Source organism: Lactuca serriola, chromosome 5, assembly GCF_051521515.1.
Source record: "Lactuca serriola cultivar US96UC23 chromosome 5, Lser_US96UC23_V15, whole genome shotgun sequence".
NCBI lineage: Eukaryota > Viridiplantae > Streptophyta > Magnoliopsida > Asterales > Asteraceae > Lactuca > Lactuca serriola.
The window spans coordinates 272579700-272723878 of NC_136412.1; positions in this window are offsets into that span (position 1 = coordinate 272579700).

Below are 144179 nucleotides of genomic sequence, written 5' to 3' on the forward strand. Positions count from 1 at the left end.
ACCCTAATTAAGGCATATGAAGGGAATGAAGAAATGAAGGAGAGTCGCCAGGACATGCTACGCCAGAAATTCAACATGTTCAATTACATTCCTGGTGAAACCCTGGAGGCACAGCTACAACGATTCACAACTCTCACCACTGAGATGAATATAGCTGGAATCTTCTTGACCAAGTCTGAAATAAACAAGAAGCTACTGAATGCTCTTCCAAAGTCATGGGACATGAATGTAGCTGTTATCAAGAAGACCAAGGATCTGAATCGTATCACTCTTGCTGAAACAATGGCAATTATCAAGGCTTGTGATATTGATGATAAATAGCGAGAGATTAACCATGTGAATTCATATTCAACTGCAAATCTTGGGATTTCCTCCTATAATGCTCTTTCATCTTTCACCTTTCCCTCTCCAGGTCAACCTTTTGCTGCTCAACAAGCTCAAACTCAACCAACAACTTCATTTCCTGCTACACCATCCATGCCTTTCTCTCAGAACCAATCGTATGTTGCTCCACAAATTGCTCCTTCCTCAAATGTGGCTTCTTCCTCAAATTCCAAGAGGGTGATGAAAATCTAGCTTTCCCCACAGGACTTGTTAACTGCTATGATGCTCTTGTTGCTGGAGATCTTCCACCACAACTGTCATTTGCTGATCTGGATCAGATCCATCCAGAAGATGTGGAAGAAATGGATATTACATGGCAAATTGCCATGGTAGTGTTCAGGGCAAAGCAATTTTCTAAGAAGACAGGAAAGAATAATTGGTGGATGAGCACTGATAGGAAGGTAGTGTTCAACAAGGGGAAGCTAAGGTGCTTTAACTGCCACGAGCTGGGTCATTTTGCTCGTGAGTGCCATAAGCCAGATAGAAGGATGAACAACAAAAGGACGATGGTTGCGGTAGGAAACAATCGGGGAGGTGCTCAGGTCAACAGTGAGAAGGCTATGGTTGCTCAGTTATTTGACTGGGAGGACCAGATTCAGGCCTTGAACATTTCAAAACCTAAAAATGCTAACTTGGCCCAAGTTTAGGATGAAGCTTCCTTGGAGAGTGTTGGAGCTGAAGAAAAGATGATGGAGCTTCAGTTTGCGTTGATGGTATCTTCTACTTCTAAACCGAAGAAAAATGAGGTAAGTTTTCCTTCTTGTTCTCAAGCTTGTATTGATTACGTTAAAATTCTTCGTGAGGAAATAGAATCATTACGTAGAGAAGTAGAGGACCTTAGATATGAGGGCTATCAACTTAGTAAAGGACAAAAACCCTTAAAGGCCCAATTAGAGACAAAAATAAAGGACTTTAGGAGACTCCAGGAAGACTACAGTAATAAATGTGAAAACTATGATTATATCAAGAGACAGAATGTTGAGTTAATTGTTGAGCTTGATACATTGAAAAATAAATTTGATACTCCAAACTTTGATTTTAAAAAATATGATGTATCAAGCGAGGTAGTTGCCAACATGATTGACCATTGCCTGCAGTTTAAACAAAACTAGAAAAAGGGTTTGGGATACGATAAAGTGCCTCCTCCTTTCAATCACAATTATCAATATCACCCTGTCTCTGATGAGAAGATTGCCAATGAATCTTTCATGGTTTATGGAAAGCCAACAAGTTTTGTTTCAGGAGGAGTTATTAATGTTGAAAATACTAATGTTTCTACTTCCCCTGCAGATCAATACTTAAATTAGTCAAAGCACGAAGTTGAAGGATCTGTTTCTGATAATAAAATTGAGTCTGAACCTGAAGTTTTAGTTTTAAATAAAGACTTTATTTTTTCTGATGTTAAAAGTGACAATGTTTTTTGTGATTTTTCTGCACTTACTGATACTGGTTTGAATTGTTTTGAAAAGTTACTAAATAATGATGATTGGAAGGATGATCGTAGTAGAAAAAGGGTAGTTTTTCAAAATGACAAAAAGGTTTTTCATAACAAAGTCCCAAACAGTTTGCCAAAACCGAACACGACTCCACCAAGATCGGTTTCGTCAAGGAGCAGCTCTGGGTCTTCAATCACTTCTGGTAGAAAACCCAAGTGCTCAAGGCAAACTGATAAGAAACCTATTTCAAAACCATCGGTGACTGTTAGGAAACCTAATTACCAATGGATGCCCAAAATAAATTCCAATCCATCATCAACATCCTCTGAAAAGTTACTAAATAATGATAAATCTGAAAAGGTGAAGGGTCAACCCGAGAAAGTGATGACCTGGGTTCCCAAATTTGAATGATCCCGCACATTTTGCAGGGACAGTTGCGGAGGAATGTCGTCAGACCTTGGTTCGTCGATAGCGACTGCTCCTGGCATATGACAGGAGACATCTCCCAACTGAATAACATTCAATCTTTTAATGGGGGATATGTTTCCTTTGCGGGTGGAGAAGGTGGCAAGATCACTTAGAGAGTTACTGTTACAAATGGGGTGCTAAGTTTCGAGAATGTCAACTTTTCTCTCGAGATAAAACATAGTTTCTTGAGTGTGTCTCAGATATGCGACAAAGGATATTCTACACATTTCACCGACAAGGAGTGTATGATTCTCAAGCCAGGCATAGTCATCCTGGAAGAGTGGATTCTTGTCAAATCTAAGAGGGATGGAAATGCTTACATTATTGATATGAATAGCAAGATTCCTGAGCAAGTTACTTGCCTCTTTTCGAAGGTCTCAGAACAAAACGCAATGCTGTGGCACCGAAGACTCGGTCATGCTAACGCTAAAAATCTGAATCGACTTGCGAAGAATGAGATGGTCCGTGGTTTACATGTCAGAGATTATATAACTTTTGATAAGTGTGTGTCATGTGCCCAGGGTAAACATCATAGAAAACCACACCTACCAAATGTCACACCTCCAAACCAGAACGACGGAAACATTCGGGGGTGGCTGACGTCATACGTAGTATCACAACAATTGTATCATAGAAAGCATAGTAAACAAAACCAAACATTGAATACATATGTGAAAAAGGTTTATCTTGTTTAATACATAGTTTTGTTCTTATCAACAGTAAAATTGAAAGGTGCGACTCTAACGCTTTCACTTCTCCGAACTCCTGGAAATACATGTCTACTAATTCCCTGAGAATACAAGCAGTTTTTAAAGAATATCAGCATAAAGCTAGTGAGTTCATAAGCATTTAGTTTTGGTGGAAAAGTGTTCTTTGAATCCTTTTGAAAAGTGTTCCTCAAGAAAATCCTATATTTTCTTATGAAAAGCGTGTTTGAAAACCCATTCATTCCATGACTTCCAGGTTCGTACATAAAATGTACAATCCAATGTGTCATGGAATGAATATGAATATCCGTTGGTTGTAAAACAATCCGTTTTGAATAGTCGGTTTATCCTAGGAAAATCCTATATTTTCCCTAAAGGTTGATGGTTGATTATCCGTTTTAAACTGAGGTTTGCAAGTATCTACCATACTCGTATTGATAAACGCAGTTTTCTTTTAAAAACCTTGGTTACACCCAGAGAGGTATATTAGCCTTATTACATAAATAAAACTAAACAAAAGAAAACCGTGATGAACTAAGTCCTGAAGGTATTATTATTAATACCTTCCAGTAATTAAATCGGTTATTACTTTGAGGTTAGTTCACTTGATTTATTATTAAAAAATAAATCTCTGCTACCTAGGTTTTGAGTTTCATGACCATAATTGACTGGATATAGCCCGCAACGGCCTCTATCCTTAATGACTTTGTCACCCGCAGACCTGCCAGTCCGACTGTAGCTAGCAGTGAGGTGCGGGATTGTCAGTCCCGTATAGATCTATATACAACAGTCATGCTCTCCCTACAAGAGACTCTGGTCACGAGTGCTAGTCCTCCACTCTGTTTCTTGTGGTGAGTGTTACCAAGGACGTGTCTCAAACATAGCCTAACAAATCTACAAGTAATAATACCGAAAATCCTGTTTATGATGTGCATGAATCCTTTATAAAATAATACATTTTACTATATGATTCATAGGTTCATTGTTCTAGTTTTGAAAACTTTTTCTATGTGTTGATTTCTTAAGCGGTTGGTAAAACTGTTTTCCATGTTAAAAGCATACTGAAAATATAATTATCTTAAACAAAATAATATATTTTGAGCACAAGTTTCCTTTTACTTTTGCTTGTATTCCCCCCTGAAAACATGAAAAACTTGGAAAAAGCGTAGGGGTATGAACTCACCTCGGGTGATTTGAATGAAGGATCGACACGAAATGCTGGATGTTCAAGTGAAGCCTTGAACACGATTTGATCCTAAATTACATGCAATGACACATAAAGGAGTCAAATGGAGGCATTTCACCACTAAATGTGATGTAGAACCACTCTAGGAACTTGGGACTACTTGTACTAAGTGTTAGAGCCCTAAAGGATTGCATGAGGTGGATGTATGGCCACCTTTAAGGTGTGAGAGACCATGGGTGTGCGGCCAGGCTGTGTGTGTGGTTGCACACAGGAGTGTGCGGCCGGAGTGTGCAGCCAGGCTGTATGTGCGGTTGCACACATGAGTGTGCGGTCGTACACTCTTCGTTTATGCTCAAAACATCGATTTTCAAGTGTTTCAAGGCTCAAATCAAGTCCAACTAAGAGATAGGGAGCCAAAAATCTCACTTTGGAGGGTTTTTGAGGTGTGTACGGCCACCTTATGAAGGTGTGCGGCCGTACACCTTCAAGTGATGAAGAACATGAAGCACATGAAGAGTTTCAGGCTTAGATTTAGGTGTTTTACCTGTATAACAAGCTAAATGATGGAATTCTTCACGTTTTTGAGGCCCTTAGAGTGTTCTTGGATGAAGTTCTTAGAAGGAGAAAGTAGAGTGCAGCCAAAATGAAAGGAATGACTGAAGGGGTCACCCTATATAAATAAGGATGAGTGTGCGGCTGGAGGATGGGTATGCGGCCACACACTCGTGTGTGCGGCCATACACTCGGGTGTGCGGCCACACACTCATGTGTGCGGCCATACACTCGGGTTTGCGGCCACACACTCATGTGTACAGCCATACACTCAGGTGTGCGGCCACACACTTGTGTGTGCAGCCATACACTAGGGTGTGCGGCCACACACTCGTTTGTGCAGCCATACACTTGGGTGTGCGGCCACACACTCGTGTGTGTGGCCACACACTCCTTTTGATGGAGTGTTTGGCCTATTTGCAACCCTAAATCTTAAACCAACCCATCCCTAATTCAAACTGTGGTTGTAATCCAGGCTTTACATGCTTAAATGAGCCCTTAGTCAGTGCTAGGAGTTAACGGAAATGAGTTTAACTTAGATTAAATGACTAGATGTACTGGGTAGAAGTTTTCGGGTTGTCACATCATCCCCCCGTTAGAGGGAATTTCGTCCCGAAATTCAAGAATAAGAATATAATTCATGGCCTTGGAAAAGATGGAGGTACTTAAGGTTCATGGGAATTGCAAATGTCTCATCGGACCGACACTTCTTTAGATTCGATACGCGGGAGGCAGAATGGAATTTGCTAAGTTCTCGAGGTAACTGGAGTTTGTATGTTTACTGGACCGACCCTAGCAAGGATCTCGGATGGTCCGACGTATCTTGGATTTAGCTTTCGACGCTTTTCGCAGCGTATCTGGCCTTTCTAGGGTGAGATATTCAAGGGACACGTCCACCAATTTCAAGGATCGTGAGGGTGCTGTTGGGGACTTAACTCTTGACTAGATACATGTCGCCCACCTCATCCCAGCACAAAGGGGAGCTGTACTTACGACCATAGATGGCTTCGAACAGTGCAACCTCGATACCGGAAAGGTCGCCGTTGCTGCAAGAAAGTTTGATTAAGGGTAGATGTGTGTCCCATGACACATCTTCAATTATTCGGATGGTTTTCTTACTTTGTCCTTCTCTTTGTGGATGATACTCTTCGTATGAATACTTTCGAATTTTGAAGAGAGATGAATTCTTTAAAGTTCGCATCTGGTTGTCATCATGAGCGACGGGAGTTTCGCGATCGAACAATTTAAGACAAAAGGGTTTGGTATAACATATAATCAGTCGAACTAAACAGGATTACGTCGTAGAATCGCGCGTTAAGTTTGTCTAGTAAGTTTGCTTCGTTAGCACATTGGTGCCTCTGGGTGAATAACTTTGGTGTTTGTTGTGTTTGATTCGAAGTTAACAATTACTACTAACACAAGGGTTCTGATGTCTTGAAACTATGACTTTCATGAAATGGTTCTTACTAGATCTCTCTATGATCGTTTGGTGTACACAAGTCGTGTATAATTACAACTGAACTTAACGTATTCACTAAATTGTCATAACTTACTCATTGGGGCTTTAAATCTTATAAGAATGTCGTGATTTAATTTGGACGAGGAAATAATCACGGTTATGAGCAATTATAGGGGTTTTCAAAAACGTACCAAAACATAGCAGGGTTCTTTGATGCTTCCTCATTCTCTGAGGTCAGACTCTTCCTGTTTCCCCAATGTTCTTCTCCGTTGGGTAGCCTCTTTTGAAATGTCCTAAACTTCCATAGAGGTAACATGTTGGACTTGTCCCAACATTGGTAGTTAGAGTGATAAACTTGAATAGGGTTCTACAACCGCGGGAGGTGTGTCCCTTCCTGTTGCATCTAGTGCAATGCAACACTCGGCAGACTCCATGATGATGGTAGTTGCATTTTCTACAGTGCGGGAGATTTCCATCATAGGGTATGGTTGGTGTTGGAACAGCAAGGCTGACTGGGGTACTGACTGTCCCAAATCGTTGCCTCTCAGTAGGTCCTTGGGTTGAACAACTTCCTTTGAACTTTCGTTTTAGTAGGTTAGGTGTGTCCTTTCTAGTAGGCACTTGTTGTTGAGATTGGTTAACACCAAGATTCGGATTACCGCTAACACTTCGATCCATATTTGTGTTGTTAGTGTTAAGAACAGCTAGGGCGGCTACTACAGCTGTTGTGACAGTAGCTTGGAACGTACTTGAATCCATATGGAGGATTGGTGTCTTACTGGTGGGTTGGTTACGTTTCCTCGGAGGCATGATCTGCTATATGTCAAGAAAAGAGTTTGTGAGCAACAATGGTTGCCTTTGGATGAATCCTAAACGTTTATCTACGCACTAAGATTTCTCGTTTTTTATTCGACCCACATCCCCATGATGTGGTCTAGCAAGAATAGAAAATGATTTGAATGCAATAAAGTTCACATATAATAACTTAGGAACTCCTTGCTGTTCAACTCATTGCGATGGTTGGATAACTCTCACATTTTCGTCGGCTCTAGACGATATGGAGATTTGGCTATAAGGGTAGTTCCAAAGATTAAGTCGATATGGGATTCAACCTGGCACTCGGAAGAAATCCCTGGAATGTCTCTGGGGAAGACATCGGGAAAGTTGCAGACTTTGAAGATGCTCTCGAGGTCCTTAACTTCTTGCGTCTCATTGTCAACATGAGCCAGGAATGCATAGCATTCCTTCTGCAGATGCTCCTAGGCTTGACGCAGGAAATGATACAAAGGTTCGAAAAATCTTATCACTGAGACCAGTGAGGATTTCGTTGAAGGGAAGATTGAGATGAATCGCTTCCTCGAAGCAAAGGATATCAGCACGATTTGGGCTCAACCATCTCATGCCGATTATGACATCGTAGCTTATTATGGAGACTAATATAAAATCGATGGGGAAAAGGAATGATCGTCTTAAGGTAAGAGTACTTCCTATGACACATGCTTCTAAGATGAAACGGTAACGTGATTTTGATAAAGTTGCTTAATTTGCATGCTATCGATCTATGGTATACTTTTGACAAAGATCATCTTTAACTGAAATATGGTTGTTTCCATCATAACTGAAACGAAGATTACCCATATTTCGGAACCCTTGACCTAAAAATAGGTCTAAGTTATTCTAACAGGGAAAGAATCTTGGCAACTTGAAGGATAGGGATGTTTACAGAAAAGAGCTACTTAGAACATAGATATTAAGGTTATTCCTTAGACCAAAATGTAAGGATGAGTAGAGTCTTCTCCTATCGGCGATGGGCACTCCTCGGATGGATCCTTAGGTTAGCCAGCTGCCGCTCCATGTCAAGCAGGCGACTCTCGTATAGTGTCTGGCGTGCTCAAAGCTCTATGAGCTCAGCTCGAGTGGTAGCTAACTCTCACTGTAGGGCTTCATTGTTCCTTGCAGCTCTCGCATGAACAATCTTGAAGAAACGGATGCGGTCCGTGTTGGTGTTGGAATCAGCTTCGAGCTCCATAGTTCGCTGAAGGGTTGCCATACATAGCTCCACATTATGAGCCACTCAGCGTATCAGGATTGGAAGGGCCTTGTCCTCGGGGCCTCCTTCATTCAGATTGTAGAAGTTGCGGTTTTCGTCATATGGGAGGGGTTGGTCTTGCTCATAGCTCCATCTATTCAAACTCTCGACCCACATAGGCGTTGGACCTTGGAGTTCAACTCGAGGGTTAGGATTTGGTATTGGAGTCACTTGAGGTATGTTTTCAAATTCGGGTTCTGAGTCAGTCTCTTTGGGAAATGGTTCAGCAAGGTCATTTTCCAAAGGGATTTCATGGTTTCCTTTTGGCTCTGGCTCGATCCATCCATCATCTCCTTGGTTGGGAAAGTACGGGTTGCCAGGGAGGTGGAATCCAGCCATGCAATCTACACGAGGTGATGGTAGATGGATAGGCATCGAATCTAATAATACTTCCAATGATGGATTCGTGGGTAAGTTTCTGGTTTGGTCGTTATAGCATCCTAAAATACTCCTATAGTATTTTAACCCTTATGTTTGGTTCTAGAACTCTTCAGGTATCTAGGTAAGTTTTTAGACTTGCTGCAACACCACAGTCACTCCCAAGCACATGTTGGTCATGTCTCGACTAATATAGTTGATCAGGCTATATTCACCCTAGTCATGATTATATAACTGCCCAGATTTAACCGCGATGTCCAACATCCAAATACTTTTGTTTTGTTCTACTTACGACACAGATTCTGATACTCGGGTATGCTTATATAAAAATACTTGTATTTTTGAAAGTATACTTTTAGTTTAGAGCACTTAGGCCCCTTAGTATTTATAGTTGTATACCATCTAAGGTTCGGTATACTTAGTTCACTATAAATAATGTTCTTTGAATCCCCTTGAAAAGTGTTCCTCAAGAAAATCCTATATTTTCTTATGAAAGGGGTGTTTGAAAACCCATTCATTCCATGACTTCTAGGTTCGTACATAACATGTACAATCCAATGTGTCGTGGAATGAATATGAATATCCATTGGTTGTAAAACAATCCATTTTGAATATTCGGTTTATCTTGGGAAAATCCTATATTTTCCCTAGAGGTTGATGGTTGATTATCCGTTTTAAACTGAGGTTTGCAAGTATCTACCATACCCGTGTTGATAAAAGTAGTTTTCTTTTAAAAACCCTGGTTACACCCAGAGAGGTATATTAGCCTTATTACATAAATAAAACCAAACAAAAGAAAACCGTGATGAACTAAGTCCTAAAGGTATTATTATTAATACCCTCCAGTAATTAAATCAGTTATTACTTTGAGGTTAGTTCACTTGATTCATTATTACAAAAGTAAATCTCTGCTACCTAGGTTTTGAGTTTCATGACCATGCCGGTCCGACTATAGCTAGCAGTGAGGTGCAGGATTGTCAGTCCCGTATAGATCTATACACAACAGTTACGCTCTCCCTACAAGAGACTATGGTCACGAGTGCTAGTCCTCCACTCTGTTTCTTGAGGTGAGTGTTACCAAGGACGTGTCTCAAACATAGCCTAACAAATTTACAAGTAATAATACCGAAAATCCTGTTTATGATTCGCATGAATCCTTTATAAAATAATACATTTTACTATATGATACAGTAGTTCATTGTTCTAGTTTTGAATACTGTTTCTATGAGTTGATTTCTTAATCGGTTGGTAAAACTGTTTTCCGTGTTAAAAGCATACCGAAAATATAATTATCTTAAACAAAATAATATATCTTGAGCACAAGTTTCCTTGTACTTTTTCTTGTATTCCCCCCCCCTCCCTGAAAACATGAAAAACTTGGAAAAAGTGTAGGGGTATGAACTCACCTGGGGTGATTTGAATGAAGGATTGACACGAAATGCTGGATGTTCAAGTGAAGCCTTGAACACGATTTGATCCTAAATTACATGCAATGACACATAAAGGAGTCAAATGGAGGCATTTCACCACTAAATGTGATGGAGAACCACTATAGGAACTTGGGACTACTTGTACTAAGTGTTAGATCCCTAAAGGACTGCATGAGGTGGATGTATGGCCACCTTTAAGGTGTGTGTGGCCATGGGTGTGCGGCCAGGCTATGTGTGCGGTTGCACACAAGAGTGTGCGGCCAGGCTGTGTGTGCGGTTGCACACATGAGCGTGCGGCTGTACACTCTTCGTTTATGCTTAAAACATCGATTTTCAAGTGTTTCAAGGCTCAAATCAAGTCCAACTAAGAGATAGAGAGCCAAAACTCTCACTTTGGAGGGTTTTTGAGGTGTGTACGACCACCTTATGAAGGTGTGCGGCTGTACACCTTCAAGTGATGAAGAACATGAAGAACATGAAGAGTTTCAGGCTTAGATTTAGGTGTTTTACCTGTATAACAAGCTAAATGATGGAATTCTTCACATTTTTGAGGCCCTTAGAGTGTTCTTGGATGAAGTTCTTATAAGGAGAAAGTAGAGAGAGAAAGTAGAGTGCAGCCAAAATGAAAGGAATGAGTGAAGGGGTCACCCTATATAAATAGGGATGAGTGTGCAACTGGAGGATGGGTGTGCGGCTGGAGGATGTGTGTGTGACCACACACTCGTGTGTGTGGACATACACTCGGGTGTGCGGACATACACTCGGGTGTGCGGCCGTACACTCGGGTGTGCGGCCACACAGTCATGTGTGCAGCCATACACTCGGGTGTGCGGTCACACATTCGTGTGTGCAGCCATACACTCGGGTGTGCGGCCACACACTCGTGTGTGCAGCCATACACTCGGGTGTGCAGCCACACACTCCTTTTGATGGAGTGTTTGGCCTATTTGCAACCCTAAATCTTAAACCAACCCGTCCCTTATTCAAACTTTGGTTGTACTCCAGGCTTTACATGCTTAAATGAGCCCTTAATCAGTGCTAGGAATTAACAGAAATGAGTTTAACTTAGATTAACTGACTAGATGTACCGGGTAGAAGTTTTCGGGTTGTCACACCAAAACATGTTAACTCAATCAGTCAGGTGCTCCCAATATTACATATGCACTTGTGCGGTCCAGTCAACGTCCTAAGCATCAAAATAAGTTCGTACTGTCTGGTTGTGATTGATGATTTCTCTCATTTTAAGTGGGTTTTCTTCTTATCCAACAAAGTTGGGGTTGCAGATCTGATAAAGAAGTTCATAGTGTTGATTGAGAACCAAACCAATAATCGGGTGAAGGCGCTTCGTACTGACAACGGAACAGAGTTCAAGAATTCTATTCTAGATCATTTTTGCACAGAAAAAGGGATTATGCTTCAATACAGCTCCGCTCACACACCTCAACAAAATGGTGTTGCTGAAAGGAGAAATAGAACTTTAAAAGACACTGCAAGGACGATGATGTGTGACTCCAAGTTACCGGTTTTCTTTTGGGCCGAGGCGATTAACACGGCCTGCTACGTTCATAATCATGTGTTGATCAATAAAGCTCAGATGAAGACACCGTATGAGATTCTATATGGTCACAAGCCATCAGTCATTCATTTCCGTGTATTTGGCTGCCCTTGCACCCTTCTTCACCTAGAGTCCAACCCAAAGTTTAATGCCAAAGCCGATGATTGTTACTTCGTAGGGTATGCTACACGCACCGCATATAGGGTCTACAATAAGAAGACGAAGCAGATTGTGGAATCCAATGATGTGCGCTGGTTGGAGGAGAATGAAACGGATGCTCGAGTGGGTCCGGATTGGTTATTTGATTACACATCGCTTTTCAAGTCTATAAATGTGTCTTCGGATAGTTCATCTGGGTATTCCTCTAGTTCGAAGAATGTTTCTGAAGATGAAGACGAAGAAGTTGTCTACAGACCCCCAACAGTATCCTTTTCACCATCTGAGGGGGAATCCTTTGCTTCACCTGAGGGGGAGTCATCTATACCACCAGATAGTCCAAAATCTCCAGTTCAGAATGATACTCCTGATGCTGATGCTACACCTGTTACTCCTGTTGAAAGAGAGTTCATGTCTAGAGATGCTTTTGCTGTCACTTCAACTTTTATGGAACTACTCTTTCCTGAAGACATTTCTAATGAGTTTGTAGCAGAGTCATCTAGTGTGGAACAATCAGCAAATGATAGAGGTGTCAATATTCACAATCTTTCCGTCTCACTTAATGATATCGGCCAGGATATACCCTCAAGAATTTAACGCGATCATCTGATCGAGAACATCATTGGTCAGCTGGGCGATGGAGTTAAAACCAGAAGTCAAAGTGGAGATGTCAATACATGTCTCTATTCTTTCTTTATCTCTCAAATAGAGCCCAAGAATGTTGAAATGGCTCTGAATGAACCCAACTGGGTAGATGTTATGCATGAAGAGCTAAATCAATTCAAAAAGCTCGGGTTTGGAAATTGGTTGAGTTACCAAAAGGCAAAAAGTCTCTTGACACACGCTGGGTTTATCGAAACAAGCAGGATGATTCTGGAGTTATAGTTAGAAATAAAGCTAGATTGGTGGTTCGCGGGTTTAGACAAATCGAGGGTCTTGACTACACAGAGGTTTATGCTCCAGTAGCTCGGTTGGAGGCTCTTCGTATCTTCCTTGCTTATGCCTCCTACATGAACTTCACGGTTTACCCAATGGATGTCAAGACAGCCTTCTTGTATGGCAAGGTGAAGGAAGAAATCTACATTGATCAGCCCCCTGGGTTCGTTAACTTGAAGTTTCCTAGTCATGTCTACAAGTTGGACAAGGCATTATATGGGTTACATCAAGCTCCTCGAGCGTGGTATGCGACCCTTACAAAGCACTTGCTCGAGCATGGATACTCTCGTGGCACTATCGATCAAACTTTATTCATCAAGCATGTTGGTAATGATCATATTCTAGTCCACATCTATGTTGATGACATTATCTTCGGGCCTACCAGTCCACAGCTATGCAAAGAGTTCTAAGGCGTTATGAAAAAAAGGTTTGAGATGAGTTCGTTGGGTAAGATGACCATGTTTCTAGGGCTTTAGGTCAAACAAAGTTCAACAGGAATTCTACTACATGAAGCCAAGTATGTGGAGGATACTCTTGAGAAGTTTGGGTTTCAAGATGCTAAACCTGCATCGACGCCGATGGCCGAAAGACCTATACTGACTCCAGATACTGATGGCGAATCCGTAGATCAGACACACTACAGATCGATGATCGGATCGTTGATGTATCTTACTGCAAGCTGTCCAGACATCATGTTTGCAGTTTGTCAATGCGCACGTTATTAGGCTAGTCCTAAATTTGCACATCTTATTACTGTCAAAAGAATTTTTCGGTATATCAAAGGCGGCCCAAAATTGGGTCTTTGGTATTCGAAATATTCCGAATTTGATTTATATGCTTTTACTGACAGTAATTATGGAGGCTGTGAGCTTGACAAGAAATCTACTTCAGGCGGGTGTTTATATCTTGGAGATAGGCTGGTGTCGTGGCAGTGCAAGAAGCAACACACCGTCTCAACTTCAACAGCTGAAGCGGAAAACGTTGCCGCATCTGCTTGTTTCTCTCAAGTTATCTGGATCCAACATCAGCTGTTGGATTACGGTTTGAATTATCTAGAAACCCATATTTACTGTGATAATGAGGTTGCGACTCAAATTGCTAAAAATCCTGTCCAACATTCCAAAACCAAGCACATTGATATCAAAATTCATTTTATCAGAGACTGTTATGAACGTTCACTCATCCGGCTGGAACAGGTTCCCACTGCTAATAATGTGGCAGATCTATTCACCAAGCCTTTTAACAAAGCTCGATTCGATATGCTTGTGGGATTTTTGAAAATGATTCATTTTGAGGATTAATTTTTTTTTTTTTATCTTTTTACTTATTTTAAAATTTTATTTTCTTAATTCTTATCTTCTATTTTATTTTTGGTTAGATTAGTTTAAATTTGCGCATTTTAGTGATTTCATTCTCACCCATGCACAAATTTAGGGGGAGAAATAAACAAAAACCAAACAAAAATTAAAAGATTTCAAAAATCCAAAAACATTAAAAAAAATCAGAAAATCAAAAATATGTTGCTGATAATTATGCTTGTAGGTGATGTGTTGGGAAGTGATATTATCAAGTGATAACAGGCAATCTGATTCTGCGTAACGTACCAAAATTAAATTGTCTACGCTCTGTGTTCGATGCACTGGTAGGCACAAAAGATTCTAAATGGACTTGACTAGGTAGATTCGAACTTAAGGAATTCAAGGACTTGACAAATCTTGAACTAGTTAGATCCATTTAGCCTTACAATACGACGCTCGGATAGGTTGAGCAGAGAGATATACGTGGGAATCTACTGGTCACATTAAAAGAACCCGTATCTAGAACTGTGGATTAACTTTTCATCGATGTGCGGATTTTGTCCTTAATTCCGGTATTGATGGGGTGACTCGGGAATTCCGATAAATTAGGTCTGTAGAAAGTTTTTTTTTTCTTTCTGTCTGTTAGTCATATGTTGCCTCCTCTGCGTGATCGAGAGATCCGACCTGGATTGTAACATATGCAATTCTATCTCTCTGCATCTTCTTTCTATGCAATTCTTTCTATCTGTTAGCCATATACTGTCTCCTTTGCGTGACTTACAATCCGACCTGGTACACAATATATGCATCATTCGTTTTCTCAATCTCTCTAAAACTTCAGTTAGTCATATGTTTCATCCTCAACGTGATTGGAAGAGATCCGACCTGGGTGTATAGCATATGCATTCTAAATCTATCTTCTCTTTTAATAATTGTATGCTCACCCGATGTAATGAGTATTCTGGAAATCCTTGATTACTGGAGCATATCAGGAAGCGGGAAACATGTTCTAGTAAAATTAAAATTGAACATTTACAGATTATCTGTAGATCTCGCTGCTCAATTTAGGTGGACAATAATATCCCTGGTCGTCGTCAGATAAATGGTCCCTAGGAAATTTATTTAAGAATATAGAATCAAAAGGGTCTTGTCTTTATTAGCTTGTCCAAATTTTATCATAATTTTCCGTGTTTAAGTGGACCACAATATCAACGATCGATCAGACATGGACATGAAGATAGAGGTACTAAAAACTGGACTAAGGCTGTCTAACAACTTTGATCCTAGTGTCACAAAATTACATTAAACATTAGTTAAGATAAATTCAGTCTTATTTTAATTTTAATTTTATTGTATTTTTATTTTTAACTTTATATTTATAATTGTCAGAATTTAAAATTTTGAATTTTAGAAATTATTTTATTTTTATTTATATTTATTTTATTTTATTTATTTTTATTTTTATTTATTTTATTTTATTTATTTTTATTTTTATTTTATATTATATTTTAAAAATTGTCAAAGTTTTTAAATTTTTAAATTTTAGAAATTTTTATTTTTTTAATTTTTAAGATAATTTTAGTTTTTAAATCCTCAAAAGTTTTATTTTTGAAAAATATTTGAAATTTGGACTGTACCTTACACTGTGTGGACAACAAGTAAAATTGTCAAGGGTATAAAAGGAGGGTTTACAGCCGGAAACTCCTCATCTTCGGATTCTATACTCTTTTCGGCTGCAAACTCTCTCCACTCTCTCTCCTCTTGAAAAAATTTTCTTCTCTTTTTGCGAAATCGTTTAGTCCATCTCGAAGGTACATCAAAACCGACCATGGGAATGTGTTTCATTCATCAAATCGATAGATTTTGGGGCTAAAATCGAACAACATAGAAACTATTGGCGTTTACGGTCCAAGCTTACGGCCATGAGTTTACGGCCGTAAACTCCGTTTGCGGCCATGAGTTTACGGCCGTAAACTATGTTTACGTCCATGAGTTTACGGCCGTAAACCCAAAGTTGATCGTAAACTCCTTTTGGTCAAAATTTATTTTGGGGCCCATATTAAATTATTAAATAAAGAACCATGAAACCTTAATTGCTTTAATATATTTGTTTTCTCACTTGGTTTGTTTTAGTGTAGATCAAATGGCAAATTTAAAATTCGCAGACATGCACAACTTGGCCATTGTACTAGCAGATCCTCCAGTTGCACATGGAGAATTCAGGTCGATGATTCATGGTCTGAGAGAATGCCGCCTAGCCTCTACTATCACCATGAATACTGTGGTCTATCAGAACATCATAAGGGAATTCTGGTAGACTGCTAAGATGAAAAGAGATGACGATGGAGCAGTCACTGTGGATGCAATCGTTAAGGGATGCAAGGTTGTGATCACTGAGTAGTTCATCAGAGAAACGTTGCATATTAGTGATCAACATGGTTTTCCTACTGAGATTGGGATTGAAGACGCCCAGAAGATTCTGAAGAAGATGGGGTACGAAGGCGACTCTCCTCCTATTGTGAAGAAGCTTCTGCCACCTTATTGGAGATTCTTAGCTCATGTGTTTGGGAGCTGCATCTTTGGAAGGAGGTCTGGTGTGGATGAGATCTCACTGAGAAACAATGGGGCCATCGTTTCTCTTTCTACAGGGATAGCCTTCAACTTTTCGAGGTTTATCCTGGACGAGTTCATGGTCAACATCAACGCTATAACCCGGAATACCTTCTTGATGTATCCCAAGTTCATTCAACTATTCATCAACAGTCAATTTCTCGAGATGGTCAAGGAGGGAGAAACTCTTGACATGAAGTCCTTAGGTCCTCACACTGTTAGGCTCATCAAGCAAAATCGCAAGGGAAAAGTCGTCTTCCAAGGACTTTATCCGCTTGTAAAGTTCAGAAGATTTGCTGAGCCAAATGAGGCATCCGGGTCTCATGGATCCTCTGACAAAGTATCCTCTAAGCCTACTTCCTCAGAAAGAGTTATTTCAGAAGAGGATGTGATCATTATGTCGGACCAAGAAAGAGAAGAGACAGTTGCTCCAAATGTCTCTGTAGCTGAGGAGCATGATCTGCAATCAGTCTAAGTTCAAAGTGACTATAATGAAGGGTCTTCTAAGAGTGTGACTGAGACTGATCTGTATGAAGACCTTGATCTTACGGGCTTTGATAAGGATGAAATTCCGACAAACTTTGGAAGCAATGAAGATTTTTTGTCAAATGTCAATCTCAACACGCTACATGACAATATCAATGATGTTGCTCATCCAGCAATAGAGATAAGGGACTCCAATGACGTTCTCGAGTCAACGCCTATTACTATCGATCAAGTGGTTGATAGAACAACTCCCATGGTGATAGTGTCAGGGATTCCTCCCCTTGATGTTGTTTCACCTACCATTGAACCACTTCAGAGTGATGATGCAACAATCCAGACCTCACAACCTCCTTCAAAGAGAAGAAGACGTGATCGTAGACATGGATTTCTGGATTCTGATTTATCTCAAGGCCTGCCAATTACACCAACAACTACCCCTTCCATTGTCTCATCAGAACTGTTTAGTGAAGGTCCTAGCACCACCTTTGAGGTTGGTGGCTCTTCTGCTCAAGCAGGATTTTCTCCTTCTAGGAAAGATCTTGATGATGCCTCTGTACGGCTCGCCATGCATCTAGCTCAGGAACAAACTTCAATACCTTCTCCTAGAGCAAAAGGAATTTCTTTTAGAGAAGGTCATTCATGAGAAGATGATTCAGTCATTGATGAGCTTCAGAAGAGAGTAAATGTACTTGATCAAAAGAACATAAAGCTCAATATCCATGTTAATGATCTTTTGAGCGAGAATGTAAAGCTGAAGATTCAAGTTTCTGATCTTGAAGAGGACAAAGCTTTGAAGACCAAGCAAATTTCTGACCTACAAGAGCACTTTAATCTACTCACTTCAAGTTACTTTGATTTGAAGAAAAATTTAGAATAGGAACTTGGTGAAAAGTTCAAGACATCCGCTGATGAGTCAAGGATCAATCTGCACATCTAATCTCACCCCGTTGCGACATCTGCTCAAACATCACGTATTGTTGATAGATTTGAAGAAGGGCCAGATCAAGCTCCAATTGTTGTGGCCTTAAAACGTGCCAAACTGGCCAAATCTGCTGAGAAAGGTCAATGCTTGTTTAAAAGGAGCTCAGATCAGAATGCTTCTGTGGATCAGCCTACCATCACCTTTATAGATCTTGAAGGGAATCATTTTAAAGATATATATGGTGATAGGTTAGGGATCATTTCATGGGGATTTCACGACACTCTGAACATGTGGATCGTGAAACGGAAAAGTGGCAACACTGAATTATATAAAGATGCTCATGACTTCAACTCCTGGACTAGGGTTGATCTTTCAGAGTTGTCAAAGGCCCCTTTTGAAAATCCCTCTCAAAACTCCGTGGCCACACAGTTCAAGCATTTATTGGAAGATCAAGTACTCAAGGGTTTTCCTTCAATGAAGACTGCATAGTCAATTATTAAGGTATACCCAAGTGTAATTGATCCTAAAACCAATCAATCTCTTCGAACTGTGATGTGGCCAACTACCAATCAAGTGAAGTAGATTCCTATCCTTTAGGATTATCCAGATGGATCTCTGCAAACCATGCAATATTGGGTGTTTGATGAATATACTGCATCTACTCTCATCAAACTTGAGAAGGGATGCATCCGCTTGTACGACAAAAGAGACCTGCTTCAGTTTGGAAAGTGGTATATACATCAGCTGAGCCATCATTAGATTAAAGTTGCACAAGACATCTTTGATCCAGCGGCCAAAGAGTTTACAACTATGGTTGTGGAGATCATTAACAAATGGATGTGGAACGGAGCAATGGGGACGTCAGATGTGTTGGTGGTCTACAAAGACTGAACTCAAGCTAGCACCAAACCAAGGGGGAGATTGAAGGGTCCAGTTAGTGGTTTGGTCTAGGCTTTCATTGTAATAAGTTCTTTTGAGTCATTATCATGTTTTGGTAGGTTGATTGTGTGTTTATGGCCCAAGTCCACTATATATAAGGGTTGTTTAGGTCATTAATGGTTGTTGATGCCACAAGAGTTCACAGTCATAGAGAGCAAGTTGTAGCAGACATTTTATGCAATATAAGTGTGTGCAAGCTTGTTTCAATTCTGTTTCTACTTTGTTTCTTATTCTATTTGATTGTGTGATTGCTTGATCATTGGTAATGATCCGTTTTCAGGACCTTACAAAATCACATAGATTCAAACAACTTCCTTTTAATTATTAACATAAATATTACAACTTTTGACCAACATTGGTTACATATTCTATTAATTCCTAGCAAGAAACGTAGACGTTACAAAGAAAGTTCATTTTAATAAAGTATTTAAGAAAAGCATAAGATATTCTTGGAATCATGATCTATAGAGATAGACATAGCCGACTTATTGGTCTAGTAAAAATGCATACACTAACATGATCTTGAAACAATTGAAGATGTAGGATTCAGAGCATGGGACCTTGCTAATGCAACATGACCTTATTCTGAACAAGTCTTATTGTTCTTCGATACCTATGAGTCGAGATGCATGAAGATTATTTCACATGCTTCTAATATACGATATATCATGCACTAGAAGCTACGTGATAAATGCCATTTTATGCATCTTTTAGGATAGTTTTTAATAGCATTTAGCATCATATTTACGCATTAGCATGTGCATTAGTTTAACAAATATCCAACTCATGTTTACTGTCAAAATTCTCTTACTACTCGCATTTTATTTCTTTATCAGGTATTTCGAGTGGAGCAGAGTTTTGGAAGCAGCTTGGATGCATATTTAGAGCTATAACACCTAAGGAATGTAATGCCAGTGTTTCAGGTATTTTTCATTTTATCATTGATTCCTTAAAAAGATTGCAAAATTGGTCCCTATGTTGGGCGTATGAGATGGGTACGTCGGGCGTAGGTCCTTAACGATGGTCGTGGAATCCCTCGTGTACGTTGGGCGTATGTGTGTGTATGCAGGGTGTACTCAAGTAGAGGGAGAACACTAATTTTTAGTGTTTCGACCCTATCAAAAGCACATTATGGCCTTAAATCCTTTCTTACCTCCAACCTCCATCTCTCTTAGACCCCATCTCAAAACCCTAATTCTTGTGTGTTAGTTTTGAAGCTTTAGAGTGACATTTTGGTGTTCTTGATGGTGAAGGAAGACATTTGGAGTTGTGGTGTTGTTCTCAAGCTTTTGGATCTAGATTCTTCTCATCTTTGTGCAAATTTTGGAGGTATAAAGTTCATACCATGGAGCTTTCTTTGATATATATCGTTTAAGCTTAGATTTATTTTCTTTTGTCCCAAAACCTCGATCTTTGTGAGTATGGAATACTCAAGAGCTTTTATGTTGTCCTTCCAGACGTTTTCGAGTGTATAGTGTCATAAAAATGCAAGCTTGATCCTTGGTATTCATCCATGCAAGAGTTATGGAAGTTTAGATGATAATGTAAGTTAGGGTTTTGGTTTTGAGCTTCCTTTTGCCATGTAAAGGCATAAAGGTTGCAACTTTGTGGCTTTAGATATTTATTAGGCTTAGATATGAAGATTGGACGTTAACTCTTAAAGTATTAAGACATCAAAAGAGAGTTTGGGCTTTAGGACATTACGCGGGGTATAATCCGGCGTACGCTGAGCGTAATGGTTTGAGGCCCCATAAAGCCCTCTTGTGAGATCGTGTTGTATGCTGGACGTATGGTGGAAATGTCGGGCGTACTTCCATAAAACCCATTGGGATGTTCTTATTCCTTGGGTCATTAGTAGTTTTGGGCTTTGATTAGTTGGGTTATGTATGAGAAGGGCAAAATGGTCTTTTTCCCTTAATATGATAAAGGATGATTTGGACAATTGATTATGGGTTAAAACCCTGATTTTAATTAGTACTGTCTTTGGGTTTTGTTTAGTGTGAGGAGTCGTGTTTGCAACATCTTGAGTGTGTGATTTAGTTACCTTCAGTTAGAGTTGAGTTTTCTTACCACACTAGTGGGTCGAAGGCATCAAGGCTGACCCACTGAATTGTCTGTGTATGATGGATGTATTAATGTGACTATTACTTATATGATAGTATGATATATGCATGGAACCAAATTGGTCTCGGAGTCATTATGGACTCGGGGTTGATACAGACCCCAGGGTTGATTCGGACCTGACACAGTTAATTGTTGTTACACAGGGTTGATACAAACCCGTGGGTTGTTACGGGCCTTACACGACCACGTGCTGTTATATTTATGTGTTTGGTGTATGTGGTATTTTGGGGAAGATCACTAAGCTTTGTGCTTACAGATATGTTTTTGGTTTCAGGTACTTCTGGTACAAAAGGGAAGGGTCCGACGTGATAGTACAACATCTTCCCCCTCATGATTTCCAAAATTGGTGACCTGTATTACTATGATATTTTGCAATAGTTGAATGTTGTATGTTTTCAAGAAATGTGATGTTTAGAATGATGAGTTGAAAAATGAAAATTTTACTTATGGATTTTGGGTCATTACAAGGAAGCTGGAAGTTGGGTCAGATTTGCTGAAGCTGAAGAGTTCGTGTCCGAAACACACATTTTTAAGTTTAGATGATCGTGTTTTTCACCATGCGATCATTCTTTTGATTGTTAGTTTATATCATACTTTTCCCATGTATGGCTAAAACCTCGATTTCAGTTCTTCATAGATTAATACTTTTCATGTAATCAATCGTTAGACATGGTTTTTGATTTATGATTCTATCTAGTAATTTCAGTTTTAATCTTAATGAATGTTTGATTTTAGTTCTTTCTAGAATGATCACCTAATTATGGTTTAATCATTCTAGTTAATCAGTTAATATAATTCATAATTGCTCTAATCAACTGGTAATAACTAACAAGTATCAGATTGGTTCCATTATGGGGTTTAACTTTGATATAAACCTGAATTTCATATTTTTACGCTTTCGAGCTTGTGAGAAGTATTAAATATTGTTGAGAATTTTACACATATCATAATGCTACTTTTCTGAATTTGATTAAGAGCTTGTTTTACTAGATCGGTAAAAAGTTAAGTTTAAATGAAGAGATTGTTTTGGTTAACTAATTAGGTAAAAAGAACTTACTAGAGCTTATTAGTAGTTTGCATTACCAATTTAGATAGAACACATATTAAATAACCATGTTTGTGTTGATTGCATGATTAGGAAAGTCGTGGCAGATCTAAATTCGCTTTTTATTATTACATTTTAATTAGTTATTTTCATTTCTATTTAGTTTTTAATTGATTATCAAAACCACCCTTTTTGTATTTATTTGTTTTTGACTAGTATGTGTCTTACGCAAAGAGACGTTGAACATTAGGTTGTGTCCCTGATGATTCGACCCTGCTTCCCTGTGCTATCCTTTAGTGCATTCGAGCAGTGAAATATTATTTGTTTAAGACGCCCGCATCAGCATGTTAAAGCTACATGTCATATGCTTTGAGCATGTCGATTCATTTTCAGTAGAGTATGGGTGAGCAACACTAGATAGAAGTGAAAAACAATAGAAAGTACTTGAGATGGACCATGGAGAGGATCCTAGTTTATGGAGGCCTAGATAACAAGATTTTTGTTAAGTTAACATGACTTGATGATTTTCTCTCTCATTTAGGTTATATATCTATTATAAATATAGGTGAAGTCGATTGGTAGAGTTCAAAGATGCACATGTATGGTTGCACAACGGATGACATATTTAGAGTATATCGTCACATTAGACGTAGCTCAAGAAGACACCTGGATGAAGAAGTTTATTATAAACCTAAGAGTAGCGCCCAATATTCAAGATCCTTTGGAGATATACTGTGATAGTACATAAGATATAACGAATAACAAAGGATGCAAGAGCAATCAGAGGTATAATTACATTTGTGAGGTCAATCGTGAAGGTTACAATCATGAAAGTTCAAATAAACCATAACTTATCAGACCCATTCAGAAAGCTCATGCCAACAACAAAGCATGAGAGTAACATCATTAGCATTAGACTTGGTGATAGTTTTTTATTTGTCTTTTGGTATTTGGATATTTGGAACATCTGCAGTCTTTTTTTTGCATGTTTAATAAATTAATCAAAAGTCCAAACTTTGGGTTTTTTTTGACATGATCATTCCATCCATTTTATCAAACGTTTTTTTTTTTTTTTCTGATATAAGATTATTAAAACAAAAAGATGCTACGTATTGATCAAGAAAGAGACCATATTGTCACACCCCCGAACCAGACGGCGGAAACGTTCGGGGGCCTACGCATGACTTCATCTTGTAATATCATCACAATTGTATATAATTGAAAGAAGACAACATCATCATCATGCATATCAAATACAACCAACATTGTTTACATCAAGTACAATATTACATGTTCAAAATATTTAATGTATGTTGATAACAAAATATAACAAATTCCACCATTTCCTACCGACCTTTCTTCTTAACGATTCCCTGAGTATACAAGTTATTTTGAGAAAAAAACATCAACATCTATAATGTTGGTGAGTTCATAAGCATATTTGAATGAAAAGTTTCGTATTGTTTGTAAACATCAGAAAATCCGATATTTTCTGAAAATGGTTTGGACATAATGTATCAAAATCAAGTATTAATGCATGTGTGTTTCCTATATTTGGAATGTATAAAAATGTAATCCAGATAAAACCCTGTATTTTTCTGTAGCACGTAAAAGATATTGTTTAACGGTTATTACCCAGAAAATCTGATATTTTCTGTCTATAAAGTGTTGTGGTCTCAACCCCAAGACCGAATGACAGTATATGTAAGTTTTTGTATCCATAAGATTTTACAGGTATTCTATAAAATTATGTTGGAGAGGATTTCTAAGTGAGCCGTTTTAACCATACTTGATTTTTGACGAGTTCGTCTGTCGTGGCGTTCTTAGGCGTTGGTTTGATTGACGGTAAGGTTTGTCACCCTAGACTGGCCTAGTCTAGCTGTAGCGAACAACTAAGGTGTGGGGAGTCACCCCGTATAGATCTATACACAAACTCTCGCTCTCCATCTTGGAGACTCTGGTTATAACTACAGGCTACGATCATACACTATAAAGGTGTCAACCAACAAGTCTCACTAGATCATTTATTGTTTTCCACGAGTATTGAAATTTGCTATGTATAATGTTTTCGTATATAAATAGTTAAGATTCGCAAAGCCCAAAAAACAGGTATGTGAACGTATAAGGCCAAACAAACATGTAAGGAAGCAGCTATGACCCACTAAGCATGTGATGTATAGACTGGCCCCAATAAGCATGTTAATGGGTCACAAAGACCCAATTTACATGTAATAGACGTATTAGGCCCAACAATCATGTAATTGAGCCACAAAGGCCCAAATAGACATGCAATGGACATGTTAGGCCCAATATTATGAAATTAACGTTTATGGTCCAAATATACATACGTTAATATTTTTGACCCATTTTATAGAACTTGACACTTTTGGCCCAAAATATATTAAATATTATTCCTTTGGCTCGTTATTGGAAAGATTTACAATTTTAGCCCATTTTTAAATCAAATGACACTTTTCGACTCAGGTTTTATAAAAATGATGTTTTCGGCCCTTTTATTATGAGAATTTACATTTCAGCCCATTTTTGATAAAAACGACAATTTCGGCCCAAATTTTATAAAAATAACATTTTTGGCCCAAATTGAGGAAAGTGACATTTCAGCCCCTATATCCGTAATTTCACATTTTTGGCACAATTTGTATAGAATGACATTTTAGTCCACAAAAACCAAAAGTTTTACACTTTATGCCTAAGAAAACCATAAGGCCCATTTAATGGCCCATTATGCGAAAAATTTCACTTTTAGCCCCTTGGAAACTATTAATATTATAAAAATCCATTTTTATGTCAAATTTGACTCTTTTAGTCCATGTAAGACCGTAAATGCCAAGAATGTCTCATATTTTTGGTTATATGTCAAAAATGGTCCTTTTTCAAGATGTCTAACACATTTATCCTCATAGTAAGTTATATAAAGTGTTGTAGTTCCCAAATATTATCTATATCTATGAAGTTCTTTACACAATCACAACATACACTTAGAAAACACACATAAACATGCACAAATACATAGATCTAACACATAACAACTTGTATTCTCCCCCAAAAACAAAGTAAAACCGAAATCAAGGGGGGGTATGAACTCACTTTGGGGTTTGAATTCTATTTGATGAAGAATGAAGTGGAGATCTCGGCCCTAGCAAGCTCCTTGAAGGATTTTCGAACTTTTTGAAGCAAAGATGTATAAATCGAAATATTATGGTTTAAGAGGAGATTTTTTGAAGAAATCAAGAAGCTAAACCATAGATCCAAATTAGAACTTACCAAGGATGATGATCTTGGTGAAAAATCTCTTAAGAATACCCATAAATCTCAAAAATTTAGAGGAAGAAGGAGGAGTTCTTTTGAGAGAGTTTTGAAAGTGCTTGAGATGAGAAATGGAGGTGGGGTGGTGGGAGTCTCGGACGAAGATAAGAAGAGGGGAGGAGAGGAAGTTTGAAGTGATGTTTGCATGGATATGCACCATGCAAACATGAGGTGTCATATGCACAAACTCCCTTCATTTCGCTTTTTTTTTTGTCTAATATGCATAATTATCTCTTTTGGGCCAAGATTTGGGCCAAGGAAATAATAATAAAATGATTTGGGCTCAACCTTGGCCTTGTTCGAATTTTAAGAAGTCTAACCATATTTTTGGCCCATTGAGCCTTTATGAAAGTTCATGGCCTAATATTGTAAAAAGGAATGGGTTTGTGCCCTATTAGGGTTAATTAAATCATTTATGGCCCAATTTGGCCCATTAGGAATAAAATGAACCATTTAAGGCCCACATGGCAAAAAATGTTAAGTTTTATGAATGTGGTCCATTTAGAGCCCAATTAGGGTTCCTTGGCCCAAGATAGTCAAGTTGAAGGTTTATTGGTCCATTAGGTCCAATAAGAGAATCCTAGTTCATAATAAACTTGTACCAGAATTTCTAGGGTTTTCAACACATAATTGACTATAAGAGATGTATTGAGTGAGCATAGAGCATGATATTCATTTAGAGTACCAATCATTACACTACATGAATGTTTACATGAGAATAGAATTTCCTAGTGAAAATCCTAGTTGTGACATCATCCCCCTGTTAGAGGGAATTTCGTCCCGAAATTCTTTTGAAAGATGGACTTAAGGATGAGAGAATAGGTGAGGGTTCTACTTCATCTGGTCTTCGCGTCCCCATGTGAATTCCTGTCCATGCTTAGCGTTCTATCGAACCTTCACAATCGGAATGCGGCTCTGCTTCGTACGCTTCACTCTCGACTGGTTCTTCGAAGAACAAGAGATTCTCGTTTGTTACGATCTCTTCCAAAGGAATGACAATAGTTTTGTTTGATAAACACTTTTCAAATTTGCAACGTGGAACACGGGGTGTATATTGTTGAGCTCTGAAGGCAGCTGCAACTTATAGGCTACCGGACCAATTCGGGCAAGAATCTCGCACGGTCCGATGTATCACGGGTTAAGTTTTCCCTGTTTCCCAAAGCGAATCATTCCTTTCCAAGGAGAGACTTTCAATAAAACTCAGTCCCTGACTTGGAATTCCAGAGGCTTTCTCCGTTTGTCAGCATAACTCTCCTGTCGGTCTCGCGATGCTTGAAGTCGGGCTTTGATTTGGATTATTTTTTCGATCATTTCTCGAATGATTTCTGGTCCTGTGAGAGTACTAGCTGGTGATTGCCCTTTTGCTAGTTGGGTGTCACCCACTTCAGCCCAACATAGAGATTATTTGCATTTACGACCATAAAGAGCCTCGAAAGGAGCGACCTTGATGTTCGTGTGATAACTGTTGTTGTATGAAAATTCAACCAAGGGAAAGTGGGTATCCCACGATTTTCCGAAGTCAATCACACAGGCTCCCAGCATGTCTTCGAGTGTTTGGATAGTCTGTTCGCTTTGGCCATCGATTTGAGGGTGGTAAGCGGTACTCATGTCCAATTGTGTTCCCATTGCCTTCTGAAGTGACTGCCAAAACCTTGAGGTAAACCTACTATCCCGATCTGAGATAATAGACCCCGATACTCCATGAAGTCTTACGATTTCCTAGATGTAGATTCACATAAGCTTTTCCATTTTGTAAGACTCTTTTATTGGCAGGAAATGAGCGGATTTTATTAACCTATCGACAATTACCCAGATAGCATCCAATTCGTCTGCTATCTTTGGTAATTTAGTTACGAAGTCCATAGTAATCCTTTCCCATTTCCACTCGGATATCGTTGGCTGTTGCAGTTGATGGGTTTTGAGCATTCTAACACCCCTAAGTGTACATGCAACCCTAGAAAACCTTGGATCTATGTTTGTCTAAAATACATGCAAAATATGATTTCCAAGGTTCATAATCCTATCTAGCATTCATGGGAACTTTTAATCTAAAAAGATGGAAAGAATTACATACCTTGTAGTTGATTTGATTCCTTGAAAACCTTGAGAGCCTAGCACCCCAAGTGTGATGCCTCAAATGCTTCACACAACACCAAACGCTTTTGAAATGACTTTTGAGAGAATAAAAACACTATAAAAATCGGCCTAGACCTCTCTTGTACTTGAGTAACCGGTTTTGGCGGAGAAGGTGTTACTTATATAGTGTGTCACATCTAGGGTTACACCATGTAAACCCTAATGTGACATGACTCTTCATTTCCATGACCCATGGGTTTGTAACTACCATGTAGCATCCTATGGGTTTAACCCAACTTGATAATCCATGGAGCCTTTTAGCCTACCATACAAGTTATGGATGATTTACATAATCAACCCATATATTTAATTAGTTATCTTTTGATCACTTAATTAATTCCAAATTAATTCTTGATCAATACTAATTAAATAATATTATTAATATATTAGAACTTATAATATATTAATAAACCAGAAGTGTTATTTCTCTCATTTAGTCTATCCAAATGCATGATGCCATGCAACCCAAATGGACCATGCTGGGTTGGGTCAAGTACATACCAAAAATAGTTATGGACTTAAACACCTTATCCAACAGTCTCCCACTTGGATAAGTCTAATAACTATAACAACAAGTATGACTTCAGGAACCGATCAACAATCGTAGCTCTTTCAAGGTCTCTCGGAACTGAGAAGATGATGATACGCCATTTAAGATAAGTGATCATATAACCCTCTGTTCTAGATATCAGCCGGACAAATACATGGAACAATGTCTTACTTATTGTCCAACAGTTTGTTTCCCGATTTCCGATTTGTTTGACATAGAACTTAATTGAACACATCAATTTAGTTCTGACCGGGACCGGTACACAGGTAAAAAAAAATCATTGAGGGGCCCAGATATCAGCTTCTAATCCAAGAAGGAACAGATAAACTTCGACTCATATGTTTGCTCTACTACTTATCAAATTATACACAAAATCACGTTTTATAACATCAAGTTACCAATGCATTTTCGTACAATCAATGCATAGCCAACTCATAGGAAACAAATCATATCTCTAGGTTTGAAGACTTATATGATATTACCGTCTCACAATCACTCGAGATAAATTCCATGAAGTAATACCAGTGATCGTGGGTTGAGTCCAATGCTCAGAACTTATGAACACTCATGAGTGTTGTAGCCATGTCCAACAACTTAGACCTCTGCAACCTCCTCATGACAATCTTGATTCATACCTACTTCCAACATATGATCGACTGTGGAGATTCGAATAATATGATATACCAAACATAATTATTCTGGAAGTCAAAACATGCAAAAGAAATATAGTAAACGAGTGACAAGAGATAGCAACACTTTACTCATAAATAAACACAAGTTTTATTCATCATCAAATGTCAATTACACTTTACAAATTTCAAAATTATCTAACTACTAAAACTAATATCATCCTTCAACCCTATGCTCCGAGAATGCTGGAGATGCTTAGCCCGAGTCAGTCCCTTCGTGAGGGGATCTGCTGGGTTCTCATCTGATGGTACCCTCTTTGCCACGAGGAGTCTTTCTTCTATTTGATGTCTGATGAAATGGTATTTTCTGTCGATGTGTCTGGATTTCCCATGATCCCTTGGTTCCTTGGCTAAGGCAACGTCACTTTCACTATCACATAAAATTTCCATTGACTCCTTTATAGCTGGTAACACTCCAAGGTCTCCAATGAAGTTTTTAAGCCATATCGCCTCCTTTGCTGCCTCGCTTGCTGCTATATACTCTGATTTTCAAGTTGAATCAGCCACTGTCTCTTGCTTGGAACTCTTCCAAGTAATTGCTCCTCCGTTTAAGGTAAAGGCCCAGCCTGACTGAGAGCAGAAATTATCCCTATCAGTTTGAAAGCTAGCATCACTATACCCTACAACTCTCAAGTCATCACTTCCACCTAGGGTAAGGACCCGGTCCTTAGTCCTCCGTAGGTACTTGAGGATATTCTTTACCATAGTACAATGTGCCTTACCAGGGTTCCCCTGATACCTGCTAACCATGCTTAAAGCAAAGGCTACATCAGGTCGAGTACACGTCATAGCATACATGATTGATCCTACAGCCGAAGCATAAGGTACTCGACTCATTTCTGCTATCCCGGCCTCATTACTTGGGCTTTGTGTCTAACTCAATCTGGTGTTACTCTAGATGGGTAACTCCTTTTTTAGATTCCTGCATGCTAAACCTTTTCAGCACCTTATCCAAGTAGGTACTTTGACTAAGTCCAATTAGTCTTTTACTCCGGTCTCTTAAGATCCTTATCCCTAGAATATAGGCTGCTTCTCCTAGGTCCTTCATAGAGAAACACTTCCCAAGCCAAGACTTAACTTCCTGCAAAGTTGGGATGTCATTTCCTATGAGTATTATGTCATCGACATACAATACCAAAAAGCTAACTATACTCCCACTAGCCTTGACATATACACAAGATTCATCTTCACTCCTAGAAAAACCAAACTCTTTGAATTTCTCATCAAAGAAAAGACTCCATCCGCGAGGTGCTTGCTTTAATCCATAAATGGATTTCTCAAGCTTACACACTCTATTAGGGTACTCTGTATTGACAAAACCCTCTGGCTGACTCATGTAAACATCCTCGGCCAACTTTCCATTAAGGAAAGCGGTTTTGACATCTATTTTCCATATTTCATAGTCATGAAATGCAGCTATGGCTAACATAACCCTAATAGACTTAATATTGGCTACTGGAGAAAAGGTCTCATCATAAGCAACTCCCGGAGTTTGAGAGAAACCCTTTGCAACCAGTCGTGCCTTATAAGTGTGTACATTACCATCCATGTCAGTTTTCTTCTTGAAGATCCACTTGCACCCAACTGTCTTACGACCTGGTACATTATCAACCAAGTTGCAAACTTGATTGTCATACATGGACTGTATCTCGCTGTCCATTGCCTATTTCCATTTGGCAGACTCGGGGCCTGCCATGGCTTCCGCATAACTGTTAGGTTCATCAAGACTTACCAATGTCTCATCACTAATAAGTGTCTCACCTTCCGCAGTAATATGGAAACCATAATAATGCTCATGTGCATTCCTAACCCTTGTGGAATGCCTCAGAGGTACAAACTTGTCAATTGGCTCAACAGGAGTTTCCTCCTCAGGTTGAGTGCTAGGGTTTGAAGTTCCTTCACCACTTGACTCTTGAATTTCTTCAAGGTCAACTTGCCTCCCACTGTTTCCTTGGCTTATGAACTCTCTTTCTCGAAAGATAGCCCTCCTTGCTACAAAGACCACATTGTCACTAGGTCTGTAGAATACGTAACCAAAGGATTTCTACGGGTAGCCGATGAAAATACACCTCTCGCTTCGAGGTTCGAGCTTATCATGAGTCTCGTGTCTCACGAAAGCCTCGCAACCCCAAATCTTGACGTGGTCTAGTTTGGGTACTTTACCAGTCCACATCTCATGAGGAGTTTTGGCATCTTTCTTTGTAGGGACTAGATTAAGGATATGGGTGGCAGTCTCTAAGGCATACCCCCAAAATGAGATTGGTAGCAAAGCTCGACTCATCATGGAACAAACCATATCCAAAAAGGTTCGATTACGCCTCTCAGCTACACCATTCAACCGTGGTGTCCTGGGAGGTGTCAATTATGAGACAATCCCACATTCCCTAAGATAGCCGAGGAACTCTGAACTAAGATGCTCACCACCTCGATCGGATCGAAGCATCTTAATGTTCCTGCCCAATTAATTCTCGACTTCCTGTTTAAATGCTTTAAACCTTTCAAAAGTCTCTGACTTATGCTTGATTAAGTAGACATATCCTTATCTACTGTAATCATCAGTAAAAGTCAAATAATAATGATTAGCATCCCTTGTGGCATGTTTGTAGGGTCCATACACATCCGTGGGTACGAGATCCAACAAACCTTCACCCCTCTCACAAGTACCAGTGAAGGGAGACTTTGTCATTTTCCAAGTAAGCATGATTCGCAACTATCATCTGACTTTAGGTCAAATGATTCCAAGACTCCGTCCTTTTTGAGTTGGCCTATGCGTTTCTGGCTTATATGTTCAAGACGACAATGCTATATTGATGCTTTATCCAAGTTATTATCATTAACAGAATCAATACACAATACATTATTTCCTAAGTTATCTACAACAAATACAGTTTCATACACACCATTACAAGGTAATGCTTTAAAATAAAGAACATTATTAAAGAAAGCATTAATCGAACCAACTTCATTATCAAATGAAAAGGTAAAACCTTGTTTATACAATGCATGAAAGGAAATAATATTTCTTGCCATTTTTGGCGAGTAACAATATTTATTCAAATCTAAACTAACCCCACTACTTAGCGATAAAATATAAACTCCAATCTTGGTGACAGGTAAAGCTTTCCTATTCCCCATGATCAAGTTTATTCTTCCATTCTCCACATTCTCACTTCTTCTTAGTCCCTGCAAATCATAACATATATGAATACCGCAACCGGTATCAAGGACCCAAGAGTTAGAATAGGGTGAGTTATTAGATAACATAGTGTAAATACATGCATGGTTGGGTTTAACTTTCCCATCCTTCACATCTTGCTGGTACTTTGGGTAGTTTCGATTCCAGTGCGACTTTTCATGGCAATAGATGCACTCAGCCTCTTTTGGGCCAGAAGAAGGAGTGACGAAATCTTTCTTGGTTCCACTTGAAGAAGAGCCGTCAAGGGTCCTAGACTTGGTACCCTTCGAAGACCTCTTCCCTCTATCTTTCCCGATTGCCAAGACAGGGGCGGAGTTTGGAGTAGGAGTAGGAGTGTTAACAACCGAATTACCTTTAAGACCTGTTTCTGTGGTCTTGAGGAGTCCCTGAAGTTTGCTGAGTGTGACTTCTTCCTTATTCATGTGGTATGTTATGCGGAATTGATCATAGCACGAGGGTAAGGAGTGCAAAATGATATCTATTGCAAGCTCCTCAGGGAAGTTCACATTAAGCTTCAGCAAACGATCCACATACCTTTGCATTTTCTGCATGTGGCTCGTGAAGGAGTCTCCGTCCTTCATCCTGGTTGTTATCATGGAGCAGATTATTTCTTACTGCTCTTAACGAGCACGTTGATGGTATCTTTCCATCATATCTTGGTGCATTTCAAAAGGGTAGAAGTCCTCATAGGACTTTTGGAGTTCTGCTGTCATGGTGGCCATCATGATGCATGCCACTTTGGTGGTATCTCTTTCATGAGTCCGAAAGTCAGCGATCTCCTGTGGAGTAGTAGTGGTCTCATCGATCTCCTTCAGCTCCTTATCGAGGACATATTCTTTGTCCTCGTAACGAGTCACCATCCTAATGTTCTGGATCCAATCCATGAAGTTGGAACCATCGAAGATGGCCCTCCCACATAGGTTCATAAGGGAAAAGGAGCCGATAGGGTTTGAGCCAGAAGTCGTGTTTTTGGAAGACATCTGAAAGAAGAGAACAAGCTTAGTTTAGATATTAAGAGAGTCCTTAATAAAACACCCAGATGTAATATTAAGGCTAGGATCCAATCACAATATATTATAACTTAGAAGAGGTATGCCGTAATCCAAGCTATAACATATTTGAAAGGTAGGTGAATAACGATTCACCAATTTCCACCATGAAAAATGAAATATAAATATTAGGTTTTTAATTGGTTCTTAGAAATTCCTAGATTCTTTTGAGATTCAATGAACTTTTCAAAGGCATGTTTCAAGCTCGAGTGTGCCCTCCAAGTTTTGTGACTGTGATACCGAGGATCACAAAACGAGGTGTGAAGTAACCATGAAGATCACTTGGTACCCTTAAAGTTCATCACTCAATCGATGTGCCGGTAAACCACACACGCTCCACCGATACTATGATAAACCTTAAGTCACCCTTTACCTCCCTTGTTAAGTCCAAGTTAGCGTGTTGGTTAACCACAAACGCTCCACCAACGACTTAAACAAAGTGTAAAGTGTAATTTCATGGATTAGCACCTTATTCACATTTTCTTAAAGTAACTAAGACTGGGAATTTAATACAAACATTTAGTTACTTTATAATATTCATTATACTTTTAATGAAAGTTTATAAGTCCTTGTCCTACCCGTTCGGCTAACGACCCTCCACCGATCAAGGAAGCGGTGGGTGAGAGTGGACACCCATTAAGTTTCCATTTTATAGGCAGCAACCTTATACCCCCCTTATAGACCGGCTTCGTGAATGAGGCCTACTAGTGGTAAGACGACTTGCTCTTATACACACACACACACACACACACACACACACATATATATATATATATATATATATATATATATATATATATATTATTAACTTATAATATTATAAAGTATAAGGGTTGATTTTTACCTTTTAAAAATCTAGGGATTGGAACTAAAGTTTATTAATTGACTTTACATGTTCCAAAACTTGAGGGCAAGTTTTGTAACTTTACAAAACCTTTCACATTCATAACTTATGAGTTATTAAAATGGAGACTCTTCATTTTATAACTTATGTGTTCTTTTAATGGTTTTTAACACAAATAGACTTTTGGTTATCCATAACTTGAGGACAAGTTATGGACTCCATTAAAACACATAAAGATCATGAATTAACATTTAAACAAGTAATTCCTATGATCTATTAAAAACTCATAAGAACATGAATATTCATATCAAAGTTTCAAGAACATATGAACACATATAATCATGAAAATTTGATATTAACCATTGTGAATGGATTAGTGTGACATCCCCATTTTTCACGGCCAGAAAAGACCAATTTTGTTTATGCTTTGTAAAAATCAGAGTACTTCTTTTCATAAAAATGTTGCGGAATTTGTTCCCAGAAAAAAAAACATGATAAATGCGTTATTAAAACATTTTCATATTTTATTCATTTCAAGACGTTTGGGATGTCATCGTCAATACAGAAACATAAGCATAAACAGAACTTACTTTTATTTACACTAATGATCTACATCTCTTTAATCTCTCAGTGTAATGTGACTTCATATCAACACCTGTGATATAAATAAACTGAGTGGGTCAGGTTGGGAAACCTGGTGAGTACATAGGGTTTTCAACCCGCAATAATATAATTATTATGTTTAAACAATCAAACAATCAACCCAATTACCCATCCCCATTATCTTCTTTATTCTTAAGGATCTACCCTAAGAATCAGCTATTTCTCATTCATTCATTACAAAGGATCATCCTAAGGAAACAACATGAAGTCCATTGTTGCCAATGACACATTGGTCAAGCGCAGCTGCTAATATTTTCACTTAGGCACAGCTGCCAGAATTGGGACATTTTCTATGAGGCGCTTCTACCGGTATTGACCTTTAAACACTACTGTCATGGTCATAAGGCTCCCTATTAGGCGCAGCTGCCGATACTGTCCTTAGAGCGCAGCTGCTAGGACGTTTACCGTAGATCTATATCGTCTACGGGTTGTGGCACAGCTGCCAGTGCTCATCTATAGGGTACTAGGTCCACTGCTGCCAATGTATTACCTATAGGGCACTAGGTCCGTACTACTAATGTTCCTCTATTTCAACTTTTATCCCTCATCATTCATCTACCCATGTTTTACGCAACATATTTTGTAGATATAAAATACTTTATACAGTTTACATCATTTAAAACATGTATAAAAATCTTTCACCAGCATAGACAGCAAGTATTAAGACAATATGCACACATAACACGTAATTTATATTAAAATACTTCATATCTATGTGTAAGATGAAAGGGACCATGCACTCACTTGATTAGGTGGTGATTTGGAACTCAGACAGTGCTTCGTTATCTCAAAACAATTTTCCTCGACAAAACCTAGTATCAATACCACTAGGGTTTAGTTTTTAACGTAAATCGCGACTAATTAATAGTCTAGCTATTATTACTATGTTATAAGCGTTAAATAACACTCAATATAACTCATAATAATAGCCCAAATAATTATTTTAAGGTCCTAATAATGTTACTATAATTAAATAAAATCTATATTAAATATAGTATAGACGTAGCTCACTTACAGCGGGTTTTTATTAAAAACCGGACTTTGCTGGAGCAACGTTTCCGAGCCGAAAGCTTTTCTTCTCGGAGCCGGCGGGCGCTCCGGGGCTTTCTTCTTGTGCTAGGGAGGTTCCCTAGACTTGGGAGGGGTTTAGGGAGGTTAGAGAGAAGTTAGAGAGAGAAAGAGAGGCATATGGTGTGAAGAAAATATGAGGAGTTCACCCTTGTATTTATAGGAGTTTTATAGTAAAGTAGTCTCTAAGCTTCGTCCGTATCTTCCGCGTACGAGCTCCGTTTTCTATTTTATTTATATCCACGCGTTGGCATTTACGAGTACTACAACTTTCATTTAGACCCCGTCGGCTAATTCTCCTTCTATCTTATATTTACAAAAACTGTATCGAATTCGCCGCGCTCGAAAAGTAGAGACTAAGCTTCGTCCATAACTTTCGCATACGATCTCCATTTTTTTCGATATTTATATCCACACGTTGGCATTTACGAGTACTACAACTTTCATTTAGACCTCGTTGGCTAATTCTCAATCTATCTTGGATTTACAAAACTATATCAAATTTATCGCGTTCGAAGAGTAGAGACTAAGCTTCGTCCATATCTATCTCATACTATCTCTGTTTTCAACGTTCTTTATATCCATGCGTAGGTAAAAATAATATCTACAACTTTCATTTTGACTTCGTCGGCTAATTCTCGACTGATCATAAATTTAACAGTAGGAGGCGTTTAGATTGTTAAATGACCGCGAAGAATTCGTAACTCCTTCATACGAACTCCGTTTTTGTCCATCTTTTTACCGTTGAGTTCCTATTAATGAGATCTTTAACTCTCATTTAGGTCGCGTAAGCCAAAAACCGCTCGAACTAAAATTCGAGTTTCGGGCTGTACACTACTAAGCCGAAACTTTGAAAAATCATAATTTCCTCATACGAAGTCAGATTTGGGCGTTCTTTTAATGGATTTTCTCTTTTTAACATACTCTACGACTTTGGTTTAGATAACTAAGGCTAAAAAGTCTTCTATCGTAAATTCACTTTATACGCTTCCCGGTGCCGTGCCGGTTTGCCGTAAAACTTCGACGGGCCATAACTTCTTCGTTATAACTCGGATTTTGGCGTTCTTTATATGTATGGAAACCTTGTGACATATACTATAACTTGGTTAAGATTATTTATTCTAAATAATCTTTTGACGAAAAGTCATTTTCGACCCCTATTATCCCTAAATTGACTAGCCCGGATCTAAGGGCGTTACAATTATCTCCCCCTTAGGATGATTACGTCCCGGAATCATCAACGAAACAGGGCAGTATAATGAATCCATACGTTATCTCTTCATCCTAGGTAATAACTGTAGTTTCTATGTTTCTTCAAACGAATATCTAAATCTAAGATTTTCTGATTGCAGGCGGTGCTCGATCTTGTACTTGCTCCCTATCTCACGTTAGATTCCAAATTATGACCTTCAAGTCACAATCTTGATCCTTAATGGAGACTGCTTCTTCTTCTTAACAAACATAAGATAAGTTATTTTATTACTAAAATGGACTGATGTCTCATCTTCTAATGACTTATCATCGTATGTTCCCACGCCCAGACTCAGGTCTCTTAGAGTCTTCCAGAACAGACTCTACATTTCTTCATGTTCTAATCACATCTTAAAAGGTAGCATTTCTAGCTACAAGCAACTATCGTGATACCTCTACCGATCGCTTTTATTATCTTTTATTTCGATCTTCCGGCTTAAGTCAGATGCTACATCAAACTTGGTTCTCTGAACCACGTAACATACTCATCGTAGTCGGACTCAATTCGATATGACCACTAGGTTCGGAATAACAATCATCCTCTTAGTCATTACCGAAACGATGGTAACGACATATTTGAATAAAACGATATCAATTACTAGTTTCTCGGTAACCTTGTGACTTTCCCTGATCCAAGCGTGAGTCCTGTGCTTCTGGTAGTATAGGCCTCTACAACCATTCACACCTACTCATACTCGCCCCAAGTATTGTCCCGTAGTTTTCCAAGTCACCACACAAGAAAATCACATAACAGCTTAACACATCAAATATCAAAACGAAGGTTTATTACTCCTTGAAACTATTACATAGGTGTTCAGGTTCACCCTAGACTATGCCTCTAATAGGCTACATCATATGATTCTATGGTTACTTCATAACTCGACCTTCGGATGTCAAGCCTTCACTCCTGAATCCTCGCATTGTCATCTGCTTCGTCAAGGATCATTTGAAATGCTCTCGTCTTTGGTTTTGGCGGCACATTTGGCTTTTTAGCCCCCTCTCTCTTCGGGCAATCTTGCTTGAAGTGCCCTTCCTCATTACATTCATAGCACACCCTTTTATTGAATTTACACTCGTTGGCGTAATGCCCATGCTTCCCACACTTGAAACAAGTCACCTCCTCACCGCATTTTCCAGAGTGTTTCTTTTTGCACTTCTCGCACCATCTTTCTTCACTCCTTTCTCCTCTAAACTTCCTTGTACTGGACTTGCTTCTCTCATGGGGCTTCGCAGTCCTCTCAAACTTCCTTTTTTTCGCCAACCTTGGTCTTGTTGGCGGCTCTTCCCATGATCATCTCCTCAACCGACTTGGCAGCCCAGATAGTTGCCTACAAAGTAGGTGCCTGACGTACTGGCACTGCATATTCCCATGGAAGTCCTTTTGCGTACTTGTCGATTTTCGTCAGCTCCTCCGGAACAAGACGTAAGGCAAAATCCATCTTCTCTGTGAAGTTGTTGGTGTATTCATCAACAGACATGCTTCCTTTCTTCAAGGTAAGGAGTTGGTTTTCTAGCTCGAGCAGATTTTAGGCTGAGCAGTACCTATGTTTGAACTGCACCAAAAACTCGGCCCACGTCAGTTGCAGGGACTCATTGGGGCTTAGAGTCTTCCTCAGAGTGTTCCACCAACGAACCGCACCTCCTCTGAATTGGCGTACCACAAACGTGATTTGTAGTTTGCCTCTGCAACCACACGGCATGAAAGCTAACTCCATCTCTGAGATCCAATCCATGACCCCTATCGGATCTTCCTTTCTAGTGAAAGTCGATGGCTTGCAAGTCAGAAAATCCTTGTACTTGCATCCATTCCTCTCGACTCCGTCATCTTGATTGTTTTGTCGAACTATTGGTGGGTCGACTTGACCAACGGTTCCAATGTAGTTCTCCTCTTCAGTCTACCCTTCGTTCAACTCGGGCCGTTCGATCTAAATAGTTGCTTCCTCTCGATTTTGCTGGAGCAAACGTCTGGTTTCCTCCATTTGACGATCCAACATCATTTGGATCAATGCTTGCACTCCGGCCATCGTTATTGGCTCAGCAGCGGCTACCACAACTGGTATTTTCTCAATCACTAGGGGCTGACCTCGGTTCCCATTTGCATTCACGTTTCCGCTACGGGTCCTTGCCATCTTGATCTATACACCAAATAAGGTGAATCTGGATCTTAATTTAGGATTGACGTCTTAAATCATCCTTATCACTCCGAAACGTTTATATGCTAGTTCTAATATCGTACTCGTACGTTTAGAATCCTAAACACATAAGGTTTCCAGATCCGATCGGCAACAAACCATAGATCCGAATAACTAATAGCATATAAGGCACAAAGCATTTACCACATAAAAGCATTTTAGGCATAATTCCTAAAATAATCTAGTGCTCACACCTCACAATCATCGCTTAGCATTCTAAGTTTAAGTCTAGAAATAAATCCATATTCCTAGTTCGCTTAAACTAATGCTCTGATACCAACTGTGACATCCCCATTTTTCACGGCCATAAAAGACCGATTTTGTTTATGCTTTGTAAAAATCAGAGTACTTCTTTTCATAAAAATGTTGCGGAATTTGTTCCCAGAAAAAAAACATGATAAATGCGTTATTAAAACATTTTCATATTTTATTCATTTCAAGACGTTTGGGATGTCATCGTCAATACAGAAACATAAGCATAAACAGAACTTACTTTTATTTACACTAATGATCTACATCTCTTTAATCTCTCAGTGTAATGTGACTTCATATCAACACCTGTGATATAAATAAACTGAGTGGGTCAGGTTGGGAAACCTGGTGAGTACATAGGGTTTTCAACCCGCAATAATATAATTATTATGTTTAAACAATCAAACAATCAACCCAATTACCCATCCCCATTATCTTCTTTATTCTTAAGGATCTACCCTAAGAATCAGCTATTTCTCATTCATTCATTACAAAGGATCATCCTAAGGAAACAACATGAAGTCCATTGTTGCCAATGACACATTGGTCAAGCGCAGCTGCTAATATTTTCACTTAGGCACAGCTGCCAGAATTGGGACATTTTCTATGAGGCGCTTCTGCCGGTATTGACCTTTAAACACTATTGTCATGGTCATAAGGCTCCCTATTAAGCGTAGCTGCCGATACTGTCCTTAGAGCGCAGCTGCTAGGACGTTTACCGTAGATCTAAATCATCTACGGGTTGTGGCGCAGCTGCCAGTGCTCATCTATAGGGTACTTGGTCCACTGCTGCCAATGTATTACCTATAGGGCACTAGGTCCGTACTACTAATGTTCCTCTATTTCAGCTTTTATCCCTCATCATTCATCTACCCATGTTTTACGCAACATATTTTGTAGATATAAAATACTTTATACAGTTTACATCATTTAAAACATGTATAAAAATCTTTCACCAGCATAGACAGCAAGTATTCAGACAATATGCACACATAACACGTAATTTATATTAAAATACTTCATATCTATGTGTAAGATGAAAGGGACCATGCACTCACTTGATTAGGTGGTGATTTGGAACTCAGACAGTGCTTCGTTATCTCAAAACAATTTTCCTCGACAAAACCTAGTATCAATACCACTAGGGTTTAGTTTTTAACGTAAATCGTGACTAATTAATAGTCTAGCTATTATTACTATTATATAAGCGTTAAATAACACTCAATATAACTCATAATAATAGCCCAAATAATTATTTTAAGGTCCTAATAATGTTACTATAATTAAATAAAATCTATATTAAATATAGTATAGGCGTAGCTCACTTACAGCGGGTTTTTATTAAAAACCGGACTTTGCTGGAGCAGCGTTTCCGAGCCGAAAGCTTTTCTTCTCGGAGCCGTCGGGCGCTCCGGGGCTTTCTTATTGTGCTAGGGAGGTTCCCTAGACTTAGGAGGGGTTTAGGGAGGTTAGAGAGAAGTTAGAGAGAGAAAGAGAGGCTTATGGTGTGAAGAAAATATGAGGAGTTCACCCTTGTATTTATAAGAGTTTTATAGTAAAGTAGTATCTAAGCTTCGTCCGTATCTTTCGTGTACGAGCTCCATTTTCTATGTTATTTATATCCACGCGTTGGTATTTACGAGTACTACAACTTTCATTTAGACCCCGTCGGCTAATTCTCCTTCTATCTTATATTTACAAAAACTGTATCGAATTCGCCGCGCTCGAAAAGTAGAGACTAAGCTTCGTCCATAACTTTCGCATACGATCTCCTTTTTTGTCGATATTTATATCCATGCGTTAGTATTTACGAGTACTACAACTTTCATTTAGACCTCGTTGGCTAATTCTCATTCTATCTCGGATTTACAAAACTGTATCAAATTTATCGCGTTCGAAGAGTAGAGACTAAGCTTCGTCCATATCTATCTCATACTATCTCTGTTTTCGACGTTCTTTATATCCATGCGTAGGTAAAAATAATATCTACAACTTTCATTTTGACTTCGTCGGCTAATTCTCGACCGATCATAAATTTAACAGTAGGAGGCGTTTAGACTGTTAAATAACCATGAAGAATTCGTAACTCCTTCATACGAAATCCGTTTTTGTCCATCTTTTTACCGTTGAGTTCCTATTAATGATATATTTAACTCTCATTTAGGTCGTGTAAGCCAAAAACCGCTCGAACTAAAATTCGAGCTTCGGGATGTACACTGCTAAGCCGAAACTTTGAAAAATCATAACTTCCTCATACGAAGTCAGATTTGGGCGTTCTTTTAATGGATTTTCTCGTTTTAACATACTCTACGACTTTGGTTTAGATAACTAAGGCTAAAAAGTCTTCTATCGTAAATTCACTTTGTACGCTTCCCGGTGCCGTGCCGATTTTGCCGTAAAACTTCGACGGGCCATAACTTCTTCGTTATAACTCAGATTTTGGCGTTCTTTATATGTATAGAAACCTTGTGACATATACTATAACTTGGTTAAGATTATTTATTCTAAATAATCTTTTGACGAAAATTCATTTTCAACCCCTATTATCCCTAAATTGACTAGCCTGGATCTACGGGCGTTACAGTTAGAACAATCATTACACCATCTAAAATAAGTTTTACAGCACAAAACAGTTTAGGGTAATGTTTCTAGTCCATTTACAGCAACAAAGCTCCAAAAACTGCTCACTGGATGACAAACTCGTTGAGTTTATCAGGGAACTCGTCGAGTTCATGCAATAACACATAAATGTGGCGAGTTTTTGGCTAGAAATCGTCGAGGTTTCTTGTCTGGACAGTTTTTGGCTTTTGAAAAACAAGTTTGCATCAAGTATTTAACAAACAAGCCTAGGCTCTGATAGCACTGATGGGTTTTGAGCATTCTAACACCCCTAAGTGTACATGCAACCCTAGAAAACCTTGGATCTATGTTTGTCTAAAATACATGCAAAATATAATTTCCAAGGTTCATAATCCTATCTAGCATACATGGGAACTTTTAATCTAAAAAGATGTCTAGAATTACATACCTTGTAGTTGATTTGATTCCTTGAAAACCTTGAGAGCCTAGCACCCCAAGTGTGATGCCTCAAATGCTTCACACAACACCAAATGCTTTTGGAATGACTTTTGAGAGAATACAAACACTCTAAAAATCAGCCCAACCCTCTCTTGTACTTGAGTAACCGATTTTGGTGGAGAAGGTGTTACTTATATAGTGTGTTACATCTAGGGTTACACCATGTAAACCCTAATGTGACATGAATCTTTATTTCCATGACCCATGGGTTTGTAACTCCCATGGAGCATCTATGGAGCATCCTATGGTTTAACCCAACTTGATAATCCATGGAGTCTTTTAGCCCACCATACAAGTTATGGATGATTTACATAATCAACCAATATATTCAATTAGTTATCTTTTGATCACTTAATTAATTCCAAATTAATTCTTGATCAATACTAATTAAATAATATTATTAATATATTAGAACTTATAATATATTAATAAACCACAAGTGTTATTTCTCTCATTTAGTCTATCCAAATGCATGATGCCATGCAACCCAAATGGACCATGTCGGGTCGGGTCAAGTACATACCAGAAATAGTTATGGACTTAGACACCTTATCCAACAGCAATAGTCCCATGGATTTTTGGTATTCCACTTTCACCTTGGCGCAAGTAAGACACTTGCCGACGTAAGTGGCTATCTTTGCCTTCATATTTGGCCTCCAATAATGTTGACTTATGTCCAGGTACATCTTATCTGAACCTGAATGGATGGAATATCGTGTCTTATGGGATTCATTCATGATCATTCCTATGAATTCCCTAAGTTTAGGGATCCAGATTTTGTTCATGAAATAGTAAGCTCCGTCTCTCTTTGACTACAAAGTTCTTGTCCATCCCATGCAGCGTTTCATTTGCGACGTTCTCCGGCTTTAACGCATCTGTTTGGGCTTCCTTGATTTGCACGGTTAGGTGGGATTGGATTGTTATGGTTAAAGTTTTCACCCTGCAACCTGGATATTCTTTTCTGCTCAGGGCATCGGCTACCACGTTAGCTTTACGCGGGTGGTACTTGATTTCGCACTCATAATTGTTTAGCAGCTCAACCCATCTTCGTTGTCTCATGTTTAATTCTTTCTGATTTAGAATGTGATGAAGTCTTTTGTGGTCGGTGAAGATGGTGCACTTTGTACCTTAGAGGTAGTGCCTCCAAATATTTAGAGCGAAGGCCACAGCTCCCAGCTCGAGATCATGAGTGGTGTAATTTACTTCATGTGTCTTTAGTTGCCTGGATGCGTAAGTGATCACCTTTCCACGCTGCATGAGGACACAACCTAACCCTTGATTCAAAGCATCACAGTAGACTACGAAATATTCGGTTCCTTCTGCTAAGGATAGCACTGGTTCACTACAAAGGGCTCGCTTCAGGGTTTGGAAGGCGGTTTCTTGCTTTTCGGTACAGTCGAAAGACACTCCCTTTTGTGTCAATGTGGTAAGGGGTTTGGCTATGTTAGATAAATTCTTGATAAACCTCCGGTAGTAGCCCGCGAGACCCAAGAATTGACGGATTTCTGTTGGGGTTCTCAGGATAGCCCAACCTTCAATGGCATCTATCTTCGAAGGATCTACGTGAATCCCTTCCTTGCTGACTACATGACCCAAAAGGTTTACACTGCGGATCCATAATTCACATTTGGAAAGCTTCGCGTAAAGTCTTTCAGCTCTTAGGGTCTCCAAGATTTGACAGAGATGTTGACCATGCTCTTCTTTTCTTCGAGAATAAATGAGAATATAGTCGATGAAGACAATCACGAATTTATCAAGGAAAGGGCGACAAATTCGATTCATGAGGTCCATAAATGCAGCGGGGGCATTTGTTAGACCGAAAGGCATCACGAAAAATTCGTAATGTCCGTATCGTGTTCGAAAAGCGAATATCCTCTTCCCGAACTCGAAGTTGATGATAACCGGATCTCAGATCTATTTTTGAGAAATAACTAGCTCCTTGACGCTGATCAAATAGATCGTCGATTCATGGAAGTGGGTACCGATTTTTGATGGTGAGCTTGTTTAATTCTCTATAATCGATGCACATTCTAAAGGATCCGTCCTTTTTCTTGAAAAACAAGACCGGAGCTCTCCAGGGTGAAAAGCTTGGTCGGATGAATCCTTTGCTCAGCAGCTCTCTTAGTTGGCTGGATAACTCCTGCATTTTAGCGGGAACTAACCTATAAGGTGATTTGGCAATTGGTGTGGCTCCTGGTATTAGGTTGATTCAGAATTCGACTTGTTTTTCTAGGGGTATTCCGAGAAGATCTTTTGGAAATACATCCGGGAAGTCACATGTCACTGGAATGTCTTTAATGTTTACTTCTTCTTTGGTCTTATCCACCACATGAGCGAAGAATGCGCAGTTCTTCTTGTGCAGACACTTTTGTGCCTTGATACACAAGATAAGGAGAAGGTTGGCGTCCGGTTTATCGCCATAGATTATCAGGGTTTCGCGATTGGGGAGATGAAGGCGAACAGCCTTCTCGCAACACATAATATCAGCATGATAGGGTCTTAACCAATCCATGTCGATTATCACATCAAAAGTCCTAATATTTACTGGCATCAAGTCTATTTGAAAGGAGTGATTGTTTAGTGTTAATGTGCACCCTACATAGATATCTTTGGTTGTTTCAGTTTTCCCATTAGCCATTTCCACCGTGAAGGCTTCGTTGAGCTTTAGGGGTTGATTTAGTAAGTGTTTGAATTTATTACCAACGTAACTTCACTCTGCTCCATTATCAAATAAGATGCATGCGTACGAGTCGTTAAGTAGGAACGTACCAGTAACAATTGATGGGTCTGCATTGTTTTGCCTTGACCCATTGTCAACACTCATCTTGCTACTCCTGCCCCCTGATTGTTTGTTTTGGGGCAGTTACGCCAGAAATGGACAATTTTTCCACACCCATAGCAGGTGTGGCTAGCCCCAGCATTGTTGTTGTTGTTGCGGTTGTTGTTGTTGTTGTTGTTGTTGTTGTTGTTGTTGTTGTTGTTCGATTGTTGGTTTTGTTGCGGATATGTTCTGTAGTACCTTGCGGTGTGACCCCTTCGGTTACAGCTTGTGCAGTGCATCTCTCTACATTCTCCCTGGTGGTGAAAATTGCATTTGTTGCACTTAGGAAGGGTCCCTGAGTATTGCTTGGGATTATTTGGTGTGGATGAGGCTGGAGCATGTGGTGTGGTGGTAGCTTGAGTTGCAGCATGGATAGTCACAGTTTGTTGTTTCTTTGACGATTCAGAGTTTTGTTTTCCCTTCCGCTTGTTGTTTTTCCCGTTCTTGATCTCACCTTCTTTCTTAACTTCCGCTTCTCCTGTTTTGGCACTACTTTTGTTTTCATGATCATAAAATTTCTTAGCCAACCTCTTTGCACTATCATATGTCTCAGGGTTTGCCGCAATGACATTCCATTGGATTGGCACGGTCAATCCCCAAATAAACATTTCAATCTTCTTCCCTTCAGAGGTGATCATTCTGGGACACAAGAGAGACAACTCACTAAATTTGGATATGTATGCATCGATGTCGGAATTTTGAACCGTGAGGTTCCACAGCTCTTGTTCCATCTTCTGAATTTCGCCTCTTGGATAGTATTCAGCCAACATCATTTCCTTAAGCTCTTCCCATGGCATCGCATTTTCCACAGGGAGTGTCATGGCCTCTACGTGACCATTCCACCAGGAGAGAGCTTGATCAATGAATGTGCAGGCCGCAAACTTGACCTTGCACCCATCCGGACACCCACAAATTTCAAAAATTGATTACACCTTCTCAATCCATCGCTTTAGGGCTATTACGCCTCCTGCTCCATTGAAGGTTCGGGGTTTGGCATAGGTGAAGTCCTTGTAGGTGCAGGTTCGTGTGGTTCCATGGTTTGTTCCTCAAACTCATAGTCTGTTTCTACGAATTCGTTAGGCCCGACACTGGGGGCTGCCTCCACCACAGGGTCTTCCTTAATTTCTCCGTGGGCTACTAGGTTCTGGTAGAAAAGGACCCCCTGATGTGCTCCATCCATGGCGACTGTACGAGAAACTGGGAGTGAGAAGGGAGTGTGTATATGAAATTTCAAAATACTCCTATAGTATTTTAATTACTTGTGTTTGAATTCCAGAGAAGTTTTGGATACGAGGTATGTTTCTAGGTTAATTTCCTGCCATGATTACCCCCAAACACATGTTGGTCATATGTTGAATAAATATAGTTGATCAAGCTATATTTATGCCCAATATGACTACATAACTGCCCGGGTTTAATCACAGTGTTCAATTTCCTATATAGACTTTTAATGTTATAGTTTTAATGTATGCACTTTATTCAGAGTGTGTTAGTCCCATTGTATTTATAGTTGCATATCAAGTATGATTAGATATGCAGTTCACTATAAACAATGCTCTGATACCAATCTGTCACACCCCCGAACCACACGGCGGAAACGTCCGGGGGCCTGCGTGTGACTTCATCTAGTAATATCATCACAATTGTATATAATTGAAACAAGACAACATCATCATCATGCATATCAAATACAAACATCATTGTTTACATCAAGTACAATATTACATGTTCAAAATATAATAAATTCCACCATTTCCTGCTGGCGTTTCTTTTTAATGATTCCCTGATAATACAAGTTATTTTGAAAAAAAAACGTCAACATCTATAATGTTGGTGAGTTCATAAGCAAATTTGAATGAAAAGTTTCGTATTGTTTTTAAACACCAGAAAATCTGATATTTTCTGAAAATGGTTTGGACATGATGTATCAAAATCAAGTATTAATGCATGTGTGTTTCCTATATTTGGAATGTATAAAAATGTAATCCAGATAAAACCTTGTATTTTTCTGTAGTACGTAAAAGATATTGTTTAACGGTTATTACCCCAGAAAATCCGATATTTTCTTTTTATAAAGTGTTGTGGTCTCAACCCCAAGATCGAATGATAGTATAATTATGTTTTTGTATCCACAAAATTTTATAGGTATTCTATAAAATTCTATTGGAGAGGATTTCTAAGTGAGCCGTTTTAACCATACTTGATTTTTGACAAGTTTGCCTGTTGTGGCGTTCTTAGGCGTCGGTTTGATTGACAGTAAGGTTTGTCACCCTAGAATGGCCTAGTCTAGCTGTAGCAAACAACTCAGGTGTGGGGAGTCACCCCGTATAGATCTATACACAAACTCTCGCTCTCCCTCTAGGCTACGATCATACACTCTAAAGGTGTCAACCGACAAGTCTCATTAGATCATTTATTGTTTTCCACGAGTAATGAAATTTGCTATGTATAATGTTTTCGTATATAAATAGTTAAGATTCGCAAAGCCCAGAGAACAAGTATGTGAATGTATAAGGCCCAACACACATGCAAGGAAGCAGCTATGGACCATTAAGCATGTGATGTATAGAATTTGCCCAATAAGCATGTTAATGGCTCACAAAGACCCAATTTACATGTAATAGACGTACTAGGGCCAACCATCATGTGATTGAGCCACAAAGGCCCAAATAGACATGTAATGGACATGTTAGGCCCAATATTAAGAAATAAACGTTTATGGTCCAGATATACATACGTGAATATTTTTGACCCATTTTATAGAACTTGACACTTTTGACCTAAAATATATAAAATATTATTCCTTTCGCTCATTATTGTACATATTTAAATTTTTAGCCCATTTTGAAATCAAATGACACTTTTCGACTCACGTTTTATAAAAATGATGTTTTCGGCCCTTTTATTATGAAAATTTACATTTTGGCCCATTTTTGATAAAAACGATAATTTCGGCCCAAATTTTACAAAAATAACATTTTTGGCCCAAATTGAGGAAAGTGACATTTTCAGCCCCTATATCCGTAATTTCACATTTTTGGCACAATTTGTATAGAACGATATTTTAGTCCACAAAAACCAAAAGTTTTACACTTTAAGCCTAAGAAAACCGTAAGGCCAATTTTATGGCCCATTATGCGAAAAATTTCACTTTTAGCCCCTTGGAAACTATGAATATTATAAAAACCCATTTTTATGTAAAAAGTGGCTCTTTTAGTCCTTGTAAGACCGTAAATGCCAAGAAAGTCTCATCTTTTTGGTTATTTGTCAAAAATGGTTATTTTTCAAGATTTTGTTTAGTTTTTTGTGAATCTTCACATGTTTAACACATACATAAACATGCACAAATACATAGATCTAACACATAACAACTTGTATTCTCCCCTAAAAACAAAGTAAAACCGAAATCAAGGGGGTATGAACTCACTTTGGGGTTTGAATTCTGTTTGATGAAGAATAAAGTGGAGATCTTGTCCCTAGCAAGCTCCTTGATGGATTTTCGAACTCTATGAAGCAAAGATGTATAAATCATGAAATGTTATGGTTTAAGAGGAGATTTTTGAAGAAATCAAGAAGCTAAACCATAGATCCAAATGAGAACTTACCAAGGATGATGATCTTGGTGAAAAATCTCTTGAGAATACCCACAAATCTCGAAAATTTAGAGGAAGAAGGAGGAGTTCTTTTGAGAGAGTTTTGAAAGTGCTTGAAATGAGAAATGGAGGTGGGGTGGTGGGAGTCTTGGCCAAAGATAAGAAGAGAGGAAGAGAGGAAGTTTGAGGTGATGTTTGCATGGATATCCACCATGCAAACATGAGGTTTCATATGCACAAAATCCCTTCATTTCTTTTTTTTTGTCTAATATGCATAATTATCTCTATTGGGTCGAGATTTGGTCCAAGGAAATAAGAATGAAATGATTTGGGCTCAACCTTGGCCTTGTTCGAATTTTAAGAAGTTCTCACACATCGTTTTTCACTCATTTTCATTCTGACAGAATACGACTCAAAAAACATTCTGACATAAATGAGAATAATAATAATAAGTTTATAATAACCTTATAGATGATTTAATTAGTGAGAATGTGTGGTAGTAACAATATTTATGTAAGATTGAACATATTTATATTATCAAACAACATATTTTCTTTATCATTCTCAAAGAATAACATTTTCCACACGTCCGCACAATAATTAGTTATAATAGAATAACCTAAGCCTATATATATATATATATATATATATATATATATATATATATATATATATATATATATATATATATATATATATATATATATATATCATTCTTGAACCTATTTCTTGATCATGACTTTAAAAACTTGTAGAATGATAAATTCGTGAACCATCAATTGAAGAATAAAAAGAAAATTTACATTAATTCTTATAGAATACAGGTAACAATTGCTAATAATTACATTTATTGTTAAAGAATAAAACTAAAAACACTTTCAAATTAGAAAAAAAAACATCAAAATCTAACAAAGACAATAATACATTCTAAAAGAATAATGTTGCTAAGAATCACTTTCAATTTTGTGGTCCGTTCTTCAAGCATCAACTTCTATGAAAACAAATCCAATTGTAGTTTAGAATCCAGTAATGCATTATCAACTTAAAAATAAAACACTAAATTCCTTTGGAAAAATATGAGGACTTGTGAATTGCACCAAAACCAATAACCAAGAATTGTAGAACATGCATACATCAGTTAGAAAATATCCATATTCCATTCCAACATAATTGAAATTAGTGGTTCCATTCCAATAGAATTGGAATTGAAGATTCAATTACCGTATGCATTTTGTTAAAGTTACATCATAAGTTTTACTTAACCTGATCATTATTTGAAAAAGAAATAAAAAAAATCAACTCCCTAGCTTTAAAATTGCATTTAGTAAGTAAAACAATTGGGATTACCTCATAAGCCTCGTTTTCTCAAAGTCTGCAAACATTTTCAAATTGAACAAATTAAAATAAAAAAATCAAATCCATCTATTTCAATATGTCTTTCTAGGAACCGAACAATGAAAATGAGAATAGGGAAAAAGAAGTACCTGACATTTGATTCCACTAATTCAGTCGTTGGTATGATCATAAGAAAAAATGAAAAACGTAAATTCTATAGGGAAAATCGAAGTGAAGCTTTTAAATAGAAAACAAAGCAATGAAAACATACCTGATTGATATTGATAAAACTTTACAAAATAATTAGGAAGAGAAAGATGAAGCTAAAATCACTTCAAACATAAAGTAAGAGAAACTGCTTTAAAAGTGTAACTACTCTCTAAGCACCTGAGAAAAAGATACCAATTGCCAAGTTCTATTTATATGCTTACAGTTTTCAATCCAAGAATGGATTGTTTGGCTAAATCATATTGTCTTCTTCATGTGATAACAGTGAATATGTGCATTTCTGAGCCCAATTAAGTTTTATTTATATGCTTATATGTTTACAAAATTAATTACTCCATACAACAAACTAAACAATAGGTCTCACGTATTATTTAGAATCTTTGGTGCATACAACAAAATAAACAACAGAAGAGGTTCAAATCATCATAACATGTGGCTTTCGAATTGATTTTGCAAGAAAAAAGACTCTACAAACAGAGTCCTTGTACAGATTCCAACATTATATAGCATTGTAAGGCTCAAATCAACAAAAGAGGTGGATTTCGAACAACATTTGCAAGGAAAAAGCTTAATGTTACCTGATTCAAAGTCCGTCGTCGCTACCTGCTGCCCCGGAGTGGATGATAGAAGTCTGGTAGTGTGTCGTTGCTTTCTACTGCCGGTTAGTAGCAGTCAAGTTCACGAGATTGCCGACAAGGTTAAGAAAAAGTGTCGTCACCTGTAAGTCTCATTTTGTATGCGACGATGACGATGAAGAACGAAAGTTGTCGCTAGGGTCTGCCGCTGTCTGCTGCCTTACGCAATAGAAGTCGTCAAGCCGATGGGATCGACGACGATGGAAGCGAGGATGCGTATAAAGGAGAAATAGGGACTGAATGTCATTTGTGCTTGGATACGATGATACTCTGATAGATTGAAGCATACATTCTTAGGGTTAACCCAAGCTTATCACCGACTTTCAATATCTGAGAGAGAGAGAGAGTAGGGGTAGGTTGTTCAAACACTGATGGCCGCGGGGGTTGGTGGAACATGGCCGATGGTTTCAATTTTCCATGGCTTAGAGCGATGTTGCCGGTCCATACGCTGACGGATCGGTGGTTATGGTCGACAGCCAAGATTTGGTTTTTGGAGAAAGAGGGAACAACTGTAGATGTAAATGGGGAGAAATTATGTTAAAAATCAATCTACCAATATCATGATTATAAGGAGTATTTGTGGAAGTTATTAATCGAATTACTACATTACCCTTATTTATTGATTTAATTATTTATTTAATTTTGATTGGTCTACAATCATTCTTACCTCCACACATTAATTAGTTAAAATACTTGAACCTCTCTCTCTCTCTCTCTCTCTATATATATATATATATATATATATATATATATATATATATATATATATACACACACACACACACACACACACATACATACATACATACACACACACACACACTAGGAGAATGCCCGCACGTTGCGCATAAACACATATATAATTGAAGTCTTTACAAATATATGTTTTTTTAAATATAGGAATAACGTTGTTGTTAAATTTGATATAATAATTCATATACTAAATTGATATAATATATTGATTATTTTGAATTATATGATAATATATACATCTATAATAACTGCACAATCTTAATCGTTTGAATGACTTCTATCTGCGAGTTATACGTGAATAAAATTAAATATAATATATGGTTTAATGTTATTTATAGTTTTTATTGTGAACTATTTTTTTAAAATTTATTTGCTTAATGTTTTAATTTCTATCATTATAATTAGTTAAAAGATCAAACATTGTTTTTTGACTTTAAAGGTAACAATATAATCATTTATATAGAGTTATTTTTAACTATTGTTAATATAAGTTATTTTAAGCTATTTATTTGAAAAACTCGGCCGATTACTCGGAATCCGCCCTCCACCGAGGCAAATAATGTGAACTCGGCAAAAAAACTCGGATTAAGTCAAACTCAGTAAAAAATCGGTCAAAAATCGGTCAACATCTCTCTAACTCGGGCCTACTTGGTCAAACTCGGCCAACTCGGTCAACATCGGTCAAACTATGTCAAAGGGTTAAAATTGTCATAAAAAGAGAAAAAAATCAAGAATTTGAAGATTAATATGTATAATACACTTAACGATTTATTATTTAACACACACATTTGATTATTACTATATATATATATATATATATATATATATATATATATATATATATATCTTAAATTTTTAGTAATTATTTATGAAGTGAGACATCTGTGTGTATTTCAGTTTTTATGTATTCACGTGTATCTAATTTTGTTATATATTATAATCAAATTATGATTTTAACTTATGATTCTGACATATATAATTTTTCTAAAAATATTTTTACATTAGTTATCGAATCCGAGTACTCCCTGAGTACTCCTGAGTACTCGCTACTCCCCAGTCGGCCGAACAGGTACCGGGTAGCGAGATCTACAACCTTGAGTTTGATATTTATTTAATCTTAGTAACCAACTTATAATTATTATTAGAAGGAAATTGAAAAGTCATAAGAGTTTTAAATGAATGTGGTGAAAGGAAAAATATTTCCTTTATAATATATATATATATATATATATATATATATATATATATATATATATATATATATATATATATATATATATATATATATATATATATATATAAAATACTAATTCATCTAAAAGTTGATAAAAAATTTTTATAGTATTTTATTAGTAGCGAATAAAATAGAACTAGAAGAAACTAGCTAAAGGGATAAAAACATTGACTTATCATGTGATCGTATCAATTCATTTTTATATTAGAAATTTGATAAAAACATTGACGGGTCAATCGACCTGTTTTAATCCATTAACTTAAAAGCTTTACCCCATCCAACCATTTTGACGGCACCATTTTGGCTAAGAATCAAGATAGTTGGTCAAGATTGTTGAGTGGTTTTAAAAACCGGTTTTTTATTTGAACCGATATAGTGATCAGTTTTCAGTTCAATCAGTTTAATCGGTTCGACCGTCGTGTAAATCGGTTTCTATAATTTTCTTCTTTTTTTTCGCATTTTCCTACGTATACATACATAAATAAATCAAGAATTTGATATCCACAAGTTCAACCATTAGAAATATAGACATGAAAACAAGCTATACATCAATATAAATACATTAAAATAATAAATGACAATAAGTTTTACATCAATCCATATGCATTAAAAAGAAAATAAAGTCCTAGATGAATATAAACGCATCAAAAATCTTCGTAACATTTATAATATGCTTTTATTTAGAAAAATCTTAATAGATATGAAAAACCATCAAAGTTTATTATGTAAAATGTTTCAATTTCACGTGTTTTTATTCAATTTAATTGGTTCAACCGGTTTAATTAAACCGGTTCAACCAAATTTTTGTAAAAACCGGTCAGTTCGTTCCGGTTCTAAAATAAACATAAAATCTATAATAGTTGAACCACTCCCTTCCTCGGTTCCCGGTCCAACCGGCTTGACGGTCAGACCGGTTTTTAAAACATTGGGTTCAACACAAGGAATTAGAAAAAAAGTGTTTCTTTTCTCATGTGAGCAAAGAAACCAGAAAACCAGAGAACCAAAGGAAAATGTTCTACTATCCAGACAAAATATATGAACAAGTTCCCTTAATGATGATGAGAATCTGGACCTCCGGGAGCCAGTCTTGCCGGGGCATTTTCTAACATCGCCCTCCTCCAGTAATACTTCAAAATTGGTTCATCAAACCCGTGTTTGTTCAGTATATCACGTGTATCTTCTCTAACTTGCATGTCATAGCCATGCAAAACAAACTCCTGTTTTGAACTCGAAGCACAAATCAACAAACTTCCAGCTGCTATACACATCAAGACAAGAGTTAGATTAGTTACTTTAGCCATTCTGCATGTATATAGTTAATAAGAAGAAGACTTCTTTATATAGAGAGAACGATTGAAGAATAGACAAAAATGGTTAGTGGATAGTATGATCATCGATGAGGAGGAATCACAGATAGCTTAATTAAAGGGTGTCATATATATCTTAAAGGCAACCGGCCAATTCAGGAAGTCATCCAAATTGTAGTGGAACATTGTATGGTTTTATCAAATCTAATTAGTATAATATATGATCCATAAATGTGTATCTTTTTAATAATATTAGTTGCTTTAGTTCAATTTCAACAAGTGTCGAAAGAGAAGCAATTTTTAGTTAATCGTCTAGTCACCCTTTCTGTTTTCTTCTTCTTTTGGTTTATTTTTTTCACATGAAGTTAATACATGAAACATATAATACATAATATATTTTACTCGCGACTTCAAATTATATTTGTCATTTTCAACTAACATGAATGTATCGAGTTCTTTGTTTTGTCCTCTTTCTGGCTAATGCCAATCTGCATACGCAGCAGCTTAAAGTTCTTTGTTTTTTGACATTTTCCCTTTGTCTAGCTGTGACGATTTTATCTTCTTTGGTTACAAATTTATATTTTAATTCTGCTTTATATTAATTACACACGACATATCTTAAGAGAGTTGTAGTAAACTTAGGGGTGTGTATGGGACGGTTTGGTTCAGTTATTGGTCATAACCGAACCATAACCATTATTATTGGTTAATGCATTTCGGTAGCCATTAGGTATGATTAATATTGGTTATGGTTAATGGTTTTTATCGATTAACGATTTTGGTTAATAGTTAATATATTGACATAACAAATGAAAAGAGAATACAAAAAAGTCATCAGCACCAATGTTTTTAATCTAGCTTATAGTAATAAAATAAAATATGTACATTGATACTCATCCGATAACACATAGTCACATCCAAAATTAAAAACATTCGATAAAAATATAAAACATTAAACAAAATTGACATTAATAATATCATATATTGATAATTGATATTAACATTAAAATAAAGCCAAACATCCATACACGTTCAATACAATTAAATCAAAAACTATAAAATAAAATAACCAAACATTCATATAACATGTTATCAGGATAAAAAAAAAAAAGCCAATCACTTGTATACATTTAATGTGATTAAGTCAAAAACAATAAATAAAAAAGCCAAAAAATTAAAAAAAAATAACAATACATTCCTAATATAGCACAAAGTCAAGAAGAATCAAAAATTTAAATTACGTAGAAGTCTTGATTATAAAGTGAAAAAAAAATCCTTCGAAGAAGATTATAAAGTCAAAATAATCTTCGATTAGGATTAACGGTGGGAGAAGCCTTCGATTAGGATTATGAGTGTGAAGATTAAACTAATTGTGAATAATGTTTACAAATTGTAGAATTAGCCGATTAGCAATTACAACATTAATCAATAATCTAACTCAATGCATGATTGAAAGATTAAATGTGTTTGCGTGATCAACCTTTGATGGTTTTTTGATTGCTCATTTGTCTCCTGATAAGTGAGGATTAACGAATTATATTTCGAAAATTTAATGGGTCTTAAATAAGTTTAACTATATTATTTTATATATAATTTCTAATTTTTATATATTACAATATAAAGTTAGCGGTTCGGTTAATAATGGTTCAGTTAACCTATAAAACCATAACCGAACTGTTAGTTATCGGTTAACAAAAATTGGAAAATGAACCAACGATTTTTACATGGTTCGGTTATTATGGTTGAATTATATAGGTTAACTTGGTTTTGGTTCGATTTTTCGGTTATTATGCTCATCCCTAAGTAAACTGCAACCTTCAAGGTAATTAAGACCATTATTCCCCAACAATCACTACCCTTGCTTTAAACGAGTCCTTAAGTAAACTGCAACCTTCAAGGTAATTAAGACCATTATTCCCCAACAATCACTACCCTTCCTTTAGATGAGTCCTTGTTACATTGTCAACTAGCCTTTCTTAAATGTGTGCATGCGCTTGTATACATGATTAGATTTGACTTGATCGAGAATGTTGGGTGACAACAAAACAAGTTAAGCACTTCAGACAAAAATCAAAACAAAATTCGGTGAACTTGCGAAAATAAACCTTCTCAAAATGTAAATCAAGTGAATACAATATTTAACGTGCTTCGGTCAAGGTGACCTACATCCACAGACGAACGAGAGAGAGAAGATTTTATTAATTTCCAAGAACAAGTACAATCATACACAAATGTTACACCTCGCTTGAACTCTTAAAACAAGAAAATCTCTCTTGCTTACTAATTTCTCCAAATGAGTGCTCTCAACCTCACAATGATTACTCTTTTGAAATTTATGCATACATATAATGATGGAGATATGTGTCTATTTATACTTGAGGAATCAGACCTAAAACCCTAATGGGCCAAGCCCATTGGCCCATGAATGGTGACAACCAATCATATTCCACCATGCAGTATCTTTTGGAATATTTTTCCATCTTTAGCATCATAGAGGACTTCATAACATACTTGGCTAATCAAGGAACAAGACAGTCCATCTTGTGCCATCATGGCGCAACATGAATATGGATGGTGCAAGTGGCTTCAAGTGTGGTACAAGAACTTCTAGGTTGGAGCAACATCACCATCTTGGAACAATATTATGCATGGCGCAACAACATACTCCATGGCGCAACAGGAGTACCTCATGGCACAAGAGAGACACCCCATGGCGCAAGAGAGATACCTCATAGCACAAGAGGGAGTAGATTTGGCGTAAGAAGGAATGCCTTTGGCACAACAACATCCTTCTTGGCCCAATCCTTCAATAGATGGCGCAATAAGATCCCCTTGTTGCTCCATATCACTCTCAAGTGCTCCAAACCTCTTCTAGGTGATCCATACCTCCTTCTACATGATCCGTTCCTTTGATACTTGATTCATTCCTTTGTTAGACGATCCACTCCTTTCTTAGATGATCTATTCCTTTATCACATGTTCCATCAACCCCAAGTGCTCCATTGTGATCTAAGTGCCCCAAATGAACTCAAAATGCTCCATCCAACTACTCCACTTGATTCTAGATGCTCCATGTTGAACAAGACTTGATACCTCAAAAATCTCCCACTTGAAGACTTGAAAAACTTTATCTGCCATTCAAAGTCTTCATCATTCTTCTCAATCCCTCTCCCTCTCTACGCCAACCCCCGTCCTTAAAATCTTGGAAGGGTAGCTGAAGCCATGCATGGCTTCGACTCTTTAGTGGTGTGAATACAACTGGGGGTGGATGGATTTCATGTATAGTATCATGACAATTGAATAATAGAGATCAAAGCATTACAACCATAATATCGATAATTTAATATTTACATTGAGTTCGATTCATTGTTTTTTTGACTCAAAAAACATACGAAAAAAATATAAGACAAAACACTGCCATGCCCTATCTTCACAAAAACCTATGTGGGTACCTGTCTACTGATTCCCTGAGAATACAAGTGGTTTTAAAAAAGTGTCAACATTTAAGTTGGTGAGTTCATAAGCAATTTGTATGAGAAAGATATGCCATTGTTTCTTGAAAATGATAGTGTGTTCTTCCAGAAAATCCAATATTTTCTTTTAAAGTGAATTATAGTCTTAGGAACCCTAAGACTTAAAGTGTATAAGTATTTTTGTACTCTGAAGTATTATAATGTAGTTTTATATCTTTATAAAACCATTTGAATGCATGTTTCCAGAAATGTAAATTGTATTGTATTTGGAAAATAGTGTAATGTAGTTTTATCTAAATAAAACCATTTGAAGATATGTATGTATTCGCAAACCAAACATATTGTTAATAACCCTTATGAGTTATTATAACCATGCTAATGACCTAGATGGCCTGTACGACGTTCTTCAGACGTCAAAATGGTACGACATTTTTCACCCCAGACCTGCCGGTCCAATTGTAGCTAACAACTTAGGTGCGGGATTATCAGTCTCGTATAGACCTATATACAAGTGTCACGCTCTCTTACGAGAGAATCTAGTTATAATACAGGAACTTTAGTATGTACGGTGAAGGAATGTCTCACAAAGTCATGTTAACGGTTTACATGCAGTGTAATGAAAAGCCATATTGTAATGTGGAAGTATTATCCTTCCATAGTAGTTATGTGGTGTAAAATAATTATGCCTTTAAATAATTATTTTAGTATTGTATCCCGAAATGGTAAAATAGAGTGTATGTCTCATAAACTATACCAATTATAGTTTATAAAAACATTTCGTTGTATTGAAGAATCTTTTGTATGTACATTAACATTTTTACTATGATAATAAAATGGAATGAAATAATTATATATGTATTTTTATATAATTATACCATTTTGCTCAACATGCTACAAAAGAGCTAAAGTCTTATAAATTATAGAGTAAATTACACGAATGGTCCCTATGGTTTAGGTAAAAAAAAATAAGTTAAGGACCAAACACGCAAATTACCCCAAACCATAGGGGTCATTCGTGTAATTTACTCTAAATTATATTTATATAGTTTATTATTGTAATCAAATTTGTACCCATATATATATATATATATATATATATATATATATATATATATATATATATATATATATATATAGCGTCCGGTTCATGTGATTATTCATTTTAAAGTGAGGACTCGTGAGGAAACCTTAAAAAAATTAAAAAAAATCTAAAAAAAATACAAATCATAAAATCGAGCATATATCTATGTCCGGGAGAAAGAAAGTTGCATCATTAAAATTGATCCATCATTCAAATTTAATTTTATATTTTGCATCTTTAAGATCCATGATTCAATTTTAATGATCTAATTTTTTTTTCTCCCGGACATAGATCTATGCTCGTTTTTATGATTTGTATTTTTTTTAAATATTTTTAAGGTGTACTCACGAGTCGTCTGTTCAAAATGAGTCTTCACCTGATCCTATATATATATATATATATATATATATATATATATATATATATATATATATATATATATATATATATTGTAAAAATAACAAATGTAATGGTTTGAATATTAACACATGATTTCTTGTGTTTTACTTGTATCCCCCCCCCCCCCTAAAATATAGAAAAATTGTGAAAATTGTAGGGGTATGAACTCATCTCGAGTATGTTCTTGGTTGGATAACGAAGTGAGTGGCGATATTCTTCAAGTTAGAACACGTGAAGATAGCCGCATCCTAATAGATTTAAACACATAATAAAATGTGTAAATTAGATGAACTAACAATTTAAGTGTTGTATAACACTAGATTATGTAAGGAATACTTACAAAGATTCCTAAGAATCAATTAAAGAACTAGTTTTCCTAGGAAGTTTGAAAGTGTTTCTTGGTAAAAATATGAAGATTTGAAGATGTTCTTGGGAATAAAGGTATGAACTTGAAGATGTATGAAGTTGAATTCGGTTCTTGAGAGCAAATTGAAGAAACTTTGAGGATGTAAATGAGGAATGTGAATGTGATTTTGGCCATATGTATATATATGATGGTAAAGGTGATGTGACATTTGCATTGGATTGTGTATTTTATCACATTAGTAAAAGTGCCACCAGATAAGATGAGTGATTTCGGCCTATCTCCACTAAAATCACCTTGATTTCAGTCCAAGCTCCAACCGAGAACCAAGGTCTTAGTCTAGCATGTTCTCGGTTCAAGGTTGAGATTTCAGTTTCGTATGTTCTCAACCAAAGAGATTTTGGTCTGGGCATGAGATTTCGGTCCAACTCAACCGAAATCTCATCGCTTTTGATTCCCAAACCGAAAACCCCAAAGTAGGGCATTAATTATACTTTATGTCTTAACTATTTGACTTTTATTTGACTTTCTTTGACTTTTTTTTACCCAAAATAGCTGGTTGTTACATTATCCCCCCCCCCCCCGTTAGAGGGAATTTCATCTCGAAATTATTTCTAGAGTGGGTACTCATGAACTACGCAAAAGATGTGGGTACTTTTGCTTCATAATGTCTTCTTCTTCCCAAGTGAATTCGGGTCCTCGCTTGGCATTCCAGCGGACCTTCACTATGGGTATACGACTTTGTTTCGTTCTCTTGATCGTTGTGTTTTCACAATTTGATGTTTTGGATCATTGGTTAAAGAATCAACACCTTTTTATTTGTTTTTATTTTCAACAATTGATTTTTCTGTTTCATGGCCCAAACATGTTTTGGTCTATTTTGTTGTTGAAAAGTTTTTGAATTTTTGTTCAAACCATTTTCGATTGTGTTTTGATTCAAATAGAATCCTTCTTTCCTCACACCTTCATTGTCTGCTTTTACCAATTTCTTCAATTCCGGAGTCATACTATCACTATTTACTTTGGTGACAAAGACTTGATTTGGAAACACAACTTCTTCTGACTCCTTGAACCTAGGATAAACCAGTGAATTTGATTCAAGATAATGTTTTCTTTTTATTTTTCAACTACATGAACCTCAGATCTAACAAGAAGTGATACCCTTAAGCTCTAGAGTTGCTTTTATTCACAAGAACCAAAACCATGGGACCAAAACATGTCAAATCTAACCCAAAACTAGATCTACATAAAAGAACCATTAGGATTGAAGCTTTATACCTCTAAAAGCTTGAAACAGTGAAGAAAGTTATGTATCTTCAAGCTCGAAGCTAACCAACACTCCTCCAATGAGTTTGTCTTCTTCAAAATGCACCAAAACACACCAAAATCACTCAAAGGCTCAAGAATATCTCAAATGGGGTTAGGATTAAGAGAGAACTACTTTAGAGGGTGGAGGCTGAAGGTAAAATTGGTTTTGAAAAGGTTAAGGCCTTTAAATAGGGTCCTTGATCCAAAAATTAGGGTTTTACTCTGTTTCACGTACGCCCTGCGTACTCCTGGTACACCCAACATAAGAGAATGAACCTCTGCGATCATTTAAGCCTAGTACGCCCAACATATATACCATGTACGCCCAATGTACATGCCTAAACCTATATCCTTCATAACTTCTAATAGTCGTAACTCCCGCATCCTTAATCCATTTTAATGTTCTTTATATGCTTGGAAAGGTAATGAAAAACCCTACAATCCCATCTAATCTCCTTCTACTTAAAACCTTTTGAACTTGAATCCTCAATTCAAGCTAAGGTCTGAAACATCATTTTCACCATTATACACTTGGAATCCAAGCACTAATTAAGAGCTTAGGTCACACGACCTATATAATCCACACCCAAATGGGTCTAAAATCCAAATCCTTGAAGTCTAGGTCAATCACTTGATCCATTAATCCAGAAATAGGAAGGATCTCGAAATCAGATGTTACACCATCACTAGCCTGAAGACTCATAACCAACACCACAATGGTCTAAAGGTACTCAACAATCAACCTACCGACTTACATGAACCCAATCAACATCCCTCTCAGCACAACACGAGCCATAACTTTCTATAAGGCAAGATTCCTTTCACGTCATAGGATACTACGAATGTCAAACTAGAAGAAAACATAGCCGCACGCAACTACAAAATGAGATAGGAGGTTTCACTCTTGTTCCAATTCAAGGGCCATTAACCAAATAAGAACCATGCCAATAAATTCGGACCAAGTGTTCCCTTGCAATCTTGTTCAGTCCACATACATCCCTCCCGATAATATCTAATGAACTTACTACAATACATACCTTAAAGAGAACCCAAAAACAAACCGTAGATCCACGCATTCCTTTTTCCTCATGACCTAACCTAAAGGGTGAAGTACCAATAGATCTAACAAAATGAAGAGCCTCAATCGTTACAGAAACATCCTAATAAATGTCTGAAACAAGGTCCTTCCCATTGAATGAAACTGAAAAGATTCCACCAATACATAATTAGCTTGATAAAACTTCCAAAGTTATCCATAAATGCTGTTAAAACCATGGTTGGATCAATTCAAATACCAACCCTATTGACATGAAATTCGAAAATTAGATTTCACGTAGATCCAAAGCCACATCTGAAAAAGTAACCAATACCGCAACAACTTCCGAACTCCTAATAACAAAGGAAAACTACCAAACCCGAGCCAACTATTAACAATACTTCTGTAACCAACAATTGAGGGTACCCATAGCCACAAACCAAAAGGTACAATGTATAGATTTTGACGATAGGTTGTCGCATGCCTTGAACATCCATTGATACAACTCAAAACTTTCAAGAAACCTTAGCCGTTCATGATGAACCAAATGGCCCACAATCGAGAATGCATTGACAACTAATCCACTGATCCAATATACTAATGAACAAATCCCGTGTGGAAATACACATACCAAACTCTGAAGTTGATTGAAAACTCAACAACTGCTCATCCTAGACTATATATATCAATATATACAACAAGCTAACAAATCCCTCACCAACCGATACTGAACCAGAGCAACCCAAAGGTCACATGACCTAAACATTGGAAGTCCTGAAAGAAACCACTGGATAAACGAGCTCCTTCTCTAACAACTTCTTGTCTCAGAGACAACTCATGCATTTATGAGCACATACATTTGATGGAAACTTGCCCTGAACCCCGTTTTCAACAAATCTTGAATCAAAATGTCACATACCTAAACCGCAGATACCTGTGACCTATTATACCAAAACCATAAACTTGAATAGATCGATGATCCTCCAAGCAGAATATCCATTTACCCCCTACTAGGGTTCGAACCACCACCAATTGACATTGAAAACATACCAAATCTCAGACCGGATTAACCACATAAATAGCATCCCTGACCCTTGGAATGTATAACACAATGCAAGATGTTATTCCTGATATATACCAAGCAACCTCAAAGAGATTCTGGATCTCAGATGGAGACCTTGGAAACTCTCCAATAATGACTTCCCCTAACATCAAGAATCCCATGTAGATGAAAAAACAATACTGATGATAGTCCATTCATAACATCGATTATTTATCAAGAACAAATGGACTACCACACACCTTGCGTATAAATCCACATCCATCAATTCATCATGAGAATCATTCATAAATTTAAGATGCATCATTCTCATAGTCGGGATACATTAAGGACAACAAAAAAAATTCGTTCCTGATTCATTTCCCTGATTCTTAAAGCAATTAACTAGCACCTGACCTAACTATATTCGAAGAAAACAGACCCTTGACCTCATCTCAAGGAAACCATACTGCAAGTATCCTCTTGTGCATTCCCACACTGCCATACATGTCGCCAAAGAAAACCACAATTGTCAAGACTCGTGCTTGGTCTACACCCCAACTTTGGAAATCACATGTTTGTTCTCTTTTTTCTCCAAACGCGAAAAGTTGGAAGCACACAACCCATGTCGAAGATAGTGCCATCCTAATCCATCTGCCAATTATTTAGCCTCTGGCTGCAATCCTTGAGCCAATCATCACAATCGCTTCCTTATTGAGTCCTACGACTCGGCTGACACTACCTCGAGCAAGGACCTTGAGACCTCAAAATCAACTAACTCACCTAGGTCTACACCATTCAAAACCCAGAATGACATGGCCACTAAGGCCCAAGAAATCACCAGACCAATCCCCGGTATGAACAACCATAACTGATAATCCGATAAGGATGGAAACACACTACAGTGAACCATAGTGCCAAACCATACACTCTACCCTCCACCAGCTCCTTAGAATCCCCAAAATCCTCCTCAAGTTGAATATAGACCGATCCAACCACATATATCCACTCTCAAACGAGTACACACTGCTAATCTTCCTAGATTCTCCTTCTAGGATCCCTCTTCCGAAAATTCTCTCATAAGCACATTCTAACATTATTCCTAGGATGTTCTAGGGCTCCCTTCACACCACTCTCGGCCATAAGATGTAGAAGAGACTCCGTATAATACCTTCTAACTACCTCACTAATACAATTACATGCCATAAGTACTAAATAATTCTTCATCTGCAAGGTCTAACGCTATAATGGTTGGACTCAAACAACAGCTGCGCAATAGAGTTAAACCTAACCTTCTAAAATTATCTAATCCCTGCAACATGTAACCAAACGTATTCACTTAATAGTTAGTTGATATTATTGGAGTTCTCTAAAATCACAAATCAAGAAACATTTGAGCATCGAGTACTCTAAACCATTACATCACCTAAACAGGTCATTCTATCCAACATCTGAAATCCATATTAGCATGTGGTTCCAAAAGCTCAATCAACAATCATATAAAGGCATCTCTCATATCATTATATCATTCAATCCTGACTAGATCCTTAGCCCTAATCTAGCATGGAATTCTCATATACACGTACTAGAGCAATAAACATAACACATGTATGTGTATTTTCAGAAATACTTACTTGAGCTCGGCTGATTGAATGCATCACACCCCTTTTATTTGTAGAAAAATTTCTAGAAAAAATTGTTTTCTTTTCTGATGTTTACCAATTCCTTAGTTTGAGTTTAGCCACACCCGAGAGTGTGCACGGATCCCTCAAACCAAGGCTTTGATACCAACTTGTAATGTCCCAAAATTTCCGAGTAAAAACTTCATTTTAAATAAGTTAATACCATTCATTCATTGTTCCAAAAATTTATCAGAGTTAAAGTATCATAAAAACAGCAGAGTAATTCATAAACATTAAGTGTGGAAAAAATCTCCAAGGGATGCAGTGCTATTAAGTCGAACCCTTCCTTTTGAAACCAGAAGTACGTGAAACCATCAACATAGAGTCGTAAGCATAAAGCTTAGTGTTTTTCCAAAAATACCACAAACCATACATAACACCTCGCAGGTAAACTGGGTATATTTCACCCTTGAACCTATTTCACCTCCTTCGGTATCTTTCCACCAGTATGGATCTATTTCACCCCTGAGTCTATTACTACTCCTACGATATCTTTCAACCGGTATGGGTCTTTTTCACCCATGTGTCTATTTCAAGTCCTACGGTATCTTTCAACTGGTACAGGTCTATTTCGTCCCGATTCTATTTCAACTCCTTCGGTATCTTTCAACCGGTATGAGTCTATTTCACCCTAGAGTCTATTTCAACTCCTTCGGTATCTTTCAACTAATACAGGTGTATTCGACTCCTACATCTAAACATACAGTCATATCAACAAGAGTCACAAAGACAACAAGCACATACATGCATATCAACAAGTGTCACAAAGACAACTATCATCCTACAAACATAATCCAATGGGCTGACATTGTGTAACACCGTAAATTTTCAAATAAAATTTTCTTTTAGAATCACACAATTCTCATAACACATTTCACAAAAATCTCATTTATTTAATTTATAAATCGCAACTCCGATATTATTTAATTCAAATCCAGGATCCTCAAACATAACTCTTTCACTGGTGTGTACAATCAAGCCGGTGCCTTCCCACGACCCTGAGAAAACCAGAAACGCATAACACATAACACATAATATAGTAAGCACGAAGCTTAGTGAGTTCCCCAAAATACCACACACAAAATAATTAGCCACTCGAGGCTACAACTTTGTATGACCCTCCGATCAATGTGTCTCAGTAGGACCCCCCCAGTCCCATGGCTCGTTGGACCCTCTGGTCCGGTCTCTATGAGGACCCTCTGGTCTCACTGCTCGTTGGAGCCTTCGGTACGGTCTGTAAAGCTCCGCATAGCATAAGTCACAAAGACATAATGCACAACATAAAACATAAGGCAGCATAACATAATACTCAATGTAAGCACATAAGACCCTCCGGTTACACATAAGTACCATTCTAGGTAAAGTATAGCCAGAAGACTCACCTCATAAGCTGACCAGTATAAATCTCGTACCCAGACATCTCGAACTAGCATCCTCCTAACACATAGGTTACACATCTCTAAATAATACTTTGATCATACTCAAATACACCAAGGGCCACTCTTTCTCCCTACTTAACTCTTGAAGTGGATAAAAGACCATTTTAACGCTCCATGGTCTCCATTACACATGGTTGACCTAACCCTAAAGTCAACCGTAGTCAAACTCGAGTCCACAGTCCATATCTGACCCGACTCGGTGAGTGCAACCTTGTGACTCATCGAGTCCACTCACTTTCTCCGAAGTTTCGCGAAGATTCAGCTTAACTCGTCGAGTTGACCCCACAACTTGCAGAGTTAGCACGCGATTCAGCTCGATTGGGAAAACCTTAACTGACTCGTCGAGTCAGCTCATAGACTCGGCGAGTCTATCCAGACCCATTCTCATTCAGATGATTTCAACCGGATCTATCACTCCAAACTATGGATCTATCATATCAAGGCTTAATAATCACGTAAAGCTTCGATCTTTACGTTCATGCATGATACTATTGCTCCAAAACGCCATTACATGCCCTTCATGAAGGATTTAGGTCAATCAACCCTCATTTGTACAACTAAAGCTGGGGTATCTAGTCTTAAAGGACCTCACAAGGTTCATATCTAAGGTTTCCCCCCTCAGATCATGTCTCAAATAGCTCATTGGTACAAAGAAGGGGAGTAAAACCCTAAAACTCCTAAAATCATGAAATCTAACCAAAATAGATGAAAATGAGGCAAGTTTATACCTTCTACAGCAGTTCCACGCAAAGAAATGCTAGATCCACAGCCCCCATCTCATTAATTGCTTGAATCATGCTCCTTTCCTTCCATAAGACCCACCAAATTACTTGATTTCATCATAAGAACTCTCTCATGGCTCCAATGGCAATTTAGGGCTTCTCACAGGAGATATGAGGCACACCTAAGTCATAAGTTCCCTTAAATAGACCCTAACCCCGGAAACTTAGGGTTTTCTCTGCCCAGGACCTACTCGGCGAGTCAGTCCTCTGATTCATCGAGTCCACTCATTAAATCCACAAGGGCAACTCGACACGACTTGGCGAGTCAAAACTTCGACTCGGCGAGTCCCTCCTTAAACCTCAAAATTGAAACACAAAAATAATGTACCTGAAAATCCGGATGTTACAAATCTCCCCCACTTAATTTGATTTCGCCCTCGAAATCGCTCTAGACATCACATAGCTCAAAAACCAAAAGTCTGGGAAGCACCACCCAAAATGACTTCATACCACACAACTATCATCCTTCAATCGTACCTGGTCCCAAGCTCTCAAACACCGTAAAGGACAGACTCAACTGCCGTTACGATACTTATTCTGGCTCCCTGAATCCAGAGACTCTAGTGGTCTGTCACACTACCAAACTGCCCCTTCGATTCTCTAATCGGTCTCGGTCGAACTCCAGAGGGACGGAAAGGTCACAACCCATTAAGGATCCACTACCTGAACAATTGTCAAAACCCTTCTGAAGGAATGATCCTTGAAACTCTGACCTCAAACACAAGAAAAGGCCATGCTCGCTTGGGAGTATACTCTGACATCCAAAGACACGACTTCCTCCCCAAATCTCCCTTCCAACATCGAGCATCAGGTCAACTCCCGACCTAGAAGATGAACCTCCAAAGGTTATTCACTGCAAACCAAAACGTCTCCCGAATTCCTTCTCATGATCGCTTTCTCGACTCATTGCGGCACACAAGTCGCAAAATTCGCTTTACCCCGAGCGAATGCTACAACTCATCTGAAATCGTCTCACCTTCGACCTCTGTCATCTATCATCCCCTGATTCCCTGCAGCTCACAGTACTTCTCATATCAATGAAACGGATCCACTTCGGCTTAAGATATCAGATGGAGATCAATATTTCTCAAAATGAAACCCACCTACAAATCCGGAACCTCATCTCACCTATTCAATTACACTAATGGATCCAGACTCGACCATTACGGAGACCCCAATCTCTTCATGTCCTGACCAAAAATTCCCACAAACTCAAAGATAAGGCTACTCAAGCCTAGGAACTCTTCTGCCTCATATTCTGACTAGCGAATACTACAGTTCCCCGCGGAACAACATTTACTCTTATTGATTGCTGAGTGCTACATCCTCCCCTGTAGTCTTGCGATACTCTCTGACTTGTGACTGCTACGGCTCCCCGCAATATCACACACACATACTTTCTCTGTAACCAATGAATACAATGACTCCCCGTAGTATTATGACACTCTCTCGCTGACTAGTGAATACCATGGCTCCCCGCAATATCACAGTCTTCTCCCACTACCCAGTGAATACTATGGCTCCCCGTAGTATCACGACACTCTATTTCGCTGACTCATGGATGCTACGGCTTCCCGTAACCTTACAACACTTCTCTCGCTCATTGACTCACCAAAGGCTCATTCCACGGTTCCTCCTGCTAATCCCTAACGAACACTCCCACCCGGATTCGCTTGCTCTCTTATCACCTCATAACCTCATCATCAAGCATCGCCATACTGAGTTCACCAACTCATGCTCCACAGCTCAACATAGATAGGTGCTTACACACCCATCCAAAAATAAGCATCACTACACCTGAAGGCAACCTACCATAACAAAACCCCCTTTCTCGCTGCAATTCCCACTCTTAACTAATCTAGCTTGATGTCAATTAGCCGACGGGCTCCCACCGGAACCATAGATACTTGCTACACCACTTGCCATCTCTTAACTCAAAACTCAAAATTATCCGAATCTAGGACATCACACTCGGATATCTTAGAATACCATCACAAAACTTCACGATGCCTTATCTCTATCACTGATCTTATACTCACAACATCATAATCAGATACCACATTGCTTCATCGGAATCTCGCAACCAATCTTCCTCTTGCACCACTTGTAACCTCAGAGTATTCCCTTCCCAATTGAACACAGAGGCATCGTCACTGACTCAGAACTCGTCTATGAAAACCCGAAGCTCCATTCTCTACTGATCACTACTCATACGAAATTACTCATACAAACTCCAAAATTGATTGACAAATCAATTGCCACCTCTCTGGAGTATAGATCACATTCTATACATATACCCGCAAACCTATGCTATTGCTCTCTGCACTCAGTGACCCAACCGCCTCAAATTCGACATTCACAAACCCAAAAATCCCTAGACATAATAAATTCTCTGACCAACGACCACCTGTCGTGGATACACCCATCCTTCCTTAAACACATACTCATAAATCTTCCCGTCTCGCACCTCGCCTCATCTACCGATAACCCAGGTCTCATTTTTCCATACCGCAGATCTCTATAACCTGTTCTCTAAACGTACTTGAACGGATCACTGATCATCTCACTAGAACACCCAGTCCTCCCCCACTCAGGGTTCGAACCATCACCAACTGGCATACCAACAGTCTATTCCACAGAATGTTTTCTCCCGGTATATTGCCCTTGACTCTTAGGACATACCACATAATCATTCCATGATCTTCCTGGTGGAAACTAAGCATCTCCAAATATCCCATAGCTCATACAAGAATCTTAGAATCCTCCCAACTTGATTGCCTCTGGTCATCTCAAAGTCTCAGGCTAACACACCACCGGATACCTCACTGTTCCGAATTAACCCTGACCCTCAGTCTGGAAATAATGCACTATCACACACCTTGTCTCTGACTTATCGAACCGCCTCCCAACATGGGAATCATCATCAAGTCACAAGGCCTCACTCTCATAACTGATGCACAATCCTAACACGAGGGCCACCGCCCTGATATATTCTTCGAAATCTCCTGGAACTTTTGATAAAAATTATGCCTCTCCCAGGAATGTACTTCCTGGTTCTCTTATATCTCAGTCTTCACTAATAACTTTCTCATGGAATGGGACATACGTTGCAGTAGACATGCTACTCAAATACTCTGGTGAAAATATCACAACCATATGCTACTCCACAGGGTTTACCTCCAACTTTGAAACTGGAAGCTCAATATCTCTTCTGCCCCTCACAGGAAACCGAAATAACACAATTCTTGGTCACAAAAAGTGACATCTCCACTATAGGCCGACTGCTCAACTCAGACCGGAATCCCTCATAAAGCCTCGTCCCTACTCGTCCCTGAGTCTTGCGACTCCAACCGGCGTATCACCGAAATCTATCGGATACTAACTCGATTTCCTTCTCCAGGTATGCTCCATTGAAACTCACTCATCATGGCCCTCTGGCCCCACCCTCGATCACATCTGATCTCAATCTAATTAATCACAACAAAATAATTGGTAAAACCAGGAGCACTAACCGCCATGAATCATGGTACCCGAACCAAGTGATTACCTCTTAGTTTGCTACCTAGAACCTCTGGAATTTTCCTTTTTTCGAGTATAGGTCCTCTGCTTTTAGTGGTATGGGCCCATACTACCTGCCACATCTACCCATACTTTCCACACGGATCATCCCAGGTTTCCTAAGTAGCTGCTCAACCTCCTCAACGATTAATCTCATCATACTAGTCGCTCTCCTGCGAATACTCTCCTCTATCAGCCTACTCATCTGAAAAAGGTCACTCCCCAGGCTCTTCCTAAGTTCTCACATCGTTCTGCCATCAGCTGCTGAAGAACTCCTTATGATGCCAGTCGTCTACCTCCTGAATATCGTCATATTCACTTAGTAGCTGACTCCCATCTTCAAGAGTTCCACAAAGCACGAAGCAAGCAACATTCGGGCATCAAATCATCTCCACTAGCACGTAAAATCATTCTAGGTTACAACTCCACTTACTCTACACACACTCAAAGATGTCACCGAACTCAAGCAACTCTACCTCACATGGGTATCTAACTACTTTCTCAGTTGGCTCCTCAAATGCTCATCTAGGTATCTCTCCTAGATTACTCCTCTACTCAAAGCTCTCTCTCTAAAAGATTCTTGCTGGATACTCTTACTCCGCACATACTCAAAACACATCATAGATAGCAACAACCCCTAGGCTAAGGCATCACAAATCAAGAAATTCTAGTCCTAATATATGAAATACCTAGCCTATCTTCTAGCATGCATCTCTAATATCTCAATAGTAACGCATAACACAATTAAGTAAGGGTATTCACAAATAAGTAAGGGTATTTTGGGAAATCACCGTTCGGGCTCTAGCTGATTGTACACACTGCTCCATCTCAATTTCTCTTAAACTCTTTATCTTCTAGAAAAACTCATTTCTTTTGAATTTTTTTTCTCAAATCCCTAGTTTGAGTCCATACATACCCGAAGGTGTATCCGAATCCCTCAAACCAAGGCTCTGGTACCAACTTGTAACACCGTAAATTTTTAAATAAAATTTTCTTTTAGAATCGCACAATTCTCATAACACATTTCATGAAAATCTCATTTATACAATTTATAAATTGCAACTCCGATATTATTTGATTCAAATCCAGGATCCTCAAACATAACTCTTTCATTGGTGTGTACAATCAAGCTGGTGCCTTCCCACGATCCTGAGAAAACCTGAAACACATAACACATAACACATAACATAGTAAGCACGAAGCTTAGTGACTTCCCCCAAAATACCACACACAAAATAGTTAGCCACTCGAGGCTACAACTCTGTAAGACCCTCCGTTCAATGTGTCTTAGTGGGACCCCCCAGTCCTACGGCTCGTTGGACCCTCTAGTTCGGTCTCTGTGAGGACCCTCTGGTCTCCCTGCTCGTTGGACCCTTCAGTCCGGTCTGTAAAGTTCCGCATAGCATAAATCACAAAGACATAATGCACAACATAAAACATAAGGCAGGATAACATAATACTCAATGTAAGCACATAAGACCCTCCGGTCACACATAAGTACCACTCTAGGTAAAGTATAGTGAGAAGACTCACCTCATAAGTTGGCCAATATAAATCTCGTACCCGGACATCTCGAACTAGCCTCCTCCCAACACATATGTTACACATCTCTAAATAATACTTTGATCATACTCAAATACACCAAGGGCCACTCTTTCTCCCTACTTAACTCTTAAAGTGGATAAAAGACCAATTTACCCCTATTACACATGGTTGACCCAACCCTAAAGTCAACCATAGTCAAACTCGAGTCCACAGTCCAGATCTGACCCGACTCGGAGAGTGCACCCTTGTGACACGTCGAGTCCACTCACTTTCTCTGAAGTTTCACGAAGATTCAGCTTAACTCGTTGAGTTGACCCCACGACTCGCCGATTAGTGCACGATTCAGCTCGATCAGGAAAACCTTAATCGACTCATTGAGTTGGCTCATAGACTCATCGAGTCTATCCAGTCTCATTCTCATTCAGAAGATTTCTACCGGATCTATCACTCTAAACTATGGATCTATCATCTCAAGGCTTAATAATCACATAAAGCTTCGATCTTTACGTTCATGCCTGATGCTATTGCTCCAAAACGCCATTACATGCCCTTCATGAAGGATTTAGCTCAATCAACCCCCATTTGGACAACTAAAGCTGGGGTATCTAGTCTTTAAGGACCTCACAAGGTTCAAATCTGAGGTTTCCCCCCTCAGATCATGTCTCAAATAGCTCATAGGTACAAAGAAGGGGAGTAAAACCCAAAATCTCCCAAAATCATGAAACCTAACCAAAATAGATGAAAAGGATGCAAATTTATACCTTCTACAGCAGTTCCACGCGAAGAAATGCTAGATCCACAACCCCCATCTCGTTTCTTGCTTGAATCATGCTCCTTTTCCTTCCATAAGGCCCACCAAATTACTTGATTTCATCATAAGAACTCTCTCATTGCTCCAATGGCGATTTAGGGCTTCTTACAAGAGGTATGAGGCGCACCTAAGGTCATAAGTTCCCTTAAATAGGCCCCAACCTCGGAAACTTAGGGTTTCTCTGCCCAGGACCTACTCGGTGAGTCATTCCTCTAACTCGTCGAGTCCACTCATTAAATCCACGAGGGCAACTCGACACGAATCGACGAGTCCCTCCTTAACCCTCAAAATTAAAACACAAAAATAATGTACCTGAAAATCCGGATGTTACACATTGGTGCCTTCAAACCTGAGTACAATGAATAGACTCACCTAAATTATTCTACAAAAGCCTAACAACTACCTCAGCAACAAAACAGCCAACCCAAGATTCCTAAGGTAAAACCGAAACCAATCCTTAGTCAAATACTCATTTCTACCCAAGTTTGTCCAAAAGTCAAACTGGTCAAAAAGTCAATGTTCAAGGCTAAGGTCAGAGTTGCCAACTACAGCTCTCCACATCATAGCCTTCCTTAGCCACTTCGTGGGCATAAAATGCTAAAATAGTTGTTGATTCCCCATTCACCATGTTGTAGCAGCCTAAGGCCACGCCGTGGCAAATGGTTTGAACAGCTCAAACGAGCTTAATCCATTTTCTTCCAAGTTCAAGAGCTCCAAAGCTCTGATTTGATCCTTTCCAAGGTCTTAATTGATAAAGTTTTTTACTTTATCAATTACAAAAGTCCAAATAGCTAATATCTAGACTTTAAGTCTCAATAGGAACAAAAAATGCATCTTTCTTAAGTTAGTCCATTAATTCCATGTATCCAACCTTCATATCTAAATAAATATGATGTTTACATGGATAAAGTTTCCAACTTTATCCATAACAAGGTCACAAACTTTCAAGATCTAAATTTTATGCACTAAAATGACCAAAAAGTGGTAACTATAACAAATGACTAGATCTATGAAACCATTGAGAAAGTTAGATGCTTTTTACTCAGAATGGTCTAGGAATGATGTAATCTTGCTGGATTTGTACTTGAACTCTTCTTCTATACACTTTGCCACCACCTTGATCTTCAAGATTTAACCTTCTAATAGAGAAATAAGCTTATAAATGATTTCAAGGCTAAAAAAAAGTGAGAAGAGGCTAGGGTTTCTCAAGTAATGATCCTAGTTTATGGAGGCTAGCAATGAGAGGATTTCCCATAAGACATAACACTTAAATAGTGCTCAAAACCGAAGATTTAGGGTTTTGATTTGCCCAGATTATGCCTTGTGTAACATAAATACACCATGTGTAACATAAATTATGCCCTGTGTAATTCATTAAACCCTCGTTACGCCCTGCATAACATTAAATTACGCCATGGTAATCAAAAGTCCATATTTTCCTCTTCAACTTCAAACAACCATAACTTCTTATTTTCAAATCCGTTTTTAGCATTCTATATATGAATGAACAAGTTTTGAAGAGCCCCCACAATCCTATCTAATTACTTTTAACTTAAAAAAATACCAAACAAAAATCCTTATTTCATGAATGAAGTCCGAAACATCACTTTTCCCGTTTTACCTTATAACTCCAAAATAAAAACCGAGGGCTTGGATCTCATAACCAATATTATCAACATCGAATATGGTATAAACGCAACTTTCTTGAAATCCAAAGCCTTTATTTGATCCATTTATTATCCACAACCCCGAAATAAGAAACTTCTTGAAACAGGATGTTACATATAATTTTAACAAAATGCAATCAAATCTCTCTACCATCTTCCTTACATCCTCCATTAGAGCTTATGATAGGCTTTATACATATTTTTTATGGAGTTTTAAAGCTTTAATTTTTCACCACAAACTACGTATAAGAAAATATTTCACCAACAACCTATAGGTCTACATATTGAAATTTAATATAGAAAACCATAGTGAAAGATTTATAGTTTTCACTAAAAATCCGAATAAACCTTTTCCCATAACCCATGAAAAAGAATCGTGCACGTATACATAGTGTAGGTTTCAAATGAAGTTATGAAGCCTACTAGAGGTCTAATAAAAATAACACATTAGAAATACATAGATTTTTTGGGATAAATCATGAAATTAGAAATAATATGAGTTCAAAAGCAATTGGAAGAAGCTAACAATGAAAGAAAATTGTAGTTTTTAATCAAAATGAAGTCAATTTTATTGGTTCTATACCTAATATTACATACATGACAACTATATATTCACTTTTTCCATATATATATATATATATATATATATATATATATATATATATATATATATATATATATATATATATATATATAAGAAATCTCATTATTTCTATAAATAGATTCAATATAATAATATTGTTTCTTTAAGATGTCGAAATCATTAATCTAATAGTACAACTAATTATAAATAAAATAATATTAAATTTAAAACCTAATTGTATCTAATGCATAATAGCTCTTATCATACGTATCTAAAACCTAAGATTTAGCTCTCACCTATCTGTTTCCTTAATTATTCTCTTGTTCTCCTTGACCTGACTTTTTCCATTTGAATTCTCAGATAATCCGCGACTTTGTCATTAAAACACCTACCAAACATGACATAATGGATGTAATGCGTCAACATATAAATCGTCTGCTATACAAATTACATCGCTTTATAAGATATATACTCTCGCTCACTCTCTCTCAAGCTCGGGAGAAAACCTAAAACCACAATCACCGGCATCACCAAATGGAATGCCCACACCACCCTCTAAAACAACTAAATGATTTAAAAAACCCCTATATTTGGTGCATCCTCTCTCTTTAAACCACTTACAACCTCTCCCCTACCCTGCCTTCCTCAAGAAGCACTAGCAAGGTGGTTATAAAAGCGAAATACATAAAGGATATAACGATGAATTTTTGTGCCAAAGTCGTTATTCAAGGCGGAGATGAAGAAACTAATGTTGATACTTGGAGGGTATGTTACGATGTCGAAGAAGAAGCTTTTACAGAAACTGAAAATCTAAAATGGAATATGGATTAACATATGAGTGAAATCAGCGATAGCTTCTTCTTCGACGTCACACCGGAAATCCATTCTACATCTCTCACACTATTTTCTTAAATGATTTTGTTTCTATTACTTGTTCATGGGGGTTTTTTTTTATGGATTTCAGGTTTTTGGTTTGGCCAGTGATTCATCATAGTTAACAAAAGAAGTGAAATCAAAGTAATTTTGACTTAACCATTGCTATACAAATTCGCTCAATCATGGTTTAGCTTTCTCAATTTCGAACGAGTGAGCTCTTTTCTGTTTCACACCCCCGTTCTCCCTCTCATCTTTTATGAAAATTTTAGTTTTGTTCTTGAGATTACAATTTTAAAGAACTTATGAATGGTGTTATATGTTGTATATGTTAGGACATAATTTGTGGTTTATACTTTACTTTTGATAGTTTTAGAGTTCTCGGTCTAGGACCGAAAACACCATGTTTCCGGTGGTGTTTGGACCAAAATCACCATGTGATTTTGGTGAGCTTAATGATGCTTTCGGTTGGGTTTTGGGATAGGCCTTTGTAATTAGGTCTTGGTATATATATAGTATTGTTTCAGTCGTGAATCGAGTTGGTCATTCTAAGAAGCTGATATCGAGTTTAGAGAGAAAGAGAGAACCGATAGTAATTGAGAATCTTATGTGCCAGACTATTGTTCAATATAGTGTGCATTGAAGATTCAATACTTATGTTCTTAGTTCGATACAACTGTTTTGCATTAATCATTATATTCGGGTTCCACACCAATTCTAGTGATTTCGATTGATACACTAGATCGGGTTTTACAATTGGTATCAGAGCAAGGATTGGTATCAATCGAATTGGAAAAATATTAAACGTTTCTTAGAGTTTTTTTTCTTGGAGTTTCTAGTATTTTTGACTTCTTTTTGATGAAAACTTTTGTTGCTGTTCTTCGTGTTCTTCACTGCGTTGAAGACTTTGATCGAATTTGGTCTTGATAAATTACCAATTTCGTGTTTTTGGGCGTTTTTGGTCAAGCCTCGGAGTTCTCAGCGACAAACGTCAAATTATCGGTTAGGTTTAGGAGTTTTTGGCGGTTTGCTGATCGAATTTGGTTAGGGTTTTTCATATTTGACTTCACATTTTCTCTGCTAGCTCCTCAGACTCAACTTCGAAGCTCTCAGTCTCAGCCTTGGAATTTTCATCGGCGGCGCTAGGTCAGCTTCTCTTCTCGGTACTCTCTGAGTCTTCGGTCAACGTCTTCGGTCTGTATTTTTGGCTCCGCGTCTTCGGTTCAGCTTCTCAGTTATTGAGATTTCGGCTAACGTTCTCGATCAAGAAAACCCGTTCTCGGTCAAGTTTGGTGTTTTTGGTCAGAGAACATTTATGTTGGTTTTCGGTCAAAATCAAATTACACAATCTGATTCTTTTCTGTTGGTAAATAATGAGTTCTTACAACAGTGCCAAGGAGGTTAGTGAAGCCTCATGCTCTTAGTCATGTGAAGGTAAAATAAATAAATATCGTGAGCAAAATGTGTTGTTAGTTAGAGAAGTTTTCAATCTTAAAAATGAAATCTAAGAAATTAAAAAGGTAAACAAGCCTCTTAAATAAAAACTAGATGCTCAAAATAAAGATTTAATTAGGTAGGGAGGAATATAGCACCAAATGTGTTCATCATTGTTATGCTAAAGAGGTAATTGCCAAATGGACTGTCGAACTGGATGCGTTAAAAGCTAAATTTAATGATGCCGAATCTAACTTTAAGAAATTTGATGTGTCAAGTGAGATAGTTGAATCTATGATAGAAAAACAATTGAAATGGAAAGATAACCAGAAAGATAGTCTAGGGTATCATAGTGTTCCACATTTTAATGATAATTATGTTTATGCCTTTGAGACTATAGAAATAGAAAAAACCTGCACAATATGGCCAACCCCTTGTAACTGCCTCAATCAAGAATGAACAGTCTTGCCCAACTAAGAGTATTAATGTGAACGATACTAATGTTTATACTTCATGTGCAGATAAAGTAACAGTGTAATGCTTCAAAAACTCGTGATGATAATAATTCCACTGTTGAAAAATTCAAGCCACAAAATATTGTTAAACAGTCTAATAAATGTGCATGTGCTTGTGCTTGTTGAAGTTCTTTGAAACAAACTTCATTTGGACAAGGATCAAGTCACAATCTTATTTAATTAAAAAACAAACTTGTTTTAACTGTGGGATTCCCTATCACATTGCTAGAAATTGCCCACGTCGTTCATATGTTCCCTACTATGAACAAAGTTGGCAGAATGTGCCAAGGGGGATATATTGAAAAAGAAATCCTTCGAGGTCACTTTCACGTAATGGTGATTGGAATGCTAAAAAGGCCAAGAATCAAACTCTCAAGGACAAAGGACATGTCAGACAAGAAGCCTAATTCGAGAGATGGTTCAGCCAAACCAAATTCGGTGAGGTCGAATTCATCTCAAGGATTGTCCTCTAGCTCACACTTGCAATTCAAGTCTAAATCAAAAGGCAGTTCCATTCCAATGCTTAAACCTAATTACCAATGGGTTCCCAAAGGTCATATTTCAAAATCGTCTAAAAGTCCTGTAACTTATTTATGTTCCTTATCTGATAAACAAGATATGTCATGGGAAAGAGTATCATGCGTAGATTGTAATGGTAAACCTAGTTTCAAAATGGACTGGGTTCCCAAAACCACTGAACTCTGCACTCTGTGTCGGAGAGCTCTGAGGAATATCATCATACTTTGGTATGTTGATAGTGGTTGTTCAAGGCACATGACATGAGACATCTCTCAACTACACGACTTACAAAACTTTAGTTGAGGGTATGTGCCATTTGCGGGAAGGGAGAAAGAAAAGATCACTCAAATAGGGACCGTATTTAACGGTGTGATGAATTTTGAATATGTTAACTTCGTTCTTGAATTGAAACACAACTGAAATTAAATACGTTGGTGTTTCTAAATATTGCTGCTATCAGATTATCTGGATGCATCTTCAATTGTTGAATTACGGTATGAATTTTCTTGATACTACTGAATTTTTTTTTCTTAAAATGATTCGTTTTGAGGACTGACAATTTTTTTTTTGTATATTTTGTATTTTATTTTTGTTTTAGTTATATTTGTTCATATTTTTTTCCCTCTGTGCACAAATTTAGGGGGTGAATTAAAACCAAATAAAAATCATAGAATTCAAAAAAAATATATACAAAAATATGTTTATTTATGTTTTATTTCCTTTTTAGAAAAATCAAAAATCCAAAAATATTTTTACTATTTTTGAGCGTATTTTAATTTTATTTTTTATTCTTAGTTATTTTATTATGTATTAAGTTTATTTTATTTTATTTTTATTTTTATCTCAAATATTTCATTTGTCTTAAAACGTGAATTCAAAAGAAGAAGAGACTCAAGGAGACTTTATCAGAAACTTTTTGTGCAAGAAGAGATCTTGAAAGGAATTGACGGAATTACACTTCACACTACTTTCACAAGGAGTTGAAGGCATGAAACCGTACAAATTATAAGTTAGGCAGTTTCTCTCTAAGAACTGTCGTATTCACGAAATTGAAGGCATGAAACTGTACAAACTTTCAGTTAGGCAATTTCTTTCTAAAAACTGTCATATTTAAGGAATTGAATGTTTGAAACTGTGCAGATTGTAAAAATTGGTCTTGTCAATTATCACTACCTAAGAACTGTTATGGCACCACGACGATTCACCCAATCAGGAAATAGATATCATTGAACATCCTGCCCATGGTCATGACATTCTTTGTGTCATGAAAAACTGCATAGATTCAAATGTATTCTTGAATACATTCTTCGTAGGTAAGGAGTTAACGGTTATTGGCACTACGACGTTGCACCTCGCAAGGCACGCTTATCGCTGAATGTCCCGCCAAAGGGTGTTGACCTCGTTTCATGCTAAACTGTGGAAATATGTTCTCAAATATTTTTGTCACAGGATGGTTTTGTAAGTTATTCCTAATTAACTCTCACTAGCACTAGAATGGTACACTCAGTTGAGATTCAGAAACCATTGAACGTCTCGCCAAGGGCCAAGTTAACTTGTTAACTTGAAAAACTGTATTGAGATCTTTGATCGAGGATATGCAGGGGCTAACATCAAAATAGCCATGAGTTGTTCTTCGATATCAACAAATTTCAGTGCGTTCCTCCGTGTTCACACATATACTACGAGTAGTCTCCATCTGAGCCAAGGCTGGGTCCTTGAACAACTGTGGTAAGAAGGGTCTTTATGACTCTGTGATCCACAAAGACTTTTAGTCATGGTTACTTTTCAAGATGCATTTGTTATCGACAAAATATATTCATTCGAAGGAGCAAGAAGTGAAGATTATTTTTCAACACACAACCTTTCAACCCCAGAAGCAAGGTGAAGCTGCATTTGAAGTTATGTGTCGAATTGCATTGAATCCTCCTCAATCAATTTGCTGCTATCTATGAACTTGCTGAAGTGATCCAGAAGAATCGGTCTCTCTATAATTATCTCTAAAGTTTTTCAAAGCTGAAAGTGCTAATTTTCAAGAACCTATTCAAGAAGCCTTTTTACCCAATGTGCGTTCAAAGTAAAATTTTAAAGGAAGTCCGACTATTCAAGATGAAGTCATTCATGTAGAAATTCATATGTTCATCTTGAAGTTGTGAAGAAATCGAAGATAAAGTTGAAAGTTAAGAACAAAGATATGATTGAAAAGAAAAGAAATTTATAAACCAAGGGAGATATTGTTAGGACATAATTTGTAGTTTATACTTTACTTTCGACAGTTTTTAGAGTTCTCGGTCTAGGACCGAAAACACCATGTTTTCGGTGGTGTTTGGACCGAAATCACGATGTGATTTCGGTGGGCTTAATGATGCTCTTGGTTGGGTTTTGGGCTAGGCCTTTGTAAGTAGGTCTGTATATATATATATATATATATATATATATATATATATATATATATATACACACATATATATAGTATTGTTTCAGTCGTTAATCGGGTTGGTCATTCTAAGAAGCTGATATCGAGTTTAGAGAGAAAGAGAGAACCGAGAGTAATTGAGAATCTTATGTACTAGACTATTGTTCAACATAGTGTGCATTGAAGATTTGATAACTGTGTTCTTAATTCAATATAATTGTTTTGCATTAATCGTTGAATTGGGATTCCGCACCAATTCTAGTGATTTTGATTGATACGCTAGATCGAGTTTTACTGTATATCTAGCTAACATTGTATTTTTGAACTTGATTGAGAAATAACTTGGAAAGTTTGTATTTTTTCTGCCATTGATTGTGGTTCTTGAAGAGGTGTTTTGACAATATTTATGCCATGAAGGCTACCCTACAATAGTCTTATGATTCATTAAAGGGTTTCAAGTTTTATATGATTTTTTTACCTATTTTTAGTGTATTGGGTTTTTGGTCTGTTTTTTATTTGAATATTAAATTTGTTTTATTTTAATTTGATTTTAGGTTTTTGGTTAAACTTGGTAAATGCATGATTTCGGCAGATGTTGAGACAAATGCATGTTATGGATCGATGTTACTAATACAGTAACCGATAGTAAAGGTTGACACACATTTTGAGCATATAATACATGATCTATGTTGTTGGATTTGTATAGATATTTTTACTTTCACATATTGTTTAGTTCACGATTGGACTGGTAAAAGCTTCGAGACCTCTTCACAATAGGTATCTTGCGATATGATTTCTTAGTTAAGTGATTAATTTTAGTAGTTCTTTTATTAAGTTTGAGTTTTCAATCAACATAAAAAGAAGGATGAAGGGTATCTTTTATTAATATGATTTCATTTATTTGATGGCCTTTAAATTAGCTTGTCTTTACTTTCTTTTTGTCACCAGTTATATTCTACAGTTGGGTAATTGACTCATATGATGGTGAATATCTTGACGCCCTTCGACTTTTCATTATTATAATGACTTTTGTTGTGCATTAACTTGTATATAAATTTTCCAAAAATACCCATTTATATTTTAATATTTTTGATAATTTCTCTTTGCTTGCATGTTCTTCTAATAATCATGTTACTATGTGTGCATAAGGAGCAGGTGATATTTATTGCATAAAAAGAACAACTTGATGGTTATTCAGATTTTAGATGTTCATGATGCCCGAAAGTCGAGACTCGACTCAATGCATATGGATGCATAGCCCCACAACATGTGATGACCGGTTTGACTTTTTATTTTTTCCACTCATTTTCTCGAATTGTTGTCAACAATTTTGGTACTTATTATGTGAGTCATTTGACCTCAAATCATTAAATTTTATATGAAAGGTTAAAATTATGATTTATTGATATTCAAACATTTTAATTGATTAGATAAAGAAACAACTTGAAAGGCTTCTGATTTTTGTCTCACAAAATTTGTTTAACTAATCTCTTTCCTTCTTGCGGTGTGCTTTTGCTTCTGAATGTGCTTTCTAAGTTCTAATGAGTTAACTCATATACACTTAAGTTCATTTTTTCTCAGTTATTTCATGATTTAACATTGTTCTATTGTTTAGCAGTTTCATGTTCTGATTGCAACATCGATTAGATGAAGAAATCATGGAATGGTGTAGAACAATAGCTTGATTCAACTATCAAAATACAAATGGGGCTTTCAACCAAAGGGAAGAAGTTTGTCAAAGTGAATTAATGTCTATTATATGCATTTTTAATATTATTTGTGGGGTAGTAGCTACTTCCCTAGTTAGTCTATCTAAGGGGTTATGAACCGAAAAGTGTTTGGTTGCATTTTGTATATTTTATTGCTCTTAATGAAAATAATGTTTTACTGTGAAAGAAATAGCAATATATTAAAAAAAACAAGGTTATTTTTAAAATAACAATATACATTGCAAGTACATTGTTATTTCTGTAAAGATGGATAAAATAGCTTCTATCTTCTGATTGTTGTAAGATAGTTACTTTCATTTGCATAAACCATTTTTTTAATTTCTAAAGAATTTTTTAAATTCAAAATACTTTTACCAACTATTATTTTTATTTGTTAAATAAAAATAATTTGAAAATGATACATGTTAACCGAAACTGATTATTTGTGATAAAACATAACTGAAAATGACAGTTAAACCCAAATTGAACGGTTCAACCCACAAGTAAAAGAAACATACAATCATCTCTATGTAACATGTGTTTCATCTTTTTTTTATTTGAAATTAGTGATTTATTAATGTTTTGGGTTAATAGTTTTGGGCCAAATCAAATAAGAATTATTCAAATAGTCGAAACAACCATTTATAAAAGGGAAATTTTTAGAAAAATTCTAATATTTTTGGAAAAGTTTCACTTTAGTCCTAATTTTTTTTTTAACATAAAAGTCATGGTTATTTCATTTTGGCTCAAATTAACAAAAAAATATCTTTTTTTTTCTTTTAAAAGGATATGAGATATTACCGTGTAAAACCAAATATTCAGTACTTTTATGTTCAATTTTTTTTTTGGGATTGAAGTGAAACTTTTCCGAAAATATTAGGATTTTTCTGAAAATTTTCCTCTTTAAAACAACGAATGCACCACTACACCATTTTTTGCTATAATTTTCTAAGGAATGTTGATTAAGCAAACCACAATTTAATATATATATATATATATATATATATATATATATATATATATATATATATATATATATATATATATATATATATATATATATATATATATATATATATATATATATATATGGAAGAAAATAACAAAAAAATTATTTTAAGCAAGATTAATACTTAGTATGGAATGGGCTAAGAAAAATATTTCTCTAACAAAAAAAAACATTTTGAATTGACATTTCGGAATTCTGGAGTCCGGACCAATATTCTGGATTCCAGAGTAAAATTTCTTATTTCGGAGAAACAAACTCAAGATTTTCAAAAACAAATATGAAATTAGATGACCCATTTCAGAATTTAAAGAAAAAAATTTGTTTTTACCTAAATCTAACAAATGTTTAAACAAACATAATACATGTGACTTATATACGATATTAGTGCATAAAATCATAAATTTTATTGAAAAACAGTGACATGTTTTTAAAAAAAAAAAACTATTCGTCGTCGTTCCTTATACAAGAATATGTGTCTACCGATTAAATGAAATTTTCAAAATCGAAACTATTTGTCGAAAAAACCATCTACCAAATGAAACTAATTGTGGATAACAATATTTATATGCCTTGTGTTCAATAAATATAACATTTTCCTGAATAGAACTAATTGCCAAAAAACTATTCGTATCCGCCACTTTGCACTGACACACCATTATATATATATATATATATATATATATATATATATATATATATATATATATATATATATATATATATATATATATAAGAAAACATTTGAATGCTAGTTATACTTTAAGGTCAAACAAAACAAGTGTTAAATGAGACAACAAATTCACCATATTAGGCTAATTATTTAGCTGGTACCCCATACTTATAATCGTTATTATTAAGTGAGTGAAAGAGTTATGTATAAATCTATATGAGATTGACACCCCAAATGCGGTAGCTAGCTACAACCATAGCATGGGAACTCTCTAAACTTTTTACGATGTCTGATGAAGCGTCGTGTGTGAGAATATTTATTTTGTCAAAAACTCGATTATGAAAACTCATTGTAACATTGTGCGATGTGCCATAAAAAGAATAATAATATGTGTATATGCATTATATACTACCAATATTGATAGGGAAACACCTATAATATTGATTATACAACGTACAACATATGAAGTATGAAGGCTACAAATCCTATAAATAGTAGAATATCACTTAGGAGTTAAAAGTAACATAATAATGTTAATCAAATTACTTACAGAACTAGATAAAGTTATGTATAAAGGTATTTTCACGGTATAATATTCAAACTTGTGAACTCACCAACATTATGTTTACGTTTTGAAAATCGCATGTATTTGTAGGAAATCAAAAAAAGGAAAATTTTTATCCAAAATTCAAGATGTAAAGTGGACATCATTTATAGAGTAGTATTATATTATGTAGCGTGATATATGTTTGAGGTATGAAATATGGTAAAATTTGAATACCATTATAATCGTAGTAGAAGTTATACAATCACTAGTTATGTTATAATATTTTTGTATTTTTCAATGTATGTTGATTGACTGTGATGCACAAAGAACGTCGCACAGCTCGATGTTACTGTCGCCGGGCGAGGATGTGACATTCATAGTGTACACAACTTGAAGGCTGAGACACACGACCGATAGATGTAGACCTCTAGCAGACCGAATGTTGAACCGATTAAACAGACTGTCGAACCGGTTGAAATGAAAACCAGTCACTAGACCGATTTACCTAAAAAAATCGGTTTTTAAAACATTGCATATTTGTTACTAATACTATCATCTCTCACCTCTTTGCTAAAATCTTTATTTATCATAATGTCGATGTAGAATATACAGTTGATAGGTTCTATAGCGCATTTTCGATTTTCAAATGTTACTTTTGGGGGAAGTTTTTTGTCAAGATCGCAACCATAAGGAATAATACCCATCTTGATCAGTTCCCTATGTTTTCGTTTGTAGTGGTAAAAGCTTAAAAAAGAAGGGATCAACGTTCAACCACTCATGGAAAACTGTTGTTTATTGGGTGTTGTTAGACCAACCACAATGTGCTTTCAAATGTATCTCAATACCTCTTTCTGAAGTCCAAGTCATTTCCCATTCAAATTATAATGTGGCATAATCTAATAAAAATGATTTTGTTGATAATCATATATTTACTCGAGGAGATATGGTATTATAGAGATTTATGTACCATAAATTTATATTTATATCGGTAATTTTAATTTGAACGGTGTTCTTTTTAGTATTTTTGTCAAACTAAATAAAGTTAATATAAATTTAGAATATTAGTTATGGAAATTAATTAGTAGAATATAAATTATATATAACTAGATTATGACCTGCGTATAACGCGGAGGACATATAAAAAAATACATATAAATGCAAAACTAATCCTAATAACTAATCAATGTTTTCAAAAAAAAATTATTAATTTACAAAGATAGATGTTTTATTTGTAAAATTGCAATGATTAGTTAAAATTAATATATACATTTAAATATGTAATCGACGTTCTGTATGTATGAAAATTTGATATAATATAAGTATATAATTTGTTAATTTAAACTAATCATGCAAAATGTTTCGAAGATACGAACGATGTTTAAAAATTGTAATTTTAACCATATATGTCTGTTAATATTGATTCTTGTAATTATGATTTACACGGTATAATGAACATCAACACCAATTTTTTTTTTTTTGTTTAAATTTTGCAAAGTTTTTTTTTTTTTTCATTTAATAGTACTTATTATATGTGCTACTACGCCTCTAAAACCTGAAAGAAAATTCTAAGTAAAATAATGACTATAAACAATAATTATTTAAATTTACATCAAGAGACATTCAAACGATAACCAATTCCAACACTTGAAAAGGTTTCAGCATCATCAGCTAAATTGTCGGATAGAAACTATAAAAAATAGTCAATGTTGAAAAAAAAAACAAAAAATTAACATTTTTAGCATTCTTTAGAAGATAAGATACTATATAATGGATAACAATAGTATAGAGTGAGTACATTCTTTGCCAACTTTCTCCATAACGTTGCAATAAGTTCACCGATCTCCCTTTCTCTACACATACACACTCTTCTTTGAGCTTCTTTATGTTCATAGACGATAATCGAATGATCGTTTATTGTTTATATAATCTCACTGTTATGCAATATGGATGCAAAACATATGTTGCTTCCATCATGCTGATTAAATCTACAAATTTGATTCGTACAGAAAAAAATGAAAGAGGCATCCCAGTTTTTCAGATGTTGCTATTTTCCACATTTAATAAACATTTGAATGAAAGCACATTAATATATTATGGTTATGGATGATGGAGTCATGGTACAATTGGGAGGTACCATTGGTACCTCCAAGACACCACTCCAGCTTGAGTGGGCTAGGAGGAGTGAGTTATTTATGTAGTTTCACTAATCCGCTTCATCCTCTCTCTCTCTCTCCCCTCCTCTTGTACCATGTGTCTTAAAACTTATACCTTAGTTTTTTTGTATTTTTTTTAATTGAGTGGGTTAAATGGGTTGAAAAAGATAAAGTTTTCATGTGTTGTGGGTTGGAAAAGATGGAAGAGAGAGGAGAGGGAAAAGCTGATATGGTAATAGGTTCATAAATGATGCTTTCCATATTGAATGGTAAAGATAATGTTATTATGTTATTAATTTAAAAAAAATGTTTCAATATAATAATCAATAATCTAAAAAAAACAACCCCCTTTAACTACACTATCAAATATAATCAAAAGCTTCGATTGTCCATCTAAATCACTTACAGCTCAAAATTTATTGAAATAATCAACGACGTTAAAAAATTGAAAATAGTATCTGACTTTTACAATTCCAGACAATGAAAAGCATAAATTTAGATCAAATAAAATATTATGACATATTGAATAAGCATAATCAAAAGGTGGTAATTATGTTGTAGACACAGAAGGTAATAAACAATAAAATAAATAATTTATATTAAAAGGACCATTATACCTTTTCCTCTTTCATAAGGAACCAAAAGTCAAAAATATTTGTTTGTACTCTTTAATAAAGTGTAATATTTAAAGATTTACCAAATTACCCTTGATCATAGATATGGGTAATCATACCTTGTAGCCATCACTTGTGGAACATTTAGAAAAAAATAAAAGAAATGTTATAAAAAAAAATAAACTATAGTTCTGATATCTCTTCTAGAGTACATATGATTATTGAAATTAATGTCAACAAAAATCTTCAATATTCAAGTGGTTCTAAATACAACTACCCTCTACTTTTAGGGCTTTCGACTTCACCCCAAACCCAAGTAGAAACTATCCCTCAAATACTCTTAAAAACATGAAAAATTAAAATATACACAAAAAAAAAAGATGAAAAGGGGAAAAATGAGCTTTCAAGTATAACAACAATATTTTATAGACAATACTACGAACAAGCTAGAAACATGCAAATAGAGATGAAAGAACATCATAATTAGATTAACACAATACACTCATTTAGTCTTATCTTTCTTCTTCCCTTATAGGAGTTTATAAAACATTTCTATTTATGATGGATTTCAGAATTACTTTTTTTGAGATATGTGAGGTTGCAAAGAATAGAACAACAAAGAAATGTAAATGATAGGTAATCATAAAAGCCAGATAATAGAATGAGTAATTTTCTTCCAGAAACATGTTTGTGAGACATGGAACAGAACATAATGAAAATTTAATACGAATTTTATATTATATATTGCAATTTAAATTATAAATATAATCCTTCACTTATCTTTGTTTAGTTATTATTATGTATTAAGAAAGGTTTATATTGTAACTTTTATACTAATGTCTTATCTTATTGCTGAGAAAACCTAGATACTCACAATGTTCCCAACCCTATTTTCAAGAGTGTAGGGTATACCCATTTATCATTGAGAAAGTAAACTCAATAAGAAGATTCAAACCAGTTAAACGAAAGAATAAGGTTGTGCAATGTTCTTATTATACTTCTTAACATGCTTAGACATCGCAAGTACTTGCATAGCATCAAGTTCACAACTAAAATGTATTCCAAAAACACAAAACAAAAATTAGCAATCTGAGTTCTATGTATCTCTCCTTTGAAAAAACAGAATAATGTGTAATAGATAAATTAGAAGACAATTTTTCCAAAAAAAAAACCCTACTAAGTAACCAAAAGTAATCAATCATAAACATTTCCCAACAAGGTTTATCGAGGTAATCTATTTATATCGTATACTAAACTTTGTCTTTTATTTTCTATTAAGTCTAAAAGATGTTTTATAATATTAAAAGGGACCGGTGAATAACTCTTTTGTGAGAACCCAATTTGTGTTTTTATATATGTTTTTTTACAATAAATCGAAACAAATATTACTATTGGCTTTTGCTGAGTTGTAGGATATGTGGATCACTCACTGGTATAAGGGTTTGAATTCAATCTCTAAATCCAGGAAGGGATCAAATGGGTAAAGCATTATAGACATTGACTCGGGTATATCTTCCATTCACGATTTCGTAAGCCACAAAAAAAAATCATTGACTAAACACATATCCAAAAAACATAAAAATAAAAAGTAAAATCGACATATACAAATTCACTACCTAGTGAACATATCTTCCAAATCGAAACAATGAATGAGATGTAGTGGTGCTATTGTGTCCATCTTTTTGTTCTCAGATACCTATAACTTAAAAAATCAAAATCAATAATACAGATCATAAGAAGAAAAATCGAAGCAGATTTCGAAAACGTAACCATTACCAATCTAAACTTAAATTGAAAAGTTTTATAGATTGAAACTTCATAGTTGAAACGGAATAAAATAAACATAACCTAAAACTTAACCAAAATCGATCTAAAGTACGATCAAAGTAAAGTAGAATCCAAATAAAATTTATCTCTATGTCATTCCTAATTCTTCCATGATGATCAAACACAAAATTGATCCATAAAGATCGAATCCCACAAGTATATTATTTCTTCTTTCCCCTATTTTCTTCTTTAGTACAAAACATAGGATAGATAGATTATATAAAAAAAAAAAAAAGAGGAGAGTGTAGGGGTATTGGTAATGAGGGTTGCGGTCGGGTATTTTTTCATTTTATTTTTGGTAAGATTTAATTGTCATTAATAGATTTCTTAATTTAATTCATTTTATTTTTGATGAGATTTAATTGTCATTAATAGAATTCCTAATTTAATTAATTTATTTTTTATGAGATTTAATTGTCATTAAGAAAATTCCTAATTTAAAGCGTAATATACGTTTTATATAATTGGTGGACAAAAATAAAATGATTGACAAAAATGATGTCAGCAAATAATCCAAGGATGGAAAATATAGGATTGAAATACAATCAATGACTTTGATTTCTTCGGTTTAGAATTAAAGCTTCTCTTTTAATAATATTTAGAGATGTTTAAACTATTTGAAATGCTTAAAAGAAGTAACTTCGATTAAATATTTTTGGTTAGATTAGTTATTTTTAATATATATATATATATATATATATATATATATATATATATATATATGTTAATTATTATTCAATATTTATTAATTATACATAAATAAGTTATTTGTTAAAATGATATAAATTAGTTAGGTGATTGCAAAAACTAATATGATACAATTGAAGGTTTAGTGACAATGCATTGATGTGGATTGTTTTAACACCTTAAAATGGCTTTATATACATACTAAACTCCTAAACTATATTTGTCATATTTATCCCTTTTGGGTGATTTGGTTAATATATATATAACATCACTATGTTTGAGCTTCGATTATGAATTATTTAAAACTAAGAGGTTGTTTGAGAAATGTTGATTGAGTCTGACTGAGTCAAACTTGGATTAAGTTGAAACAATTCTGAATCTAATCGATGAGTTAGGACTGAGTGAGGGATTTTTAAGTGTGATATTAAACAATTTGAATCTCATCGAGTCAGCCCAAACTTTTATCAGATCCACTAAAAGACATATCAAATAGCTTTAACACAATGATCTAGTCCAATCTTCTTATTTTGTTGCCAAAAACTTGAAGTTGTCACTTGATCGGATTATCATCGACCACAGTATGGGTAACGTCGGAAAATAAGGGTTGAATTATTACCAGCAAATGTCCAACATGATCACTTCAAGATCCAAAATATTTATTATCACATCATTATACCAGCCATGTATGAATCTGCATAGTTTTTGCAACAAAATCTACAACAAAACAATTCATGCACCAAAAAAATGACGAAGTTCCTATAATCCTATCTTTTCTTTTTATAAAAATTGCATGTAAATTTTGTGGTTGTTAGTGAGTGGATGGGTGGTGGTAGAAAATGAGGATGAAAATATGATGAAAATCTTAAAAGGAATTTAAAATGATAATGAAAAGAGAGCCTGCTTATGCAACAATGGCATATTAAAATATACATGACTCAACAACCAAAAAGTAATTGTTTTTAGTTGATGAACAGGCAATGGATGCTATCATAAATTGTCGTCCAAACTCTTTGAAGGACGAATTTTCTAATCTAACCTTAATCACATCCGGCCTTCACCGGTAGAAGAACGCTAAGCATAAATGAATCAAAGTAATTATGCGATGGGACCACAAAGGAAGTCCATAGTTCAAATCTACCTCCGCAAATCTTAAATATTGCCAATGTTTTGCAATTGACCTCCCATGGGTTTTGGAAGAGATTGAGCGTGGGCAATAAAATGGTGCATCTTACAATAGTATTTTATATAAGACTTAAAACTAGTATTGTCACATCATTATTGGTTAAGCTCTAATTAAAAAACCCCTCTAATAGTTAACCTCTTTCAATATATATATATATATATATATATATATATATATATATATATATATATATATATATATATATATATATATATATATAATTTAAGTAACTTATTCATATTTATCTAAAATGTTTTTATAAAACTTCCTTATTTAATTGTTTTCTTAAACACGCATTGAATTTTAGTTTTGTTAAAAATATTACAATACATTGTTTCAAAAAGAAATATATTACAATATATCGTTCGGAAAAGTTAATATGAAAAAAAAAATACTACGGAATAGTCATAAAAAAGATTGAAAAAAAATATATAATCTAATTTTATCTTTTATAAATAAAATGTCGTTAAATATTTAAAAGAAATAATTAATTAGTAAATAAATAAAAAATATCAAAAATCAAAATATATTCAAGAGGGTAAAATGAAATATACACTACAAGAAAAATGATTATTAGCAATGACAAAAATCACCACTATAAGTAAGATTAGATGCTGGTAAAAGTAAAATTCGCTGCTAAAAATAAGATTAGTCGTTGGTTAAAGTAATAATGGCGACAGGTCGCTGCTAATAAGTCGTCGTTACTGCCCTGTCGCTATCGATTAAAATGTCGCCGCTAAAGCTAATTGTCGCTGCTAATAACGCAATTGCCACAAAAGCTAATTATCGCCGCTAATACGTAGTCGTTGGTAATAGTGTCGACAGTAATAATCATTTTCATTTTTTTTAATCGGTTTTTTTTCGGGTGCAAAAAAATCGATATGCAACGACATTAATCGTCGAAAACACAAAGACATTAGATGGAGAAAAAATTACATAACTACATCCAGTTAAGTACCAAAGTGTTATAATTCCATACAAATACCAAAATAAACAATAAAAGTGTTACAAAATTATGTCATAACAAGTATAATAATACACAAACTAATACGACAACCCATCATCTTTGCTCCCCTCATTACCTCCTTGATCATCACTTTGTGGTTTCCCCCGAATTGAAAAAATACATAAAGTTCCTTCCTACACGCCGGGTCGTTGAGCATTGGACAAAGATTTTGCAACTACATAATAAATTACAACATATATAAACTATCAACATAAACAAAAACTACAAAAGTAAATTGCTATTTTTTGCACTTAAATACATGAAAAACAAAAAGTAAATTGATATTTCTTCCACTTGGGACATAAAAACAATTACCAAATCAATATGCATTTATTGATGCCAAAGTACATTGTTATTTTTAGACTAGGGACAAAAAATCGAAGTACATTGCTATTTCTTGCACTTAGGACATAATTACAATTACCAAATCAGCATGCATTAATTGATACCAAAATACAATACTATTTCTTACACTTGGGACATAAACACAATTACCAAATCAACATGCATTTATTGATGCCAAAGTACATTGCTATTTTTAGACCAAGGACAAAAAACCAACGTACATTGCTATTTCTTGCATTTGGAACATAAACACAGTTACAAACACAATTACCAAATCAACATGCATTTGTTGATCATTATATATATATATATATATATATATATATATATATATATATATATATATATATATATATATATATATATATATATGAGACTTTGAAATTAAATAGTCATGTTTTACAAGAAATGATAGCTTACTTTCTACTTTGTGCTAAAGAACCTTAAATACAAGAAATACCAAAGTACATTGCTATTTCTTGCACTTGCAACATAAACAAATTACAAACATAATTACCAAATCAACACACACACACACACACACACATATATATATATATATATATATATATACATACATATATATATATATATGTGTGTGTGTGTGTGGAGACTTTGAAACTAAATAGTCTTGGTTTACCTGCAATGACTGTGACTATGGTGGTGGGTGCGATGGTTGAGTAATTGACATGATGATAGAAGGTTTTCATCTGATGCCTCTAATATGGCTACGCTGAGAACCTAATACTTTCTCGAAAAAAAAAGGACTTTCTTCAGCGAATGTTAAATTTTTTTCATCCATTTAACCTTTGCATTTGTTCTAAGAGCTCTTGCACTATAATATTTTGTATTTTCCAAAAAAGATTAACAATTAAGTATAAACGACCATTTAGTTATATGAGAAATTTATAATTAAATACTTACTTATTGCTACTCGGTTATATTACTAACAAATACACCATTCTTATCAGTATGAGCAACACGTAACGTTTCAAATATCTTTAGGTTCTGTTCAGCAATAAAAATTAGATTATGTTTTAAAGAAATAATTACATATGTCGTATGTTAACTTTTTATAGCAAGTACTGATATACGAACTCGACTCCCCATCCCCACATTTTGCGTTTGTTTTGTAGTTCACATACCTTTTTGTTTTTGTTTTTTCTTGCTAAAGTACTTTTGTGTTCTATCAAAAAAATTCTTTTAGGTCAGCTTTACGATAGACGATCCTCATTAGCAACCCAACACAACTCAATTTTTCTTTAAAAAATTAATTTATCTCTCTTGCACCTATACAATCAAATACAATCTAATTTGTAACCCATTAGCAACCCAACCCAACCCATTTTATATTAAAATTTTATATTTATAAAAGTATATCAATATTGGTCTTTTTTATAGAGAAAAATAAATTAAGTATTTTGATATATTTTATTTTATATTAAAGATAAAGTTTACTTATTAATAAAAGTTAGTTTTTGGTATAAAATTAATTTACTTCCCTCCAATTAGATAAATGAAGTTTGCTACTCAAACCCAAGCGAGCAGAGGGCGTGGTTACAACCTAATTCACCAAAGATTGTCCAAGTCATATTTTTTTAATATTCTTTTTTGTCACGAGCGGCTTGCTAAAAACCTTCAATGGGGGTAGTCTAACAGCCTAGCACTCTCTGGATCCACAGAAACCTGATCCAAATCAACTTTGTCCACAAAAACAAAAAAAAAGTTAGCGAAGTAAAAACCAGTCATAATTGAACATATAAGTATTCTTATATAAATATTTGACCCTGATATGTTGTTTTATTGTATCCCTTAACGTAGGGAAAACATTTTTCCAACTTCTTCTATCAAAAAAGATTATCTGCCACATTATATTCCCAATCTCACGTGCAGACATGTCTTTTGGTTCTCCTACGAGATCAAATAATGTAATATCCCTATCATAGTCCAAGTTTATTGGTTTGCCCTTATTATTTAGGAACGCCTTTCCGAGCTTAATATTTTTGGCTTTTCCTCTAACTCTTCGTGGTGGATCTGCTAAAAATATAATTAAAAATTATTAGAAAGGGTATTTTGTAATAACTGAATAAAAATAGTAAATAAAAATTAATAATACGACTTACCATCCTCCACATGCTTACCAGGACCTCTAGCGTCTGGGCATGGTGGATCACTGACTCCATCGCCCTCATCTCAACTACCCATAACAACAACCATGGTGTAAAGAAACAAGATCCAAATCAACGCCATTACCTAAAAAATTATAAGATATACAAATACAATTTATATTATAAATACACAATACATAGGAATAAACATTTCTATTTAAGCTAGGAATTTAAATAAAATTTTTTATTACAAATACACATTACGTAAGAACTATTCTAATCAGAATCTCCCTCATACCCTTCAATGTCTTCTTCAGTATCATAATCAGAATCGTTCTCATCATAATCAGTCTCGCAATGAGAAACATCATTAACTCTACCAGTTGGTGGAGGAACTTCAATTTCACTCTCTACATCATCATCATCGACTCTAGTAATTTTTTGAAAGTAAATGTTGCAATCGATAAAGTGAATCATTGGATGAAGAGATATTCTAAACTATGTTAACATTGTCAACACTTTCAGGTGAGCGATTGTCAACATTTTCGACACAGTCATTGTAACAAGTTGGACACGATCATCGTTCGATGGTAGATCCCAAATACTTTGATGATTAACATGCTTGACAACACACCAATGGTTATTGCTTTGGTTTGTTCGAGAAGGCTCTCGGATGTAGAACACTTGTTTGGCTTGTGGAACATATATGAGTTAATCATCTTTGTATACTTCGTGACGTGTGTCGATACTAGTAAAATTATTACCAAAAATAACTATCACTCAAGTATTAAACCACTTGCACCGTAACAGTACAACTGAATAATCATGTGTATACCACAACTCTATAATCCCTTCTAACAAGCCATAATATTTCTTGCCTTTCTCACCCACCGCTAGAGCCCCAGAGTATTGTGTTGTGCGTTGTGCGTCCCAACTAAGTACCATAAACCTAACACTGTTAACTATGCATGCAGTGTAAGTATAAGCATTCATTTACGAACCCATTGCAAGAGCCGACAACTCTTTGTAGAATTCTAGAGAGTTTTCTATTTTCATTTTATGAACCTAGAAAATATAAAGTAATATGTATTATGTATTCTTTATATTGATGAAACAAATATGTTTGTTAACTTGTATTACCTTTTCACGAAACAAGTTACGAAATTTGCTCTTTTTTTCACTTTAGGGATGTTCATATTTGAATTTCCTATGTTGATAAAAAAAAGGCATAGAAGTCATAAATATAAAAATGTAAAAATTTAGATAATGAAAGTTAGAGATAAGAATAGTTGTTTGATATATCATCTGACTTCTTCACTGTTAATTAGTACAAACCTTTCCATGTTGTGTATTTTCATTAAATTAAGAGTTTTGATTTGAGTTGCATTGGATGGTCGACACTTAGACTCAAAAATCCAAAATTTTGTTTTTGCAATGACGACATCTTCATTTCTTTCAGGGAGATTGAATTGAGTCAGCACATCTCAAAGGTATATCGAACAAAATGATACAACTTCTTTAACAACATAATCTTCAGCTATAGAACCTTCCGGCCACGCCTTATTTCTCATATAGTTTTTTATTTTTTTTCATATACCTTTCGAACAGATACACCCATCTGATACATATCGGGCCTCTAACAATCGCTTCATTAGGTAAATGCAAAACTAAATGAATCATAATGTCAAAAAACATTGTAGGATAAATCAATTCTAACTTGCACAAGATTGCAATAATGTATACTCTTTTCTTTCCTTATATCCTCCACCTTTAGTATTCTGGAGTAAAGTTGCTTGAAAATATACAAAGGTCTATAATTGGTGTATAAGTGTCTTTGTCTAACAACCCTTTAACTCCAATCAGTATCAAACATTGCATAATAAAGTGACGATAATGAGTTTTCAACCCAATAATGTTAGTATTGGTACCGTTCACTTTCTTACTGATGTTAGAATCAAATCCATATGGTAATTTAACATCTTTTATAAATTGACAAAAGAGTTTTCGATTAGATTTCTTGAAAGAGTATCTTGCATGGGGTTTATGAAACTTGTCACACCTTCATTGTAACCATTCATTTCTCTGAATATTTAGATTTCTCAAGTCCTCTCCTGCATTTGATGTGTATTTACTCTTATCATTCATTATAAGAGTACTTAACACACTCTAGTCCATATTTTTCTCGACATGCATGAGATCTAGGTTGTATTTTAGCTATAGAGAAGACCAATACCCTAGTTCAAAGAAAATGCTTCGTTTCGACCAGTTCAACTCGAAATCTTACCATCCTATCTCCCAACCTCCATACTTAGTATATTTACCCGGTTGATGAGTTAGTAGATGACCTAGTTGCTCTCGTATGTTGTCATTACTAAAGTGACTCGGAGTGGTTCTTGTGTGAGATCCCCAAATTTACGACCATTCGAAATTTCTTTATTTATGCTTTTTTAAATAAGAGTTCATTTATAATTGCGGAATGAATCCCATAAAAGTTGTGACAACCCGAATTTTTTTATCTTGTACGCCCAACCAATCAACCAAAAGTCGGACTTAATTCCATTGACTTATAGCTTTGTGAAGGGTCATTTTAATGAGTTCTAAGCCCAATATATATATATATATATATATATATATATATATATATATATACTTTTTTTTCATTTATTCCTCACTTTTCCTTCTCTTGGCCGCAAACAACCCCTTTCTCTCTCAAGTATCATAGTACAAGAACACCATTTCCACTCTTTTCACCCTCTTTTCTTTGTATCTCCTTAGGATACAACTTAAGATCTTCAAACACTTGCCAAAACACCTAGATCTTCAAGTGTTCTTCATGTTTGGGCCATGAACCACTCATCAAGTTGGGCAGTGAACCAACATGGGTCGTGAACTCCATTGGGCCGTGAAAATTCAATCAACCTCCTATCTTGTTTCCAACACTTCTTTGGTAAGTTATCCTTGCATCCTAGGTTGTTTCCCAATCACCCAGTAAGGATCACCCCATAATGTTACACTTAACCTCATAGATTTTTTAGACACTTCCATTCTCGTACGATAAACCCTGATAGATGTAACCACTCCATCATAGCAGTCAGAAGAGGAGTCAAGGAAAGACAAAAAGAGATTCAAAAAGAGATTTCCAGGAAGTGATCAGCCGGAGAAACTAAAACTTCTTATACATCACACTAATAAATAATTACCTTAATTGACTTCGTGAGCTAGTGGATACACTATTCACGCTATGTGTTAGAATTATTTCTTTTCATGCAGCCAATATCAGTTATTCAATTTACAAAGATTCATTCGAGGATAGTCATTTCTGATTCATAAAGTTTATTTTATATAGACTCCCTTTATGAATTGTTTCCAGAACCCTATGAAAGTTAGAACCAGATACACTCGGAACTAGGATAACATTGTCATTCAACTTTCAGCTTATAACCACTGTTATAGACTTATTTCCATCTCATCTGTGTATTCTTTTTAGCAAGATGCCTCCACGTCGATCAACGAGACGTACTACTCCGATAACTCCAACTCAAACTCCACTACGTCCTCCACAATTCAATCCTACTGCTCTCCAAGCAGCGATAGCTGCCGCAGTAACAGCTGCTCTAGCCCATCTCAGCGAAAGTGGTATCAACGGATCTGATAACAGTACCCACTTAACCAACCCCAGAGTTACCCATGGACACCCACGGGAGTGTTCGTAAAAGGACTTCATGAATTGCAATCCCAAATCCTTTAATGGAAATGGGGGAGTCATTGCTCTAATGCGATGGTTCGAGAAAGTAGATTCGGTCTTCGCAATCTGTCTGTGCCCAGAAGAGAGCAAAGTTAAGTTTGCTGCCTGCACTTTCTCCGATAGAGCCCTACCATGGTGGAATAGCCATGTTAAGTCACTGACCCTATCAGTGGCTAACTCCATAGGTTGGGAGAACCTAAAGGAAATGATGTTGGAAGAATACTGCCCAAGAGGCAATGTTCAAAAGCTGGAACAAGAGCTATGGGAGCATAGCATGGCTGGATCAGACATAGTGACCTACACTGATAAGTTTAGTGACCTAGAAACACTATGTCCCGGGATGGTTACCCCAGAGAGTAAGAAGATAGAAAGGTACATTTGGGGTTTATCTGCCCCGATTGAAGGAGATGTATTGTCTTCTAACCCAACTACATTCGATAGTGCCAAACGCCTAGCCCAACGACTCATTGACCATGGAGTCCGCCATGGCATGGTGGTCTCCGTTCCCAAGCCATCAAAGGGAGGAGGCTATAAAAGAAAGTCAGGGAAAAAGAGGAAGGAGCGAACAACACAAGAACCCCCGTAGGAGCAACAAATGGTTACCGTATACGCCGCCACGACACCTGCTGCTCCAGCACCTGCCAGTCGATATGTTGGAACTCTCCTGAAGTGTGATGGGTGTAACTACCACCACACCTGAGTATATCGGGAAATGCCATGCCTAAATTGCCACAGGAAGGTCACAGTGCCCGGTTCTGCAGGGCACCAACACAACCGATCTCCCAAGTTACCAGAGTAGAAATAAACCAGGCCTGCTATGGTTGTGGTGAGACAGAGCATTACAAGAGGGACGGCCCGATAACGAGGAACTCAGGAACGGATGGATGGATTCCGATGACCACCGCAGGAGAAACTACCCTGGAGTCCCCAGCAACCAGCAATACGTCTTAGAAATAAGAATTGCTTTAAAATTTAATTTATATTTATATAAGATTAACACTTGGGGAAATATTTAAAAGTAATTATAATAACTCACTCATCTGAATAAGTCACATCATTCGTAAGAGAACTGAAGATCCGTACAGGTGAGCTATGATGGCTTTGTATATACATCAGGGTTGTGCATAGCTAAGATTTTGGAGACTTAGAGTGAGTGATTCTGCCTTAATTCATGTTCCTTGTTTAGTTATGGATTTAGGGCAAAGCCACTCAGTCGAACGTCTTATTCATCTTAGATATACATAAATTGTATATGCCAGGCGATCATAGAGGTACCGAGGAGAATCATAATATAGAGTATTGACACTAGTTATCAAAGCACTTTCACTGTTAGTACTCGCTCATTGCGGTACGGTTTGTGGCAGTTGTAATATCAAGGAGAAAACTGAAAGCACTAGAAAGTCTACATAGAGTACATTGTCGAGCACACTCGGGATACACCATTGTATAACAAACGTTTCTTTCAAATCGGCCTAACTTTTGTTTCTTTAAAGAGTCGGGTGACATCATTCGTCATGGATTGGCGTGCTCCTCACCATACTAAGTTCATATGTTTCCATCGCCTTGACCGTAAAATTCACGAAACCCTCGTCATTCATAACGATAGCTCGACCTAGACCTCAGTATTGTCTCTGGTCTTCTAAACTATCCCGAAGTACTCGTGCGAAGAGTACCTTTCCCTCCGAAACCTTGTCACCCTATACTCTACAAACCTTCCTGACCTACCGCTCGTCTAGCAGATCAAGTTCAAGCATAGAGGCTAAGGACGAATACAACCCACCTATCACTATTAAGTGTATACACGAGGGTGGTATATAATTAAGATCACACAAATTTAGTATGTATGTTTCGGCCCTATCTCCTGTACCATGTTTGGTTGTGGACCTGGGGAAGAGTCGCACATCCAACCGTCTTACTAATCTTAATTATATACGACTCGTATACACGAGGTAATGATAGATGGACCATGTATGAATCACATCATGAGCATTAGGGCAAAGTTTCCTAGGTCTACGAGTGGTTATTCTGCCATTCAGAGGAGCACAAACCCAGAAGTACTACTAACAAAGCTAATTTTGGGACGAAATTCCATCTAACGGGGGAATGATGTGACAACCCGAAATATTTTATCTTGTAAGCCCAACCAATCAACCAAAAGTCAAACTTAATTCCATTGCCCTCTAGCTTTGTTAAGGGTCATTTTAATGACTTCTAAGCCCAATACACTTTTAGATTGGATGTTGAGAAGTGTTAGCTTAGGATTAGAGGAATGTAATTTATCCGGAAAACCCATCAAAGGGTGTTCACGACCATAAACCCAAGGATGGCCGTGAACCCCTCCTATATATATATATATATATATATATATATATATATATATATATATATATATATATATATATATATATACTTTTCTTTCATTTATTCCTCACTTTTCCTTCTCTTGACCGCAAACAACCCCTTTCTCTCTCAATTATCATAGTTCAAGAACACCATTTCCACTCTTTTCACCCTCTTTCCTTTATATCCCCTTAGAATACAACTTAGGATCTTCAAACATTTGCCAAAACACCTAGATCTTCAATTGTTCTTCAAGTTTGGGCTGTGAACCACTCATCAAGTTAGGCCGTGAACCAACTTGGGCTGTAAACCATCCATCCATTTGGGCCGTGAACTCCATTGGGCCATGAACTATCCTTCATTTGGGCCGTGAACATCCAATCAACCTCCTATCTTGTTTCCAACACTTCTTTGGTAAGTTATCATTGCATCCTAGGTTGTTTCCCAATCACCTTTATAGTTAGATTTGCTAATTACATGCATATATGTATCAGTATATGTCATTTAGGACTCGTTTGTGTCTCAAGACTTCATTCATGGAACTTCTCATCCTTACGCGAGCCTCCAATTGAATCACCCACATAAGATGAGTTCATACCCCTATAATCAATATTTTAAATGTTTTAAATGCTTTTTAGGGGGGAAATACAAGTTGAACACAATGATAATTGTTTAAATGTTTATCTGTGATAACCATCATATTAAAAGGATTTCTTATGCTGTATAAGTGATCAAATCATTTCAAAAACTATTTTTAAGTTATGTTACCTTATTGTTTATAAAACTCTGTTTTTAAAGTACGAGCATAGCTCAGTGGATAATCAAGTCTTTTCTACAAATCAGAGACAGTTCAAAACAAACATACTAGTAAACTATAATAGGTATAGTTTAGGGGTTCATAACATACTATAACGAGAAACAGAAAGAACATACTATAAAGAGAAACAGGGAGGAACATACTATACACTAGAACAGAAGGAACATACGATAACAAGAACAAGATAACAATAATGTGAAACCACTACTTCACGACTTAGCAATATCCTTATTAGGTCGCGTTTTGTAACCACAGTCTCCTGGAGGGAGAGCATGAGTTTGTGTATAGATCTATACGGGATTTACACCCCACACCTTGCTGCTAGCTACACTGGGACTTGCAGTGACAAATATCACATCAGTTTCGGCGCCATTAGGTCGTCATGTTAAACACTAGTCATATCAGTATGGTTACAATCACCTCACATTTTAACCTTAAATAACAAACTGGTTTTAAGGTAGTAAGTGCTTCAGTAATTACTTATACAATATTATTGAATACTTTCATTTTCCTATTACATTCATATAGTGATCTTCTCACATAAAAAGTAATACAAACTATTTTCTAGTAAAGATAGTCTTAAACTTGGGAAAACTTACATCATTACAAAAGACAAATAGAATAGTCGAGTCTTAGTACATTCAGTTAGAAAGGGGCCTATAATGCTAACTTTATGATTCCTTGGTAGATACATCAGGGATATATATTAATTGGATCTGAAAGACATTAGGATGAGTGCTTTCCGCTTCATTTCATGTTCATTGTTTGGTTATGGGCTTAGAGCAGATTCACCCAGCCTACATCTATTCAATCTTAGCTACATATGTACTCTGTATACACCAAGTAATCATAAGGAGTACCATGTATAGGTCAGGTCATAACATACAAATTCAATACACCATTTTCTAGTACAAAAACATACTTTTCAGATAGAATGTTTAGTGGACTAAACTAGAAACCTATCATTAAAGGGTTTAATCCATTTTATTAAACCAATATAATTTAGAGGACCATTAGTGGTTAATTCTATAATACATTAGTTTATACATCAGGGTTATATATACTTAATATATGATAGGTAGTTGGATGTGTGCTTTCCGCCTCATTTTCTGTTCCTTGTCTGGTTGTGGGCTTAGGGAAGATTCACACAACTAACTATCCGTTCGATATTAGATTATATATAACTAGTATAAAATAAGTGATCATAGAAGGAAATATTGTCATTACCATTTTTACTAAGGGAAATATATGTTTTTCTTAAAGAATGTTATCATCAAATAAAGGAACTATTACAATTAACTCCGTAAGTACCAAATGAATACACCAGGGTTATATACAACAAGGATCTAACAAACAATGGGACGTGTGACTTCCGCCTCATTTCTTGTTCCTTGTTTGGTTGTGGGCTTAGGGCAGATTCACATAATCGATTGTCTGTTTACTCTAAGTTGTATATAACTTGTATCCATTTAGTACTCATAGAAGGAATTCTAGAGTCATTTTTACTTTCATTCATTACATTAGAAGATATAGGATTTTTTGAAGGAACATACAAACTTTTCTAAAAAGAACATTCAACTTACTTTACATCACTAAAATACTTATGAACTCACAAACTTAAATGCTGATCTACTCTTTCAAACTAACTTGTATTCTCAGGAAACTAGTAGACAGGTACGCGCACTGGGATTCAGAAGATGAAGTATAGTATCTTCATCTATTGTTTTGTTATTTACTTTTGGATTCAATCTTTTGTAAATCACTACTTTGTAAACACTTTAATATTAATACAATGGTTGTTTGTTACTATGATTACTATGATACATGTGTTGTGATACTAAACATGACGTCCTCCGCCCCCGAACGTTTCCGCCATTCCGGTTTGGGGGTGTGACAGATTGGTATCAGAGCATTGTTTATAGTGAACTTAGTATATCAACCTATAAAAGATATACAACTATAAATACAATGGGGTCGAACTGCTCTGGATAATAAAATATTTTAAGAACATAACAATACTTTATAAAAGTATACATACGTGCTTATACATATATACATACTAGAACAAGTATCACAAGAAGAACAGAACATAAGTATTTAAAGGTTGAACACTGCGGTCAAACCTGGACAGTTATGTAATCATATATGGGATCAATATAGCCTGATCAACTATATTCCTTTGAGATGTGACCGACATTTCTTTGGGAGTGATGCGGTGTTGCAACAGTCTTAAAACTTACCTTACACTATTCAAGGGATTTCAGAAGATGAAGTATAGTAGCTTCATGTCTTGTTTTGTTATTTACTTTTTGATTCAATATTTTATGAATCACTACTTTGTAAACACTTTAATATTAATACAATGGTTGTTTGTTACTATGATTACTATGATACATGTGTTGTGATACTAAACATGACGTCCTCTGCCCCCGAACGTTTCCGCCGTTCCGGTTTGGGGGTGTGAAAAAAGTATTTTCGAAGAAATGTTTTTTTATTGATTATAAAAATATTGGGATATCATAACTGATACAAAACATTAGCATAAACGTAGGCCTTACATCATATTTTATTCTATAACTTATATTTCCTCGAATCCCTCATTAGGTCCGAACATCAATGTCTTTGTACTGCTTCTTGTGATACAAAGAAACTGAGTGGGTCAGGTTGGGAAACCTGGCAAGTACATAGGATTTTCAACCAATAGTAATATATGTTTAACTATGAAACATTTAACCCGATTATCCATCCCCATTTTCTTATTTATTGTTCCCTTAAGGTATTATCCTAAGGATCGTCGTAGTAATCGTTTCTGACAATAGTGTTACAGAGATTTGCCCACAATACATGTCAATTGGTTTCCTATTCATACGGATTTGTCCTAAGGATCATCTTAATCATCGTTACTGACAATATTGTTATATGGATTCTACGCAATATGTGTAAGTAGGGTAGAGTACAACAAATGGGCATGAAGTCCATCAAGTACAAGCTATAAAACTTCATGTGTTCCACGGGACGGTCATGATTAGTCCGGTGGTTGTCACCTATACTCTGCTAATTGACTGCATCGTTGGTACAATAGTACCATTCCTACATCGTTGGCATGCTAGTACCATTTCTACATCGTTGGCATACTAGTATCATTTATACATCGTTGGCACACTAGTACCATTTAGAAAGATGTGACATCCTATCTTTTCCTACATCTTTTAGCATACTTTGGAATCTATTACAACCAATGCATCAAATTTATACATTACATATATGATGTAAATCATATAATTTATCTTTGCAATATTTCATCTAACACATGACATCTTTGCACATAAGCACATATAACATTCAATTATCTAAATACTTCGTTATCTATGTGTAAGATGAAAGTAACTATGCACTCACTTTATAAAAATGGGCGATTGATGATTCCGGCAGCGCTTCGCTTTGTACTTTTAAAAAACCTAGACACAAATAGGACTAAGCCTTAGTCTAGTTCCGTAATCTTGGTGACTATAATAATTATAGTCTACATTTCTCACTAATACCAATATCCACATCAAGATCTATCAAGTAAGGATTAGCCAGGCGGGACAGTTGGGAGGCAAGATAATTTCAGGATAATAGCTTTTTTGAAATCCAACAACCAAGCCAACGTGACCATTCTAGATACTTCTCCCATCAATATACCAATCAGTATAATAACATGGAATTAACAATAACTCTTATTTATAGGTTCATAATAACTACTTATGATTATAAATATAAGTTACACTGAAAGTGATAGAGTATAGCTTAAATTACTGAGATTTTCCTAATAGAAGTCCAGAGATCGCGCTGGCAAAACTCGGGCCTGTTAGATACTAGATGTCTAGCTCTTAGGGGCTGCACGGCTACTCTAAAATGCCAAAAACTAGGAAAAATAGGGCTACAACAGAGAAAATTAGAGAGAGAGAGAGAGAAAGAGAAAGAGAAACTTGAAGGGATGAGGAAAATGTTGGATTAGGTGTCTAAGGCCATAACTATAATTGGTATGTATATGACCCGATAGTAGCATGGTCCATTGTGGGTTGCCTTCACCATGATTATTTGATAGGATGGATATTTGAGAAAGAGGTTATTTATGATTTACTAATATATTATAAGTATAATATATTAATATGAAATCATATTATTTAATTAGTATTGATCAAGAATTAATTTGGAATTAATTTAGTGATCAAAAGAGACTAATTAAATATACGGTGACTGATTAAGTAAATCAATGGTTCTTATAGTGTGGGCCAATGATCCATGGTTATTTTGGATGGGATTAACCAATATGATAGTTGATGGAGGTTTAATCCATGGAGCCTAAGTAATATGAAGGGTCATTTGAATTATGGTTTGCATGGATGTAACCCTAGACTTTCCCACACTATAAAAGGAACCCTTAGTCACCAAAATCAGCCCCATGCATTCTAAGAAGAGTGATAAACGATTTTGTGTGCTAAGTATCCTCTCTCTCAAGTCCTCCTTTGTTCATGGTGTTTGTGAACCATTTGAGGCATCGCATTTGAGGTGCTAAGTTCTTAAAGGCCAAAACTACAAGCTACAACAAAGAGGTAATTCCATAACTCAATTCTATGTTGTTTATGTCAATTGTATGCTAGTTTTAGGCTTAATGCTTTGGAAACAATATTGCATGTATAATTAGAGAAAACATAGATCCAAAGAATTTAGGGTTGTATGTGCACCATAGGATGTTGTAGTATACTAAAACCCAATATTGGTATCAAAGCCATGGATAGTTTTCTATTATATTGATGTTGTTGTATTATTTTTCAAAGCTGAAAAACTGTTCTGACAACACCTATTCTACGAGTGTATGATTGGACTCGACGAGTAGGTTGTTTTTTTCCTTGAACTCGACGAGTTGGATGATCAGACAATAGTTTTTCGGGATTTTTGGCCTATTTTAGAATAGGATGATTACCAAAAAATGTTTTAGTTCACAAAATTTAATTTTGTTGGTATGGTAATGAGTATACTCATCCAATCATAAGATAATTGTCAAAATTTCAAGATTTGTATTAGTTTAAATGATAGAATAATTTCTTTTAAATTGTTGATATTAATTGACTTGACTTATGAGTTTAACTAGATCATAGATAAATTATATGATAATTTTTTTAGTTGTTAAAATATTGATCTAAATGTTCTTTAAATTCTTCCATAACTTGTCCTCAAGTTATGGAACATGAAAAGTTTTCCATAAAAACCACATTAAAGTGATAAGTTATGGAAATAAAAGGTTTTTCAAGAATTACAAAACTTGCCCTCAAGTTTAGGATTTGAAAAGTCTCAAATTAAGAAACTCTTGTAATTAAAAAGGTATAACTCTTGGGTTCATAAATTAAAAGAATTAATTAAATAGTTTTTAATTTTGAATTTTTTATATTTAGAACCTTGAAGTATTTGAATAGCTTAAATTACACCTTATGGACTTTATTAAATTAATTAAAGTGTTTAATTAAAAGAGAATTAATAATTCCATAATGACATGGTTTAAGTTTAATTAAATTAGAGTATAATTTATTAATAAATTAAACCATCTAGTATTTTAAAAGTTTAAAAATACACCCTTATACTATATGAAATTAAAAGTTTAATAATTATATATGTATAAGTTAAAGAGTCAGTCTTACCGTTAGTAGGACTCATTCACGAAGCCGGTCTATAAGGGGGGTATAAGGTTACTGCATATAAAATGGCGGTTTAATGAGTGTCCACTCTTATCACCGCTTCCTTGACTGGTGGAGGCTTGTTAGCCGAATAGGTAGGATAGGACATTAATTCTCATTAAAAGTATAATGAATACTTTAAGTAACTAAATGTCTTACAAATTCCCAATCTTAGTTACTTAGGAAAAATGTGAATTTGGTGCTAACCCATGAAATTGCACTTTGCACCTTGCCAAGTCATTAGTGGAGCGTGTGTGGTAAAGCGGCACACTAACTTGGACTAATAAGGGTGAAAGAGGGTAGCTTCATGTTTGTCATAGATCAATGGAGCGTGTGTGGTTAACCGACACATTGATTAGGTGATAAATGACATCGTGAGTACCAAGCTAATTTGCATGGTTATTCACACCTTGTTTTTGATCATCAGTATCCCAGTCACAAACTTCAAGGGCGTAATCGATATTTAAACATGCCATTGAAAAGTTCAATGAATCTCAAAAGAATCTAGGAATTTCAATTCATTAAAACCTAAAGTTCTTTTTCATTTTACATGGTGGAAATTGGTAAATCGTCATTTACCTACCTTCAAATATTTTACAATTGGATTATGACATCCCTCTTCCGAATTGTAGAATATTGCGTAGGGTCCTAGCCTTAATATTTCATTTGGGGTATTATATTAAGGACTTAAATCAACTAAACATGAATTTCTCCCTTGTAGATGTCTGGTTCAGACAACTATGGTCTTCCCGAATCTTATGGAAAAAAGCTTTCCACATGAAGATGATGTTCCCAGAAATCGTACTTCACTTCCTCCACCTCCTCCAATAGTTCTCCCTAAACCACAAGTTCAAAGACATGAAAATTTCAAGATCACTTAAGCCCTATTGGCTAGCAAACACCAAAATGGAAGGTCTGTGTGTGCACATGTCTTGGAGATGAAGTCACACATTGACATGCTGGGAATGTTAGGTGTCGTTATGTCTAGGAAGTCTGATGTTGACTGGGTTCTTCAATCACTTCCTAAGTTATATGGTGAGCTCATTAAAGATTACTATATGACAGACCGTGACATGTCCCTTATCGATCTTATACATTTGCTAATTGCTGCTGAATCAACAATGATTTGGCACACTGGTCAAGCAAATTTGATTGGAAGATCTACTTCCCAAATTTCCATGGACATTGACAGTTGCAACATTGGAAGTCCAGGAAAGCTTTCTCTTCCCAATGGAAAGGGATCGACGACGGTCAAGTCATTTGACCAAATGGTTAAGAGAAAGTCTAAGTTTGAGATAGTCCCATGTACCATTCCCAAAGAGCCCATATGTTTTTATTGCTAAAAGAAGGATCATTGGATGCGAAGCTTCCATATTTACCTGAAAGATCGCAAGTATGGTAAAGTCAAAAAGTTTAACTCTACTTCAGGTAAGTCCACTATCCAACACTATTAAGCTCCTATTTGGAGATTCTTAATACATGATGTAATGCAATTACATTTTGATGTTTTGTAAGATGAAAGGAATGAAAGGAAACTTAAAGGAAGAGTAAGCTGATTCTGATCGTGAAGAGATGGATTTCGATCGCTTGGTTCGGATGATCAGAATTTTGAGCTGCTGCTTAAGAGTTATGATAGATTGCATAAGAATAGATAACAACATAGTTTTCATATGTATTTGCATTGTAAGGAAAAGTTTTCCGCAATTTTAATAAATAAAAGATAATTTTTTTTTTATTTTATTTTAAGTTTCCTTACAATGGCATTTGTGAAAATTGTTGGTTATGTGTTTCTATTGATAGCAATATTGGAAAATGGATTTGATTTTGGCGTTTGTGGTAGTGTCAAGATTTACCAAATAAGGAAGGATTCTCATCACCCAAGTTTCAGTTGGATAGAAACTTGGAATCATGCAACTTTTATTGTGTGATGAATGAAAACTTCTTCTTTGGGAAATTAAGACTAATTTCTTGTTGATATGTATATGTAAGTCAAGTGAAGGACTAGGGGATCAGGTACACTTGATTGTGCGCTGATCAGGTCCTCCACAAATAAAAATAAGACTATTTGTTATGATTTACTAAAGTTTAGTAAATATGGTTATGCTTACAAGATTAAGTGTAATTTTGAATCATTGAAAAAGTTTCAATGTATGGCAGAACGAATAATAAAAATAAAATTAGGCAGAAAGATAAAAGTTTCTCCAATCTGAGAAGAAGGGAGAGTACTTGAGTATCGTGTTTTATGATTATCTTAGTGATTATGAAACCATATCACAATTGATCCTCTAAGGACATCTTAGTGCATTTGTATGGCTAAGAAGAGGAATCACGAATTGTTGAAATGGTTAAATTAAGAAGATAAATCATACTTCGTTCCAAAATCAGGTCTTAGGGTCATACTCCAAGAATGTAACTTGAGTGACATGGTCTTAAGAAAGGTTTATAGCACTCACCAAATGTAGAGTAAAATGTTTCTTACTCTTGTAAATTTAAAATATGTAAGTTGTGATGTTTTGGATAAAACAAAGACCAACTAAGGCCAATTGTGTGAAGTGTTTTTCTTGATAAGAAACCGCACTAACTCTTGAATATTTGTTTGTCAAGGAATGTTTCTTGACATGAGAATCTTATATGTTAAGATGTCGGTGGGAGTCTTAAGGATCTTGAATAGTTTCAAGAACTAATCAAGAGTAAAACCATTGTTAATCACTAGCACATGACTTGAGGTTGGTAACCTATTGTGTTGATATATTCTTGTTTGTGTGGCCATTCCAGTTAAAGTTGAATATGCATGTAAGTTCTATGAGTGCTTAATTGTTTGCATTACAACTTGGAAGCAATGGTAGGCACTTGTGCTTCCAGGTGGCAAGAAATTAAGATTGAACAACTTCAGTCCATATGAGTTTGGATTTTTCACTAACCTTGTCTTGTGATTATGGTTATGAAAAATTCACTTGGATAGGAACACATACACCATAAAATCTAAGTGTCAGAAGGTTTCTATCCAATTCATGAAATTGATTGTGAGGAAACACTTTCACTAAGTAGATTTTAAATAGTTAGCAATTATGATATTTGCATTCTCCAATCTGATTATTATTACGACATCCCTCTTCATAGTTCGAATTGTGAGAAATGGCAAAAGGTCTAAACATTTGAGACTTATTGTTTTAATTTCTAAAAAATTTTAGATACACATGTGAGCTATCTAAGGAAAGGTATATGAATTTGAGAAGCCTAGATAAAGTCTTATAGAAGCATCTCGTATCAGAAATCTGAACTTTGGTAAGAAAGTCAATAATTATTGATTTCTAGAAGTCCAGCTGATTTTTGGGTACATGTCAAAGCTAGTGGGAGCATAAGTGTTATGCTAATAAGAATGTAATTATTATGCTAGTGGGAGCACAATTATTACGTTATGTGTTGCGAGTCAGCAACGTTAATTATAGAAAACAAAAGTTTCAATTCGCAAAGTTGCAGGGTTCGAAAAGTTGTTTTTCTATAATTAAGGGAGAGGAATTCATACTTTATTTCAAATGTAAAAGATTAGATTGAGATTTTAATCAAATTTAGTCAAGGATATATATGAATGTTATGTTGAAAAGATTCAACATAAGGTAATTCTATATATTGAAATGTTTATAGCGAGAGACTGGTAAAGTATCATGTCTTTATGTATCGTATCCCATATGCTTCGGGTATAGGATCGATTACATATTGTATAACATTAATTTGTTCTAATTATCTAAATTCCTAGGGCATGAAGACGGAAAAGGGACTAGAACGAGATATGACTAACATGGTTAAGCAATTGTCGAGGACAATCTGAGGCTTACCAAAGGTTGGTTGCTTATGGACAGTTGGAAGTATATTCTGAATTTTGGAAGGACCATATTGACATACTCTAGAAGAGGTAACTCTTGTTCAAAATCGGTAGTCAAAATAGGAATATCGAAATGTTTCCATAATTGGAAGTTATTCTTTAAATCTGTGTAAGATTAGAAAATTTAATGCAAGAAGGATGTTCAAAGGAATGTACTTTATGATGGGTTTTAGCCATAAGAACTTTCCTATGTGCGCATGCAAAACCCTAATGCTCGGATCTAGGCTTTCTAATTAAACATGCTTTGAATCCAAGACTTCTAATAACTATTTAGGCTAAATAACAACATTGAAACAGATCTAGAATCATACCTTTGAATTCCTTGTTGACCTTGTTGTCTTGGAGCTTCTAGAGTCACAAATGTCACTCCTCTAATGGCTTACAAACACCAATAGCAAGGAGGATGATTTAAGAGAGAGGAGAGGGGAGGAATTTCGACCAGAGGTTCCTTACTTTAGGTTAGGTGTCGAATTCTCCATGCCATAGGGTCTATTTATACTTGTAGACTCCTTAAGGATTACAGATAAGTCCTTATCATATAATCTTTTCTTAAGGCTATCCAAATCCATTCCTAAGATAATCATATGGACGATTTTAGCTATCCTAAATCCCTTAGGATTCGTCCATACCATATCCAAATGGATTTACAGTCCAAAGTTTAACTATCAAACAATTGACAGTTTATACCCCTTTATTTAATTAACTTCTTTAAGTCACCAAATTAATTCTAATTAATTCTATGACTTATATTAATCAAATAACAATATATTATTCATTATATTATTTCCATAATATATTAATAATATTTACTCTCTCTTATTAAATCATCCTATCAACTTGCTATGGTGAAGGCAACCCAAAAGGACCATGCACAACCGGATCAAATACTTGCCTAATATAGTTGCAGCCTTAGACACTATTCCAACAGTCTCCCACTTGGATAAGTCTAGTAACTATATTCACAAGTACAATTCGGTTTGCAATCGTAGCTCTCAAAGACGCTGTCAACTCTGATCTAATCAATCTTGTCCTTTAGATAAGGGATCGTACAGTCCTGTGTTAGATATCATGCTGACAATCCTATGGAATGGTTAGTCAAGCATTTAGGTTTCTCGATCTCTGATTTATTTGACATAGAACTTAATCAAACACATCAATTCAGTTATGACCGGGCCCGACACATAAGTCAAATCAAATCATCGAGCGGCCGAGATGTCGCTTTTTCCTTCTTAGATAAAAGTTACAGATAAACTTTGACTTATATGCATTTACTTATTCATTAACCAACTATACACAACAATGCGTTTTATAACACCGAGTTACTGATGCGTTTTCGCATTATCAATGTACAACCAATTAACAAATAACAAACCATATGTCTAGGTTTTAAGACTATATGATATTATCGTCTTGCGATCACCCTTTTATATCTTATTCCATAAGGTGATTCCAGCAAGCGCGGGTTTGTTCCAATGCTCAAAACTAGTTCATAAGCACTCATGAACGTTGCAGCAACCCTTTGCTATGTCTAACACCATTTAGACATTCTACACACCAATTCATGACAATCTTCATTCATATCTACTTCCAACATATGAACGATTGTGGACAATTTGAACAATTCTATTATTCCTAATAATTTCAATTATTCTGGAAGTCAAAACATGCAAAGTGAAACAATAGTTAAACAATTAACATAAGACAGTAACATTACTCATAAATAAAACTCCTTTATTTAATCATCAAATGTTAATTACATTTATCTATTACACGTTTCTAATACTATCTAATCTATGCTAATATCATCCTTCAGCCCAATACTCCTAGCATGCTGTAAGTGCTTAACCCTACTCAGTCCCTTCGTAAGCGGATCTGCTGGGTTATCTTCTGATGATATCCTCTTTACTACGAGTTGTCCTTCTTCTACACGATGTCTAATGAAGTGATATTTTCTGTCGATATGTCTTGATCTACCATGATCCCTCGGTTCCTTGGTCAAGGCAACTACGCCTTCGTTATCACAGAAAATCTCCATGGGCTCCTTTATGGCAGGTACAACTCCAAGATCACCGATGAAGTTCTTTAGCCATATTGCCTCCTTCGACGCTTCGCTTGCTGCAATGTACTCTGATTCGCACGTTGAATCAGCTACGGTCTCTTGCTTGGAACTCTTCCATGTCACCGCTCCTCCATTTAGGGTAAAGACCCAGCCCGACTGCGAACGGTAATTGTCCCTGTCGGTTTGAAAACTGGCGTCACTATACCCTCGCACCTTCAAGTCATCACTCCCTCCGAGGACTAAGAACCATTCCTTCGTCCTCCGAAGGTACTTAAGGATATTCTTCACCGCAATCCAATGTGCTTTGCCAGGATTCCCTTGATATCTGCTAACCATGCTCAAAGCGAAGGCTACATCAGGGCGAGTACAAGTCATAGTGTACATGATTGAGCCAACTGCGGAAGCGTATGGTACTCGGCTCATTTCTGCTATCTCAGCTTCGGTACTCGGACTTTGAGTCTTACTCAACTTGGCATTACTTTGTATTGGTAATTCTCCCTTCTTTGAGTTTTCCATACTAAAACGTTTCAGTACCTTCTCCAAGTAAGTGTTCTGACTAAGTCCAATTAGTCTCTTACTTCTTTCTCTCACTATCCTTATTCCCAATATGTAAGAAGCCTCTTCGAGGTCCTTCATAGCGAAGCACTTCTCGAGCCAGGACTTAACCTCCTGCAGAGTCGGGATGTCGTTTCCTATGAGTAATATGTCATCGACATATAGAACGAGAAAGCTTACTATACTCCCACTGGCTTTGACATATACACAAGATTCGTCTTCGCTTCGTACAAATCCAAACTCTTTGACTTTCTCATCGAAGCAAAGATTCCATCTGCGAGATGCTTGCTTAAGTCCATAAATGGACTTCTCAAGCTTACACACTCTATTAGGATGCTTCGGATCCACAAACCCCTCTGGCTGAGCCATGTAAACATCCTCAGCCAACTTCCCATTAAGGAAAGCGGTCTTGACATCCATTTGCCAAATCTCATAATCATGAAATGCGGCAATAGCTAGCATCACTCTAATAGATTTAATCTTCTTAACTGGTGAGAAGGTCTCATCATAGTCAACTCCAGGAGTTTGAGTAAAGCCCTTCGCAACCAATCACGCTTTATATGTGTGTACGTTTCCATCCATGTCGGTCTTTTTCTTGAAGATCCATTTGCACCCAACGGTCTTACGTCCGGGCACATAATCAGCCAAATTCCAAACTTGGTTATCATACATGGATTGGATCTCGCTATCCATTGCCTCTTTCCATTTCGCAGACTCCGGGCCTGCCATGGCTTCCTTATAGCTATTAGGTTCACCAAGATTTATTAGTGTACCATCACTAATATACGTGTCCCCTTCGGTAGTAATATGAAAACCATAAAACTGGGGTAGAACTCTAACTCTATCGGAACGTCTAAGAGGTAAGGACTCGTCAATCGGTTCAACCGGAGTTTCCTCCTCGGGTTGAGTGCCAGCGGTAGAGGTTCCTTCATCTATCGACTCTTGAATCTCTTCAAGCTCGATTTGCCTCCCACTGTCTCCTTGGCTTATGAGTTCTCGCTCTCGGAAAACTCCTCTCCTCGCAACGAAGACCACATTGTCCTTCAGTCTATAGAAGAGATATCCAAAGGATGTCTGCGGGTAGCTGATGAAAATACATCGCTCACTTCGAGGTTCAAGCTTGTCGTGAGTATCTCGTCTTACGAAAGCCTCGCAACCCCAAACCTTGATATGTGCCAACGAGGGAGCTTTCCCTGTCCACATCTCGTGAGGTGTTTTGGCAACCTTCTTAGTAGGGACTCGGTTAAGGATATGGGCGGCAGTCTCTAAGGCATACCCCCAGAAAGAGATAGGTAGTGAAGCACGGCTTATCATAGAGCGAACCATATCCAATAAGGTTCGATTACGCCTTTCTGCCACACCATTCAACTGCGGTGTCCTAGGAGGCGTCAATTGCGAAACTATTCCACACTCCTTGAGATAATCGTGGAATTCAAGACTTAGGTACTCTCCTCCTCGATCGGATCAAAGCATCTTGATTTTCCTGCCCAATTGATTCTCCACTTCATTCTTGAACTCTTTGAACTTTTCAAAGGTTTCTGACTTTTGCTTGATTAAGTAGATATACCCATATGTACTATAGTCATCGGTAAAAGTCACGTAGAAGCGGTTCCCATCCTTCGTGGTTGATCTAAATGGTCCACATACATCGGTATGTATTAGGTCCAATAGACCTTCGCCCCTTTCACATGTACTCGTGAAGGGTGATTTAGTCATCTTCCCAAGTAAACAAGACTCGCATGTGTCATCTTCCCTAAGGTTGAATGATTCCAACACTCCATCCTTTTGGAGTTGGGCTATGTGTTTCTTGTTGACATGTCCAAGACGACAATGCCACAAGGATGCTTTATCCATGCTAGTGGAAGAATCAATATTCAAAACATCATTTCCTAAGTTATCAACAATCATAACAGTTTCATATATTCCATTACATGGTATAGCTTCAAAGTAAAAGACACCATTTAGATAAGCTAAAATAGAACCATTCTCATTATTAAAAGAAAATCTAAATCCTTGTCTATATAAACCATGAAATGAAATGATGTTTCTAGCCATTTCTAGCGAATAGCAACAATTGTTCAAATCTAAAACCAAACTATTCCTAAGCACTAAAGAATACACTCCAATCTTGGTCACAGGCGACGATCTTCTGTTCCCCATGATTAGATTTATCCTTCCTTGCTCCACATCCCTGCACATTAGAACAAATGTGATAACCACAACCGGTATCAAGGACCCAAGAAATAGCATGATTAGAATCGTTAGATTTAATTACGTATATACCTACGAAAGATGGCTTGATCTTTCCTTCTTTGATTGCTTGCAGGTACTCTGGGCAGCTTCTCTTCCAATGTCCTATCTTGTGGCAGTGGTGGCACTCTACCTCCTTCGGGTTAGGACAGGGCTTAGCGGGATCGACTTTGGTCCCACTAGAAGAGGCACCATCTCGGGCTTTCACCTTGCGATGGTTCTTTGATGAAGCTTTCCTCTTCTTTCCTTTTCCTTGACCAATAGCCAAGATAGGAACAGCGGGCGGATTGGGAGTAGGTGCAACAGACTTGTCCTTGAAGTTGCTGTCAGCGACTCTCAAGAGACCTTGGAGTTTGCTTAGGGTGACCTCTTCCTTGTTCATGTGGTAGATCATCCTAAATTGGTTGTACATCGGAGGCAAAGAGTGAAGCACCATGTCGATCGCCAAGTCTTCCCCGAAGTCAACATTTAACTTGCGAAGGCGGTCGACATACCTTTGCATCTTTTGCAAGTGCACGGTAAGAGATTCTCCATGACCCATCTTCGCGGAAATCATGTTAGTGAAAATCTCATACCACTCTTGACTCGCGTTTTGGTGGTACCTCTCCAATAATTCTTGGTGCATCTCGTACGGGTACATGTCCTCGTAGGACTTTTGGAATTCGGAGTTCATGGTAGCAATCATGATGCAATGTACCTTCGTTGCATCTCGCTCATGAGTTTCAAAGGCGGTGATTTCGGCCGGAGTAGCGATTTCGGTGTTGATTTTCTCGAGCTTCTCATCAAGGACATACTCCTTGTCCTCATAGCGAGCAATGGTGCGAATGTATCTTATCCATTCGCTAAAGTTCGTTCCATCGAAAGTGACCTTTTGGCAAAGGCTCATCAACGTGAAAGAACTAGTAGCAGCGTTGTTTGCGTTTGACATCTATAATTAGAAAAGGACAAAGATAGATTAGAATATGAATCCCTAATTATCACCCAATAAGAAAAATTAGGGCTAGGATCCAACAATGACATTTACATATTAGAAAAGGGATGCCGTAATCTAACATGCAAATGAATTGAAGGTAAGTGAATGATGATTCACTAATTCTCCATCACAAAAACCTAAACTATTAGTCCTAAGTGTTTTTGAGAATTCCTAGGTTCGGATGAGATTCATTGAAACTATTCAATGGCATGTTTAAATCTCAATATGCCCCTCTTGTTTGTGACTGGGATACCGAGGATCACAAAGCGGGTGTGAATTACCATGCAAATTCACATGGTGCCTTCATTGTAACGATCACCTATTCGATGTGCCGGTAAACCACACACGCTCCATCGAACTATGATAAACAATGAATCACCCTTTGCCACCTTCGCTTAGAATCAATTAGTGTGCCGGTAAACCACACATGCTCCACTAACTTCTCAGCAAGGTGCAAAGTGTAATTTCATGGGATTGCATCAATTCACTTTTCCTAAAGTAACTAAGATTGGGAAATTTTAAAATATGTGTAGTTACTTTATATTTCTTATTATACTTTTAATGAGAGGATGAGGTTGCCCTATCCTACCCGTTCGGCTAACGACCCTCCACCAATCAAGCAAGCGGTGGGTGTGAGTGTACACCCATTAAGCGCCATTTTATAGGCCGCAACCTTATACCCACCTTATAGATCGGCTTCGTGAATGAGGCCTACTAACGGTAAGACTAACATTTAGTTATACATATATATATATTATACTAGTAATATCATATTAGTATAGGGTTGTATTTTAAACCTTTTAAAATCTAGGGTTTTGAAATTTAAGTTGTCTAAATTAAAACTTTTAATCATAAATATAAATTTCAAAACTTGAGGACAAGTTTTAAACATTTAAAACATGGAGGATCAAATAACAAATAATTCCAATTAACAATTAATATCTTAATTATCTATATTTGATTTATTTAAGATTTCTTTTAAGATAATTACCAAAATAATCAAAATAATTAATTAATTATCATATAAGGAAATCAAATATTTTATTATATGATAAATATCTTTAATTAGATCAAGATTGCAGTTATATTTATCAGAAAAACGAATTAACATTGATCTAATTAGTTTATGGAAAGTTTAGATAAGATAATTACAAAGAAATCCCGAATCTGGCCATTCCTGACGCCTGGACTCGCCGAGTCGGGCCTACTCGCCGAGTCCACCTTGGAACTCGCCGAGTCCATGACTCAGAAACCTAAAAATCGAATTTTGCAGGTTTGTTTCAGTTAATCAAGCAACAATTTAAAGAAAACCAAGCTAGGCTCTGATACCACTGATGGGTTTTAGCCATAAGAACTTTCCTATGTGCGCATGCAAAACCCTAATGCTCGGATCTAGGCTTTCTAATTAAACATGCTTTGAATCCAAGACTTCTAATAACTATTTAGGCTAAATAACAACATTGAAACAGATCTAGAATCATACCTTTGAATTCCTTGTTGACCTTGTTGTCTTGGAGCTTCTAGAGTCACAAATGTCACTCCTCTAATGGCTTACAAACACCAATAGCAAGGAGGATGATTTAAGAGAGAGGAGAGGGGAGGAGTTTCGACCAGAGGTTCCTTACTTTAGGTTAGGTGTCGAATTCCCCATGCCATAGGGTCTATTTATACTTGTAGACTCCTTAAGGATTACAGATAAGTCCTTATCAAATAATCTTCTCTTAAGGATATCGAAATCCATTCCTAAGATAATCATATGGACGATTTTAGCTATCCTAAATCCCTTAGGATTCGTCCATACCATATCCAAATGGATTTACAGTCCAAAGTTTAACTATCAAACAATTGACAGTTTATACCCCTTTATTTAATTAACTTCTTTAAGTCACCAAATTAATTCTAATTAATTCTATGACTTATATTAATCAAATAACAATATATTATTCATTATATTATTTCCATAATATATTAATAATATTTACTCTCTCTTATTAAATCATCCTATCAAGTTGCTATGGTGAAGGCAACCCAAAAGGATCATGCACAACCGGATCAAATACTTGCCTAATATAGTTGCAGCCTTAGACACTATTCCAACACTTTAAATGTGAGACTTCATTTCCATGTAATTGCTCTCCATTGGAATACTTTGAAATGTCTGTTGCAAAGTCTCTGTGACTTTGTGCATATTTATTACAAGAGGATAATTGCATATAAGTTTAAAATCTAACATTTTATAAAGAATGACAAGAATTTGGTATTCTTACATTTATGATATGGATTTGGAATTGTGAAATTAGCATCATTGAAATGTGGTCCATTGATCTATTTCACAAACAATAGGACCATAGGCAAACATAGTGTGCATGCTTGGAGCATGGCATAACTATTGTTTTAATTCAAGTATTAACTTGATTAATCGAGACATTATACAATGAATAATGTGTAATCAATATGGTGATTAAATAAAAGGTCTTTTATTTATATTCATAAGTTCTAAGACCATATTGGATTCGACTATTCTTGTGTTTCACTTTGCATGTTTTGACTTCCAGAATAATAAGATTATTCAAACTATCTACAGTCGATCATACTTTGGAAGTAGGTATTGAGGCAAGATTGTCATGAATCTGACTGTAGATTGTCTATGTGTTTTAGACATAGCACAAATTTGTTGTAGTGTTCATGAGTACTCCTGGAATAAGATTCGAGTATTGGATTAAACCCATGCTCATCTGAATCACTTCATGGATTTTATCACGAGTGATTGTGAGGCGATAATATCTTATATTCTTAAAACAGAGATGTGTGCGTTGTAGCTTACAAATCACTTGCACATTGATGATGCGTAAACGTACAAGTAACTTGATGTTATAAAACACATTGTTGTGTGTGATTTGATGAGTAAATATAGCAATCATATGAGTCAAAGTTTATCCATTCCTTTTACCCTTAGAGGGATAAAAGTGATATACGTGGGCCCCTTGATGATTTAGTGATGACACCCTAAGCACTTCGCCGAGCTTGGACTGATTTAATTTGTTCAATTAGTCAGTCGTCATAAATCGAAAATTGGGAAACAACACATGAACAAAGAGAATGATTATAGTCAATGTCTCAGTTCATATGATATCTTGTAGAATGGAGGAATATATGATCCCTTATCTAATGGACGCGTCATTGATTTGTTCAGAGTTCGACATCAGTTTTTTGAGAGCTACGATTGCTTATCGGATATTAAGTTGCATTGACATTTATAGTTATTAGACTTATCCAAGTGGGAGACTGTTGGATTAGGTGTCTAAGCCCATAACTATAATTGGTATGTACTTGACCCGATGGTAGCATGGTCCATTTCGGGTTGCCTTCACCAACACAATTTGATAGGAGTGATATTTAAGAAGAGGTTATTTATGATTTACTAATATATCATAAGTATAATGTATTAATATGAAGTCATATTATTTAATTAGTATTGATCAAGAATTAATTTGAAATTAATTTAGTGATCCAAGGAGACTAATTAAATATACGGAGACTGATTAAGTAAATCAATGATTCTTATAGTGTGGGCCAATCATCCATGGTTATTTAGGATGGGCTAAACCAATATGATAGTCCATGGAGGTTTAACCCATGGAGCCCATGGAGCCTAAGTAATATGAATGGTCATGTGAATTAGGGTTTACATGGATGTAACCCTAGACTTTGCCACACTATAAAAGGAATCCATAGTCACCAAAATCGGATCCATGTGTTCTAAGAATAGTGATAAATGATTTTGGGTGCTTAGTAGCCTCTCTATCAAGTCCTCCTTTGTTCATGGTGGTTGTGAACCATTTGAGGCATCACATTTTAGGTTCTAAGTTCTTAAAGTCCAAAACTACAAGCTACAACAAAGAGGTAATTCCATAACTCAATTCTATGTTATTTATGTCAATTGTATGCTAGTTGTAGGCTTAATGTGTTGGAAACAATATTGCATGTATAATTAGAGGAAACATAGATCCAAAGCATTTAGGGTTGTATATGCACCATAGGATGTTGTAGTATACTAAAACCCAACTAGAAAAGGGTTGCATATTGAACGCTATTTGTAGGAGTGAATTTACACATGCCCGCTGTGCAGAGGGCTTGCACGTTGTGCACTATGACGATGTCGGTCCATTGGTTGGTTGACACGTGTCCTGATGTAGGTAGGTCTGTGTGGCTAACTTCGGATGCAAGCTATGTGCGACATGTACACACGTGATGAATTTTATATTTTCAAACTTATGTATCTTTTTTTGTATGAGCTCCCTTTTTTACGTTCTCTATATCCCTAGAAAGATCGCGACGAGTTCTACAACTTTCATTTAGACCATGTCGGCTAATTTTGGGTTTATTTAAAAGTTATATTTTTAACATGCTTAAACTGTTAAATTCCGTTAAAAATTCAATATCTCTCATTTGATATCCGTTCTTGACTGTATTTATATCGACGAAATCATATGGACGAAGTCCTCGGCCTCGTTTAGATTGCTTTTCCTTCAAATTCGTACACCGTTTTGCTGAAACTTCGAAAAATCATAACTTCACCTAACGGAGTCAGATTTGGATGTTCTCTATATGCATGCTCTTGGTTTAATGAATACTATGTTTCATTTGGATTGTTTAGGCTAAAAAGTAATTTATCCAAAATCCACTTCTTACGATACGAAGAGTCATACCGGGTTAGTTGCAAAACCTCGTAGAAGCATAACTTGTTCATACGAAGTCGGATTTCAGCGTTCTTTATATATACAGAATCCTTGTCACATATACTTTAACTTGGTTAAGATTATTTATCCTAAGAAATCTTCTATAAAATGTCATTTTTATAGCTTATGATATTTAATTGACTAGCCCGAATCTGCGGGTGTTGCATTTATCTCCCCCTTAGGATGATTACGTCCCAGAATCATTAGCAAAATAGGGTTTGTAGAATGACTTCGCACATTTCCATTGCATCCTAGGTGGTAATCGTAACTCTTATATCATTTCTATTAAGTTTCTAACTCTCAGACTTCTTGATCTCTATCAGTGTTGTACCCACTATTCCTTCAAAATTTAATCTCCATTGGAGGCTCATACTGATTGGTCATGTTCTAATGACCTCTCATCGTATGATGCAACGGTTAGACTCGGGTCACTTTAAGTCATACTCTAGCATGAAAGATACCTTTATTCATGTTCTAATATGATATAATAACATTCGAACATGTAACACTTCTAATTATAGGTTGCTTAGTCTTAAAGGATAACTGCGATACTTCTATTGCTCGCTTTGATTATCTTTTCCTTTGATCTTTTAACTAAATTCGGATGTTATGTTGAACTTACTTCGTAGATTAGTCGGAATTGATTCGATATGACCAATAAGTTTGGAATTTATCTTCGTAGTCATTACCAAAACAAAGGTAATGATGAAAATGAACAAAACAACTCAATTATTTTAAGAGTTAGTAACCTTGTGACTTTCCCTGATCCAAGTACGAGTCATTTGCTTCTGGTAGTATAGGCCTCTACTACCTTTCACACCTACTCATACTCGTCCCAAGTATTGTCTCATGCTCAACTAAGTTTTAAAAGAAAATCACACAAAAAATCAACATATAACATAATTTAGGAAATTGTATTGCTTCTTAGAAAGATTACAACGAGTATTCATATGTTACGCCTATTACATCAGGTACACAACCTAATAGTAAGATATTGGCTTCGTATCTTGAAATGTGGATAAGTTGCTCTCTACTATCGACCTATTGCTTATTCATCAAGGATCTTATGGTATGCTCTTGCTTTTGCCTTCAGTGGCACATTCAATTTGATGCTTTGTTTTTCTTCAGACAATCCTTCGAACTATTCCCCTTGTCTCCACATACGTAGCATACCTTTTCATTAAATGTACAATCATTGGAATAGTGAATGGTCCTAATACACTTAAAGCATGTCACTTCTTCGTTTCATTTCCCAAAGTGTTTCTTCTTACACTTCTCACACCACTTGGCTTCACCACTATCCCCAAACATTTTGTCGTCCATCTTGGACTTTGAGAATCTTCCTTTCTTATCGGATCTTGGAGATTCCTACAACTTCCTCTTTTCTCCTTCCTCCGTTCGTTCCAGAATCTTCTCCTGAAGTTGGGTCTTCACATTCTTGGCTACTCTGATGGCTATCTTCAAAATAGTTGCCATTTTCACCATTGGACCAAAGTTCGTTGGCAACCCGTTATCAAACCTCTCTATATTGGAGAGTTCAGTTGGTACCGGTAGGGGAATAACTTCATCTTCTCTGTGAATGTGGTGGTATACTCATCAACAATTATCTTCCCCTTCTTCAGGTTCTAAAACTTGTTGTTCATGTCTATCATATTCACTTCCAAGTGGCAGTGCATCTTCAAATTCTCTAGGAACGCTTCCTAGGACATCTTCAAGGCTTCTCCTTATAACATTGTATATGCCAACAATTTGCACCAACTTAAAACTCCGAACTTCAGTTGTAACACTTGAATCTTGGTATGTGTCATTATTGCCCTTCGTTATTTTAAAAGTTGCATTTTGGGTCCTTTTGTAGTATGCAGGGCGTACCACATGGTATGCTTAGCGTATAGGTTGTGAAGCGAGTACGTGGGGCGTGCCACATGTTACGCTTAGCTTACTGATGCAAAGTGGGATCGGGACTCCGGACACATATGCGGGGCATACATGTCATTTAGTGAAACCCTAATTTATGGTGTTCGACAATATATAATCAAACTTATGGCTCATGTTACCCTCATTTCTCAGACTCCACTAACCATATAACCTCATTTCAAAACCCTAGACCTTTACTTTGTGTTTTTGAGCTCATTATGTGTTTATTGGTGTGTTTTGGTTCATTATCAAGAGGAAGGAGTTTGGTGCAAGGTTTTTGATCAAGGAAGATCTTGTGGATCCTGATTCTTTACTCCATTTCCAGCTTGTTTAAGGTAAAAATCTATGATCTTGTTCATTAGAAGCTTAGATCTAGTTTATATGAGTTTTGGATCCTTTTTGGCTTGATGAATGAGATGTAGTGGTTTGACACCACTCTAGGAGCTATGAGTTTCCACTTTTGGTGTTTCTAAGGTTCAAAGTTTATAAAGTTGGCACCTTTATAGTTTAGAATCACCCATGCATGAGATTATGTCCTTTTAGTGAAAGTAAATTGCAATATCTTGAAGTTGGGTCCTTTTGGGGCATGCAAAGTCACCAAGTCAGTGACTTTATTGTTCTAAACACTTATTAGGGATTAAGTTTGTGGTTTGGACTTTTGGTCTTAAGCATTAAGTGCTTAAAGTGTGTTTTTCGGTTAATTGGTTAGTACGCTAGGCATAAAAGTCTATACACACGGCGTACAAGCCATTTAGCATGTACTCTTAGCGTACAGTTCAGTACGCCTCGTGTACTCAATCTGTTGGGTTTTGTGTTTTGGGCTTTGAGGTTGGGCCTTTCTTTTGGGCTTAAGTTCTTGGGTTCTTGTTGGGCCATCAGAGTGCAAGTCTTTTAGACTAGTAGAATGGGTGGGGCTTAGGGTAAGGCCCATGTAAGGGTTTGGGCCTAATTTGGAAAATTGGGCAAAGTATAGGCCTTGAACGGTTAGTAGATTTTGGTCCTTTTAGATTATAGGTTTGGGCCTAAGTCTTGGTCCAAAATAGGTCAGGGGTAAAATGGTCTTTTTACACTAATTATGGATTGAGAGCTATGGATTGGAATCCAATTGTTAATTGTATGTTATTTGGTATTGATAGCTCGAGGATTCATCGGTTCACAGCAGTAGTGGGTGTAGGGTCTTTTACCTGTTAATTGAGGTGAGTTTCCTCACTAGATTTAGCGAGTCCAAGCCACCAATGCTGGTCCTTATTGTTTATGTTAGGATGCTAGGAGTTTGTTTGACCCTTGCATGTGTTATGTGCTGCTATGTACTGCTATGTATACAGTGCGGGGCTCAATGTCGGGTGAGGCCCAATAACTGAATTGTATACTATTGTTTTATGACCATTGTATGTGTTAGCATGATTATGTGATATATATTGTATGTGTATAGTGGGCGAGGCCCGATGTCAGGCGGGGTCTAAGAATAACATATAAGTATACCAAGCGGGGATTGATGTCGGGCGTGGCCTGACGGATGGCGGGGGCCAATATGTGATTTATTATGTATGGTATTGGGTAGTTTGGGGAAATCACTAATCATTGTGCTTACGGTTTTCAATTTATGTTTCGGGTACTTCTGGTTCCAAGGGGAAGAGCTCGGGATGACTACATTGCATACACCACATAGTTTCTCATTTTGTGATTTACTCTGATTTGAGATGATGTTTGATACACTTATTTTATTTGGATTGTATCGGTGATGTTTTTGGAATATTTTTTTTTATTAAATTAAAAATGAAATTTTTGGGTCATATTTTTGGGTCATTACATAAGTTGTTTGACTGCAAAGACAATTTTTTTCTTGTTGCTGCAATTACAACTCTCAAATACCGTCTCCATCCCAGAGATCCAGTCCATAATCTCTACTACTTTGGGCTTCGAGAAAGACTTGGTGGCTTGTAACCCATGAAGTCCTTACACATACATCCATCATTGTAAATTTGTCTGTCCGAATCATTTCTCCTTACTACTCGGGGTTCAGCTTGACTCACAGTTCGACTGTAATTCCCTTCCTCCGACTATTTCTCCTCCAACTCACGTTGCACAACGGGTGTAGTAGGTTTTCTTCTATTTTCCCAGAGTAGCTACCATGTCTCTTCCATTTGAAGATCTAACATTGCTTGTATTATCGCCATTGTGATAGGTTCGGGTGCAGGTGCGATGACCGGTGCATGAACCATCACTCGTTTAGGTTGTTAGTATCCATTGATGTTTCCTAATCGGCTTCTTGTCCTCACCATGTCGTTCTATACACCAAAGCTGTGTTTAGTGTACCAAGACAAGAATATATATAGGGAAGGTTTAGACATGTAATCCTCCTTATTACTCTGAAAAGTTATATGTCAGTTCTAATACCGTAAATTAAACATTTAAAAATCTGAACACATAAAATTTCCTAATTCTAGTTAAACAATAGACCTAAAACCTAATAATAGAAATTATATAGGCAACCTAAAGCATCATATAGAATCTCATAGATATAGCATGCATAAATCATTTAGAACATAGAAAAAAATTAGGCATCTTATCCTAAAGTGAACTAGTGCTTGTGTTAGTTTATGTGTATTACCTAAATTATAATAGACACACATCTCATGATCATTGCTTAGCGTTCTAAGTTTAAGTCTAGCAATCCTCTAAATTCCTAGTTCGATTAAACTAATGCTTTGATACCAATCGTGACATCCCCAAATTTATGACCATTTAAAAAAAAATTATTTAATTGTGGAATGGATCCCGTAAAAGTATTTTCAAAGAAATGTTTTTCATTGATTATAAAAATCTTGGGATGCCATAACAATACAAAACATAAGCATAAATGTAGGCATTACATCATCTTTTATTCTATATCTTACATTTCCTCGAATCCCTCATTAGGTCCGAACACCAGCATGTTTGTACTGCTTCATGTGATACAAAGAAACTAAGTGGTTCAGGTTGGGAAATCTGGTGAGTACATAGGGTTTTCAACCCATAATAATATGTTTTTAATTATCAACATTTAACCATAATATCCATCACCATTTTCTTATTTATTCTTCCCTAAGGTTTTATCCTAAGCGACATCGTAGTCATGGTTTCTAATAGTAGTGTTACAAGGATTTCTCCGCAATACATGTTAGTAGGTTTCCTATTCCTAAGGATGTGTCCTAAGGATCATCTTAATCATCGTTACTGAGAATACTATTACATGAATTTCTCTGAAGTATGTGTCAGTAGGGCAGAGTACATCAAATAGGCACGAAGTCCATCACCTACATGTTATAAACCTACCCGTGTTCCACGGGACGGTCATGAATAGTCTGGTGGTTGTCACCTTTACTCTGCTAAGTGACTACATCATTAGTACACTAGTACCATTCCTACATCATTTGCACGCTAGTACTATTTCTACATTGTTGGCAAACTAGTACCATTTCTACATTGTTGGCACATTAGTACCATTTCTACGTTGTTGGCACACAAGTACCATTTCTAAATACATGACATCCTATCTTTTCCTACATCTGTCATCATACTATGGCATCTATTACTACCCTTCATTACCCAATGTATTAAATTTATAAAATACATATACGGTATAAATCATATAATTTATCTTTATAATATTTCATCTAACACATGACATCTTTGCACATAATAACATATAACATTCAATTATCTATATACTTTGTTATCTATGTGTAAGATAAAAGTAACTATGCACTCACTTGTTAAAAATGGGTGACTGGTGATTTCGTGTAATTTCCCAAAAATTCAGAGCAAAATTTTTCATTATTAAAACAATAGGCCATACAATTAACTTGTTCCAAAACCAAATCAAGTGATTACATCATGAAAACATTAAAGTAAAAATCATAAGGAGCCAATGCGGAAACTCTGGGGGATGTAGAGCAGTCACGCCGGGCCATTCCCTTTAGAACCAGAAGTACTTGAAACAATAAACATGAAAGTGTAAGCACAAAGCTTAGTGCATTCCCAAAAATACCATATACCATACATACAATGGAGATTGCTATGTGCCATCCATAGTTTTACAATTCCCATTATGCCATGAGTTGTATCATGGTCTTTCCCTGCCAAGCCATGGACCAAAACATAGGAATTACAAACAAGTGCCGAGAGCCACCTCATGGTCTTCCATGCAAGTATTAAAAAGATAACTAGCATACAATATATAACTGCCAAGGTCTATACACTGATCTTGTATATAAATTGTCGGGAGCCATATCAGGTCTTTCATGCAATTGCCAGGTGTCATCACCTGGTTTTTCTAGATAACATAGTCTAGTGGCCCGACATTGGTGCCTTCAACCCCCAAGTATAGTGAAGAGACTCACCTGAATCACAAATCCGACTAAAATCCACCTCGATATCGCATTGACCACAACTAACAGCTCTCACCGCCAAAGGTGGGTGTTAAACATCTCCTATCAATACATATAATGCAAATCCTAAGTCTACCTACTAAAAATAGAAATCTGACTACTAGTCAACCCATGCCAAAAGTTAATGGTCAAAATCAACGACCAATGTTGACTTTAGTCAACCGCCACGTCGTGGCCTTCTGTGGTCACGCCGTGGTCCTCATACGACCAACCAGACAAGAATTACCTAGTCGCCAAGATGTGGCGACCTATGGCCACACTATGGGCATTGAGATTCCAATAGCTTACTGGATTAAGATGCTTCCTTCGAATCCACGAGCACCAAAGCTTAGATCTGGTCATTCTTAGGGGTGGAATTGGTACACTACCGATTCTTTTTTCCATAAACCGTGTACCATACCAACTATAGTTGGTATAAAAAAAATTCTACCAGTACCATACCAAATATACTTGGTACCAATACGTATGGCTACCAACAAGTTTGGTTAATACAAATTGGTAATGGTATATATCAACCGCTTTTAATTTTTTATTGTAAGATTTAGAATTAAAAAAAAACATCGGGTAATTTTGATGTTTAGTAAAGAAATTAGTTACATAGTTCCCTTTAATTTACAAAATAATTTTATTGAATTAAAGCTAAAGAGACATTTTAATTTTATGTTTTAACACACACACATGTGATTATTATTACATATATATCTTAAATTTTCAATAATTATTCACGAAGTGAGATCATTATGTGTTTTTTTAGTTTTTGTGTATTCACATGTGTCTAATTTTGTTATATATTTCAATCAACTTATGATTTTAACTTATGATTTTGACATATATAATTTCCCTAAAAATATTTCTACATGAATTACCGAATCCGAGTACTCCCCGAGTACTCCTGAGTACTCGCTACTCGATAGTCGGCCGAACAGGTACCGAGTAACGAGTTCTTTAACCTTATATATATATATATATATATATATATATATATATATATATATATATATATATATAGAGAGAGAGAGAGAGAGAGAGAGAGTTAGGTTTATATGTGGATGAACATCTATTGTGTGGACGTGGGAACTAATCAAAATTTAACAAAAAATAAGTAATTAATGAATTATTAAAGGGTACTTTAGTCTTTATCTATACAATTGAATATATTTCCATATTTATAATGCCAAAGATCATGGATCCATGATCAAATCCCCTTAAATCCCTCCTATATCTCAGTAACCTATCCTTACGCCTCTTTATCAACTTTGTGCCCTATTCTATTCTCCCATGACCGGTCACCACCAATCCATCTACAATATCTGGCTACAATCTTCAATCCACATGTGACCTTCGACTACAATCTTTAAGCTAACCGCAATTCTCCACCTTCTTCAACCTTTGTGCAACTCTTCCTAGAAGGCCAGGACGAAATCAGAAAATAAAAATGGGAATTAGCAACTACGGAAACCATATTAGAAAATCACGGGATAGTAATGCCCGTTTCTGGAAATCGCTAATGCAATTTGGAAACAAATCATCATTGAAAGTATCAGGTAATCCCTTCTTGACCTGGTTCACTATCAATCTTTTCACGTTAAACAATTTTTATCTTCTTAATATGTTGTTCATTCGCTACTTGACTTTTGTGTTCTGAGTTCTGGTTTTTCTCATCATAAACACTATCTAGGCTTGTGTTTTGAACCTATTTTACTTGTCTTTCAATTTTTAGTTTACTTTATATTCGATTTGTCATTGTATGTATAACTCCCATTAACGTAGGACCTTGAATCACAAGAAAATCCTTTTTGTTTTTTAATTAAATTGCTTGTATGTGCTTTGTCTTTCTAACACAGGTTCCAAACTAGTTTTGAAATTGCTAATGAACTATCGCTATTAATATCACATCTAAGTTGAAGTATATAAAAAATTAGTTGTGGTAATAAATTTCAAAATATACATAAACCAAAAAACTAGAGTTGCAAAGATACAAAACCAATTAACTACACAATATTGTCAATAGATGTTGTTCATGATGTGTATTTTGCTTTATTTTGCTAATCGAGTAATTGTCATAAAAAAAATTAGAATATTGATTACTTATTTTCATTGGATAACTATTAAGTATTCTAATAGAATGATTGTTTAGTGGTTGAGAAATATTATAATATAATGATTTCTTAATTGATGTATAGAAGTATAATAGTTTTATTCTCTTAGAATGCATTGAGTAATTTATAGTTTTATTTTTTTAAAATGTCCTGAATTTAGAATATTCGTGATGAATGTATAGGTTGATTCTTTTAATATTTGTGTTTTTGATACTTACAATTTAAAAGAATTTTACATCATTCTTAAAGAATACCTTTTATTCTGTTTGGAGGTCAATGGAAAGTATTATTTCAAAAATAAATCTTTGTTTTTGTGTTTGATTACATATATGTTGGAAACGAACAAAAAATGAGGGAGAGATTCGTTCAAGAATTTCGAGAATATTCTTTAAGATTTTTTATTCTTTTTATGTGTTTCAGTTTCTAATTGTATTTTAAGTTCGTTGTCATAAAAGTGTAAACAGATTCTGCAAAAATATATCTTACCATTCATATGCTATGTCATTCTACTCATTTTTGAAGAATGATTGAAAAATGGTATGGTATTCATTCATACTTGACAAAACCTCAAGTTTTCAAGATTCAATATGATTTACTAGTTTATGGTTGGCATTCTCATACTATATCATTAATGTCATTCTGATAGAATACATCATTCTAACAAAACACCATTCGAAAAGAATACAATTATCAAAGAATAAAATTGGTTATGATTAAAAACTACATTAGAATTGAAATTGCATTAATTAAAAATAAATATTTTTTTAATAAAAAAAAGTTAATTAAAAATCACGTATCCCTTAAAATTCGAAATTTTCCTTTTTTTAAGTATAGTTTAGTTGACTAAAATATGCTTACAATGAATTTTGTATGAATATATGGTACATGTTAATCCATTATATTATCATAGACCTTCAAATCATAACCAATCAATCTTTTCATCTATTAATCCAAAATTGTCCTTACGGCCACACAATAGATGTGATCCACATTATAACCTAGCCATATATATATATATATATATATATATATATATATATATATATATATATAATTGGTTGGTACAGTATTACCTGATGAGTTTTATACAAACAATCCTATGTGTGCATGCAACCCTAGATTGGATCTCTGTTTTCTCTATTAAACATACAATCATTGAACACAAAATAGAAAACCCTAATATGCATCTAATATTTCGAAATATACATAAGAAATATTATAACGCATACCTTTGTTGCTATATAGTAATAACAACCAATTCTCGAAGATCCTTGCTTTTGAGAACAAATACCATAAGCGTAGTACCTCAAATGGCTCACAAACACACTAGGGAAAGATAATGAATATGAGAGAGAGGAGAGAGGAGTAACTTGCTCAGAAATTCGGCTCTTCCAGGGTTTCAATGAGGTGGACGAATTCAAGAGGCAAAGCGCTCTATTTATAGTTGAGGCTAGCTAGGGTTTTAAGGTGGAAACCCTAATTCCTTAGCTTAGAGCCTAAGAAAGTCCATGGACCCATTCCTTAGGGCTTGGTCGAAAATCTCTAGAAACTTTTAGGGATTTTCGGCCCTCCCTAATAAGGGTGATCCAATGGCCCAAGACCACAACTATCAAATAATTACAAAACAGCCCCTGCACTTTTAATCAGGTCCTTTAATCCCAAAATTAATTCCAAATTAATTTCTGATTAAATAATAATTAATAATATGATTTCTAATTAATATACTATTCTTATACTATATTAATAAATCATTTTATGCACCAATTTATTATTTTAAATAATAAAATCAGCCTCTCTCTCCAATATTCATCATGTCTAGTTGCCAATGTGAAGGCAACCCAAAAGGGCCATGGTACTATCAAATCAAGTACCTACTAATTATAGTTATGGTCTTAGACACCTAATCCAACATTACCATGGTATTCCAACTATTGTATCATTACCGTACAAAGATTGCTCAATTGGTACGATACGACCAACCAAACATGTTGGCTACCAAATATATTGGCTACCAACTTTTTTGTTTCGGTTGGTAACATGTTGGTTGGTTTTCCATGGTATAATTATGCCAGCCCTAGTCATTCTATGGTCCAAATGGATAATATTTCCAACTTTATCCATTAAGACATCCAAAAAGATGAAGATCTCAATCCCTACGTCCAAATAAAGCCAAAATCCATAATGTCTTAACCATTAAACCCTTAATCTGAAAAAGTCCTTAACCCAACCACTCCATTCTGCAAGATATCATGTGGACAAAGACATGGAATAAAATTATTCTCAATGTACCATAATTTGTTTCCTGATTTCTAGTTTGTATGACAACAAACTTAAATAAACACATGAATTCAGTCCTGACCGGGCCCGACACATAAGTCAACACAAAATCATTGAGGAACCCAAGATATCGCTTTTACCCCTTAGGATAAATGGAACCGATAAACTTTGACTTATCTGCTTGTACTATTTACTCATTAAATCGTACACAACAATACAATTTTTAACATCAAGTTACCGGTGCGTTTATGCATTATCAACGCACAACCACCTCGTAAACAACAACTCATATATCTCCATTTAAAGATTATACGATATTATCGTCTCATAATTACTCGTGATAAAATCCATGAAATAATTCAATGAGCATGGATTTAATCCAATAGTCAAATCCTATTTCATAAGTACTCATGAACATTGAAGCAAACATTTGCTATGTCTAAAAACTTAGAAAATCTAAAAGCTAATTCATAACAGTATTATTTCATTACTTACTTCCAAAGTATGATCGACCGTGGATGTTTTGAATAATCCAATTATTCGGGAAGTAAAACATGCAAAAGTGAAACACAAAATAAACAATTGACAGGAGAAAGTAAACAATACTTATAAATGAATCTCCATTATTTAATCATCAAATGTATCACCAAAACTAATATCATCCTTCAGGACAATGCTTATTGCATGTTGAACGTGCTTAATCCTACTCAGACCCTTTGTAAGGGGATCTGCAGGATTCTCTTCAGATGATACCTGCTTGACGACAAGGAGTCATTCTTCTACCCAATGCCTGATGAAGTGGTATTTTCTGTCGATATGTCTTGATCTACCATGATCTCTTGGTTCCTTGGTTAAGGAAACCGCTCCTTCATTATCGCAGAAAATTCCCATGGGCTCCTTTATGGCTGGTACAACTCCAAGGTCTCCAATGAAGTTCTTCAACCATATAGTCTCCTTCGACACTTCGCTCACTGCTATGTACTCTGATTCGTACGTTGAATCAACCATGGTCTCTTGCTTGGAACTTTTCCAAGTCACAGCTCCTCCATTCAGGGTAAACACCCATCCCGACTCAGAGCGAAAGTTATCTCTGTCGGTGTGAAAGCTGGCGTCACTATACCCTGTGACTCTTAATTCATCGTTGCCACCAAGCACAAGGACCCGATCCTTAGTCCTTCGCATATGGTCTCTCTACTTACTCATCAAATCACACAAAAAAATATGTTTTATAACAAGTTACTGGTGTGTTTTCATATCATCAATGTGTAACCGACATGTAAACTGCAACTCATATCTCTCCGTTTCAAGAATATAAGATATTATCGTCTCATGATCACTCGTGATAAAACCCATGAAGTGTTTAAAATGAGCATGTGTTTAGTCCAATACTCAAATCTTATTACAGGAGTACTCATAAATACTGCAACAAACTTGTGCTATGTCTAAACACCTTTAGACAATCTACAGACCCATTCATGACAGTCTAGCTTCAATACCTAATTCCAAAGTATGATCGACTGTGGATAGTTTGAATAATCTAGTTATTCGGGAAGTCAAAACATGCAAAGTAAAACACAAGATAATCGAATCCAATATGGTCTCAAAACTTTTGAATATAAATAAAACACCTTTTATTTAATAACCATGTTGATTACACATGATTCATTGTATAGTGTTTCGATTAATCAACTTAATACTTGAATTAAAACAATAGTTATCCCATGCTCCAAGCATGTCCATTATGTTTGTCTATGTTCCTTTCTTTGTGAAACAAATCAATTGAAAACATTTCAAATGACTCTTATTTCATAATTCTAAATCCTTGTCGTAAGTGTAAGAATACCAAATTCTTGCCACTATTAGAATGTGTTATGTTCTAAACTATCATGCAATATAACCTTTTGTAATGTCATGGTACTAAAGTCACCGAGACTTTGCCAAAGATATTACAAAGTACTCCTTTGGAGATTGTTACAAAACACTTCCATGGAAGCGAAGTCTCAATTTCAAAGTACATTCCTTTGAACATCCTTCTTGCATAAAAGTTACTAACTTCTACATAGATTCCTAATATCCAACTCCCAATATGGAAACATTTCCATATTTTCCATATGACAATCCATTCTTAATAGAGTCTTATCTATTCATAATAATGTCAATATGGTCCATCCATTACTATACTTCCAACTACAAGTGACCAATCCTTGGTTAACCTTAGATTGTCCTTAACAGTTGTTTAATAACTTTAGTCATACTCGGTTCTAGTCCCTTTTCCCTTTTAATGCCCCTAGCATTTGGAAAATTAGAACACGCGAAAATATTATAGCATGTGCAATCGATCCAATACTCGAAGCGTATGGGATACGATTCATATACATAAAGACATGATATTTGACCAATCTCTTGCTATAATATTTCCATATATAGAATTTCCTTATGTTGAACCATTCCAACATAATATTCATATATGTCCTTGAATAAATTTGATTAAAATCTCAATCTAAGCTTTTAGATTTGAAATAAAGTATGAGTTCTTCTCCCTTAATTATAGCAAAACAACTTTTCAAACTCTGCAACTTTGCGAATTGAAAATTTTGTTTTCTATAATTAACATTGCTAACTTGCAACACTTACCATAATGATTATGATCCCACTAGCATAACAATCATTTCTTTAATAGCATAACACTTATTCTCCCACTAGCTTTGACATGTACCTAGAAATCAGCTGGACTTCTAGAAATCAATACTTGTTGACATTCTTACCAAGGTTCAGATATCTGATACAAAATGCTTCGATAAGACTTTATCTAGGCTTCTCAAAATCATACACCTTTTCTTATATAGCTCACATGTGTGTCTAAACAATTTTAGAACTTGCATCAATAACTCTCAACTCTTTAGATCTTTTGACATTTCTCACAATTCGAACTATGAAGAGGGATGTCGTAATCATAATCGAATTTGAGAATGCAAATATCTCAATTGCTATCTCCTTAAAATCTATTTAGTGAAAACGTTTCCTCACAATCATTTTCATGAATTGGAGAGAAACCTTATGACACTTAGATTTTATGGTGTATGTGTTCCTATCCATGTGAATTTGTCATAACCATAATCACAAGATAAGGTTAGTGACAAATCCAAACTCATATGGACTGAACTTGTTCAATCTTAATTTCTTGCCACCTGGCAGCTCAAGGGCCTACCATTGCTTCCAAGTTGTTATGCAAACAATTGAGCACTCATATAACTCACATGCATAGTCAATTTTAACTAGAATGTGCATTGAAACAATAATATGTCAACACGATAGGTTACAAACCTCAATTCATGCACTAGTGATTAGCAATAGATTTACTCTTTATTATGTATTGAAACTTTTCAAGATCTTTAAGACTCCCACTGACCTCTTGACATATAAGATTCTCTTGTCAATAATCATTCCTTGACAAACAAATATTCAAGAGTTAGTGCGGTTTCTTATCAAGACAAACACTTCACATAATTGGTCTTTGTTGGTCTTTGTCTTATCCAAGACATCACAACTTACCAATTTCAAATGTACAAGAGTAAGAAAAATTTACTCTACATTTGATAAGTGTTATAAACCTTTCTTAAGACTATGTCACTCAAGTCACAATCTTGGAGTATGACTCTAAGACTTGATTTTGGAACGAAGTATGACTCACCTTAATTGATTTAACCATTTCAAAAATTTCCGATTCCTCTTCTTAGCCATACAAATGCACTAAGATGTCCTTAGAGGGTCAACTGTGATATGGTTCCATAATCACTAAGATGATCATGAAACACGATACTCAAGTACTCTCCTTTTTCTTTCATATTGGAGAAACTTTTATCTTTCTGCCTAATTGATTCTTCTTATTCGTTCTGCTATACATTGAAAATTTTCCAATGATCCAAAATTATACTTAATCTTGTATGCATAATCATATTCAGTAATCTTTTAGTAAATCATGACGAATAGTCTTATTGTTCTTTGTGGTGTACCTAACCAGTGCACAACAAAGTGTACTAGATCCCCTAGTCCTTCTCTTGACTCACATCTATATGTGAACAAGGAATTAGTCTTATTGTCCAAAAGATGAAGGTTCTCACTCATCATACAATAAAAGTTTCATGATTCCAAATTTCTATCCAATTGAAACTTGGGTGATGAGAATCTTTCCTTATTTGGTAAATTTCGACACTACCACAAATGAAATAATCAAATCCATATTGCTAAAAATAGAAACATACAAGCATCAATTTTCACAAATGCCATTGTAAGGAAATATAAATATAAAATAAGATAAAATCAAAATTTTCATTATTTCTAAAATTGCGGAAAAACTTGTCCTTACAATGCAATTACAAATGAAAGCTATGTTACTACATATTTTTAAGCAATCTATCATAACTCTTAAGTAGTAGATCAAAATCTGATCATCGAACCATGTGATCGAAATCCATCTCTTCGCGATCAGACTCAACTCACTCTTCCTTTATGCTTCCTTCGATTCTTCAAAATCATCAAAATGTGATCTCATCACATCATGTATTAAGAATCTTCAAATTGGAACTTAATAGAGTTAGATAGTGGACTTAGCTAAAGCAGAGTTATACACTCTGACTTTACCATCCTCATGATCCTTCAGGTAGATAAGGCAGCTTCCCAACCAATGCCTATTCTCTTAGCAATAGAAACAAATAGAAGCTTTTAGAATGGCACACGGGACAATCTCAAACTTAGCCTTTCCCTTTCCATTGGGAAGAGAAATCTTTTTTGTACTTCTAATGTTTCCATTTTCAATGTCCATGGAAATTTGGGGAAGTAGATCTTCCAATCAAGTTTGCTTTACCAGTGCGCCAAATCATTGTTGATTCAGTAGCAATAAGCAAATAAATCAATAAGGGTCACGTCGCGGTCTATCATATAGTAGTTTTTAACAAACTGACTATACGACTTAGAAAGTGATTGAAGAACTAAATCAACAACCAACTTCCTCGAGACATCGAATCCTTACATTCCCATCCTGTCAATGTGTGACTTCATATCCAAGATATGTGCACACACAGGCCTTCCATGTTAGTGTTTGATTGCCAATAGGGTTTTAGTGACCTTAAACTTTTCAAGTCGACGATCATGTGGGTCAGGGAGAATAACTGGAAGTGGTGGAGGAAGTGAAGAATGATATTGTGGAATATCATCTTCATGTGGAAAGCTTTTTCCATAAGATTCGGGAAGACCATAGTTGTCAGAACTAGACATCTACAAGGGAGAAATTCAAGTTAATTGATTTAAGTCCTTAATATAATACCCAAAGGAAATATTAAGGCTAGGACACAACACAATACGCAAAATATTTGAAGGTAGGTAAATGACTATTTACCAATTTCCACCATGAAAAACGAAAATGAATATTAGGTTTTAAATGAATTGAAATTGCTAGATTCTTTGAGATTCATTGAACTTGTCAATGACATATTTAATCTCGATTATGCCCTTCAAGTTTATGATTGGGATGCCAAGGATCACAAACAAGGTGTGAATAACCATGCAAATTAGCTTGGTACACTTAATGTTACAAATCACCTAATCAATGTGCCAGTTAACCACACACGATCCATTGATCCACAATTAACATCAACCTACCCTTTGCCACACATTGTTAGTCCCAAATTAGTGTGCTGGTTAACCACACATGCTCCACTAACGACTTAACAATATTCAAAGTGCAATTTTATGGGTTAGCATCAATTCACATTTTTCCTAAGTAACTAAGATTTGGAATTTATTAAGCAATTAGTTACTTGGTATTTCATTATATTTATAGTGGGAGGTTGTGTCCTATCCTACCCGTTCGGATAACGACCCTACACTAGTCAAGGAAACGGTAGGTGACAGTGGACACCCATTAAACCACCATTTTACAGGCAGTAACCTCATACCCCCTTATACACCAGCTTCATGAATGAGGCCTACTAACGATAAAACTGACCTTTTTCTTATACAAATATAATATATTAAAATTTTAATTTTATATAGTATAAAGGTGTATTTTAAACTTTTAAAATATTTGATGGTTTGATCTATTAATAAATTATACTCTTAATTTAATTAAACTTAAACCATATGATTATGGATTTAATAATACTCTTTAATTAAACATTTAATTAACTATTAATAAACTCCATAAGAAATAATTGAACTAATCAAAACACATCAAGATGCTAAATCAAATTAAAACTATTTAATTAATTTTAAGTTATGAACCCATGAGTTACATTTTTGAAAACTTTTCAAGTTACTAGGGTTTCTATGAATTCAATGTTTCTTAATTGAGACTTTTCAACTTTTAAAACATGAGGGCAAGTTTTGTAATTATTAAAAATTTTTGAACTCCATAACTTAAGGAGTTAATTTGTTTTTATGAAGATGAGACTTTTCAAGTTCAATAACTTATGGAACTCTTCAAAACATTAAGATCAATTTATTTGTAACTCCTTAAAAAACTTTTGAGTTCCATATTTGATGACAAAATTTGTAATTCCAATTTGATCATAATTACAATTTGATCATAATACAATTCTTATACTATGATAGTTTCAAATCAAAAATTACAAATAATTAGCTTTATCATATCAACTAGAAATTATCTTAAAATTTGACAATTTATCTTTTAATTGGATGAGTATGATAATTACCATATTACAAAAAAACAGATTTTATGATACAAAACAATTTAAGGTAATGATCCAAATCCATATGTTCTATAATCATCGGTAAAAGTAACATAGAAGCGATTTGCATCCCTTGTGGTGGATCTAAAGGGCCCACACACATCTGTGTGTATGAGATCCAACAATCCCTCACCTCTTTCACAAGTACAAGTGAAAGGTGATTTAGTCATCTTTTCAAGAAAACAAGACTCGTACGTATCATCTGACCTTAGATCAAAAGACTCTAACACTCCATCCTTTTGGAGTTGGGCAATACGCTTCTTGTTGACATGTCCAAGACGATAATGCCACAAGCATGCCTTGTCTAAATCATTAGGAGAATAAATATGTAATACATTATTTCCTAAGTTATCTATAACCATCATAGTTTCATATACACTATCAAAAGGCAATGCTTCAAAATAAAAAATATCATTATAATAAGCATTTATAGAACCACTTTCATTATTAAATGAATATCTAAAACCTTGTCTGTACAAACAATGAAAAGAAATAATATTCCTCGTCATTTCAGATGAGTAGCAACAATTATTCAAATCTAAACACAATCTACTACTAAGCTCTAAAGAATAAACACTGATCTTGGTAACAGGTGACGATCTCCTATTTCCCATTATCATGTTCATCTTCCCAAGCTCCACATTCCTACTTTCTTTTAGTCCCTGCAAGTCAGAGAAAATGTGAAAACCACATCCTGTATCAAGGACCCAAAAATTATAATGTGATGAATTTTTAAACAAAATTATATAAATACCTACTAAGGTAGGCTTAATCTTGCCATCCTTTATGTCCTGCAGGTAATTGGGGCAGCTTCGTTTCCAATGCCCCTTTTCATGGCAGTAAAAGCACGTTGCTTCTTTTGGATCAAAGGTAGGAGGGGCAGAACTGGATTTTCCTTTGGATCCACTTGAAGAAGATCCATCATGAGACTTTCCCTTCCAGTTCTTTGAGGGAACTTTCCTCTTTTCCCCTTTCCTTGTCCAATAGCCAGGACTGGGGCAGCAGCAGAAGTGGATTCAACACTTTTTCCTTTCAATCTACTTTCAGCAGTTGTTAACAAACCTTGAAGTTTTCTCAAGGTGACTTCCTCCTTGCTTAGATGATAAGTCATTTTAAACTGATCATAGCAGGGAGGCAAAGAGTGCAAGACTATGTCTATAGCCAACTCTTCATCAAAGTTGACATTCAAGTTTAGCAAACGATCCATATACCTCTGCATCCTTTGCAGGTGGGTCGTGATGGAACCTCCATCCTTCATCTTGGTTGTTATGAATGAGGTGACTATCTCATACCTCTCTTGACGTGCTCTTTGATGGTACTTCTCCATCAATTCCTGGCACATCTCATAAGGCCAAAAGTCCACGTAGAACCACTGTAGCTCAGGATTCATAGTGGCCACCATAATGTTGAGTTTTATTTACTATAACACTCCTATGGTTCACATACAACCCTATTGCTTTGGATCTAAGTTTTCTCTAGTTATACATTCAATAGAATTTCCAAAGCATAAAGCCTGCAAATAGCATACAATTTTGACATATGAATCATAAAAGTAAGTTAGAAAATTACCTCTTATTGTAGCTTGTTGAATTTGGCCTTTCAGGAGCTTAGCACCCCTAGTGTTGTGCCTCAAACAAGTCACAAACATCTTGAACAATTTGAAGACAAATAAGAGAGAGGTTAGGCACCAAAAATTGACTATACTCTTGCAATGTCACTCTTAGGTCCGATTTTGGCTAAAGGGGTTACACATATATAGTTTGGAATTCCTAAGGTTTAACTTGTAAACCCTAGTTCATTTATTTAAGCCTTTAAGCAATCCAATATTCCATATGATGGGCCTTATGAACTAACTCTTCATGGACTCCCACATAGAATTATTCCATCCTAATCAATATGGATCATTGGTCCTAACCCTAAATATTATTGATTGACTTAACCAGTCCCTATTAATTTAATTAGTCTCTTTTGATCACTAAATTAATTCCAAATCAATTTTTGATCAATACTAATTAAATAATATGATTTCTCAATTAATATATTATACTTATAATATATTAATAAATCACAAATAACCTCTTACTCAAATATCCATCCTATCAAATTGTCCTGATGAAGGCAACCCGAAATGGACCATGCTACTCCCGGGTCAAGTATATACCAATTATAGTTATGGGCTTAAACACCTAATCGAACTCATAATGCATGACACTTTGGTCTCTTCCTTGCATTTGGCTCTATACTCAGCCATTTCTTCAGGAGTAGCAGTAGCTTCATCTATTTCAACCAGTTCCTTGTCAAGAATAAGTTCCTTATCGTCGTAATGTATGGTAATTATGATGTTTCTGATCCAATCATTGAAATGGGATCCATCAAATGTGACCCTCCCACAAATGTTCAAGAGCGAGAGTGGGTTCGAGGAGTTGTTGTTTTTGGAGTTTGAGCCATAAGGGTTGTTTGGGACAGACATTTGAAAAAGAAGAAAGACAAGTTTTTGATTAGATAGGAAATCCTTAATATAACACCTAAAATGAAATATTAAGGCTAGGACCCAAGACAATAATTAATTAAAAAAAGGGATGCCGTAATCCAGTTGTAAATTATTTGAAGGTAGGTAAATGACGATTTACCAATTTCAACATGAAAAACAAAATTAAAATAAATTAGGTTTTAGTAAATGAAATTCCTATATCTTTTGAGATTCATTGAACTATTCAATGACATGTTTAATCTCGATTATGCCCTTCAAATTTGTGACTGGTATACCGATAATCAAAAATAAGGTGTGAATAACTATGAAAATTAGTTTGGTACTCTCGATGTCATTTACCACCTAATCAATGTGCGGGTTAACCTCACACGCTCCATTGATATATAATAATTTACGAATTACCCATTGCCACCCTTGTTAGTCTAAGTTAGTGTGCCAGTTAACCACACACGCTCCACTAACGACTTGACAAGGTGCACTGTGCAATTTCATGGATTAGCATCAAATTCACATTTTCCTAAAGTAACTAAGATTGGAAATTTAAAAAATATTTAGTTACTTTATATTTTGAAGACTACTTACTAATGAGGATTTAATGTCCTATCCTATATGTTCGGCTAACGACCCTCCACTAGTCAAGAGTGCGGTGGGTAAGAATGGATACCCAATGACGGTCATTTTATAGGCCACTTCCTTAAACACCCCTTATAGACTAGCTTCGTGAATAAGGCCTACTAACAGTAAGACTCACTTTTCTTATACATATATAATATTATACTTTTAATTTTATATATTATAAGGGTGTATTTTAAACATTTAAAATACTAGGATTTTTAATCTTATTTAAAATTTTCAAAATTAATAATTTTTAATTTAAAACTTTAAATATTAAAAACCTTGATTTAGTAATTATCCAAAATTAAACAATTAATTTAAATTATTAAATCTCATAAGGATTATCCATTAAATTAAATCAATTCTAGGGTTAGCAAACCCTAAAAGTCAAAATCATGAGGGTCAAAGGAAAGGGTTCAAAAAACCCTAACCAAGTTTCGAAACTAGGGTTTAGAAACCCTAAGTTCGAAAAATCCAAGCCCTAGGATTTAAATGCCATAAACCCTAATTTTGTCAAGTTCAATCTATTGGATCAAATCTAATTGAAAACAAACCCAAATGCTCTGATACCACTGTTGGGTTTTATACAAACAATCTTATGTGTGCATGCAATCCTAGATTGGATATATGTTTTCTCTATTAGACATACAAGCATTGAACACAAAATAGAAAACCCTAAAATGCATCTAATATTTCGAAATCTACATAATAAATATTAGAATACATACCTTTGTTTCTATATAGTAATAACAACTAATTCTTGAAGATCCTTGCTTTTGAGAACAAGTACCACAAGCATAGTACCTCAAATGGCTCACAAACATACTAGGCCAAGGGGATGAATATAAGAGAGAGGAGAGAGGAGTCACTTGCTCAGAAATTCGAATCCTCTAGGGTTTTAATGAGGTACACGAATTCAAGAGGCAAAGGGATGTATTTATAGTTGAGGCTAGCTAGGGTTTTAAGGTTGAAGCCCTAATTCCTTAGCTTAAAGTCTAAGCAAGTCCATGGACCCCTTCCTTAGGGATTGGACGAAAATCTCTAGAACCTTATAGGGATTTTCGGCCCTCCCTAATAAGGGTGATCCAATCTCCCAAAAGCACAACTATCAAATAATTACAAAACAACCCTGCACTTTTAATCAGGTCCTTTAATCCTAAAATTAATTCCAAATTAATTTCTGATTAAATAATAATTAATAATATGATTTCTAATTAATATATTATTCTTCTAATATATTAATAAATCATTTTATGCACCAATTTATTATTTTTAATAATAAAATCAACCTCTCTCTCTAATAGTCATCATGTCTAGTTGCCAATGTGAAGGTAACCTAGAATGACCATGGTACTATCAAATCAAGTACATACCAATTATAGTTATGGGCTTAGACACCTAATCCAACATTACCATGGTATTACAACTACTGTACCATTACCATACAAATATTGCTCAATTGGTACGATACGACCAACCAAACATGTTGGCTACCAAATATATTGGCTACCAACTTTCTTGGTTCGGTTGGAAACATGTTGGTTGGTTTTCCGTGGTATAATTTTGCCAACCCTAGTCATTCTATGATCCAAATGGATAATGAACTTTATCCATTAAGACACCCAAAGAGATCAAGATCTCAATCCCTACATCCAAATAAAGCCAAAATCCATAATGTCTTAACCATTAAGCCCTTAATCTGAAAAAGTCCTTAACCAACCACTCCAGAAGGTTTTATAATACCAGATCTATCATAACGGCAGAAGCTTTATAAACGTGTATGTCCATT